Source organism: Phascolarctos cinereus, unplaced genomic scaffold, assembly GCF_003287225.1.
Source record: "Phascolarctos cinereus isolate Bilbo 61053 unplaced genomic scaffold, phaCin_HiC Scaffold_5;HRSCAF=322, whole genome shotgun sequence".
Classification (NCBI taxonomy): Eukaryota; Metazoa; Chordata; class Mammalia; order Diprotodontia; family Phascolarctidae; genus Phascolarctos; species Phascolarctos cinereus.
This window is the reverse complement of record NW_027555958.1, coordinates 60525976-60670154: the sequence shown is the minus strand read 5'-3', so window position 1 is coordinate 60670154 and position 144179 is coordinate 60525976. Positions and strand designations below refer to the sequence as shown.

At 40.0% G+C, this 144179-nt stretch overlaps 2 protein-coding genes across 6 annotated transcripts; one reads left to right on the top strand and one right to left on the bottom strand.

Annotated features, from left to right (window-relative positions):
• Nucleotides 1-82676: 82676 nt before the first annotated feature.
• LOC110217777 (mitochondrial adenyl nucleotide antiporter SLC25A24-like) lies at nt 82677-126579 on the bottom strand. The gene is made up of 10 exons (XM_021000340.2): nt 126397-126579; nt 106406-106532; nt 103853-103940; nt 97031-97139; nt 92261-92419; nt 91076-91228; nt 87756-87863; nt 85950-86117; nt 83937-84087; nt 82677-83429 (listed from the first exon to the last, which is right to left on the bottom strand). Exons 1-10 carry the CDS (start codon nt 126577-126579, stop codon nt 83245-83247), a joined length of 1431 nt encoding a protein of 476 aa, XP_020855999.1. The 3' UTR covers nt 82677-83244.
• Nucleotides 126580-126626: 47 nt separating this feature from the next.
• LOC144457523 (uncharacterized) lies at nt 126627-143486 on the top strand. 5 transcript variants are annotated; one of them, XR_013486882.1, is made up of 4 exons: nt 127000-127256; nt 139639-139889; nt 143029-143273; nt 143391-143486. XR_013486882.1 is itself a non-coding variant. In XM_078154987.1 (3 exons), exon 1 carries the CDS (start codon nt 126627-126629, stop codon nt 127017-127019), a length of 393 nt encoding a protein of 130 aa, XP_078011113.1. In that variant the 3' UTR covers nt 127020-127103; nt 143029-143273; nt 143391-143486. The 5 variants fall into 5 exon arrangements, 3 of the variants coding, with proteins under 3 accessions (XP_078011113.1, XP_078011112.1, XP_078011111.1); XM_078154987.1 differs by lacking the exon at nt 139639-139889 and having other exon boundaries at nt 126627-127103; XM_078154986.1 differs by lacking the exon at nt 139639-139889 and having other exon boundaries at nt 126627-127256.
• Nucleotides 143487-144179: the final 693 nt, after the last annotated feature.

Sequence of the window (144179 nt, the reverse complement as noted above, 5' to 3'; positions counted from 1 at the left end):
ATACCTACCATGCTGTCTGTGGGCATGATGCTGCCAGGCCATTCTGGCATTGACCAAAGTGTGAGTCAATGGTGGACATCTAGGTGGCACAATAGATAGAGTTTCAGGCCTGCAGTCAGGAAGACCCATCTTCGTGAGCTCCAATCTGGCTTCAGACACTTAGTAGTTGTGTGACCCTGGGCAAGTCACTTAACCCTTTTTGCCTCAGTTTCCTCATCTGTAAAAGGAATTGGAGAAGGAATTGGCAAATCACGCCAGTATCTTTGCCAAGAAAACCCCAAATGGAATTATGAAGAGTCAGACATGATGAAATGACCGAACAACCACAACATGAGTCAACGGCAAGGGTTGGAAGATGCTCTCTCTCTCTCTCTGCCTCTCTGTCTCTCTCTCTCTTTCTCTCTCTCTCTCTCTCTCTCTCTCTCTCTCTCTCTCTCTCTCTACCTCTCTGTCTCTCTCTCTATTCTCTCTCTGTCTCTCTCTGTCTCTCTCTCTCTCCCCCTCCATCCCTGGGGTCAGGGATGTTCCCAGAAGGTCCCCTCTTATTTTATATCATATACTGGTAGCCCTCTACTTCTAAACAGGTTACATCTCCCAGATTCACAGTGTATTCTCTATTAGTCAGTCAGCCAATAAGCATTTATTGAATGCTTACTGTGTTCCAGGCTCTGGGCTAAGTATTGGGGGGGGGGGAGACAAAAAAAAAGGAAAAAAAAACAGTTCCTGACTTCAAAGAGATTACATATTGGTGAGGGAGACAACATGTAAATAAGTAGGTACAAAAAAGATTTAGAGTAGATGTGATGTCATCTGAGAGGGGAAGGCTCTAGCAGCAAGGGGAATTGGGAAAGGACACCTGTGCAAAGTGGGATTTGAGCTGAGTCATGAAAACTCAAAAGAAACTGCTGAGGAGGGAGAGCATTCCAGGCACGGGAGACAGCTAATGCAAAGGCCAACACTTCCTCTTGACTTACATAGCCGCCTCCTTAGTTCAGGTACTCAGCATCTCTACCCCAGATTAAAATAGCCTTCCTCCTTATTGGTTTTCCTGCCTCAAGTCTCTACCTACTCCAATCTGCCTTCCAAATGTCTGCCACCAAATTATTTCCCTTAAGCACAGATCAACCATGTCATCCTCTACTCAATCCACTCCAATGTTAATTGGAAACTGCCTAGATCATTAAAAAGATTAAACTAAATTAAAAGTGGTGATTATACAAGCCAGTATATATAGATTTATCAAGAATAGAATAGGCAAAACCATTCATTTTGTTTGTTCATTTTTTAGTCACAATTACTAAACTGATAGTTTATGGAATGCTCAAATCTAGCTTACCTAAATTTTAGTACATCATTTGGTAAAGTGCCTCCTGTTATTCTTTCTGGAAAAAAGTGGAGAAATTTGGACTAGGAGACCATGCAATTATATGGATTCAAAACTGGTTACATGGATAGGCTGGTCATAAACACTGAAGACTCAATATCAACTTGTCAGGGAGTTTTCAGAAGAGAGACTCAGGGATCTGGGTTTGTCCCTATGCTGCTTAACATTTTTATCAATAACTTGGATGAAGGTATAGATGGTATGCCCATCAGATTTGTAGATGACACAAAGCCAGAAGATAAACAAGATGTCACACTGTGACAGAAGCTGGAACCAAAAAGGTCTTGACAGGTTGGAATACTGGGCTGGATCGAGTAAGCTTGAATTTGGTAGAGATCACTGTAAAGTCTTACAAGATTCAAAAAGTCATTTTCACAAGTAAATGATGGGGGAAGCATGGTTTAAATAGCTGTTTGTCTGAAAAAGACTTGGAAGGTTTAGTGGAACACAATGTCAATATGTGGCAAAAATAGATAAGAAAGAGAGGGAGGGAGGGAAGAAAAGGAGAGAGGCAGACAGACAGAGAAAGAGATAAAGAAAGAGAGAGACAGAGACGCTACCTTGGTCAGACCACACTTGGAGTATTCTACTCAGCTTGGGGCATTATGGTTTAAGAAGGATATTGATAAGATGAAGAGTGTCCAGAGGTTCCATTCAGATCTTCAGAGCTTATGATTCAGTGAAGGCAAGAGTCATCCCTTTAATGAGGCAATTATCTTTCTCACTTCCTGGGAAGAATTAATATAGAAATCTTTTTTTGTGGGAGGGGCATAGTAATTTCCTTCCAAAACCTTTAAATAGTAAGTTTAAGGGACTTGTGGCCTCTGCCCTCTGAAATTCAGGACTCAAGTGGACTTAGACTGATTCTTAGGGGAACCTTCAAAGATCAGTATCTCTTTGGCTAGTTATTCTCACCCATCCCTCTCCACCAGTGTTTACTCTAGGAAATCTCTAGACTTGGCATTCAGTCCTCATTGGAAGTTTGCCCCCTTAGGTGAACTGAAGCAAATGGCTTTGCTTCTCTAGGTAGGCCTCAGTTCCTTCCTCTTCAAACTGGTGAGGTTGGATTAGATGATTTCTAAGGTCCCTTCCAAAGCTAACTTTCTGGGATTCTGTAATTCTAAATTAAGTTGGGAATGTTTTTGTGCATCCTTTATTCAAAAGAAAAGTCACATACAATCAAATTCTCTGTAAAGGTCTGAAATAATTTTAAATTTTATTTTGCCACCGATATGATGGCCATCTAACTCTGCAAAAAGTAGGGGCAGACCTTGAAATAATAGAGCAACGTTAGCCTGCTTGTCCAGTCTGGAATTTCAAGGAACAAAGGTACAGCTGCACAGACCATTTAATTTAACTGTGGGACTTATTCACAGGACACAAACCAGTGGTAGCTAGCCTACACACACACACACACACACACACACACACACACACACAAGATGGCATATTGTTAATCCCCTTTACCATCACCAGAATATCAGTGTTGGTTAAAGCAGTACACATATTAATCCTCAGAAACAGGGCTGAATGGCCTGAAGGTTAGCAGGGACTGCCTCATGCTTTTCTATTCATTCCCCCAGCCATTAGCACAGTGCTTCACACAGTCAGCATTCTTTCTTTGTTTTTCATTTCAATTTTTTCATTCATCCATCCATCCCACCATCCATCCATTCAAACACAGCAGTCCTAAGCTAGGAGGTCCCAAGTGTCTTTGGTTACCCTAGTACTGAGATAACTAGGTAAAGAGCAACACAAAAGTCCTTTGGCATTCCCAGGCTGTACTTACTGACCCTTCCAACATTTTACCTTTTTCTTTCTACAGATCCTGCCCTTCTTCCCCCTCCATAGAAGAGGGGGCCGAGCCTGGCCATGGTGCATCCATTGGTGCGATCCTTTGCTTGTGAGATGTCTTTGCCCCTCATAAGCGCACCTCCCCAGTTAGAGCTAAAGGAATGTTTTATCAGGGCCGGTTGCACATTGCGTGCTGCATTTAATGTTCTTCAGCTGTGCAGCAGGACCGACAAATATGATCCTGTCCTCATCCTTATCTAATCATTTTATGGACCATTAAGCTGCCTTTACTAAACTCGCTGCCAGCTGTGATAACAGTCCAAAGGAAAGGGCACCACCTCCTGTGTATGTTAAACCATATTCCAGGAACAGGAACCATGCCTCTGTGTGGGTGTGGGGGTGTGCACATACACCCATATTTAATTGACAGTTTATATAATTTATCTGAAGTTCATCATATTCTTCCCTTAGAGTAATGTTCAGCTCCTCCCACATACGTTTGGGACAGCTCCCTATTGAAGGTGGCAACAGGGGACAAATGCATGGAACAGTATCAGATGAAGTTCAAGTCTCCCCACATAGCAGCCCGAGAAGTTCCCACAGGCCTTCCTCAAAAGAGACTTTGCAAAGCATAACTTCAAAACCAAGTTCTCCTCATTTGCAAAAGGCAACAGGCACACTATCTTCCTTAAAATAATACTCATTGCACCTGTTTGGGTGGTTCAACCCCCTCTGTGGAAAGGAGCAGAACAGTTCTCCAGCAAGCACGGGTCATTTTTAAACAAGTTTTTGTTCAAAGGAATTGTTATCACTCGCCTCTGTTCGTTTGCCTCCCTAGGACACTCACTCTTCTCTGCTCCTCACATGTGTTCCTTCTCCGGCTTCTGCCAGCTGCTATCTAGTTCAGTAGGTGTTGAGCAGAAGAAGAATGTCTATTTGTATATTAAGGGAACCATAGCAACCAGAAACATCAACAGCATTGCAAGGACTCATCTGGATGCTCTCAAGAGCACCGCGTTAGCAAACATCGGAGAAGAAACTTTTATTAAAACAGCTCATGTCCCATCAATGTACACCAGCCTGAAGGAAATGGTTTTGCCTGCTAGTGATTAGATTCCAGCCTCATTCTTAGAGATATTGATATCTGTGCCTAGCGCAGAAAAGTAACTGAGCTATTTGAGCACAACAAAGCAAAGACATATTGTTAAGACTCCAGTCTTAGACTCATTACCCTTGACCTAGGGTGGGGCCAGGTCCAAGAAGAAAAGAATTCCAACAATTAAGCTAGCTAGGATCTGGAAAAATCAGCCTCCACTCTGTCTATGTATCTAGTAGTAGTAATACTAACAGTAGTAGTAGTAGTGGTAGTAATAACAGCAGTAGCAGCCGTAGTGGTAGTGGTAGTGATAGTAGTGGTGGTGATGGTAGTAGTGATAAGTATTAGTAGTAATGGTGATGGTAGTGGTGGTAGTAGTAGTAGTCATGGTGATAGCAGCAGCAGCAATAGTGGTAGTGGTAGTGGTAGTGGTAGTGGTAGTGGTAGTGGTAGTGGTAGTGGTGGTAGTAGTAGTAGTAGTAGTAGTAGTAGTAGTAGTAGTAGTAGTAGTAGTGGTAGTAGTAGTAAAATAGCTGGCATTTGTTAGCGCCTAAAGTTTTAGAAAGTGCTTTGCATCCATGACTTCATTTGAGTCTCACAGCAACTGTGTGAGATAGGTAGAAGAGATGCTATCACTCCCATTTCACAGCTGAAATGGGCCCAGAGAAGTAAATGAACTTCCCAAGATCACATAGCTGGCAACTCACAGAGCTGGAATTGAAGTCTAGATGTTGCCATTGTTCTTGCTGTTATTTTTAAAACCTCAAATTTAGCGTTCTTACTACTGTATTCCATCTGCCCCTCACCAGAGATCCCAAACACAAAGCTCAGCCTCCAATGCACCAAACGGTTATACTGCAGCCATCAAAAACAAAATTCTGGAGTAAATGAGGCCACCGGCAACAACCTAGGACACCAGGCCCTATCCTACCAGCACACCAATAAGGCCTAGAAGGACAAAGGGCAGTGCTCCCCTCAATTCCCTGGGGTTAGCTCCTGGTGAGCCACAGGGTCCAAAGGGAGTTAATCCTGATGCTGTCTCAAATGCTGGTCCCAGATTCTGCCCTGTCTATTACATTACCTTATTCACCAAGCCTTAACCTGTCTTGATCCTGCATATGATCAATCCTCCACCTGTCTCCTGATAGATCTTGTTATGACTCCCTCTCTATAATTGAAACTTTAGCTTGGGAACTGCCTATGTTCTTGCCCTTTTCACAATCTCACTCTCTGTTAAACCATGCCATTCATGAGTCCTTCTTGCCAGCACTATGCCCAACCTCAGCTCTAGTCCATGGATCCTTCTAGAATCTCCACTGACCAGTCCACGGCTGACTTAGCTGCACCTAAGAACACATATAGCAGCAGTACATCAGCATTCCTTCCATAGTCTGGCTATCAATGTGGGAGGTGGAGAAAGAGATGGAACAGCTGGAGGATGGAAGAGGCCCCCTCTGCTAATCCTGCCTCATCCTCCATCATCTGATCTCCATGTATCCCATACCTCTGACTTACCAGTGGATACTGTTGGTGTCTAGGACCATTGACATCAACTTTGCTTCTTAAAAAGGACATTGGTTAGTTGGACCAGATTCAAAGAAGGGTGAGCAGGATGGCATTGGACTCGCAATCATGCCACATTGGGATCAATTGAAGGGATGAGGGGTGATCAGGCTGGGAAAGAGAAGGCTGAGGGAAGACACCTCAGCTATCTCTGAGTATCTGAAAGGCCATCCTGTGGAAGGCAGATTAGATTTGTTCTCCTTGGCCTGAGAGGATAGAACAAAGGAAATAACTAGAAATGGGGGAGAGACAGATTTAGGCTCTATGTGAAGAAGAATTCCCTAACTGGTGCTGCTGCTGCTGCTGCTGCTGCTGCTGCTTGCTGCTGCTGCTGCTGCTTCTGACTTGTGACTCCATTTGGAATTTTCTTGGTAAAGATACTGGAATGGTTCACCATTTCCTTCCCCAGCTCATTTTACAGATGAGGAAACTGAGGCAAATAGGCTTAAGTGACTTGTCCAGGTCACATAGCTAGTAAGTGTCTGAGGCCATGAAGATGAGATTCCTGATTCCAAACCCAGCACTCTTATCCATTGTGCCATCTAGCTGCCCTTCCTCACTTTTAGAGCTTTACAAAAGTAGAATGAGGGGCAACAAGGTGTCACAGTGGATTGAATGCCAGCCCTGAAGTCAGGAGGACCTGAGTTGAAATCCAGCCTCAGACCAAACACTTGACACTTACTAGCTGTGGAACCCTGGGCAAGTCACTTAATCCCAATTGCTTAACTTCTCCAAAATTAGAATGAACAGTTTTGGAGGGTAGTGAGTTTTACCTCACTAGAATTTTTTTTTAAAAAAAGCCAAATGAGCATTTGGGAATGTTGTAAAGAGGATTCTCACTCAGGTTTTTAGTCCAGACCTTCATTTCATTGATGTAGAGGCACTCCCAGTATGGAAACTCCCTCCATCAAAGCAGATCAGCAGCTGTCTTGGAGAGTTACCAGGGACACCGAACCAAGGGGGATGCATTGGGGGGGGGGGAGAATTCTCAGGTAATATAGGAGTTCATAGGAACTAAGTTCAAGCCACCCACTTATTTTGCACATGAGGCAACTGAGGCATAGAGAGGTCATGTGATTTATCCAAGGTCACACAATTAGTAACCACCTAAGGCAGGATTTTAACTCAGTTCCTCCTGACTCCAAGTCCAGTACCCCACTCACTGTTACAGGCTGCCTTCCAAACTTCAGCCTTGGGAAATCCTTAGCTCAATACCAACATGCAAATACATTAGAATTCACACCAGAATCTAATGAGACTAGCATCCTTAATAATAATCATAAAATTATGAAAACAATTATTCCTGAAATGATAAATGCTGGAAAAGATATGGGGAAACTGGAACACTAATGCATTGTTGGTGGAGTTGTGAACTGATCCAACCATTCTGGAGAGCAATTTGGAACTATGCCCAAAGGGTTATAAAACTGTGCATACCTTTGACCCAGCAATACCACTTCTAGGTCTGCACCCCAAAGAGATCATACAAATGGAAAAGGACCCGCATGTACAAAAATATTTATAGTAGCTCTTTTTGTGGTAGCAAAGACTTGAAAATTGAGGGGATGCCCATCAATTGGGGAATGGCTGAACAAGTTGTGATACATGAATGTAATGGAATATTATTGTGCTGTAAGAAATGATGAGTAAACAGACTTCAGAGAAACTTGGAAAGATTTGTATGAACTGATGCTGAGTGAAGTGAGCAGAACCAAGAGAACATTGTACACAGTAACAGCCACATTGTGTGACGACCAACTTGGATAGACTTAGCTCTTCTTAGCAATGCAAGGTTCTGAGACAACTCCAAAAGATTCATGATGGAAAATGCTCTCAACATCCAGAGAAAGAACCATGGAGTCTGAATGCAGATCGAAGCGTATTATTTGCTCTCTCACTCTCTCTTTCTCTCTGCTTCTTCTTTCTTGTGCTTTCTCCCATTGTTTCTATTTCTTCTTTACAACATGACTAATGTGAAAATAGGTTTAATATGAATGTATATGTGGAGCCTATATCAAATTGCAGAATATCTTGGGGTGGGGGAGGGGAGAGATGGGGAGAAAATTTGAAATTCAAAATCTTATGGAAATGAATGTTGAAAACTAAAAACAAATCAGTTAATTAAAAAAAGAAAGAAAACAATTATCCCTGAAAAGAGGATGGCCAGGGATTAATAGTCACTTGCTATCCTAGGTCTGGCAGGATCTGCCAGGAGGCCATAAGGGAAGAAAGAAAGAGCCAGACTGTGCCCCCTGTACTCAGCAGGGAGGCAGAGAGGATGGTCCATAGAGAGAGCACTCTGTTTCCCTGGCCCATGAGAAGAGAACTAAGGCAGAACAGAGAGGGAGAGAGGGGAGAGGGGGAAGAGGAGGGGAAGGGGTAGAGGTTTTACTCTCTAGCTTGTTGGGAGAAGGGCAGAGGAGGAAGAAGGGGCAAAGAGAGGATAGAGCACAAGAACAGAGCCTTTTCTGTTCTCCTTTCTCTGCTTAACCAGAGAGAAAATAAAAACCACAGTAAAAAGGAAGAGTATGGAAGCTGAGCCAAATCTGCTATTCTGTTCAACTAGAGTAAAAAGAGAGCAATACTGAGAAAAAGGTACTGGAAGGTCTTTCTAAAACCTTTGCCTAACAGGGCATCAAGGTGGCACAGTGGATAAAACACTGGGCCTAGAGTCAGGAAGATTTATCTTCTTGAGTCCAAATCTGGCTTCAGACACTTAGTAGCTGTGTGACCTTGGATAAATCACTTAACCCTGTCTGCCTCAGTTTCTTCATCTGTAAAATGATCTAGAGAAGGAAATGGCAAACCACTCCAACATCTTTGCCAAGAAAACCCCAAAGGAGGTCATGAAGAGTCAGATACAACTGAACACTAGTTCTGGTCAAATCAAGTCACACTCTCTGATCAAGGCCTGTACCTCAGAACCTCCTCCAACAGTGAAGCGATGAGGTAAATTGATTTGGAATCTTACATTCCAAACTCTGCTAGCTGTGAAGGTCAAGGGAGGTGGTTTCCCTTTTCCAAGGCAGAAGCGAGTGTTGAAATGAGGGATTCCTGCTCCATTAACATAAAAGCACCATCTCAAGTCAATCCTGATGATTTATATTGGAAGCCACCATTTTTACACAGGGGGTTCCTGCTTCTGCTACTATTAAACAGAAAACTATCCCCTGAATCTATTCCTCTTATGGAAACCACTCTTTTCTGAGGCTTACTGTCCTATTTGTGGCTGAATGAGGAAGAAAATACTTTATTTTGTAGCTCATTTCCTTATCACTCACCCAGAAGGCAACCTGCTGATAGTTATTAACTTCCTGATTGCCAAGGTCAGTTGGACAGCTACGGTCAGAACATCACCAGTTGCAAAATAATTATACGCCCAAATCCCATGTGAATGGATTTCATTTTCATGAAGCAGGTAGATGCCTCAATGAATACAGCAGTGGATCTGGAGTCAGGAAGACTTGAGTTCAAATCCAATTTCAAATATTGTCTAGCTGTATGACTCTGGGCAAGTCACTTAACCTCTGTTTTCTTAACAAGGTTAGTAATAGCACCTGTCTGCCAGGTTGTTAAGAGGATAAGAGGAGATAATATTTGTAAAGTATCGTGTTAACCTTAAAGCACTATATAGATGCTAGCTAGTTATTATTATTTTTTTTAATTCTAATTTGATCAGATCTACAGCAAGCCAGGAGATCCTTTGATCCTAGCGTTAGAGATGGAAGGGACCTCAGAGGCCCTTGCTTCCAACCCCCACCACTTACAGATGAGGGGAGTAAAGCCCCAAGAGACTGTCATCCACTCAAGGTCAGACAGGTAGCAAGGACCAGAGGCCCTCCTTGACCAGTACAGTCATCCCTTCCACTGTATTCTGATACTATCTCCTCTGTAGGTCTCAGTCTTCCCATCCGCCAAATGAAGGGTTCAACAAGACGATCTCCCCCAGCTAAAAAACTAAGTGTCTGTTAGTAATTTGGCCTCAAATATTCCCTTTAACACGAAAGGGGCACAGATCTAACTAACAATGGAAAAAAGAACATGTTTTCTGTGGCTGCAGGAGTTGCAGATATTGGAAGCAATAAAGGCATGTTGTTCTTCTGGATCATTCAGAGAAGCAGTGTGGGTTAAAAGAAAATTCACTAGACTTAGAAGCCAAAGACCTGAGTTCAAGCTCCTGAGGTCACACTGACTGTGTGACTTCATACAAGTCTCTTAACCTCTCTTGGCCTGTTTCTACATCTTTAAAATGGGACTAATAAGTATCTCTAACACCTATTTTGCATGGTTGTTGCAAGGATCAAATGAGAAAATGGATGTGAATCACTTTGTAATTCCAGGGATGGGAAAAGGTGGATTATTATTATTTTACCATGTAATTGCTGAGATGGTATTGCATCATGGATAAAAGAGGCAGCCTTGGAGTCTGGGAGATCTTGGGCTAGGTCCTGCCTCTTCCTATATGACACTGGGAGGGTCATTTAACTTCTCATTACTCTCAAGCAAAGCTATATGTTACAGATGAGATGTCAACTGGCAGCAGAGGAGAGAGTTTCCATACCAGGAATTCCTTTGACCAATGAAATCACAATTTTAGTTCCCTCCTACTTCACCTCCCCACTCTCTTCTCCAAAAAGAGATATTTTACATTATCAAGAATGCAATAATGACATTTTGTCAAGGAGAGATATTCATAGAATGATCTGGTAATTCTCCAGCCTCCCCTATATTATTCCCATTTTGCCAATATGTAAATCAAAGCCTTGTCTTGCTCGAATGTATACAGTCATCGTATCTAACATGAGTAGGGTTTCTCCCCAGGTTTCTCCACGTGTCACCTTTTATGCTGCGGCTATCCTAGGTTCCTTCCTCTCATTCATTCTCTAACGTTACTTGGCCGCTCAACTCCATCAGCTCTCTGTCTTGAGGAGAAAAATGGGTCGTTGCCTTGAGATAAAAGGACATTCACTGAGAATACAGCAATTAAGAAAATTTCGAGCTCGAATAGCTTCGAATGCCCAGGGGAAGCTTGTACTTGTAGCCAGCGGGTGCCAGGAGCAGGCAGGCAGACAAAAGCACACAAATATGGCCACCAGGCCACTGGGGAGAAGAAGAACTCGGTTAAGACAGGCTGAAATGGGCTGAGAGCCACCCTTGGAGGGGTCCATATGAGCTCTGAAGAAAGACTCTCTTCAGCATTGCTTGTATTTAGTTAAAATTCTCCGGAGCTTCATGTCCCAAAGCTTAGAAACCAGCAACCTCTGAAAAAGAGGCAACAGAAAGTTGTCCCTGATGAAATTTCATTTATGCCCAAAGCAGCTTGCTGAGGACATGGGCCCTGCTGCACAAAGGCAGATTCACAGAATTGTAAGAATTTAAGAATTAGAAGGGACTTCAGTGGATATTTTAATCCAGCTCATAGACAAAGGAATCTCCAGTGTAACAAGTGATAAGTAGTCATCCAGGCAGCGTTTGAAGACCGTGCCACTCCTGGACAGTTGATTGGGACAGAAAGTGCTGTTTCATTGAGTGCAGATTTGCCCTTGGTTCATAGAGCTGGAGACTTCAGACATCTACAACGGGGATTCTTCACTTTCTTGTGTCCTGGTCCCCTTTGACAGTCTATAGATCCCTTCTCAGAATACTGGCTTTAAATGCACAAAATATTCTGCCATTCATGAAGAATTTCCCAGGCATTACCCTAGACCAGGGACCCCTTTGGCAGACTGATGAAGTCTATGGACTCTTCCTCAGAATAATGTTTTTAAATAAATGACATAATAATTAATAAATAATTTTATTTAATTATATTATATGTTAAATTATTAATTTTATTTATTATTTAAATACATTTCTTAATAAGTAATTAAAATAATACAGTACATAAGATAATGAAGGAACTCAATTATATTGAAATATAGTTACCAAAATATTTGTTTAAGTTCACTGTGTCACCAGTCAGAGAAAGAGATGGTTCTTGTGTGCCTTCTCTGCCTCTCAATGTACTTACCAGACCCTAGGGAGCTTGTATGAGAATAAAGGACTGTAAGTAATAAGTTCAAGGGTATTGGAAGCCCAAGAGAAGAGGAGCCCTGTCCAAATGAGAAGAGGCTGCAGGCAAGTTCAGTTGAAGCACTATTGCTCCTTCATTCTCTCTCGTCAGCACCATTTAGGGTATAGAGTATTGGTATTAGAGCCAAGAATATCTGGGTTTCTATCCTGTTTCTGCCACTCACTAGCTGTGTGACCCTGGGCAAATCATTGAACCTTTCTGAACCCAACAATGCACACTAAGTGCTTAATAAACACTCTAGCTAGCTTATCTGTAAAAATGCGAATAATAATACCTGAAGTACCAAGGATCAATTCCTAGGTATCAAGTCCTTGAGGATCACTTCCTGGGGTTGTTTTGAGGTTCATTTGAGGTAATATCTGCAAAGCACATTGCAAACTTTGGAGCTGACTAAAATGATATAGTTATCAGTTACTCTTTTCACAGCCCAAAAACAAAAATTGAAGGAGCAAATCCAGCAGAGGGAGTTTCTGAAATCAAGATCAAGCATGGCCCCAGCTCTGACACTGCTACCATGGTGGGGCATTCATGTCAAAGTGCCAATATCTTCAATAGCAAAAGCTTTGTTGCCTTAACAATTACTGAGCCAAAAGTTTAGGAACGGGGACCAATTATTGTACCTAGAAGGAGTCATTCACCAAGTAAATTACCAGCATCCTGAATTAAAAAAAAAAAAAAGGAATCAACAAGTTCTCTATATTCCTAGACATCATTTCCTCCTAGGCGGGTTATCTTGGCCCACTTGGAAAGATGGCCCATAAAGAACTAGGGAGATAACCTACCCAGTCTGCTGACTAAGCAGGAATTAAAAGAAGCACTTTATTGTGGAGAAATGGACCAAATGCTCCATCTCTCTCAAACCCAACAGCAAAAGGACAGAAAAGGCGAAGGATCTCCATCGGGCCAAATTGTTCTTGGGATAACTTTCTGGGGGGGAAAAAAAATCACAAAGTGCTGGTCCAGGTCTTTTCTATCTATTCTTGACCGCGTGTGTATGTGAATAGAGTAGAGGGAGGGGAAGAGGAATAAGCAGGGATCGATCATAGATAGCGAAATGCCTTATCCACGGAGAGCACTGTTTTCCTCCATTTCCTCTCCTCCTTGACAGCTGGCATCAGGGAACTAAACTTAGCAAAAGCGAGGTGTAGGAAACCAGATAGCGCGTTCTGCAGTTGGAGAGGAAATACAGGGCTCAATGTGGTTAAGGCTAAGACTAATTCCTGACTTCCTCTGGATCTATTTTAAAACACGGTGATGGGGTGGCATGTGCTCTCCTCTCCCCAAATGACAGGTGATCACAGGAGGGACATGATCTGTATGTCAAGCATCCCTCCTACCCTCCTCGAGGACCTTTCCCTGAGGGATCAAGGAAAGACGAATTTGATGGCAGGGGTTAAAATATGGCCGGCCGCCTGTTTCTACCAAAGAGCTAGAGAACTGGCTGAAATCACAAGGGAATGGTTGGTCAGTGGGCTAAGGTGGCACAAGCCTACAAAACAAAGGGAAAATCTACCGATATTTATTGTCATTTGGGCCAATATCCATTACAGTACCTACTTCATGGGATGTTGTGATCATTAAATGAGATGATACACGTAAAGTGCTTGGCAAATGCTTTCTACGTATTGGCTTGCCAGAAGCATCATTATTAGGGAGAGAGAATGCTCCTGTGATTTCATTGGCATAAGGAATTCCCAGGTGAGGAAACCCACACTACAGATTGGCAACGTCTCTGTAATTTGTAGTCTCAGAGAGTATCCTGAGAGAATAAGCAATTTGTCCAAGGTCACACAGCCAGTGAGAGTCAGCGTCAGGATCTGAATCCAGATCTTGGCGTAGGGACTAGTTCTCCATCCACCACAGCCATAGTTATTTTAGTGGTAAAAACAGATAAAGGCCTGGGCATTCTTAAAGCAAGAGGGATGTTTTGTGCTCCGACCATGTTAGGACCTGGCTGGTTTGTAGATAGCCAAAATCAGCCCATGGCAGTGGTATATCACTTGATGCAGTAACAAGGATAACTTTGATTGATGCTGGCTTCTGATTGTATCCTGTGTTATGTAAATAAGAGCTCCTTTCAGGACTGCCTCACAGCAGGGCTGGTTTAATTAAATTTGAGAAGGGGGAAGGATGACAGCTTTGCAAAGCTGAACACCATCTTCACTGGCAGTTGTGCCCTTGAAATGAACAGAACCTCTCAAGTGATTCATTGCATTCACCATATAAATAACACCTTTTGAATTTTGTAACAGTTGCTGGTTGTCGGGGAGCATAGAGGAAGAATGATGTCAAGAAGCCCTTTTCTTTAATTCAAATAACAGTTTAGGAAACCTAGCATTCATTTTTCCTTGGTCTATCCTTTGCTTTCCTCACTGGCAGCTTGTGTTTCCCCTGGGGTTTAGCACAATTCCAAGTGTGTGAATGGGACAGACTTGCATTTGTGGCCAGGCCGGTTCCATGTTTTCTGTGAAGTGTAATGATTACATGGGAATTTGCTCATGGGAACTGATGGCCCCATTTCAAAGGCCATCACTAACATTGCTGCCTCTGGGTAACCTAACTGATCTCCAACTGTTGGATGACTTTGGGTTTTCTTTTCACAGGGCATAATTATCAATACCTTGGGACTCTATTAATATCAACGATGTGGCTGCCAAAGAAAAATATCTAAGGAAGGCACTTTTATGATGCTTTGAAGTTTGCAAAGTTTATACAGACATGATTTCACTTGAGCCTAAGGATAGCCTTGTGAAGGAGTACTATGCTATTACTGCCCCCATTTTGCTGATGAGGAAACTGAGGTTCAGAAAGATTATACAACTTCCCCATGGTCACACGGACAGTAAGCATCAGAGTAAGGATTCAAATCCATAGAAGTCAGCCTGCCTGAAAGGCCAGCAATCGAGCCAGGATGCATGCTACCTTTTAATGGTCATAAGATTCACAGACAGGTTCTAGGGGGCGCCAGAGTGCACAGAACACTGGCCCTGGAATGAAGAAGATTCAAGTTCAGATCTGGCCTCTGACACTTACTAGCTGTGTTACCACAGGCAAGTCACAACCTCTGATTGCCTCAGCTTCCTTAAATGTAAAATGGGGATAATAACAGCACCTGCCTCCCAAGGTTGTCATGAGAATCAAATGAGATAACACTTGTAAAGCATTTAATACAGTGTCTGGTACATTTGTTATTGTTCAGGCATTTCAGCTGTGTCCAACTCTCCATGACCCCATTTTTGGGTTTTCTTGGCAAAGATACTGGAGTAGTTTGCCATTTCCTCCTCCAGTTCATTTTACCAATGAAGAAACTGAGTGGAACGGGACCAAACTGTAGAGGAATTTGAGGCAGGGAGAACAACCAAAAAGTATGTTCAGTAGCATTTAGGGGAAAATCTGATTTCAAAAACTAGAAATAAAGGGAATGACCAATTGGGGAACGGATGAATTATGGCATATAAATGCAATGGAATATTATTGAACTGTAAGAAAAAAAATGACAGAGGAATTCAGAGAACCACTGGAAAACCTATGTGAACTGGTACAGAATAAAATAAGCAAACCAGAAAAATATGTACAATGACCATAATTAGGTAAATGAAAACAATGCTAAAAAGCATACGATTATATGTAATGACAAATCATAGCTCCAGAGAATAGATAATGAAATACAATGTTCTCCTCTCAGCAGAGAGATGGGTGGACTATGGATATGAAAGTGCCAGCCTTTATGCTACTAGTTTTACTTAATTTATTTTTATGTTACCAGAGATGATTTAATGAAGTGAGAAGTAGTCACTTGAGGACCAACGGAAAAAAAGAATGATTGATTTTTTTCCCCTACAATTCATTCCCCCGTAGTCTTCTTTCCAGTCTCGTCATTATTCTGCAACAATATCTTTTCTATTATTTTGGGGATTCTGAAATGGAGTTGTACACAAGGGTTGTGCCCTCTTACGCCCTGGATGTTTCTGTAGGCAGCATCGATGAAAAGAGATAGCAGGTAGATTACGAGAAGCAAGAACAGGAGTTGGGGAAATGATGGAGGATGGGAGTCAAAGGGAGCAGAGAACAAAAAGTGACAGAGAAAGCAGAAGGTGGAGATAAGTCCAGGAAATCAGCGAGCTGTCAGAGTTAAGGGATGTGGCAAACAGAGGGGGAAGTGGTTCTTGGCAAGAATCCAAGGAGGCACCAAGAGGTACAAGGTTAAGGCAACTGGAGAAAGTCTTGCCTAAATATATGATAGTGGTATTTTTGTCCCCATGCCCCTTTTCTTTCCTTGTCCTGAAAATAAGTACTCTTCAAGTGTGGAAGTTATAGGAGCAGACACCACACTTCAACTCAATTACCTTAGGTCAAAAGCTCAAAGGAAATTTGAGCAATCTTAACTCAATATGATGTGAGAACAATATTAAAAAAAAAACCAATGACACCCCTGTTGCTCATCCCAAGCTAAGAGGCTGAAAGGAAGCAAATGCACTCTTTGGAAGCCAAGAACTTCCAGGTTGTTTCTGGAATCTCTGCCTCATATCCATAGCATAACCTAGAATAACAAAATGAAGATGAGTATATATTTTTCTAATTAATCAACTTGGACAAATTATAGAATCTTGGACTTGGAAGGGACCTCACTGAATCATCTAGTCTAACCCCTTAACAAGTTTTCCAGGCTCCTTCCACAGCCAAACCCTAAGGGAAGAGGATGGTATAAGAATCCTTGGCTCAGAAATTCAGCAAAGCTGAGCCTTGGACCCTGAACCATCATCCTTTGTGCTGGGACCTTCAGACAACTTGCAGGTGAGCAGATCAGATAACCCCTGCCAAAGAATACACATGAGACACACCTTGCTCATTACCCTTTCCGGAATTCAGGGCGGGGGCGGGGAGGCATCCCAGCAGAGCACAGAGGGGTAAGGCACTGTGACTGCACCCACTCACTTTGCCCAAGCTCCCATCTTGCTTCTTTTCATTCCTGCCGTGTGCTTGCTTGCTTTTGACAGAATCATGGGCCAGCTGAGGATCAAGCACCAGCGATATCTGTTATGTTCCATAGTCACTCCATAGTCATTTTGGCCACAGCCCAAACCAAAGCTTCAGTATACTTATTGCTGTAGCTGCACACCTGTTTTCCTCCTGCACCCTACAAATAGGCTCTACTGCCTACCTATGAAAGTCTTCCAACCTCTGCATGAGCATCTCCAGCAAAAGGGAACTCACTAGAAAAATTTTAAATATTACTGATGCAACATCAGAAAAGCCTGTATGCTATTCTTGAATGAAAGACCTAGCTGAATTCTATCTCACATTTTGTATATGCTTAGGTTAGCAGGTTTAATTGCATTTATGGGTGAAATGAACTTGCAATTGGAAGATCAGAGAAAAAAAAAATTAAAAACTACGTGGAATGCTAGCCTAGCTTCTCCCCTAGCCTGCTATCTGCCCCTCCCCCATTCAGCCTTCCCACCCCCCCACACATATACATACAGGTGTACACACACACACACACACACACACACAGAGCTTTGCTTATGGCTCCATTCCCACTCTCAGTCCTAGCCTCCCTCTCAACCTAAGGGTTAGTCCTATTCTTTCAAACTGGTCTCATATTGCATACCTTTGACTTCAATAGTAATAACAGTATTCAGTCAGCTAACAAGCATTTATTAAATACCTACTACGTTCCAGACATTGCACTATACACTAAGGATTACAAAGGAAAGCAAAAGAAAACCGTTGTCGTTGTCGTCATTGTTTCAGTCACGTCCAACACTTCATGACCCCATCTGGGGTTTTCTTGGCAAAGGTACTGGAATAGTTTGCCATTTCCTTCTCCAGATCATTTTACAAATGAAGAAACTGAGGTAAAGGGGTTAAGTGACTTGCCCAGAAGGTCACAATCTATTGCTAATACTTACAGAGAGCTAAAAGATTTTTTAAGCATTTTACAAATATTATTTCATTTGAACCCAATGATGAATTTTAGGTGAGAACTATAGGAATTATCATTCTCAATTTGGAGTGCATGGCTTTAGGGGAGGGAGGAAAAGAAAACAGGAAGGAAGGAAAGGAGGCAGAATTTATTAAACAGAAACTGTGTTAAGTGCATTACAGTTATTATCTTATTTGATCTTCACAACAACCCTGGGAATTAGGTGCTATTATTATTATGTTCATTTTATAGTAGAGGAAACTGAGGCAAACAGGGTAAATGACTTGCCCAGGGTCACGTGGCTAGTTAAGTGTCTAAAGCCAAATTTGAATTCAGGTCTTCCTGATTCCAGGTCTAGTGCTCTATCCACTGTGCCATCTACCTGTCTCTAGCCCAACTCCTTCATTTTACAAACAAGGAAACTAAGTCTCAGAAAGTTTAGATAATTAGGTCACACAGTTAAGTGAGAGAGGCAAGATTTGAACTCAGGTCTTCCTCTGAAGAGAGTCCTTCCTCACTGCAGGACTTCTGTTTTTGTCTACTTTCTACCTTCTTTCCCATTTCCTGCCATCTATTCCTTAAGCCACCTATGAGGTATAAAACTAGGAGCAGGGAAGGGTTTGACAGGGTAAAGGGAAGAGATATGATGCCTTAAGTTCATCTCATACTTTACACTTTAGGAAGCATTTTTACACACCTTATTTAATTTGATCTTCACTACCAACTTTTGAGAAAGGCAGAGCAGGTACCGTTATTCCCATTTTAAAGCTAAAGAGGATTGAGGCTCAGTAATTTACTCATTCACTTCAAAATGGTGCCTAATATATACATCTCAGGTTTTCTGCGTATTCCTGGCCCTGGCACACACTCCAAGCAATTGATGTTGCCTGTGCCAGGAATGAAGCAGAAACAATTACTGAGAGAGAATGAGACCTACTAGTCTATAGGGTCCCTTTCTACATCTCTTCCCTTCCCGATACAGAAAAGGAAATTTACCTTTGCCAAGTTGATTTCCAATCTTATTGCCTACCGATATACATTTACCTCTTTTTTTCCTACCACCCTCCTTTCCATCTGGCCGATAGATCTCCTCATTCATATTCTCACTTCCCTCCATCAGCCAATGAGTTATGCTATACCACCAAATGCATTAATTCCCTAACAATGGAGAAGGCAACACAGGATCATTATTTTCAAGCTGTAGTCTTATCAACAGAAGATTCTATTTACAATACGGGACCAATTGAGTAGAATCAGGAAGATTCAGTTCAACTTAACAAACATTTAATAAGCTCCTACTATTTGCCAGACCATATCATACATGCTGAGAATACAAAAATGAAGAATGGCATGATTTGCTGCTGCCCTTGAGGAGTTTGTAATCTAATAAAGAAGATATGACAACCATAAGTACATCTGATACAATGTAAAATTTGATAGGGACAAAGAAATGGTCTAGACAGTACTATAGGAAAATTTGAAAAAGGAATGTTCAATCAAATAACCAACAAGCATTTATCAAGGGCATATAATATGCCAACCTGGGAGTACAAAGACTAAAGTGAAATGTTTCTTGCCCTCAAGGAACTTATATTCTAATAGAAACAAAAAAATAATAGCAAGAAAAAAGTGTGTGTGTGTGTGAGCTAGGTGGTGCAGTGCCTAGAACCAGGCTTAGAACCAGGAAAACTCATCTTTCGAGTTCAAATCTGACCTCAGACACTTACTAGCTATGCGACCCTAGGTAAGTCACTTAACCCTGTTTGCCTCAGTTTCTCATAAGTAAAATGAGCTGAAGAAGGCAATGGCAAACCACTCCAGTATCTTTGCCAAGAGAGAGACAGAGAGACAGAGACAGAGACAGAGACAGAGAGAGAGACAGAGAGAGAGAGAGAGAGACAGAGAGAGAGAGAGAGAGAGAGAGAGAGAGAGAGAGAGAGAGAGGAGAGAATATGATGTATGCATACAGAATGAATACGAGATAATTTGGGGAAGAAGTGTACTAGTAAGTGGGAAGGAGGAGGGTGGGTTCATGTAGAAAAAATTTGAAGAGGCAGAGATGAGAAGGAAATACATTCCAGACATGGGAGAAAGACTCCAGTGTGAGAGCTGGAGAAATCATTCAAAGCTAAAGGGATCAAGGAAGATTTTTCTAAGATAGCAAAAGATTAAACATTGAGAGTCCTAACTGCCAAGGTTGGTGTCTATGGCTGGTGGAGCTGAGCTCTAGAACTCAGGAGTTCTCAGCTATAATAGGGCTCAGCCAATCAGGTGTCCATAGTAAGTCCAGAACCAAAATGGTGAACCACTGAGAATAGGTCACCAGGCTGCCTAAGGAGGGAAAAAACTCCTATGCCAATCCATAGTAGAATCAAGCCTGTAACTAACCACTGTACTTGCAGTCTTGGCAAGAAAGGGAGCCAGTTTCAAAAAAAAAAGAAAAGAAAAGAAAGAAAGAAAAAAAAGAGTACCAACAATTACATTAATGTTGATAAGTCTAAAAGCTACATGATAATAATAGCCAACATTTCTATAGTGCTTTAAGATTTACAGTGTTATGTTATACAAGAACCTTATTTTATTATCATTCTCATTTTATAGATGAGAAAACTGATGCCAAAAGAAGTTGACTTGCCCAGAACCATATAGACAGTTAGTATCTGAAGTAGGATTTGAACTCAGGTCTTCCTGATTCCAACTTTCGTTCTCTATCCTCTATGCCGTCTAAGTGATTCTCAGCATCATCCCTGCTACAGAAGGAGAAGAGGGCCACCTAGAACTGAGAGTTGTTTTGCATTTGTATGTTTTAAGAGCCAATATTGCCAAACAAAACAACCACTACTAGATAGCCATGGTATTGAGTCTCTTGACAGTTAGGATGGTCCTCGGACAACAAAGATCCTTAAGTAGCAGAGCCATAACTAGTAATTCTTGAACCTGGGACCGATTCTGTTGATGAGGATAAGGAAAGGCTATAGCCCAGAGAACATTCCACCCTGGGTCAGTCATGCTGGGAAAGGGGGCAGCATATCACTCAGCTACTCTAGTCCACAACACTGCAGCATAGATAGTTCTAGTACCCCATCTGCCCCAAAGACATGGGAGAGGGTACTTAGAGTGCCAGATCCCCCAACCCATAGGAGGACTCAAGGGAAGGAGGCATAAAGAAGGCAGACCCTGGGATAGGGGTACCTTTGATATGAGACCCTCACATGGCAGCCTGCAATAGGGTAAGCGAAGTCTAGAAGGTTGTATGAAACAGTGGAAATCCAAGATATGAGAGAACATTGCACCTGAGGACTACCATGAAGTCCCCTCTACCTTATCAGCACTCTGGAATAAAACCTTAGTTACTCTAGCCTAGTTATAGCTCTGCTAGGGAATCATGGGAACATATATCTAGAACTGGAAATGGTCACCTTCATTTAACAAATGTGGAAACTACAGCAAAGAGACTTTCCCAAGGTCACTTAACCAGGTGCCAGGGCTGGAATCCTGACGCGGGTCCCAGGACTTCAAGCTGGGTAGGAAAGACCGGCGATCTCTCCACCACACCACACTGTCTCTCCGAGTTTGAGCGTTCTCCTTTCACCCTACTTTACATATGTTCTATGAAGACACTAATGTCCCTTGAAACTCTAAAATTCTATGATTCATTGACGATTAAATTCAGCAAAGCTCAGCGTCTGCACCTTAATAGGTATGTGTTACCCTGGGAATCCAAGGCAGTAGCCCCGCCTCTAACACTACCCCCACCCTGATTTCTCAGCAAGACGTTCAACCCCAGGCATCACAAGTTCTAACAGCGGCAAGGCAGACATAGTCCAAAGTAAACTTTCCTGGGTTAGACAGAAGCAGCATGTATATGTTTCCCACAGGAAGAAGAGAGGTTTTTTTTTTTTCAGGCAGAATACATAAGTGCAACTTCTGAGGATACTAGGAAAATTCTCCCCCCAATCCCCACCAAGAGATGGATGTGATTTTGATATACTGATATGGGGGATTTTTATAGGAAGAAAATAAATAGTTTTAATTCTTTAACATTTATAGGACCTTAGAGGTAAAAACAACCCAATTCCTTTAGTGTGGGTTTATCCAATCAGAATGCTCTGATTAGTATGTGTTTATCAAGTTGGAAGCCTCTGAGGCCCCCACCTACTAGCAAATACCCACCTCCTCCCAGTTTTGGTACATTTCACTCAGTCCTAGACTTGTCACTTGGCATAATGGAGTCAACCTCTGACAGAAATAGATAGGCTTGCTTGGAAGCAAGCTAGACAAGGGGAAGCTCAAAAAGGTCTGGATCAGAGGATTATAGATTTAGAACTGGATGAGATCCTAAAATTCATCTAGTCCAACCTAAATATATTACAGATCAGGAAACTGAGGCCTGGGAATTTTAGTAATTCACCCAAAAGTCAATGATGACTTGTCCAAGATGAAAGACAAAAAATAACAGGAAGGACTTGAACTCAGGTCCTTTTACTCCAAAGCCAATGGCCTTTCCCCTGTTCCATACTAAGCCAATATGTTTTAAATTTTTCTTTTTTATTTTGAATTTAACCATCATGAACAAATATGAACATTTTAATATAAAAAGAAAAACAAAAAGAGGGTTGTAAATGAAACTATGAGTTTATATTAGTATAATTTGGATTTGTTTTAAGTTTATATTTTTATTTATATGCTTATACTTTTATCATTTATTTTATATATTTAGATTATTATATTAGTGTATTTAATGTATTATATTGTATATAGTAAAAATCCTTTTGATAGGAGAACTCAAAGTCAATTTGTCCACTTGTATCTGATATATTCTATAAACAATACATCTCTGACAAGGAAATAATAATAATAAATAACAACATATATCATTAGATTGTAAGCTCCTTGAGGATAGGAACTGTCTTTTGGCTTTTCTGTATCCCCAGGGCTTAGTACAGTGCCTGGTACATAGTAGGTATTAAATAAATTCTCATTGATTGTCCACTGATATTTTTAAAGTACAAACATTTATTAGAGCATCTGTTGTGTTCACATTACTGTGCTAGGCACTAGGAGAGAGAGCGCTCACAGACTAAGGTTCTTGACCTCATGAAGCTTACAGCCTGGTGTAGCACAAGCTCCAAGCTCACCCCCTCAAACCCTATTCAGACTGGCTGGCCTGGTCCCCAAAAACCCACTACTCCTCTCAGGCCCCTAGGGATAGCCCTGATGGGTTAAAGTTGGTTTTTATAGCACTGTATATATTTATCACTAGTATACTTCACCCATTGATTATTAATCTATATCAATTAGCCAAGCAGAATTAATTAGCTTTTAGAAAGGGATATTTATGGAGATGTCATAACCTCCCAAAAGTCTGGGATACTCTCCCACAAGTACGAACAGAGTCCAGGGAAAAGTAGGCTCAAGATCAGAGCACACATACAGAAAGTGGGGCAACACACAGCTTTTGGAAGTTCTTTTCTCCCCTTCATGTGACTCTCATAAGGTCCACATTAAGTATGGAGCAATTTTCTGCGGGGCTCCTTGTAGAATCCAGGAGCTGCCTTTCCTCAACGTATACAGTTTGCCTTCTTTTCCTGATTCAGACACTTCCCCAAGCCATTGCTGTTCTAAGGACACTGCTAGGATGCAATTGAGAAGTCAAAATACTCTTACCCTTAGCAGCCCTCAAGGTCGACCTCTGACCAAGGATAAAGGAGGAAACCGAGGCTTTTCCTCTACCCCTCCCCCACCCCGAGTGATTCCCTTTCAGAGGCCTTGGCCGGAACTGCTCTCTCCCCCATGCTGGTCAGACACAGGAATGTTGTTTTCTAACCTGGTTTGCTATCTTATACGAGCCCCACAGGGTGTGATTGAGTTCTTTCAGGCAATGCCAATACACTTCCTAAATAGTATCGTTTCATTTTATCCAATGGCTGGAAGCACTGGTTCCTTACAAACTTGGTTAACTACATCATACTTAGTTCAATGTCCTTAGTTAATTGATTCAAGTATTTTCACCTGACAACAGTATAAGGCCTAGAGCATTTGGTTTGTTACTTTAAATGACATAGGGAGATCAACTGATTGATTTCACCTGACAACAGTATAAGGACTAGAGCATTTGGTTTGTTACTTTAAATGACATAGGGAGATCAACTGATTGATTCAACTAATATAAGCATGAGTCACACAAAATGTAGCCAGTAGTATGCTTGTAAATGTTTAACTACCAGCCATCAAAAAATATTTACTGCATACTTTTAAACTTAATCATTCTTGTACATTTTCTCCATCACTTTCTTAAGTTTAGATAATCAACAAAATAATAAATCATGTTATGCTTTGAGGCATTTGCCCATTTCCAAGTTATAAATGCTCACACTGAAAATTTAACTATTGACTCTCAGGATCCAACTTGAACTGGCTCCAGCGCATCCTTGAATGCAATATACCATAAAGAAAACAGTGACCTTTGGTATGGGGGCAAGAAACTAAGTTTTTCCACTAAGTGAAAAAAAAAAATCCAGTTGCCTTCCTAACCCAACTATGAGTGAGGTCTGGGGACCTTTTCATGAGGGTGCTGAATAAACAAGATCTTGATCACTTGCTTAAAACTCAGGTGGGGTAAATTCATTCCTTTCACATCTTTTTCACTCCAGGATTTAGGCTGTGTGCTCATACACACAGTTCAAAGCTCCTAGCAAGTCTTTGTGAACCTGAGATAAATATAAATAATAATTGTTATTTGCCCTCTCAACTCCTATCATTCCCCAAGCAGCTGGCATCTGGACCACGCAAATTGCCTTGAAGCTTCCATAAGCAACAAATAGGCATTTAGTAGCACCCAAGGGCTAAGGCTGGAGAGTTCAACCATTGCTTTGCATGGCTGACTCCACAGTAAAGGTCTCTGACCCCTTTACAATGCAATATTACATAAGCATATCAGAGAGGTTTTTTTTTTTTAAAGAGCTTTGTGATATCTTAATAGTACAACAGAAAGCATTCTGGATTTGGCATCAGAAGACCCAAGTTTGATTCTTATTTTTGGCATTTACTATTTGGATGACTCAAGTGTATTACTTAATTTGGCCTCAGTTTCCACAGCTGCAAAAGGAAGAGGTTGAACTAGATGAACTGCAAGGTCTTCGTCAATTCTGAATTAGTAATCCTATGATCCCAAACTAGGACCTAGGAATTCTTCTTGGAGAAGATAATATTTGAGTTTGACTTTAACAGATGGATAGAAATTAAAAAGAGGAAGGAGAACATTTCAGAAACAGGGATCAGCATAAATAAAGTAATAGAGACGGGGCAGGATGCATTCAGGAAAGGCAGGAAGTTACGCAGTTTGGCAGAGTTGTAAAGTAATTGTAGTTTTAGAGAGAAATGTGAAATAAGACTGGAAAGATAGGATGGCTTCAGATTATGGAGAGCTTTGAATGCCTTTCCTTGACCCTTCTATCTCATCTGGGTACTGTCCCATCTCTCACCTCCTCTTTACTATTGAACATCTGGGATTGCTTATACTCATCATTTCCTTACAATCTATAGTCTTTTCAGTACCTTGTTATATGGCTTCTACCCCCACTCTCCATTGAACCTGCTTTCTCAAATCTAGTGGCCTCATTTTCCAACCTCTTCCTCCTTGATCTCAGCCACATTCAACACTATTAACTACCATTCCCTACTGATTGTTCCAGCTTCCTTTGACTTCAGAGACACCACTCTTTTCCTCATTCCCCTCCCATTTAACTATTGCTTCTCTATATTGTTGGTTAGTTCCTTATTCTTTCCACAAAGGTTTACCCTTGGTACTCTCCTCTCTTCTCCATTTCTCCTGCCCATCTTCCCTCTCCTCTCTCCTTTTTCTCCTACCCGCTCTTCCTGTCCCCTTCCTTCCCCATACACTCTCTGTCTGCAGTTTATTTTATTCCCTTGATTTCAACAACTGCTTGTATATAGAAGACTGCTAAAACTATATCCCTAGAAACTCTTCTGGGTTTCAAAAATGTATCTTAAACTACTTATAAGAAATATGCCCCCAAATTTCTCTATGGTCACCTCGAAGAATCATGGAATTACAGAATTTAAGAGTTGGGAGGGAGTTCAGCAGCCAATTACTGTCACCTTGACCTCATCAAGAACCCTTTCATCAAGATGCCCAAGAAGTGGCCACCCAGTTCCTTTCTGAATGTCTTCAGTGAGGGGATACAACTCAGCTCAGTCTCTATAGGGATAACTCTTTTCCCATGGCATCAAGCCTAAATTTGCCATTCTAACTTCTGTCTATCACTCATGGTTGTACCACCAAAGGACAAATCACTCTTTCATATAGTAGCCCTTTAAATGCTTCCTAGATGACTATTATGACCTCTCTAAGTCTTCTCTTCCCCAAGCTGGGCATTTCCAGTCTTCCAAGTACCTGTCTCCTAAATCAAAGAAGTTGCTCACTAGAGTAGCCACACAGTACTGATTTTTTTTTAACATAGCAACTCTCGAAGATCATCAACTGAGTCATGGAAAGAATAGCATATGTATAGATGGAGTGAGTACTCATGTGAATAAAATCACCAGTCCTTGAAATATGGAAATATGGAAGTAAGTAGAGTCCACACTTCCTAGTACTGGAAAAAACAAGCAGCCTTCATATCTCAGCCTAGCGTAGGCGATGTAGTCAATTTGGCTTTCTCCGGGACACTTGAAAGGCTGGCTTGAGTGATGGAAGGCCCACTGGTGATGCAAAACTGTCTATTCTCACATGACATGTTCTCATCTTACACGCTTTCCAGTCCTCTCCCTGGCCTGGGCTGCCCTCTTCCAGATGCTCTCTAGCTTGTTTATTTGTTTCCTAAAAATATGGGGCTTGGTGACTTGCCCAGGGCAGAATACAATGAAACTAGTGCCTATTGAGTAAAGTTTAACTTCCTTAGAATGGCCTTTAAAATTTTCCTCACAACAGTGCTTTAAACAGTAGTAACCCAAGTATGATTATCACTATATTATAATCTAATAGCTCCCATTTATATGGTACTTCAAAGGACTTTCCTCCACACAAAATCTTGTGCAGTCAGCAGAGTAAGTAGTATTATTCCCATTTTACAGATGAGGAAACTGAAGCTCAGCAAAATCCACTGACTTGTCCAGGGTAATAAATAGTAAGCTAGGATTCAAGCCCAGGTATTCTGAGTTCTCAGTCGGTACACTCTTACCTCCACCCCATGTCTCTCCCATTCCCTCCTCCTATGCTAGATAGCTCTAGCTAGCTAGAAATCATGAACAACCTTTCACTAGTTCATTTTGAAAATTCAGATCAAACATCTATAAACAGAAAGGCATAATGGTGAACAGACACAATACAAGTAGAAAACTTTTGGCAATCTGTGACCTAAAATGATAAAAACTAATGAGGACTCTAATAGAGTAGATTCCATAATAACATAAGCTAACTAACCAACACTCGTGGAAATTGTCCATGATTGGGGGTTAAACAGAGACTTTGAGTAAAGGTCTTATTTAGGATGCAAAGAATAAAATGGGCTTTGATATATCTTTGACAGAACTTAGTAAAGGACTTAAACTGAGAAAAATGGACCATTGAAAAATAACTCATTGGAATTTATGTCCTGAAGAGTTCTTCCTACACAATGAGAAAGTCAATCTATGCATGTGTGTGTGTGTATAAAATATATGTATGTATATATGCATGTTGTGTGTATATATATGTATATGTATATGTGGACGCCATTGTCAAAGCCTTACAGAGCCCAGGTTCATCTCCACACCCTGGTAAGGCAGAGAGTATGTTCTACTCAAAGAATTAAATGTATATGTTACCATTGGAAATAGGGGATTTTGCTGAATTTAAATGTGCAAAGTATACAGGAAATTCCAAATGAAACCAATAAGGAAAGTCAAGAAGGGCAGAGAGAGCATGACCATTAAAACAGACGTTAGTCAACTGTCACTCACATGGTCAAGAGAGACCAGTAATCATTTGCAGATGTTACAAAAGACAGGAAGGGATTTATGATCTGTAGCAAACTGAAATTTACTAGACCTACTAAAGAGAAATCCTCTTCACTAAAAATGAGAGATACAAGAACTTTTCCCCTTTCCACTCTTCAACATCAACACCCCACCACTACCACACCATGATTGTTCTGCTGACATTCAGTGTTAGAAGAAATGTGCACAAATTCTCAATTATACAAAGGCAAAAGATAGAGCCTATTAGGAAAACAAAAATTTTAAGGAAAAAAGATGGTAATGGTCAGTTAAATAAAAGGTCGTTTCATGTTGCATTAATCTCAAGAGAGAAAGCGTGGCGTCATGGATAGAGAGCCGGCCTTGGATACTGTGCATCAAGGGATCAAGTCTTGCCTCTGACAGGTACTTACTTTACGACCTCTCCTTGCTCTGGGCAACTTGTCAAGAATGTTCTGAATTGCATTGGGAGAGAAAGTGACTCACCTACACCAGTGAAACAGAGGGCCCAGTCTCTATAACAAGAATCCATACCAAAGATATCAACAGTATTCCTCTGTTATGAGGACTGAGCTACAGTCTTCAATAAGTGTACTAGGCAGTAGGTACTTACTACCCATTTTGAAAGTAGGTAATAAATACTCTATATGAGGCAGCTAGGTGACAAAGTGGATAGAGTGCTAGGCCAGGAGTCAGGAAGACCTGAATTCAAACCCAGCTTCAGACACTCACTTGCTGTGTAACCTTGGGCAAGTCACTTAACTTCTGTTTGCGTAATCCATTTGGAGAAGGAAATGGCAATCCACTCTAGAATCTTTGCCAAGAAAACCCAAAAAATTGAGGTCATAAGTGTTAGACGCAACTGAATGACTGCACAACAGCAATCTTTGGGTTGTTCCTGAATATTGCTAATATGTCTCTATGAGCTTAGGCCTGTGTTAGAGACAATAAATTGCTAAAAGAAGTCTGTTCAATTGTTGCCAGTGTTGAATTCCCAATTTACAAAGTAGGAGATAGGTACAGGAGGTCTGCCAGCAGCCTAAAAGTCTCCCTTATGTGCAAGAAGACATTTTGTCCCAACTGGCAATGAGCAGAGGAGGGAATCATCTGAAAAAAGCAAGCACAGCTTTTGTTCTTTGAGTGACAACACTTTTGTCACTTGCAAGTTTGGTGTTTGCCAATGTTCATGATGCCAAAAGTTCTTGGAGCTGGTTGAGAAGACTCCTAGGGATCCCTTTAACAGAATGAAGAGCCCTAACATTAAGTGCACATGTGGGTATTAAGACAAATGAGGACAAAATCCTTACTCCCCTTTGGAATGAGAGAAAGAGAGAGAGAGAGAGAGAGAGAGAGAGAGAGAGAGAGAGAGAGAGAGAGAGAGAGACAGAGACAGAGACAGAGAGACAGAGAGAGAGACAGAGAGAGAGAGAGAGAGAGAGACAGAGAGAGAGAGAGAGAGAGAGAGAGAGAGAGAGAGAGAGAGAGAGAGAGAGAGAGAGAGAGAGAAGCATCTTGGGTCTGGTTTCACCAAGTTTAAACCAACTAGTCATTTAATTTCACTGCCTGGAAGCACTGATTTAGAGAATGGAGATGTTGGCAATATTTAAAAACAGGAATTACAATTTATTTTCTTCTTTTCTTGGGAACAGAAAGGAAAATGAGGGAGAGAGAACATGGTTACTGAAACAATGGTTACTGTCCTTTGTAAGCTCTGAGAAGAGTAATTGTTTACAGATGTTTTAAGTGGGGCAAAGAGACTCAACAGACTTCTTTGTCACTATATTCTAATGGTTCTTTTTGCTCTCTGACCAGGTCGTCTCTATCTCTTTCTCATTCTCCTCCAACATCTTAATCATGGCTGTTGCCCAGCATTCCATCCTTACCTCTCTTTTCTTCCTTTTTTTTTTTACATTTTCTTCCTTGACAACTCATCCATTCCCATGTCTTCAATTATTGCCTCTATATGGATGACTCCAAATATGTATATCTCCAACCACAAACTCTCCCCAGATAGCCAATCCCACATTTCCAACTTCCCAATGAATATCTCCACCTCAATATGGAGCCCACACCTTAAATTTGGTGTGTCCCTTACTGAATCTATCCATCATCTTCTTCCAAATCATCGATAGCCATGAGGTTGTCAGAGCCTACTAACTCTATCCTCACATACACTATACCTCATCTGTCTCCTTCACTTCATCACCACTTATCCAGTATGTTGCAGAGGGGACCTTTGATCTGGTAAAAGAGAACAAATGACCTCTGAGGTCTCTTTCAATTCAGAAATTCTGTGATTCTACTACCACACACACACACACACACACACACACACACACACACACACACAACTCCTCCTCCTCCTACTACTACCTTTATTCAGGCTTTATCATCTGAAGGCTGTGTGACAGAGTGGAAAGAGCTCTGACTCTGGTGGAATGAAGGGACCTAGGTTCCACCTCTTACTTACACTTATTAGCTATGTGAAAGCATTCAAACAATCCCAAGTAGGGGAAAGACTAATCTTAAAATTATGCCATAAGAGAAAGAGGTAAATATGAAAGTGAGACCCAGGCAAAATTCTTTGAGAAACATGAAGAAGGAGGGGTCACTTTCATCTGCAGTGATAGGTTGTAGTATGGGGAGGAAGGTGAACAAGAGGAAGGATTCATGGAAGAAGTAACGTGTCTTAAGAGGAACAATTTTAATAGCTAGAGATGGAAAGGGTAGAGAGAATCATTGATTTAGGGCTGAAAAAGATTGGTTGAGTCCATCCCCCATTTTACAGATAAAGAAACTGAGGCAAGAGAGAGACTAAGTTACTTGCCCAAGGTCACACAAATAGCAATTGTCTGAGACAAGATTCAAACTCAGTTCTTTCTATCTTGGAATCCAGCATCTATCCACTGGGCTACCTAGGAATCCTTTCCAGAAATGGGGGATGGTATGAACAAAGGCCTCGGGGATGCAAGGTGAGGATGAGGACAGAGAGTAGTTTAGTTTGGCTATACCTATTGTCATTCATTCTTCATTCTGAAAGAGGACCAATGACATCACAAGGGTGACATCTTGACTTGGGCATGAATGGGATTTAAGTGAGGCAGAGCTATGCAAAGCCATCAGCCTGATTCTCTCCTCCAGAGTCATCCAAGTCTAGTGGCAAGACAAAAGATGAAATGACTATATGAAGGGAAGTACTATGAGATAAAGCCAATCAGGTAGGTTAGAGTCATATTGTACTTGAGTACCAGAGTCAAGCCTTTTATACTGTGTTCTTTGACAATGGAGAACCACTAAAGGCTTTTGAGAAGAAAGATATAATGAACTATATATTGGGAAGGGGAAGGGGAAGGGGAAAAGCATTATTAAGCACCTTCTACATGCCAGTAGTGCTAAGTGCAGTATCCTTGCCAAGAAAACCCCAAATGGGGTCACAAAGAGTTGGACGTGACTGAAACCACTAAACAACAACATCCACTGTGCCTCCAAGCTGCCTCAAAATTATTTTGATAGGAATATGAGGTATAGATTGAAAGCAGGGAAAAAAAGAACAGGCAACTATTACAATACTCTTATTTGGAGGAAGAAGGAGAAATAAAGGTCTGAAGATGGCTGCAACTGGAGTAGAGGGAAGGAGCCAGATGTGAAACATCTTTTCAAGTGGAAATGATATGACTCAGCAACTGATTAGGTGTATGGGATTTGGAAGAAGGTGTCTAAGCTGGTTCCAGAGTTGTAAGCATAATTTGGGTTTCTCTGGGCATGTTTAGAGCATGCCCAGTTTGCCTAGCATGGAGCCTGTGCGTCCTCTACCATCTAGGTGAGGTAGCCTCATTTAATTGGCTACCCACATCTTTAAGACTTCAGAGACTGAGCCATTCACTTTTTTTCACCATCTTTTTGGCCACTTTTTTTGGCCACTTTCTTTTGAGTAACTCCTATCTGCTGCACCCAGTGTGGGTGCCATGAACTAAACAGTGAGAGGAGAAAAAACATCCTGTCCCTGTTTTCCTTCTTTTACCCCAGCTCTAAGAAATGGGTCTGGGGTGCTTGTTTTTGTTCTGTGTTGTTTGTCCTCAGTTTCAGGTTCCAGAGTTGATCTCCACAGGACTGGGAGTTTGAGCCATGGTGACCTTGGAGCCAGAATTGCAGGTAGAGTGGTGCACCCAGCCAGCCTAGCATGAGAGCCCTAAGAAGCCAGGGTATTTGGGACTCCAACCCGAGTCCCTGAGAGGGATTTTGGATTTGGAACTGGTACTGTGCTCCATGGGAAATGAGCTAAGCTATGAACCCAATCCCTTTCCTGCTCCCCAGAACTATGGGAGGAATATGATACCTCTCACATGTTGGGGGATGTTTGTATATTTGCCTTTTGAAGTAAACATCCCTTTGTAAAAGGTCCAGTGTTACATAAGCAAGAAATATTTGGTGATATCATTAAGAGAAACTGAAGGCAGGGAGGGAAGAGGATTAATTGGAAAGCAGGCAAATGATGAGTTCAGTTCCAATCAGGTTGAAATTGAGGGTAGCAAAACATCTGGATCAAAATATGTACCAGGTAGCTGAAGACATGATCTTGGAGTCCAAAGAAGTGAGGGTAAAGAATCATTTCCATAGAGGTGATCATTAAAGACATCAGAATGACTGAGATCAGCAAAAAAATGTAGAAAGTTATGAGAAAAGGCTCTAGTTCAGAGCCTTGGGGAAGATTCATTTTTTAAGATGTAGAAAGAAAACGAGGATCTAGCAAAGAAAATAGATTAAAGAAAATCAAAGGTAGTAAAAGAAACCTGAAAGTTCTACGTCAGGGAAGCCATGGAAGGAGAGGGTTTCAAGAAGGGTAGTGGGGGTGTGATCCACAATGCCAAATACTGTGGAGAGATAAAGGAAAGGAAGGAGAGGGGGAAAAGACCATTGGACCTGGAATTAAATATGCCATTATTGACCTTGGAAAAGATCATTTTAGTAAAGTGAGGAAAAGGAAACTAGACAACCAAGGATTGAGGTAAGTCATATGTAAAGAAGTGAAGACACTTAGTGTAGACTAGTCTTCTAAGACTTCAGCAGTGAATGGGAGGGGAGAGAGGATGATGGCTTGAGGATTAAAGGAAAAAAGTATTTAGGTAGATGGGGAGACTTGATCATGTTTGTGGGCTGAGTGGAAGGGACAGGGTAGATAGTCTCTAAAGAAGGTGGGAGGAGAGAAGATGAGTGGTATAGGAAGAAGGATTAGTTTTAGGAAAGCTATCTCTTCCTCAAAGCCCGTAGGGGTGAAGGATTGGTAAGCAAAGACTTTGAGAGGGATGAAGGAGGGGATTTAAGGGAGTTTATGTTGGATAAGTACAATTATCTCAGTATCTGATAAGAATAAAATGAGAGCTGGCCCAATTTAGAGACGTGAGGAGAGAGGAGAAGGTTTCAAACAGATGTTATGAGGAATGTAAGAGGGTAAAGAAGAGGTGAGATTGCCAAGCTACAGGGAGAGCCCAGTTCAAGTTATCTAGCATAGTAGGCCTGGGATCAGTGTGGTAGCCTTCTCTCTCTCTTTCCCTCTCCCCGCCCCAGCTTGGCTAACTCACCCCAATTTGCATTCATACTGGAAGTTCTGGGGAGCAGGGGAGCCAAGGCCAACATGTTCTTGGGATCATAGGGTCAATCTTGGTGAGAGAGAAAAATACTATTACTAGCTCCTGACCCCCACTGGTATGCTTCTCTATCTATCCTACATATGTAAGTCACAATTATACTATTAACTCTTAACTATGAAACATTTACTGAAAAGTCAAAAGCTATAATTATCATAAAATAACTTTATTTAATACCAAAAGCAGGAGTAATCAAAACATAATGGTTTACCATAAGCCTGGCCCACATTCTCCCATCAACATATATGGTATCCATAGTGGAAAATGGACAAACATAGAAAATTAGCAATGAGTCAAATGAGTTAAGAAACTGACCTGGGTTTCCCCTGTTCCTCTTCTGAGGAAAGTTGCTTCTCTGTTACTCTCAGGATGCTGAAACAGCATCTTTTATAGAATAGCAGCCTTAAGTATAAGATCTGCAGAGCGTTTGTGGTCTGCTCCTTTGATTAAATACTGAGGCATTGTGCCACAGTTTCAGTGACAAAACTATAAACTGCAAAGCTATTCATTTCTTTTCATTATAGACTTTTTGTTGGGGGTGGGGGGGAGATCTCCTTGAGAGAGCAGTAAAAGACAATGTTAGCAAGACTTTGGGGGGATTATTTTCCTTGCCCCAAGATGTGGATAGAGAGCAAGACAGCTCTCTCTTTCCCCAATCTGATCAACTCTTAGCCTCCATTCCAATCAGCTTCCCAAAGTAACCTCATCTTGCTATCTCGAGTTAGCTATGCTCAGTTCCCATTGCCTTCCTTTGGTTCATCTACTCCTGACTTCTCAACTAAATTGGCTTCTGTAAGCCATTTTTCCCACCAGCTTTTGAGTCTTTCCAGCTGGTTTTTCAAGCTATTGTTTCTCATGAACTCTTCAGCCTAAAATCAGGACCATCTTGTGTGTAGTATCTCATCTGTATCTTAGGCTGAGAAACCCTAATTCATACTTCTGTCAGATATGGCACAAATAGTCAACATATAATTATCCCATAGTCCCAAAACAATCCTTTGACTCAGAATTTCCCCGTCATTAAACTTTCTAGTCCTAAAAATGCATACATGAATCAGCTTCAGGAAACGATTTACTGCAGCCATCCTACAGACAGCATTTATTCTCTAACAGATGTGCTTTCACTCTGGTCCTCTCAGAAATTGATAATGGATGTCTCTCCTCAAGCTCTTTCGTCTGAAGGACATCTCTCTCAGGTTCTCTCAGCACTGTCTGTGTTTCTTCTCAAGCTGCTTCTCCCTCAAGTAAGTGAGGGAGTGAGACATTGAGTGTAGACCAGTCTTCTAAGATTTTGGCGATGATTAAAATGAGAAAATTTGAAGGTTTAGGGGAAAGTATTTAGGTAGATAAGGAGACTTGATCATGTTTTGTGAGCTGAGTGGAAAAGAAAAGCTAGGTAACTGATGGATCAAAGTCACTGAGGGGGTAGGTGGGAGGAAAAAAAATGAAGGGTACAGGAGGATTTAGTTTTAGGAAGACTACCTGTTCCTCTAAATCTATAGGGATGAAGGATTGTGTACGTAAAGACTCTGAGAGGACTGAAGAAGGGGAATTAAGGGAATTTATATTGGATGGACACACATAATGTCCTTTTTCTGCTCCTTTCAGTAAATAAAATTTCTACCAGTACTTTATATTAGCATAAATTTGTAGCTGAACTAGGAAACACTGTTTTACTCTCTCTCTTTTTGTTCTCTCACTCTTTACCTTGCCAAAACCCAGCACTGCATTACTACCACCATTTGCCTCCTTAGCTCTTGACCACATGGTCATAAACAGACTTGGTGGAACAATACTGAATGAGCTGACTACAAATTTGTTATCTAATCTTAAGTGGTTCCTCACTGCTGCAAGGTAATCTTTCTATTCCCCCCAATCTATTCTCTGTCCCACTTACTACAACGGACATTTCACATTTTCTCTCTCTTCTTAGGTTATCCACAGTTCCCCATCTCATTCCCCACAGTTCTTAGCTGAGAAATTCACTTCATACTTTGCTAAATAAATAAGGCCATTCACCAAGAGATTCTTCTTTTCGCTATCTCCTCATCTCACATCCCTCTGACTAATGCCACACCATCTCTTCCTTCACTCTAGTCTTTGAGTTGTCATAAATTTCCTATGTTTTCATATCACTTCCTGTAAACAAGTCATTATTGACCACATATTGTAACCTATTTAAGCTCACCAGAATTCCGTCCCTTACCCTTTTGGTCACCAACAACTCCAATTCTCCAAAGCGTGTAGTGTTCATGAGTGGCCACCAGATAGTCTCACCAATATTGATATTAACAAAACATAAACTACCTTCTTATACTTATCAGAGAGGAGTGACTTTGCTGCCTTATTTTTCCTATCTAGCTTTGGAAAATGCTTTATCTAGTCTCTCAATTTCCTAGGTAATGATGGTCCTCACTTCCACCTGACAGATCTCTTAGAAAAGGAGAAAAAGATCACAGCTTCCCTCCCACATCTGTCTTCCCTAGAATTACCTTTTTTTCCCCAAAAATTAAGAGAGAATTTCTTTAGAAACCATGTTTCCACTAGCTCAGTCACCCTGATTACTAATCCCTGAAGGACTCAGCAGCTGTAAAAGTTATTTAGTATCAAATTCCTTAAAATTAACCAACAGCCACACCAGCAGCACCCAGCTCCTTCTTTTGAACCTTTGTTTCGTGTTTCCCCCTGCTCTGGCTTTCTGCCAGAGATTTCTTAAAGGAACTGAAACTTCTCCCCTCAGCCCCTGGAAACAGTTTCAGTCCTTTTGAACACATTAGAATAGCCTTAAAACAGAATCATAGAGCAGTTTCTTACAGTGAGGGGAAGAGTCAAATACAATATGTCTCTCTACAAAACATTACCCATCTTGTCTCTAAGTTTTTCTGTCTGAACTACCTTCTCTCTCAGTTTAGACTGTAGTTCCTTTAAAAGGAAATTTTATTTCTTTGGATAAGCTGTATATCACTCAGTCCATTGTGAGAGCTGGAGATATTTCAAATAGCAATGGTAGTTATTATTCTTGGCTGCAATGCCCACACAAGCTGTGACCTTGGATAAGTCACTTTAACATATCTCTGGTTCAGCTCTTCCACCTGCAATAATACTGACCTACTTACAAAAGGATCTTGTGTGGATTAACTCATTCTTAACTTTAAGTATGCTGAAAGTGCCAAGCTCCATAGAAAAGTTACTAATGTATTAAGCTGATTAGCTGTTCTTCACGCAAGAAAAGGATCAAAATTACATCATTCTATGGGTATGTGTTGTGGAGTAGAGGGATTGATGTCTTTTGACTCAAGAATAAATTGGATTGAAGTGAGGCAGAGCTGTGTTAGGCCATCAGCCTCGCTCTCTCTTTCAGAGTCATCAGGGTCCAGTGGCAAGAAAAAAGTCAAGGTGACTGGCGATGGCTGGGGATGCAGTGGATGACCTTGGCATCTTCAATGTCTGACCAAACTCTAGGAACTCCATAGTGCCTGCTTCAGCTGCCTTCATGGCCTTTGGAACAAATTATTCTCAGCCTCCCATTGCGCCATGGGAAGTCTTTACATGCTTGGGGTAGACACCCCACTGTCTCACTGATGGGTTTGAGACCCCCTCAGTTGCCCTCAACCTGGTTTAGCCTGTCTGTTAAAACTGTTTACTGAGGTGCGACGACTGCACTTGCTACAGCTTCTTGGAGACACAGGGGAGAGTTTGATGAATTAAGTGAACACCAAAGGTGGAAAGAAATCCTGAAGAGGGCTCCGAAGCCCTCATACCAGAGGTATTAGTCTTTCCTGAACACCCCTATGCCCCATTAAGGTATAAGTTATACACTTGGAGTTAATCTCTCATTTAAAAAGTACCTGGAAAATGGAATATCCTTCTTGGACATCTCTAACAAGACATCTAGCTCTACTAGGTGACACAGTGGATAAGAAGATGAGCCTGGAGTCAGGAAGAGCTAAGTTCAAATACAGCCTCAGAACCCTTCCTAACTGTATGACCCTAGGCATGTCACTTAACTGTTGTCTGCCTCAGTTTCCTCAACTGTAAAATGGAGATAATAACATCATCTACTTCTCAGAGCTATAAGGATCAAATGAGTTTTTGGAAAGTGCTTGTCACAGTGCCTGGCACATCCTAAGTGCTTAACAAAGAAGAATTTCCTTTCTGTTTGCCCAAGTTAATTTGCTAGAAACAGATCAGGCTTTAATGGACTTCAGAGCTTAAATGGTATAGAATCCTAGGATCTTAGAGTTGGAAGTGTCCTGGAAGGTTATCTTGCCCAAGCTCCCACACAATACTGAAATTCCCTAAGGCACCAGACTCTACCTATCAGCCTAAGAATATCCTAGTAGGAGTGAAAATGTGGGACAGCATGGCAAAGTGAATAGAGACTGCTATGCTTGAAGGGAGGAGGACCTCAGATCTACCTCTAACAACATACTGACCATGTGACCCTGGGCAGATCACTTACCTAGTAGGGCACTACACAACTCTCTAAGACTATAAATTGCAAAGAAAGTGGTGACCTGTGTCAATAGAGTTTCCTTACTTGGTAGTTTCATGTAGTAATAAGGGCAACTCAGTAGTGCAGTGGATAGAGCACCGGGCCTAGGGTCAGGAGAACTTGAGTTCAAATCTAGCATCAGACGTTTACTAGCTATGTGAACCCCAGGCAAGTAACTTAATCCTGTTTGCCTCAGTTTCCTCATCTGTGAAGTGAGTTGGAGAAGGAAATGGCAAACCACATCAGTATCTCTGTCAAGAAAATCCCCAAATGAAGTCACAAAGAGTTGGACACAACTGAAAAATGACTCAACAGCATACTAACAAAATCACAGGCCTAGACCATATCCCCAGTAGTAACAATTTTTTGTTTCCTTAACTACACTAGCTAAATGCAGCTTCTACATGAACACAGTTTCAGGGATACCACCGTTCACCTCGTCCCCTCACTTCCCTTAGTACCTACCAACCTCACCCAATCATAAAGCTAGCACGCCGTGCAAGGGAAACTCTACTTTTTCGGCCTTGGTTCTGCTATAGAAGCTACACAGAAAATCCCCCTTCCTTCTTCCACATAACAGCCCTGCAAACACTTGGTGACAGTGATCATATCTTGATTTCAACAAGTAAACATTTATTAGATGCCTGTTGTGCTCAAGGCAGTGTGCTAAGCTCAGAGAGGAACCCAGACCCTGCTCTCAAGGAGATCACAATATAATGGGGGGAAGGTGCCCAAAGTAGTAACTATGATATAGGATAAGATGTCTCTCTTCAAGCAGAAGACCAAAAAAAGTGACATAAGAAATTTGAGAAGGGAGTAAATCTTTTCACCTTGAGTGGGGTAATGGGTCAGCAACAGACAGAACTAGGAGAGAAACCATTGGGAGGGGGAATATTACCACAAAGCATAGGCAAATGGAGACCAGAGGCCCAGAAAACAGTCCTACTCCCTAGGCAATCATGTCACTAGAGGGAGGCAATCAGAAAATAAACATTTATTAAGTACTTACTATGTGCTAGGCACTGTGTTAAGCGCTAGAGATACAAAAAAAAAGGCAAAAGACAGTCTCTGCCCTCAAGGAGCTTACAATCTAATGAGGGAGAGGGGGGATGTATCTTATTGGAGGCATGATGGAGAAATCCAGAAGAATTCAGCCAGATAGGAAATGAAGAAATGGGTGACCTAGATGCCCTCCTTAAATGGAGGTTGTGAGAGGAGCTCTTTACCCTCCAATCAGAGAGAGGAAGGGCTTCCAGGGGCAGAAGGAACTGGCAGATGTGAGTTCCACAACTGAAGTGATCTTATAGGATGAAGAGTTTTCTGTGGCATGATGGAAAAGTCCAGAGGAGTGAAGTTAAGTGAGGATAGCCAGTCTTTCAAGCAGTCTGGCCCTAGGAGAGGGGAACTGTCAAAAGGACCTTAGGAGTGGCTGCCCAGGGAGATTTTACTAGCTAACAAATAACCTCAAGATTAGGAGCAGAGATGGCAGTTATCAGGCAAAGGAAGTATATGCCTTGTCCCCATATCAGAGTCCCAGAGCAAAGCCTTTTTTGCCCTACTTTGATTATGGATCTGATACTCAGGTAAAACCTCAAAGAAAAGATGCTATCTCAGTCTTCAAATCAAGTCCCTCTAAAGATCCCCAGATCCTTTGCTATCCTGGTTATCCTTTTCTGGACACATTCTCATTTGTCAATAACCCTCCAAAAAAATAGCACTCAGAAATGAGCATGGTGCTCTACTTACACTCCACGACTAGAGAGCATCCAGGCATACCCTTTGTGAAACTGCCCAGACCAACTACTATCAGGATTTGCTTCATTAAATAAATTACAATCAAAGCCCTGAGAGCTAGTATGACATAGTAGATGAAGAGTTGGCCTCAGAATCCAGAGAACCTCGGTTCAAATTCTGCCTCAGACACATGCTGGTTGGGTGACCTGGAGTAAGTTTCTCACTGTTGTCTGCCCAACCTTTCAGTGCCCTAGGCATCTCTGTAAAACTGTAAATTGCAAAATAGTGACAAATCCGCATTGCTAGAGAAGGTTTCCCCACCAGGAGTTCCTATATCTAATGAAGTCAAAGGTACAAAAAAGTATTTTAAGTTCAACAATAATATATACCTTAACTTTGCAAAAAACCCACTTTTTATCTTTGTAATTTCTCCAATGGCTGAAGACCACCAGTTGCTGAAAAACAACCCAATTTTCCCTGTCTGTTGTTCCTTGGGTCTACCTACACCTGTCTCCATGTTTAAGGCCCCCTAGATGCTTTACCATCATAAGCATTCCATACCCTTGGCTACCCAGTGACCATAGCCAGTACTCAACCTGTACTTAACCTGTACTTCAGCCTTCCCCTTACTAAGGCCTTCTAAGATAATACCCTTGTGTCTTTGCCTATGTAATATTACAGCCCTAAGCCCTCCCACCATCTTCCATCCCCGCCATATGCCTTGAGACAACCTAGATGGTCCATCCTACCCTATACCAACCTTTGGCCCCACACCTCCCAGTCCCACTTTTCTTTCTCAAGTTTGCACTGCTCCAAGGACTCCCAACTCTAACGTGACTGCACGCATTGCCTTCTCCTGCCACCCCGCTCCTACGACCCTTTGTCACCTAGTCATGCAATGCTCTTAGCCCACATCGACTTTGATCATCTGTAGTATTCCATAAATGGGCTCTGCTCCCTCAGGCTCTCTGCCTAGAGTTTCACCGTCCTGCTAAACCTTGTTTCAAGGCCACTGGCTGCTGAGAACCCCTGAAGATGGAATTGCTTGAACCAGGAGAACATTGTACACAGTAACAGCAATATTATTCAATAACCGACTTTGACGGACATAGCCCTTCTCAGCAATGCAATGATCTAAGATAATTCCAAAAGACTCATGACGGACAATGCTATCCACATCCGGAGAAAGAACTAAGGAGTCTGAATGCAGATCAAAGCGTACTATTTTCTCTCTTTTTGTTTTTGTTTTTTCTTTATTGTGGTTTTTCCCTTTGGTTCTAATTCTTCTTTCACAACATGACAGATGTGGAAATATGTTTAATATGATTGTGCGTGGGGGCAGCTAGGTGGTGCAGTGGATTGAACTCCAGCCTTGAATTTAGGAGGACCTGAGTTCGAATCCGGTCTCAGACACACAACACACAACATACAACATATACTAGCTGTGTGACCCTGGGCAAGTCACTTAACCCCAATAGCCCAGCAAAAGCAAAAAAACAACAAAAAAAAATATGATTGTGCATGTATAGCCTATATCAGATTGCATGCTGTGTTGAGGAGGGGGAAGAGAGGGAAAGAGGATAATTTAGCACTCAAAATCTTATAAAAGTGAATGTTGAAAACTAAAAATAAATACATTTTTAAAAGATGGCTCTGCTTTACCCAGCTCCTCACCCTCCAAATCAGTTCACCCCAACCTCCAGGCCCTCCACTCAGACACTTACCACTTCAGGAACTCATCTCCTATTTAAATCACTTTTCCCTTTTCACTTTGGAGCAGCTAGGTGGTGTAGCTCATGGAGCCCAAGGCCTAGAGTCAGGAAGACCTGAGTTCAAATCTAATATTAGACACTTAGTAGCTGTGTGACCCTGGGCAAGTCACTTAACCCTGTTAGCCTTAGTTTCCTCACCTGTAAAATGAGCTGGAAAAGAAAATGTAAAAGTATTCTAGTATCTTTGCCAAGAAAACCCCGACAGGGGTCATAAAAGAGTTAAACATGACAGAAAAATGACTAAACAACTAATAATGCTTGTTGAATTAATGAACAAGTAAGAGCTATTCTCATCATTATTGTTTGAGAGGCAGCAAAAAAGCTTCTAACTTAGGAGTTGGGATGCCTGCGTTGAAATTCCAGCTTTGACACTTACTAGTTTAGGACTAGGAGAAGCTACAAATTAAGCTGATCAGTAAATACTTTATCACACATTGTGTATTGTGTATTTTAATTGATTCTATGTTAATAATAACATACTAGATGACATTCCAAGCATGACTAAGCATCGCTCTGGAGAATCAACTCAATTATGCCAAGTTCGTGTGATTCCTGAAATATAGCCCATTTGGTGAGGCCCAAAGGTAAGGGCTCAAGAGCTATTTCCAGTGAGTAAACCTACAATAATACAAATTCACACTGCCCTTCCCCCCAGATAGTGAGTCTGTACTATTCTGAGGAATAAAAGGTTGTTCATTCTCTAAGAACCATAGAAAGCCTGCCAATTCCTCAACACATATACCCAGCAGGGTAGAATGCAAATTTCCAGAGTTTATCTTCATGTTGACTTCCAACTCCTAATTCTTGCAGTTGTACAGAGCCAGGTGAGTGGCTAGCAGAGCAGCCTGGTGGTCACATTGGTCTTTGCACTCCCAATGCCTTAGTAGGTGCTTAATGAATGTTTGCTGAATTTAAATATTGATCTGTATGTGAACTTTTTCTGCTTATAGGGAGAGTGATAAGGGCAGAGAGACATTTTCACTGACTGTATGAAAATTGAGGTAATTTTTTAAATTTCTTAAACATACAGTAGAGGGCAGGTACATCTGATTCCCTAATGTCCTCTGCACCTCTGTCAAGAAAAAGGAAGCATAAGAAGAAGAAGAGCTATAAAGCACTTTAAGACTGGCAAAATGTTTTTCTCACAACAATTTTGTGAGATATTGTAGGTCGTTCAAGTATTTATATTTTACAGAAGACAAAGGCTCAGAAACTTTAAGTAATTTGACTGTGGTCACATCTTAACTGAGATTGGAACTCAAGGTTTCCTGGACATCATCATCATCATCATCATCTTTTTCTTCTTCTTCTTCTTCCCCCTCCTCCTCCTCCTCTTCCTCTTCTTCTTCTTCTCCTCCTACTTCTTCTTCTCCTTTTTTGATGGAAGAAACGAAAATAAGATGTCAACACCTTACGCCAAATGGGTTACTCATTCTTTCACTTTCTTATCTCTTAGATACTTAATAAAAGAGGTGTGAGATAAATGATCTTTTAAGAGTAACTGGTACCCCTTGATTATTTGCTGTTCCTACCACTATTGTCATGGCATTAGGGGAAACCTCCTATGGGAAGGATTGGTGATCTGCCTCCGTGGTGTAGTGGAAAAAGGACTGCCATTGGAGTAAGGGGGTCAGGTGACCATCTTGGCTCTGCCACTCACCACCTTGGTGACATTGTACATGTTACTCTAACCCAAGGTCTTTAACTTCAGATCCATGAAACTTTTCTAAAAAATATTTTCACAACTATTTCAATGTCCTTGGTTTCCCCTGTAATATTATGCATTGTATTTTATGCACTTAATAATATTACTCTGAGAAGAGGTCTATAGGCTTTACCAGACTGTCCAAGACATGCAAAAGGCTATCTAAGGGTCCTTGCAGTCTAATCACTCTGCCTCAGTTTCTTCATCTGTAAAATAATAGTCCTGGATTAGTTGATCTTTAAACCTATGAGAATTATGTTCCGCTAATTTACAGTATCCTTGGTACCACTTCCTACATTTCACACACATACAGATTCTTTTTGGTAAAAAGCAATTGACTGGGCTATAAGCACACCAGAGTTTTGCCTTACATCATAAGATTTAGTGTCACATACATCCTCCTCCCTTATTCTTTTGTCAATTCAACACAAGAAGGTGATAGAATCACAGATCTAGAGCAGAAAGGCATTTTACAGATCATTCTAGACCAACCCCTTTATTTTACAGATGAAGAAAATGAGGCAGAGAGAGGTTAAGTGCTTTGCTCAGGGTCACACAGCTAGGCAGTATCTGAAGTAGAATTCAAATTCAGGCCTTGCTGACTCCCAAACCTGGACTTTTCCCACTAACCCAGCTATTAAGTCTACACTGAATCTCTTCTCCAGGTTAAACATCCCCTGATGCTTTAACTGATCTTCATATGGGCATGACCTCAAGGCCCTTCATCATCCTGATCACCCCTAAACTCCCATTGAAGATTCGGCCATGGCCCTGCCCGCTTTTGATAGAATAGCAGTAGATCTTGTATCCTCAGACTGTTGCCCATGAACTTGGTTTGGTCCAGGAAGGGACAGTGCTGGAATCAGCTCTCATTGGCTTGTGACAGCCTTTGTTAACTCTTCAATGTAAGAATTTCTACCTCAGAAATCAGTGCTTGATTTATTGTTCAGTTGATTGTCTAGACTTAAGAAAGTGTTCATAATGCAGATTAAACTTGAAAGCATTTGTATAGACATTCCTCACCCCACCCCTAGCCAGGTTGTTAAACATTTACCAGCACTTTTGCTATTGTTGTGTTTTCAGTCATGTCCAACTCTTCGTGACCCCATTTGGGGTTTTCTTGGCAAAAATACTGGAGTGGTCTGCCATTGCCTTCTCTAGCTTATTTGACCTAAGAGGAAATTGATGCAAACAGTTAAGTGACTTGCCCAGAGTCACACAGCTAGTAAGTGTCCGAGGCTAGATTTGAACTCAAGAAAATGAGTCTTCCTGATTCCAGGCCCAGCACTCTATCCACTGGGCCACCCAGCTGAGCCATTTACCAGCATACCTCCATTTTACTCTAGAAATATTGCTCGAGCTCATCAGAAGTGCAATAGAAGACTCAGGAAATTAAGTCATCACAGACTAGAAGTCTGGTGGCTATAGGATAACAACAACAATAACAACTGACATTTCTATAGCACTTTAAGATTTGCAAAGTCCTTTACATCCATCATCTCATTTGAACCTCACAACACCACTGTGGGTACAATGGAAAAGCCCTGAAATAAGAGAATCTGGCTTCGACACCTGCCTCTTATGCTTACTACTTGCATAATGTTAGGCAAGTTACAACCTCCCTGGTCTTCAGTTTCCCCCATTGTAAAATGAGAGGGTTGAACTACATAGTCTCTGAGGTCCCTTCCAGCTCTTAATCTGCGGTCCCATGAACTTATATTGAATCTGTAGAGGGATAAGGAGAAGGACAGGAACAGCATCTATCACCTTTCTGGTCACCCGCTATCAAGTGGATCCAGCCACCCAGCAACACTTGGCAACCAATTAAAACTGTAGCTATGTAAACTGAGGCTGACTGATAGCTCTACCAGCTCTACCAAACTACATTGGTAGGAAAAGGAAGAGGCTTTGGTCTCTAACATTTGGGTGTGCCAGGTAGGATTAAAATTCCCACATGTGGCTCTGAAGGGACCTATCTGTAACCTGCTACATGGTCAGACCTCTTCAGTTCCTCCTACCTTAGGAGTCACTCTGTTCATTCGTAAGGTAGGAACAAAGTGAACTCTGTTTTATTTGGTGACTCAGCATTTAAGGAACAATTGTCACGGGATAACATCAACCAAGGAATTACAAAACAACCTTTGACATGATAGTTCTTGAAATAAAGTCGTTTTTGTAAACACCATTATGCATTCCCAGGGGACTCCAGCCACCAGAAACCTAGCAGCATCTGACAAAGAGGCAACAAGGAGACTTGGGCGTAAGAGACTTTTAAATATTCTACTCAAGACCCAGAATGGAACAGGAGTAAGAAAGTAGACTAGATGGAGCTTGGGAAAATTGCACAGTACTTTCAATGACCCCAAGATTCTCCCTTGAATAAAAGTCAACATTTTTAATATCAATATTCTGTCTTTCTCATATATAAATGATTCTTATAAAGACTTTGTTGGGATAAAAAAAGACATGGGTCAGCAGTTATTAATATCCTTTTGATCACATTTTTATTCATTGTAATAATGCCCAAATTTTATATTAAAGCATTAAGCATTCTTCTCTCTTTCAGTTATCTTGAAAACCAGTCTATCAATACCCTTAAAATTGAGTCGCCTCTAGCATAGGTATCTTCTGTGTTTACTCAGTCCAGTCCAGTTGCCCCTCACTTTTTGCTTTCTTTTAAACCCTTTTTATTTTCTCATTTAGCAGACATTGGGAGCTCTGAATTTCAGAGTTAGAAGGGACATCAATTGCCATTTAAGCCAATGGAAGTTGTTTTCTAAACCAGTGTTGCCCTTGGAAATCCATTGGGTTTTAAACTGGTGTTGCCATATGGAAAAACAATCAATATTGCAACATACACAACAAATTGTGATCCAGACTTCATTAGAAACCTCCAGTAATGAGAAACCAACTACCTCCCAAGGTTTTCTTCTTTGGAATTATTCTAATTATTAGAAAGTTTTCCCTAATGTGAAGCCTAGAGTTGTATCTTTACAATTCTCACTCCTGGCTTCTAAGTCTTCTCTCTGGGACAGAATAAGTTGAATCCATATTGCATACAATAACCCTTTAAATACTTGATAACAGCTATCACATCCTCCTGAAGTCTTCTCTTCTCCAGGCTAAATATCATCAATTCCTTCCAACAATTCTCAGATGCCATTGACTAAAGGACTTTCACTATTCTGGTAGGGTCACACTCCTCTGGGTGTTCTCAGAGTGTCCTTCTTGAGCTGTGGCACCCTAAACTAAACAATATTGCAGATGTGGCCTGGCCAGAGCAAAGCTTAACAGAAGCATCATCTCCATCTTCCCTTAGAGCTCTACCTCTCAATGTAGCATAGGATCCCATTAGTTTTTGGCCACCTCATCAGACTCTTGACTCATATTCAGATTTCAACCAACTGATCACCACCTCCTCCATTCTCTATTTCAGACAACTCCTGTCTAATGATATCTCCTCCATCTTGTATTATGTAAGACTTTACACTTATACCTGTTCAATTTTGTCTTATTAGATTGGCCCTAATGTTATAGCTATGTGTGACCTTTGAAATATCTTTAATTTATAATTCAATGTTTCCAATGACCTTATGCAAACATCATAGTATCTTCTGAAAATATTCCAAAGAATCCTAGAAAAATTTTCTTTTTATTAGACTTCTTATTTTTCTTTAATGTCTGCAAATAGAATGATGGAGAATGTTTTTACCTGCCATTGTTACAAATATGTTTCCCTTGGAATCAGTTTAAATTATAATTGGTATTATTCACTCCCTATCACCCGAAGTAACAAATCACATTATTATCACACCCCCAAATTCTCTCAGTTTGTTTTCTGACATATTGGTCTATTTTTGTAGAACTTTGTTAACAAGCTATTACAATAAAGTCTCAAACTTCTATGTCATGTTAATGAAAGGTAGTAATTAAATTATAATAATAACTCACACTTAGGTGGAGCATTCTAGAGTGCCTCTTCATTTTCAGGCACTTAAGAAAAGATACCCAAGTTTTAAGGTACTCTTTGGGTCTACATCCACTCCAAACCATATCTCATAGGTCCCCAGTAATACATTTACTTATCCTAGTAAGCCACATGGTGCAATTAATTCAAAGAAAAGGCGTTTAATGAAATTGTAATGAAATAACATTTTAAGGGACAATAGAACACCTCCCTCATAAATCTGGGGTACACTCTCCCACAAATACACACTCCATCAGTTGGAAGAGTGGTCATTCCTTAGGATCATACATGGGCAATAAAACACATAGAAAAAACGCACAACTGGCATGTCTGACAACAGTGCTGCCAGTGTGTCATGTCTCTTCTTGGGACTGCTCCCTTCTGGGCGTCACATCTATGCTGTTTCACATTAGCATCCCTCTCTAGAATTCAGTGACTAAAAAGTCTGCCTGATAAGGACAGACTGACTTCCTTTTAGTTGTATCTATGAGCCATCATACCCAGCTAAAGGGTAATGCCCATACCCACCAAAAAAAAAAAACCCTGATATGGTGACTCCAGGCTTGGATTTTCTTTAATACACATTTAAAATTTCATTAAATATTTACCAATGACATGTAAAAAAAAATTTAACATGCATTTAAGATTTTGAGTTCCAAATTCTCTCCCTCCTTTCTGCCCCTGCCCCACCCCTTGTGAAGCCAAGCATTTTATGTCAATTATACATGTGAAGTCATGCAAAACATATTTCCATATTAGCTATGTTGCAAAAGAAAGCATACATACACACACACATATATATTAAAGTTTTTTTAAAAAGTATGCTTCAATTTGCACTCAGAGTTCAGTTCTCTCTCTCTCTGGAGGTGAATAGCATTTTTCATCATGGATCCTTTGGAAATGTCATGGATCATTGTCTTGATCAGAGCAGCTAAGTCTTCTACAGTTGATCATCCTTACAATACCATTGCTACTGTGTACAATGTTCTCCTGATTCTGCTCATTTCATTTTGCATCATCCCATGCAAGTCTTCCCAGGCTTTCCTGAAATCATCCTTCTCGTGTTTTCTCATAGCACAATAGTATTCCACCACAATCGTATACCACAACTTGTTCAGCCGTTCCCCAGTTGATGGGCATTCCTTCAATTTCCTATTATTTGCTACCACAAAATAAATAAATAAATAAATAGAGCTGCTTTGTTTTTTTTTTAACATATAGGTCCTTTCTCTTTTTCTTTGATCTCTTTGGGAAACAGACCTAATGATATTGCTGAGTCAAAAGGGATGCTTAGCTTTATAGCCCTTTGATCATAGTTCCAAATTGCTCTCCAGACTGGTTGAATCAGTTCACAACTCCACCAACAAGGCGTTAGTGTCCCAATCTTTCCATATCCTCTCCAGCATTTGTAACTTTCCTTTTCTGTCATGTTAACCACTGTGATAGATGTGAGGTGATATCTCAGAGTTGTTTTAATTTCATTTCTCTGATCAATAGTGATTTGGAGCATTTTTTTCACATGACTATTGATAGCTTTGATTTCTTCTTCTGAAAAGTGTCTATTCATATCCTTTGACCATTTATCAATTAGGGAATGGCTCACATTTTTTTATAAATTTGACTCAGTTCCTTATATATTTGAGAAATGAGGCCTTTATCAAAGAAACTTGCTGTAAAAAAAAATTTCCCCAGTTTCCTATTTTATTTTTAACTTTGGCTGCATTAGTTTTGTTTGTGCAATTTTTTTTAAATTTTATGCAACCAAAAATTTCCCTTTTATTTACCATGAACTCTCTATCTCTTGTTGAGCCATAAATCCAGATTTAGGTTATACCTTTAAACTGCTGTGTCTGGTACTGAACTCAAATTTATTTATCTGACCAATTATCACACTTGGGGCTAGAAATTGATTATAACTTCTATTTACCTACTTGTGAGTATCCTGTGCCTGGAAAACTAAAGACTCTTCTTCCAAAGAAGCTCCATAGAAGTCATATTGATGGTGAGGCTATAAATCCCACTTTACTTTCAAAATCTACTCAGTATTGGCATGCAAATGAATCTGAAGAAGCACAAAACTGAAGATAAGAAGACTGTCATTATCTTCTACCAGTCTGACTCATACTCCTGCCTCACATGCAAATATGATTGGTAACAAATCTCTCACTTTCCATTTGTGCTGCTTTAAGATCTATGAAGTCCTCTCCTCCTAATTTATGAAGTGGCTAGGGCAAAAATTTTCATCCTCACTTTCCAGATGAGGGATGCTAAAGATCAGAGAGGGAGAAGGGATTTCTCCATCAGCACAAAGTGGCAGAACCAGAACTCAGACTGAAGTTTTCTGATTCTAAGCCTAGAGCTCTTTCTATTACATCATGTAGGCTCTCACTCTGTAATCTGTTATAATAATGTCAATAATAAATGGCTTGGTGTTTGATTGATGACACCCACCATATTGCAGGTGTTCAAAAATACCTAAAAGCTATGACCACAACCTGGGTGTCAGTGAGAAGATCAATTACTGTTTGTTTGAAAATCTATTTTAATCAATTTCAACTTTCCATTTGATCTTAACATTAAGGATGTAATCCAGACACAAGCTTTCAATTGCCTTTTTATTCTGATAATAAGTTGTAACATAATAGAATCATAACACGGAAGAGCTAGAAAAGGCTTGCATCATCTTGTCCAATTTATCCATTTTACAGATAAGGAAATTGAGTCCCAGAGAGTAGAAGGACTTGTCCAAGGACATAGTTAGTGTACTGATAGTTTATGTCCATCATTTTCTTATTTTTTCCATTCCTGTTTTTAAAACTGATCTGTAGTAAAGGAGTATGATACAACAAACATCTCAATATGTATAACACATGATAGTATATGATAAAAATAAAGGAGAGGTCTGTAATACTCTAGAAAGTTTAAGGAAGAAAATCTTGGTTACTTCCAGTAAATCTTGGGAGAATTGACCGTTACAGGTAGATGTACGAGGGTGTAAATAGAAGCAAGAAAAGGCAAGATGACATTGGGGGAAAAACTAGAGATTTTTGATTGGTGAATCATACTGCAAAGTATAACACATGAATGAATGAGTGAGTGATGAATGAATGAATAAATAGATGAGAGAGAGAGAGAGAGAGAGAGAGAAGCAGTAAGTACCTACAAGGTTCCAGGCACTATACTAAGTGCTAGAGGTACAAATACAAGCATACTTTCCAATAAAGGCGACAATATATTTAGCAAAGTAGTGGCCCAGGAAAAAAGAGCTTGGGACTGGGGAGTGAGGAGGATGGTGAATTAATTTATGGGATATTTAACTGACATACCATTTCCAGGAATAATGGCACTGCTGATTGTTTACTCTGCCCAGAGCAAAAGGTAGAAAGTATTTGGAGGAACACAATAAGGAATGCACTGTGAGGTAAAGGCAGCAACTCATTCACTCACCTATTAAAACATTAAGGGGATGTAATCTCATTAGTTAAGGAAGTATATGCATGGATGAATTCATGCCTTCTTCAAGTATAAAAATAAGTGTGTATTTGGCAAGGGTGTGGATAAGGAGGTCTTATTTAATTAGTATGGTGAACTCTATATAGTTGGTTGCATGAGGTTCATAGATGGAGGGATATCTATCCCCATCTCCTAAGTTTACAGATGAGGTAAGTGAAATCTTAAAATCTGAAGTCCCAAAAAGGTGAAGTGATTTGCTCAAGGTCACATATGTAGCACATGGAAGAGCAGGGTGAACTCAAGTTCCAATATTATAAGCTCAGCATTTTTTCCATTGAACTATGTTGTTCTAATCGCTTGAATTGCCTCCTAAAGTCCATTCTGGTTTCTAAACAGGATAAATGCCTAATATGAGCTATAAAAGGCATTAATCTAGCTACTAATCACAAGCTCTTACAACTTCTAGGCAGGAGAAGGAAAAAGGGAAGGAAACAGCATTTATTAATGCCTACTATGTGCCACCACCACTTGAGCTCTTTCCAGAATGTTTTTTTAACCATCTTAGCTACACCCCTTACCACCAATCTCCTCCACCCATCCCCCTCCACTCTCTTCTCATTCTTTTTTTCTTCTGTCTCTATTATAAACATTTAGGGGACATATCAGAGCAGTACTCTTATTGTCTCTTTCACAAGGGGAGGCTTAAAAAAAAATAAGGCAACTCTTAACCATGGCAGCCAAGTACCACCAAAAAAAAAAATGAATTAATGATTTTTGGCAATGTATTGGAATGTGAAAGAATAAGCTGTAGGGATGGTAGAGTGGGAGGAGACTTCCCTAGAAAACACATCTGTTCTTAGCAAAAAGAACCTGGTGCACATCACAGGAAGCAATTGACACAGCTTTTTGCTTAAGCAAATAAACAAGACCCTAAGTTTGTATCAACAAAATGACTCAAAGGCACTTGTTTGTATCAAAGCAAGATCACAGACATCAGGCTATCAACTGTATCAGTGCAGCTCAAGGACAGCGCATTGTGGTTTAAAGTGACAGAGGCATTCTAAGACCTATAAAGCATTTTTCTTGCAAGAGACAGCATGACTCAGGGAGAGAACATTGCATCTGGAGTTAGAAGACCTGAATTCAAATCCTATTTATGTTGTTTGTTGCTGTATGACTTTAGTGGAGTCACTGTACGCACCTCAGTTTCTTCATCTGTAAGGCAAGGGGGTTGGACCAGATGCTCTTTAAGATCCCTTTTAGCTCTAAATTTATGACACTGTGGACTCCACAATGGAGAGTAGAGTAAAAAGTTGTCCATATTTTACAGTGAGGAGAGAGATAATCTGGCATACTGACTAGAGTGCTGGATTTGGAGTCAGGAAGACCCAGGCTCAAATACAGGTGATTTCTTATTTGAGTGACCCTGGGCAAGTCACTTAGCTTCTAAGTGCCTCAAGGAGATTCTCTAGGAGCTGGATGGGAGTGAGTTCCCACACTGGAAGCTCCCCATGATGACAGAAATCACAACTCTTTGATGTGTTTGTATATTTACAGCAAGGCTCAGAAATATTTAATGAGCTGTCCATTTTCACATAGCTAGAAAGTGACAGAACCAACATTTCACCAGGTCTTCTGACTCAAAGTCCAATGAGACAGAGAGAGAGAGAGAGAGAGAGAGAGAGAGAGAGAGAGAGAGAGAGAGACAGTTGTTGAGTTGTTTCAATTGTATCCAACTCTTTATGACCCTATTTGGGGTTTTCTTGGCAAAGATACTGTAATGGTTGGCCATTTCCTTCTCCAGCTAATTTTACAGATGAGGAAACTGAGACAAACAGGGTTAAGTGACTTGCACAGGGTCACACAACTAATAAGTGCCAGAGGCCAGATTTGAACTCATGAAGATGAGTCTTCTTGACTTGAGATCCTGTACTCTCTACACTGCGCCACCTAGACAGATAGTGTCCTTATGTGTGTGTATACATATATATATATATGTATGCACACACACACACACACACACATATATATACACATTATACTGCACTAGATAATAGGATTCAACAAGATTTCAAACAGACCAGAATTCTGAGCTAAAAATTAAAATATGCAATTTAATATATATTAGTATAAAGCCTTATACTTAGTTTTTTAAAAATCAATTATCCATGTATAAAATGAAGGAAACCTGGCTGGAAAGCAATTCATGTGAAAAACAGCCCTAGGGACTTTAGTTAGCAGCAAAATCAATAACTGGTGTGGTGTAATGTAGCTTCTAAAAAAAGTACAATAATTTTAGGAGAGGAACTTGAGCTATGATTACATTAGCATAGAGAACTCTCTCTACCTACCCAAGTTATCACTTTCTCTGCAATATGTGATCTTAGAGCTTGGAATGTGCTCCCTCCTCCACTCTGCCTACTGACCTCCCTGGCTTCCTTGAAGGCCCAGCTAAAATCCCACCTCCTACAGGAAGCCTTCCCCAACCCCTCTGAATTCCAGTGCCTTCACTGTGTTAATTATTTCCTATTTGGCCTGTATTAACTTTATATATATATGTATATATATATATATATATGTGTGTGTGTGTGTGTGTATATATATATAGTTGTTTGTATGTCATTGGCCTCCTCTTTAGACTGTAAGCTCCTCGAGGGCAGGGATTATCTTCCTTTTTTTGTATCCCCAGTACATAGCACAGTGCATGGCACATAGTAGGTGCTTATTGCTAGGTGTCACAGTGGATAGAGTGTCAGGCCTAAAGTCAGGAAGATTCCTCTTCCTGAGTTCAAATCCAGTTTCAGACACTTACTAGCTGTGTGACCCTGGGCAAGTCACTTTATCCTGTTTACCTCAGTTTCCTCATCTGTAAAATGAGCTAGAGAAGGAAATGGAAAACCACTGCAGTATCTTTGTCAAGAAAGCTCCAAATGGGGTCATGAAAAATCAGACACGACTGAATTTAATTTGTTGAATCAAAAGAATATGTAGGGCACTGAGCGATTAAGTGACCCGTCCAGAGTCACACAGCCCATATGTGTCAGAGGTAGGCCTTGAACCCAAGTTTTCCTAGTGGTGAGGCTGGCTCTCCATCCATACCCATGCTGCCTTTCAATGGATTTTTGGGTTCTGTTAATAGACATAGAATTTGCAAATCAAAATCTCTAAAAAACTGTGGCTGTCTAGAAGTAGACGTTACTGCTTTGAAAGGTAACTGAAGCTAAGTGAGTATTAATCAAGGATGTTATCAAAAAGGATTGCTTTCTGGGTACAAGTTGGATTGAATGAGCTCAGGCCCCATTAGATTTATTCTGAGCTAGTCAAACCACATCAAGTTGTCTACTTTCAGTAGAATGCAACCTCCCTGAGGGCAGGGATTATCTTATTTTCATCTCCATACCCCCAGTCTCTAGCATGGTCCCTGGGACACAGTAGTCACTCAATAAATGTATTAAATTGCACCCTGGGCATCGCATTATAAGAGCCATGCTGACAAACCAAAGCGTAAGCAGGGCATGAAGGCTCAGGAACCCGGGTCATCTCTGGAAAGACTGAAGGCTCTAAGGGTACTAATCTGCAGATGAAAAGCCTAAGAGAAGAAACAGGGAGGATAGCTGAGATGGCCCTCCTAAAAATGTGAAGGGGACTCCATTAGAGTTACTCTGTTTAACTCCCTGAAGCAACTAAGGAAGGAAGATGAATTTTACAGTGAAGAACATTTCATCCCAATACAAGCTGTCTGATAATTAGAGCTGTTAAAACTTGGAATGGGCAGCTTTATAAGGTAGTGAACTCCTTGTCACAAGAAACGTTCAAATAGAGGTAAGAATGCCATCTGTCAGGGATTCCTAGATTGGGTGTAACATTATTGTTGTACTGACTCTTCATGGCCCCATTTAGAGGCCATAGATAGTAGAGTGGATTTCTTCTGCAGCTCATTTTATAGATGGGGAAACTGAGGGACACAAGGGTAAGTGACTTGCCCAGGGTCACACAGGTAATAAGCGTCTGAGAAAGATGGATCTTTCTGACCCCAGGGCCAGTGCTCTATCCACTGAGCCACCTAGCTACCGTGGGTGACTACTGGACTAGATGATTTCTAAGATTCCTTCTAACTCTCAGTCTACCAGTCCATAAATATCTACCATTTCTTCATGTGTGAAGCCTGTCTTGTTTTGACTTCAGTCCATTTTATTAATGATGAAAAGGAGATGTTACTTATTCTGTCAGTGAGCAAATATAAATGGTCTGTGATAACTTAATCCCAATTTGTTATCTTCATAAGGTTATTTGCTCCCAAGATTTGGACAGTATGAAGTTATCTTAATGGAAGGCCCTAAGCTATGCAGCTCTCTTCCCATAGAGATCAGGCCCAGGCCCAGTCTCAACATTATTAGTAATCGTGAGGTTTATTTTTATAAATGTGCCTACAGGCTATTAGCAGGATGTGTTCTTTCCTGCGTCCTAATTTTACCCTGTTTAAAATGAGAGTCAGATGCTTTCCAATCTCAGAGGATATTAAAGATCATGAAACGAAAAAGGAAAGGATGGTTATTGAGTGTCAGGGTGCAGGAAGACGGGTGTAGGAACCTCTCTTGCCTCCATAGAAAAGGACTGGAGAAGAGAAACGCATGAAAGCTCTCCATAATAAGAGAAAGGAGAACTGGAACTAGAACAGAGCCTAGAACAGAGGTTCACAACCTTTTTTTCTTTATGGCACAGTACTATTCTTTGACATAAGGAGTGTAGGGAGACCAGAGCACACAAGTCTAAGCCCCATACAATTTGAGACAGCCCAAGCCAGAACTCATGGCATACAATTTGGAAACCAATGGCCTTATGCAATTTTTTATTGAAGTGATACGTAAAGGGTTCATGAATCAGGTGGAAGGTTAGATCTCATGATGTCTGAATTCTCTTTCAACTCTGAGTTACAGAATCACATAGCCAGAAAGGACCTCAGAACCTTTCTAGTCCAACCTATTCCCATGAGTACCACTCAGGGAAAAGATTTTGGAAATACATAGGAGCAACTGATCAGGGTTGAAGGACCAAGGCCTCAACTAGGGGTACATTATCTATTCATGAAATTACTGGAAGTCTAAACCAAACTGAGATTCTCTGCATGTCAACCAACCTCTCAGACCCAGAAGTGTTCCAGGATTAAGAGTCTGAAGGTAAGGGTGCCGGTTCCTGAGGAATGAGTACTGAATTTAGATTTGAGTCTCAGCTCTAGCATTTACTACCTATATGAGTTGGACTTCACCTCCTTGGGCCTTTGGAATAGATGATCTCTGAGTTCTCGTCTGAATCCATGATCCTATGAACTGATGGGTGGTCCCTAATATTGAAGTCATTGATCAATATGTCTTTATTTTGTGTTTGTTTGCGATGGAACCCTCCCCACTCCTAATTCCAGATTTTAAGATCTGACAAATAAGGATCAAATCTATGGGAAGACTGGCTTGATTAGGGGAGACAGCCATACATTCAAAACAGGAATTACAAAGGTAAAAATGTATCCTCCTGGATACAATCTTACTGGGACGCACTTAGCTTTTAGTTCAGAAAGATAGCATTTTGCCTCCACCCTCTTAGAGCAGATGAGCAAGAAACTAGCAAGAATACATGGAAATCTCTGTGAGAATCTCTTGTACTTGTGTCAAGAAAAAATAAAATATAGGCTCCCCCACACACCCCCCACCACCACTACCACCATTGTTTCTAGTAATATTAGGAATTTTCATTCTTTTATAGCATGATTATAACTCCTGCTTTTTGGGGATTCACCTGATGCTCTCCAAATTCTGTTCCAGCCACTCATTTTCATTCTCTATGTGTTTTTATTTTTTTAGATCTGTTTCTTATACACAAGAGGTAGTGAGGTTGTGTGTTCTTACCCACTCCATCACTCTTTTATTTTGTTGAATTTTTTAATTCATTCACATATAAAGGCATCATTGTTAGATTTGTTTTCCATGATTTATTTCTTTTCTGTTGCTTTTTATCCTCATCCTCATCCTCATCCTCATCCTCATCATCATACCCTTCTATAGCTTGTTAAGATTTGCAAAGAGCTTTACACATATTATCTCAATTGATCCTCATAACACCCTGAGGGGTAGGTGTTATTATTATCCCCATTTTTACTGACGATCAAACTGAGGCTGAAAGAGTTTAATTGACTTGCCCAAGGTAACATAGTGAGAAGCTGAGGTAGGATTTGAATTCAAGTCCTCATGACCTCAAGTACAGTGTTCCAAGACTTTTAAGTCAGTACATCTCCCCCTGTGATTAGTTGAGCTTATGTTACTCCCAAGGCTCTTCTTCGTCTACTCCCATTTGCTTACCCTATCCCCAGGTATTCATTTACTTTAGTTGTTCATTTCTCCTTCTTTTATTTATTTGTTTCTTCTCTTCTTTTGCCCAATTAAGTAACTAGGTCAGAAACCTCCCTCTCCTGCAACCTTTAATTTACAATAATTTTTTACTGTGTCCTTTCCCAAGAATTTTCTTTTGCTTTGTCCTTATTATCATTTCTCTTCCCTTCTCATCTATCCTGAATTTTATTTCCTGATTCATTATTCTTGCTCTTTCTTTATTCTACATCCCCTAGGGGATTGAAGAACAAGATTCCGAAGAACCATGTTTGAGTTCTCTCATATCCAATTTCTACATTTTGTAGATGTTACTGCATTCTCTCTTTTTTCTGCTGCAACACTCTTGAAAATATCAATTCATGAGAAAAATAAGTAGAAATTGAGCTACGTGGCCATAGTCACCCTATGTCACAACATGCAACTCGTCAGTGGTGCCCACCCCACCCCCATCATCCATCTCCATCTCAAATGACATGCCGTCTCAACTTAGTTGAGTTCTAGGTGGCCCTCTCCATTTCAGGTGCCTGATGACTGTGGGGACTCACACATTCCCTCTCCGGAGGCAGTATGCATCCCATGGAAGTAATAATCTCAGAGAAGATGGCCTCCCAGGGCACAAATTGTCTCCAGATTAATCTCCCAACAAAACTTTCTCTCACCACAGACATATCTTGTCCACCAAGGGAATGCTCTTCAGTAAGACTCCGTTCCCTCTGGGATAAGATGTCCGCTATTCATCTCCCAGTCCCAGTCTCTTCCCCACATCACTTGTTCCCCTTCATTTCCCACTTCCTCTCTCTCCATTTATGCAATTGACTATTGTCCCATATAACACATTAATTCATCTCTAGGGGCCCAGGGAATATGGCACATGCTGCATGAATTCAACTCTTCCACCTTCACTTCTCTTGGCTAAGTTTTCCTTAAATCTTGACCCACTTGAGCCCATTTATTCTTTGATGAACCTCTTTGTTCTTTCTTTTATTCCATGGATTAATCTATCCCTTTAAAATATTTTTTGCATGCCCTTTCAAATTTTAATATTTCATATAATTTCTATCCTTGTTGTTTCATTTTCCTGACTCAAATGTTCTATTTTTACCTCTCTTTAACTTCTATCCTTTTTTTCATCTTCTGAAAACAATCTTGCAATTCATGTACCCTATGAAGCAGGTGAGAATAAGTGGTTTTATGTCCAATATTTACAAATGGGAAAACTGCGGCTCAAAAGGTGGGAAGTCACTTCTTACTTGTAGATTCAATAGTAGAGCTGAGTCTAGAATATAGTTCTAGAATAGAGACTGTTATTTACACAAAGGGTCAGGATTTCTATTATGATGCCAAGGAATTTTCAAGGAATTTGTAATACTAATATCTACAATTTAACTCCTTAAATGTAAAACTTTCAGGTACTATTAATGCCAAGAATGTAGTCTTTTGATCAAGGAATAGCATGGTTTCTGTAAGATATTCTGTAAACAACTAACATTATAAAATATTATTTTAAATACCTTCCCTTGTCACTGAGAGTCTGATTATTTAAAATAAGTATCAGTTATCTCATGCAATCTCTTGTTTTCAAGTAGTCCTTAATAAAAAAAGGCATGTAATAAATATTCATTAATATCCACTAAGTTGAATTGCAGTGATTTTCATCCATTTGAAATAGTCAACAAAACATTGAAACTCATTCTGTAGTCCAAAGTTTTGGAATTTAAAATAAAACTGGTTCACTTTAAAAACCTCAGTCCAAGATCTTTATTGAAGGAAATTCCTCCCTTCTAATAACGACAGTCAGAACAACAACTACTGACCAGAAAAGCTTCACGAACAGACCGTCTATTGAAAACCATTTATCTAGCTTCCAAAATGTAGCCATAAAATGGAAATTGAACAAAAGCTCCTATCTGGAGTAGTAGATGTGAAATGCATTTCACATAAGTATCTATGTTTGGAGAGGAATTCAGAAGTGGCCTACATACATGTCCTTTCCTAGGGGGAAAAAAGACATATTACTTAAATTACTTTTTGTTAATAAGTATTTTTGCATGAAATCAAATTGGCTAGAGTTTGGACAGTTTCAGAGAATGACCTGGAATGGAATTGTTTTCACCACTTTAAAAATGGGGAAAAACTTTAAAATGAGCTAATTTGATTTATGATACTAATGTTGCTCTGGAAACAGAGGATAACACTTCTGGAGCTTAAGTGCAAATTCAGAATTTTTCAACATAAATCAATTTACATCAATGATCTTATTGACATGCTACCATTTACAATAGCCAGATGGAGATCTCAAAATGCCTCATGGGATATTACCGTGAGAAATTGTCTCCTACATTGCAAAAATCAGACCAAATGAAAATAAATTCAGGATATAGCAGTTGATTCCAAGAATATATTAGTAGCAGAACAGTTTGGCACAAAGTAAGTTGGATTTAAAGTCAGAATTCAATTCTATGAACATTTATTAAGTACTGACTATGTAATAATTATAAGACTGGCTAGTATTTAAATAGCTCTTTAAGATTTTCAAAGAACTTTACATAGTTTATCTCCACAACTTTCTAAGATAAATATCCATTGTACATATGGGGAAACTGAGAATGAGAGAGCCTCAGAATCACACAGCCAATAAGTGTCTGAGGTAAGATTTGAATTCAGTTCTTCCTCACCCTAAGTCCATGTGTTCAGTCATTTTTCAGTCATGTCCAACTCCTCATGATCACATTTGGGGTTTTCTTGGCAAAGATAATGGAGTGGTTTGCCTTTTCCTTCTACAGCTCATTTGACAGATGAGGAAACTGAGGCAGAAAGGTTTAAGTGACTTGCACAGGGTCACACAGCTAGTAAGTTTCTTTTTTTTTTTTTTGGTTAGTTAATTGGGTTAAGTGACTTGCCCAGGATCACACAGCCAGTAAGTGTTATGTGTCAGTCGGAGGCCGTATCCACAGTGCTACCTAGCTGTCCCTGCTAGTAAGTTTCTAAGGCCAGATTTGAAATGAGGAAGATGAGCCTTCCTGACTCCAAGCCCAGTACTCTATATACTAGGCAACCTAGCTGCTCAAGTCCATAGGTCTGTCCAATGTACCACCTGACTGTCCAGTATCTGCCATATAGTAGACATTATGCTAGGCACTAGGAATTCAAAGACCAAAAAAAACTCAACCCTCAAGAAGCTTATATTCTACTAGGAGGATAAAACACGGACATAAATAAATAAGTAGTATATACAAGTAAATGGTTATTAACCAATAATATACAAATTATATGTAAATAAATACAAAGTAATTTCAAAAGAGAGAGACTGCTAATAACCAAGGTCAGGAAAGGCCTCATGGAGAAGGTGACATCTGAGATGTTTTGAAAGAAAGCTAGGGATTCTAAGAGGCAGAGGTAAAGAGAGAGAGCCTTCTAGCCCTGGGCCACTACTTATGCAAAAGCAAGGAAGCAGAAACTAGAATGCCCCATTTAGACTATAGCCCGAAGGCCAGTCTGAGGGAGTGAGCCTGCCTAAAGGGGAGTAACTAATTGACAAGCATTTATTAAGTGCCTACATTGTTGGCTGGGCCCTGTGCTAGGCACTGGGGGTAAAATGAACAAAACAAAACAGTACCTGCCCTCAGGGAGCTTCCATACTCTTGGGGCAGGTGGCCACTAGGGGAGGTGGGGTATGTACACAGATAAGTAAGTAACAAATTTTACAATGCAAAGATGAACTAACTTCGTGAGGATGGCATTAGCAACTGAGGACATTGGGCTAGGCCTCTTGTAGGAGGTTCCACTTGAAATTTGAAGTGTGGGGACTCTTTGAGGCAAGAGGCAAAGAGGAAGTGGATGTTTTACCTGCATGGGGGAGAGCCTGGGCAGAGGGACACAGATAGGCAATGGAATGTCACCCAAGCCAGACTGGCTGAAAGACTGGGAAGGACTTTGAACTCCAAACAGAGGAATTCGCATTTTATCCTGGAGGCAAGAGGGAGCCCCTGGATCTTCTGGAGCAGGGGCTTGGGCTCTTGTGGGCTGTTGTTTGCCCTTCGTTCGCGAAGAGGACCATGACATCAGGGAGGTGATGCTGTGACGTGCAAGTGAATTGGATTTAAGTGGGGCAGGGCAGGGCAAAGTCATCAGCCTCACTTTCTCCTCTGGAGCCATCTGGGTCCAGTGCCAAAAGATACATCAGGATGACTGAAGATGGCCCCAAAAGGGACATCTAGAGATGTGTTCAAGAAATACCAGTTGTGCTCCCCTGTAGAGCAGAGATGGGGCAGCAAGGTGGCACAGTGGATAGAGCACCAGGCCTGGAGTTGGGAAGGTCTCAGTTCAAATCTGGCCTCAGACACTTACTCGCTGTGTGATCCTGGGCAAGTCACTTAACTCCTGTTTGCCTCGGTTCCCCATCTGTAAAATGGGGACAGACTGGAGAAACAAATGGCAGTTCATTGGGGTCATGTAGAGTAAGACATGACTGAACAACAAGAGGATAGATCAGTGAGTAGGACAAAACAAAGCCAGAAGTCTGAGTGTTAGTGCCAGGCTCAAAGAATCATAGATTTAGGGCCAGAAGGAATCACAGAGGCCATCCACAGAGCCTCTTCATTTAACAGATGTTGAAACAGAAGAAAGTGATAATAGCTAGCATTTACATAGCATTTTACAAATGTTACCTCATTTTATCCTCACAATAGCCCCAAGAGATAGATAGATGGTACTAATATCCCATTTTACAGATGAGGAAACTGAGACAGATTATTTTTTTAAGTGACTCACTCAGGGTCACAAAGCTAGAAAGTGTCTGAGCTCAAGTTTGAACTCAGGTCTTCCTGACTCCCAAGTCCAGCTCACTACTCCACTGCTCCCCACTAGCGCCTACTAGAGAAAAAGACTAAGGCTAATCATTATGTTCAGGTGTCATTCAGTCGTGGCCCCATTTGGGGTTTTCTTAGCAAAGATACTGGAGAGGTTTGCCATTTTCTTCTCCAGCTCATTTGACAGATGAGGAAACTGAGGCAATCAGGGTTTTGTGACTTGCCCAGGGTCACACAGCTAGTAATCATGGTAGCTTGCTTCAGATATTTGAAAGAGAAAATCGTGTAACATAGTGAGTGAACTAGCTTTGTGTTATGCTAGAGAAGTGAAGTCCTGGGTGTAAGTCTGAGAAAGGAAATTTCTGTCAATTAAGAAGTTTCTTACTACTGAGCTATAATACAAAAGAATGTATGGTCCTATCAGTTAGCAAACTCTGGTCCTCGCACATATGTAAGGGCACTCTGGATGACGACCTGCCAAAGACTTCCTCACCTTGACTTCATAGAATGCCTTCAAGGCTTAGTTCAGATGCTACTTCTTATGAGCCCTTTTCTGAGCCCTCTCCTCTTCAGTAATTATCACTCTCTCCTTCTAGAAAGTACTTTTGTATTCACTTACTCTTCTATAGGGTCTATCTCAGCACTGGTACAGAGTAAACTGCTTGAGGGTAGGAACTCTTTCATTTTCAGGTCTCCAGAGCCCAGCACAGCGCCTAGCAGCCCAGCAGAGGTATTTGATAGATGACTGTTGAATTGAATTGAAGTATACTGTGTAAGGAATTCTTAAATTGTTGGACTAGATGACCTTTACTAAGATTATATGATTCTCAACACTTTTGCCTCCATCTTTACAATGCTGTTGATAACTTCTTCATTTAAATGCATTCTGAATAATATGGTGCTCCATCTGTTTTTTTGTCAGGCCTTCTCAATCATGACTAAAAACACTGTCTTCCTGACCAGTCTGAGCTGTCACCACCTTTTTCCACTGGCAATTTGGTCACCTTCTCTTTAATTCATGGTTAACTATATTACCCTTTATTTATGGTCCTTCAAACCATAATCATTAACAAGCCTATTTATATCCAATGGTCTGACCAAAACCAGTTGGAATTATTTTTTCCAAAATAGACCCAGTGAAACTTATTAGCATTAATTAGCTGGGAGATGCCAAGGAAAAGTCAGTAGCAAAAACATGCTAAAAATAATATTTATGAGGTCAAACAAATACAAATAAGCCTAAGGGATTTACATCAATAAGCTCTATTCTCTTTCAATGGAACTTTTTTCAAGTTCTCATTCTGTAATACTTGTTTTCTAAATTTCTTTTTAAAAACCTGTATGTCTCATTAATGTTAAATTTGGAATGTTCAGAAAGTACCTAAGACTAACTTATCTGGGCTCACATTGAATCTCAATTCTAGTTCCTCATCATGACTTCCCCATCCTTTTTCTTTTTTTTTTTCTTTTTTTCTTTATTTCTTTTTTTTTATTCAAATCTATTCTCCAGACACAATTCCAGCAGAAGATTTGTAAGAAGAACACAGAGATGAGTTGGAAGAAAAGGAGGAGACTCCAATCAAAGATTTATCATTGAAAAGAAGGAACCTTGAAGGCCAAGTAGTCCAAATGCATTTTACAGATGAGGAAATAAGGCCCCCAAAAGGTTAAAGGACAAGCCCAATATCACGTAGTAAGTAACAGAACCTAAATTTGAACTTAAGCCCTCTGATTTCCAGGTCTGTGGTCTTTCTGTTATCCTAAGAGAAAATTGATGAATGTTAATTCGTAGAGCTAGAAGACACCTAAGAGATCATCTGGTCAAACCTCTCATCTTACATAAGATGAAACCAAGGCCCAGAGGGGTTAAGTGACCCGCTGAAATTATGTAGTGTTGACCAGTATATGGTTTGTTTATTCGTCTGATTTCTGGAGCATTTTTCCTCCATCAGTTAGTCAACAAGCATTCATTGAGTACTTGCTATGTGCCAGTCACTGTGCTAAGAATTGGGGATTCAAAGAAAGGCAAAAATATGATCCCTGCCCTCAAGGAGCTCAGTCTAATAACACAGACAAGATTTAAAAATTATTTACATAGAAGATATATACAATATAAATGAGTTGTAATTTCAGAAAGAAGACATTAGCAGTATAATGAATATTGAATACTTCTTGAACCATAAACTAATTAATGAGGGACTTTGGTCATGAAACAAAGGTAGAATTAAAAGGAATAATTAAGGGAGGAAAAACAGGAGGGATAGAAGAAACAGAGAGGGAATGATAGTCAGTATACCCAATTCCTATCTAAGTTTCTACCATTAAAGGGAGTATTAGTTACCTCTCCAGGCAGGCTTTGTCTCACCTGCAAACTGATAAGCATACCATCTATATGGTCATTCAAGGAGTTTGTAGAATTTCTCTACCTTTTCATCTTCTATTGATGAAAAAACTACAGATATTTGGTGCTAGTCATTTTTATAAATACTAAAGTTGTCCATCCTTCATTTTCTAAAAGGACTAGTGATGGGTGATGTCTTGACTTGCTCATGAATTGGAGTTAAGTGAGACAGAGTTGCCCAAAGTCCTCAGCCTCACTCTCTTTTTCTGAGTCATTGAAGTCCAGTGGCAGGACAAAAGTCAATACAACTGGCAATGGCCTATATTGCCTCTTTGATGCCCAACCAAGCTCTAAGCCCTCCAAAGTGCCTTCATGGCTGTTGGAACAAACTGTTCTCATCCTGGAGGGGGATTCTGTAGGGGGAAGTCTTCACATGATTGAAGGAGAGATCCCCTAACTCACCAACAGGTTTGAGGCCTGTTGAGTGCCCTCAGCCTGGACTAGGGGGTGGCCACCACACATGCATGCTACAGCTTCTTCGAGCTACGGGTGAGAGTTGGGTGAATCAGGTGGACAACAGAGGTGGATGAGCAGCCCTGAAAAGGGTTTGATGAGCCTTGTACCAAAGGTGCTAGTCCTCCCTAAACACATACACTCATAATGAGCGTTGTAATACTTGAGATGAATCTGACATCCCATGAAACAAATTTTCTTGTTGCTTTTGGGTACATGATAAAATCACCTCCACTGGGCTCCTTCATTTGCTTCTCCAAGGAGACTCTGTGAACCATCCTTCCAATTACATGCAACGTTTTTTTGGTCTTAATTTCATTTGTGGTAAGAATGTCAAGATTAATTTGATTTACTTCCTCAAACAGTATTTCTATCATTATCATTGGACAAAGTTCCTCTCATTTAGAGTGCCAATGGCTGAGTTGATATTTATATGTTGTCTAAAAGCTATGCAATTATTAGCACCTTTTATACCCTTTTCTGACATTTTGCTATTATCACTGTAGAAGTAAAAAGAACAGGGTTTAGTAGGCACTTAATAAATGTTTGTCATATTTGTATTCTCCATCTTATTTTCTGTATCTAACACTGTCATAAATAATCAAATATTTACTCCTAAGACAAAAACTTTATTCCTGATCAATAGTCTTTTTACAGCTACAGAAATAGCCATTTCATTTTCCTATTAAGGTTTACCTTCTATCCCTGTGGGTTACTTACTATTCCAAGAATCTACCTAAATAAACCTTCCTTACTCTAAAATCCCTCATTTACTTTTCCTGGAACCTGCCAAATAAATACCCCTGCAAAACAACCCAAGTCATTTCTTGCAAAAAAAAAATCTCTGCATGAGGGAGGAGTTTCTTGAAGGAAACTTTACTAAAACCAAAATGAATGCTAGTTTTATTTTCACCTTTCCTTTCAGCTCTTATACTCCCAAATGCAAATTGTGAATATAATTTGGAAAGCCTTTTAAGTGAATGAAAAATATTCACCATTGACACAAGAATGTCCCAAAATACCTTCATGGCGCTTCTTTCCATCTCATAGGATTACAGTATTTATCCTGTTGATCTGCATTTCTGAAATGAGACTTGTTTCCATTTCAAAAAATGAAAATTTAGTTTGCAGGGCTATTTTTTAATCTTCATTTGTTTGTAAAGTCTGTGATTTCTTCATAGCAAAAAGTTTTGCTTTACAAAAAAAAATCCTCTCCTGACACATATCATACACAAAAGAACTCCTTTGTCTCTTTCAGGCATGGAGCAGACTGCCCTAAGTACTCTCCCAAATAACCTAATATTGGCATGGGCAGAGAATGCTGGCCCCAGGGCACTGCAGTGGTTTTTCAGGTCATGAGAAAGGGAGAATGAGGCTGTAAGAAGCCGTCTGGTATGGTACTGATGATGACAGTCGTCCCCAAACTGGGACAGGTCTGCCACCTATTGGACACACTGAAATTCACTGAGTAAAGGTTGTTAATTGTGAGGACTGACTAATTACCACTCCCAGACCTACCAGCTTCTTCTCAAACATTACAGCCTTCATCCTGACACACACTGCTCAGACAAGTGTTAAACATAACCTGAGTCAGATTTTATCCAATTAACATAGGATTCTATGACTGTTAACATATAGAACTCCAAGGTACCTCTACCTTGGAAAAAACCACACCCAGCAGAAACTGTCTTTTCCCCAAACAAATATATCCCAGAAATAAATAAACAAATAAATCCTATTTTGAAGTTCCTTATTTAAATAGGGAATGATGTTTAGAGCACTGGATGTGGATTTAGGAGAGGCCTGGTTTCAAATCCAACCTCAGATTTACTAGCTATGTGACCCAAGGCAAGTGAGTGAACCTCTCTGGGCTCCAGTCCAAATCTGTAGTTCCAAATCCAAGTTCATTTCTCTATCCCCTAGACCATCAATCTCAAATATGAAACAAAACAGGTTATTATAAACACCACTATATAGATACACCCACTTTTACTGGGTGCCTGGCGAAGCACTGAATACTTTTTCATTCATTCATTTAGTATTAATACAAAAAATTAAAACAAAGTTATAAAATTGAGTTTTGATCCTCATAACAACCCTGACAAGTAAAGTCCCATGATTTTCCCTTTTTTTCAGATGAGACTATGGAGTTTAAGTCATTTGTCTAGGGTCACACAGTTCTGAGTATATGATCTTACTTGATCTTCATGACAACCTTATGAAATAAATGCTATTATTATCATCTCCATTTTTCATACGAGGCCGTTATATTCATTGAGATTATCAACTTGCCTTAGGTCACATAGAAGTGAGATTCAAACTCAGGTCTTCCCTACTCTCAAGTTTTACATTACTCTTGTCTCTCAACCCCCAACACAAACTGACCATGTTGAGATTCGAAGACGACATGATAAAAGTTTGAGAATGACTCTTGGGAGCCTCCCAGTTAAGCTAATCTCTCCCTCCCAGTCTTTGAGTTTTTCCTCTATTCTTCAACCATCCCATTCTCCCCACACCCAACAGCCTACTCCCAAATAAGTCAAGTTTCTAATCTATCACAGACCGCCAGCTTTCTGGAGCTGTCACTACCATCAGCAAGCAGGCTGTGCTGGCTAAGTTTTGTGTACGATTGTTGTAGGAATTCAAATGAAGTCTTGGTGGCTTGAGATTCAGTAGGAAGAATGTGGTGACGTTAAAAAGGGGCAAAAATGCAAGTAGATTTACATGCAATATAATCACACGTGGATTAATAATCTTCTTTGTTGCATTATATAGATAGCTGGTTGCCATGAAACATAGTAGAAATAAATTCAAGAGCCCAGAGGACTAAGAGAGAGGAGGGAAATGAATTCCTCCACTATGGAAATGGGAGAAAACTGGAGAATGTCATTAAATGTAGAATGCAGCCTGTCTTGTACACCTCCTCTGTGTCTGTAAATTTTGAGGCTTTTCTACCCACAAGATCGAACTCAGAATAAATGTAACTTACATTTATAGAGTTCTTTAAAGTAGGGCAGGTATAGATGGGTTGCAATCTGCATCCTTGGAGGGCATACACACACCAATGAGATCAAAGGCCCATAAAGATTATAGAACACTTTACAAACATTGTCCCATTTGAGTCTCATGTCTATCTGGTGAAGGAGGTACCACAGGTACTATTATTCCCAGAGGCTCAGAGATGATGTCACTTGTTTATGGTCACACAGCTTGTGTTAGTGGTGGAATTTGAATTCACAAGAGTATAGATCTAGGGTGAGAAGATACCTCAGAGGACACCAAGTCTAACCCCCTTATTTTACAGATGAGAAAACTGAAGCACAGAGAAGTTACATGATTTGCCAAAGGTTCACATAGCTAGTAATGCCTGAGGCAGGTTTGATTCCAGATCTTCCTGACTCAAGACCAGTACTTTATCTGCCTCTCAGAAAACTATAAAAGGATCATTTGAGTGAAGAAATGGGATATTTAACCCATTTTTAAAAATACTTTTTATATTAATGACCTTGAATCTGAATAAAAGTTTTGACTCTGTCCAGCTAGCGTCCTATCTTCTCTGAGCCCAAGTAATCATGGGCCAAGATAACAGGAGAAGAGGAGAGGAGACAACAGGAAAGGAGAGATTTTATATTTACTTCATAAATATTTTGCATATACTCACATTTGTACATACTGTTTCCCTCATTCAATGTAAGCTCCTTAAGGACAGGTCTGTTTCGTTGTTTTTATTGTATTTCCATTGTCTGACATACAGTAGGTTGTTAATGAATGTTATTGACTGATTGATTACCTATCATACTGGGTTGTTGTAAGAAGATGCAAATGTAAACTCAGGTACCACCTCCTGAGGGTCTTTCCTCATCTTCACAATTGTAAGTACTCATTCTCCCCTCCTTCCAATTACTGTGTATTTCCTTATTTTTGTGTTGTATTCCCACAACACCATAATGTAAGCTCCTTAGGGGTAAGATTTGTTTCTTTTTTAGCTGTTCCCCAGTACCTTTCACAGGGTCATAAATAGTCGGCATGCTTGCATGCCTAGAATGTTTACCCTCCTCATCTTGGCCTCCTTCCTGCCTTGCCTTCCTCATACGTCAGCAAAAAACCCACCCTCTACAGAAGCCTTTCTCAATCATCCTTAATGCTAATTCCTTCTCTTTGTTGATTTTCTCCAGTTTATCCTGTATATATATATATATACATATCTTGTTTTGCCTTTGCTGGTATATCATACTATTCATTTGCCCTTCTCCAATCTTATAGTACCTCTCCTGTTTTCCATGTTCATGTAAATATTACAGACACCTGGATGTATCTTGTCTGCATATAGTTGTTTGCATGTTGTCTCTCATTAGACTGAGTACCTTGAAAATAGGGGTTGTCTTTTGTCTTTCTTTGTATCCCCAGCACTTAGCACAGTGCCCTGCTGCACTTAATAAATGCTTCTTTACCAAAGGTTAACTAGATAACTTTCTAAAGGTTATCGTTGAGTTGACTATTACTATTAATGTTAATATTTTAATTTTTATATTCACATTTATACTAGTGTTATTAATAATAACCATTGGTAACATCAAGAGAAGGAGTGAAAAATCATAGTAAGAAAGCCAGCCTGGGAGTCAGTAAAACCTGAGTACAAGATTCTGACTCTCACATATGTTGACTGTGTAACCCTGCATAACTGTAACCCTAGATTCCGAGTGCCCAAGCAATTCACAAGAACTAGTAACTGCAGAGCACGTGCCTATCTGCATTGAGAGAGGGCGTTTGCTCACTGGGAATTCTCTATGCCAAAGGAAAAAAAAAATTATTCCGTTAGAGAGATTTAAAATCATCGCATTGTTGAATGTTTTTAAATGGCATATATGTATGAGCATCACTTTGATAATTCTCTGGATGACTCTCTAATATTTATTTTCTTTAATTCCAAGTCAACAATATTACTTATATCTTTCTTGATCCAAGCTTCTGAATTCATCAGTGTGAGGAACTTCCCATGAAGAAATTTCCTTTAGTGATATTGACTGGCAATTCATCTGCAATTTTTAATCTCTAGAGAGTTTGGGGACAGAGGAAGGGTACTTAGAGGTTAAAGGACTTGCCCATGTCTTCCTAGCTAAAATATATGGTCCTCTATTCTCGACATCCATTACAGTCTTAGACTGTGAGTTCTTTGAGAGCAGGTCTTTTGCTGAGCATAGCATCGCACTTGGCAAAAAGTTGGTGCTTAAATGTTTATTGACTGACTGACATTCAAGCCAAAACTATCAAGCAAAAGGTGAGCAAGTCAAGCCAGGGCACACCCACAAGGTGGTTATTTTGGTACTCTTCTGTCATGCTCTGTTCTAAAGGTCTACTGAATTGGGAAAAGCAAAATGGAGACGGGTGTTTAAAATCACTTTAGATCCCAGGACTCTAATGTATTCTCTACAGGTGGAGAAAATCCTTCTGGTAGGCTCTGAATGAGACCTCCTTAAATACCATCTTATTTCATTTTTGAGCAGTTCCAGGAAGCAGTCTTCATTCCTATTCAGAAACCTCCCACCAGGACCCTAATAATTGTTTAGGGTTATCATCTTAGGGTAACAAGAAAAACCCTCCTAGAATATTATATTTTTTAATTTAGTATTGCTAATTATGTAGTTACTGTTTATAACATCATCATTAGTAGGAGTTCTCACATTGATAGGGGTTGAGGAGGGGACAGATCCATCAAAGTAGGGAAGCATTAATATATACCCTTAGCGGTATTAGGTTTAGCTAGGTCACATTTTTAATGCAGTACTTTGCATTTTTAACTCATGCTGGATGCTTACACATTATAGTGTGACTATAAAGTAATGAAAATTGTTTATTTAAATTGTTTATTTAAAAATATCCCAAAACTTCTCCATAGATAGGAACCACTGATGTCACAGCCATGATTCAAACCTAACTCTAAGGCTAGAGCTCTCTGCACTACCACACCCTGCCCCCTCTTGTAATCATCAGGGCACCTATGGGCTCATTCACATATGTATAATTAATACATATAGGGCACTTATGCTCCTTTTATAGGACTTTTAATTTGTGGTTGCTCAGTGTTCCATTTAGGATAATGGGACATGAGGTTATGGTGTCTATTGAAGGAAGCTGGTTGGGGAATTTCTGGGTTCTTTTTTTCCTTTTTTGAGATGGAAGCACACTATAGTAGATAAAAACCCCCGAAACGATTCAAACCTTGGAAGACAGGAGACTTTGTTTCCAATGTCTTGCTCTGTTTTTGCCTATGAAGCCTTGGACAAATCACCCGTCTGGACAAATCACCTGATTTGTGAAGTGAGGTTGGATTACATGAACTAAGTATGAAGCAAAAATAGGATGTGACAGCTAGAAAAGTTCATAGGGTTTTAGGCTTAATTAATAGAAGCATAATGTTCCAAATGAGGGCGGAGATAGGCCTGCTGTACTCTGTTCTGACCTGAACATACCCAGTCTTGTGTTTAGCTCTGGTCATTTTCTATTAAGAAAGATAACAAGCGGTAGCAGAGGGGTCAAACACAGGGTCAGGGGCCACATGCGCCCCCAACACTCCCTGAGGAGGACCCAAACCACATTGAAACAAAATTGGGAAATATTTAACAAGATGAATTAAAATACAATAAAACATAGATAATAACATATTTTAAACATAAGCTAACATATGGCCCTCAGGGATCCTTATGGATGGTATAGTGGCTCATTTCTGTCTGACTTCTAGCATATTGGAGAAGAAAGTGAGGCTGGTAACTTTGCACAGACCTCCCTCATTTAAATCCAATTCACTTGCATGTCAGGGCACAACCTCCCTGACGTCATGGTCCTCTTTAAGAACAAAGGACAAACAACAATGGGGGGTGGGAATTAGAAACTGCCATATGTAGAATGATAGAAGAAAGGAGGGATGTGTACCCTGGAGAAGACAAGACTTCAGGAGGGACATGATAACTCTCTTAAACTCTAAAAGGGCTTTCATGTGGAAGATAAATTAGCCTTGCTTTGCTTGGCTCATAGCAGGACTAGAAGTGCGGGTAGAAATATTGGATAAACTCTTGCCAAGGATATTATAGCAAAGGATGCCTGTTCAGGGACCTCTGAATTCCCTTCCACATCTGCGATTCAAGCATTCTACCATTTTTTAAAAACGTTTATGACTTAGACTCGTTAGATCTCTGTCTTTGTAACATGTTCCTGGTCACAATTTTTTTGGAGTCTGTTCCTTAGTCAGGAATTTTTGTTCAGTCGTTATAGTCACGTCTGACTCTTCACAACCCCATTTGGGGTGTCTTGGCACAGATACTGGAGTAGTTTGCCATTTCCTTCTCCAGCTCATTTGACAGATGAGGAAACTGAGGCAAAAAGGGTTAAATGACTTGCCCAGGTCAGACAGCTAGTAAATGTCTGAGACCAGCTTTAAAATCAGGAAGAAGGGTACTCCTGACTCCAGGTCCAACACTCTCTCTGCTGTGCCACCTAGCTGCCTCTACTTAGGAACTCCCCCAACTAAAACTATTGTTCCTATGGGGAAATATAATCTGTTTTACAATTATGGACTTTAGAACATATTTTCCAAAAATAAATTGTATTAAAAAATAAGGACTCCCTATATTTAAGGATATTTGATTGGGAAAGGGAGCAAAATGAAAAGATGACAGACAATTCCTATAAAGCAATAATTCCATTCACCTCCATCTGGGACTAGGGCATAATGGAAACATTTGTTTATCCCATTCATTCATTTGTTCAACAGCAGGGGGAGATAGAAATATAAACAAGAATCAGTTGTGCCCAGGAGGAATTTTGGAATAGCTTCTGCAAATACAAACACGCTAAGCATTGTCATTTTAAGCCTCGGTTTACATAGCAGAAGGATGCTTTATCTACTTTTGCTCACCAAGAGTCCAGACCTAGATGACAAGGAAATTTAGAGGCAGAAGGGAAAGATTATTTCTGAAATAAACAATATCTAATATACCGATGGTTAAGATATTTCCACATAACTCTCTATTGCCTCTAGGGTTCAGTATAAACTCCTTGTCTTGGCATTCAAAACTGTCCTTATAAGGTTCCAGACTTTTTCAGATTTATTGTGCATGGCTTCCCTTCATGTAATCATTCCAACCAAATTTGTTCTGATGTTAATTCTTCATGAAAAAAAATTAAACATCTTAAATTATGGTTTTAAGTTGATTTCCTCCTGGAAATATATAAAAATATAGAAATATATGCATATATGTATATATGTACACACATACACACATATGCATATACATATCCTATCTCTGTAAAGTTGAGTTTCTTAATCTGGGGTCCATGAACTTTTCCCCAAATGTCAATAATCATATTTCAATGTAATTGGTTCCCTTTTGTAGTCTTCTGTATTTTAGTTTGTGAATTGTAAAATATTTTTCTGAGAAGATTCTTAACCAGACTGCCAAAAAAGTACAATGCACACAAAGGTTTAAGAACCTCTGGTATTGAGATTAAAACACTTGAAATCAATAGCTATTGAAATTAAGCGTTTATGATGTATAAGGGTGGCTTATTGAAAACCACACATATACAATAAAGGCAGAAATTTGCATTGCACAGAATTGTCATTGAGGGTGAAGCCTGGACAGAGCTCTGTCTAGGAGTTTTTGTCACTTACATTCCCCCTTTCTTTTATTTTCATGAGAGACCAAAGGATCTTAAAGTAATAAAGCCTCCAGAATCTGAAACATACATAATGACTCTTGCAGGATTTCGAAAACTGCCTCTCCCCCAAATGTATTTGAGGAGAATAAAATCTACATAGGTCACATTTTTAAAACTGAAAGGGACCCTTAGAGGATGCTAAATTCAACCCATTCATTTTACAGATGAGGAAACAGAGAAACAGAGCAGTTAAGTGACTTGCCCAAGATAAACACAGGTAGTAAGTGAGGAGTGTTTAATCTCTGCCATTGGCTCAAGCCTCCACTGACTGTATTCACGCAGTTTTGGAGGGGTCCAAGCACCCCAATTCCATTTAACCACTTATCAAATTAGCTTTTCCAAAGGAATATTCAGTTCAAAGGTATAGCAAGAACAAATATATAACAGCCTCAGACACAGAACACTTACTACCTGTGTGACCCTGGGCAAGTCACTTAACCCCATTGCTTAGCCCCCCCAAAAAAGAAAAGAAAAAGAAAAAGAACAAATATACAAATATTCTCCTCTTACCCCCAACACCAAACAGAAGTATAATCCCCCTAAATCTCCTTGGTCCCTGAGGAGGGAAGAGGATGAGGTTCGCAGATTAGCTGAGCTCCCACCATCAGTCCCAAGTTCCAAGTCCAAAGCTTACATCCCGGAACCCTGGCTTCACAGGGCTTTCCTGGTGGGTTGGCAGGAATATGTTACCTAGAATTCCAGCTCAAAGGTCACCATTGCTCAAGCTCCCAGACTCTATCCCCTGCACCTAGAACTGGAAAATGTAACGAAACAGACCAAAATCTCAAGCCTATTTCTCAGAGCCGAAGGGCCCAAGGGAAGGAAGGTGCTCTTCCCCTTGCCAACTCATCTTAGAGCATGGTGCCCATGCTGCAGGTAAAAAAAGATTTTCACTCCTAGATGCCACTAGAAAGAGAGAGAGTGCACTGCATGACTGTACTTCTTTCAGATAGATTTATAGAAGCTGCCAGCTACAGAGCCAGTAGAAAGAAAATGTTCCTGCCTATGTGGTAGGAGAATGTAGAAAGGCATCTCTCATATATATATGCCTCCATCTTAGGTCATCTGAGCATGAGCCAAAGCACAGGGTTGGGGGGCGAGAGGGAGACAGACAGATGGACAGGCAGAGACACAGGGAGGGAGACGGAGACAGGGAGGCAGTTAGGAGAGAAGGAGAGAGGGAGGGGAGGGAAGGGGAAGAGAGAGAGAGAGAGATTTTCTGATTTTCCTTCAGAGGAAGAATGAAGTAAGTAGAGAGGAGTAGAAAAGAGGTTGGCTGATAACACGAGTATTTAAACAAATGAAAAGATTTGTGATTGGGAGGCTCCATAGTACAATGTAAAGACCAATAATTCTGAAGTTAGGAGACCTGGGTTCAAATGCTGCCTCTGGTGCTTATATAACAGTCTTCCCAAATCCATGAAAATTCTGGGATTTTAGTTTTGGCTCATTTCCTGGCCAAGGAAATATATTGCTTTTGGGGCTCTCTGTGGCCTTTGGCAAGCCACCAAGTTTGAGGGAATCAGTAAATAGGGAAGAGGCAGCAAAGGCCACCTCTCTTTCCCTCAGAGAGCAGCAGCTAAGATTGGAGAGAAGCGGCTGAGACCAAAATAGCATCAACACAGCCTTCGCAGGTCCTTGGGGAGAAGAAAGGACAGTGGTAGTTATCAGAGATGTCGAGAGATTCTTATCCTGTCCGCTCACCAGTGTGGCTGATGCTCTGGTGAGGTTACAGATGCCGTCAGAGAACGCAGAGGAACCGTCTTCCCTCCTCCCTCCACTCGCTTGTTCAGCAACAAATGTTTGTTGTGATTTATTTCCATGTTGTGTGCTGAGCTTTTCCTTTACACTGATTTTTGGTCTTTCTGTTTGGGTCAACCCAGATGTGTATTTGTGTATATCCCTTTTACTGGGGTGTGTGCAGGGCAGGTGTGTTTGGTCGAGTATCTCACAGTGTATAAGATGGAAATTTGAACTGCGGCGTTGGGGAGGAGGTTAAAAATGATGCTACATGCACTATAAATTTATATGTTCCCTGGGCTATTATTTAGCTTTATGAATGATTCCATAACTCTCCCTACAAGAACCTTAAACCATAAATGGCCTTCCATTTTCTTTTTCTCTCGACCAGTGAGCTTGATGAAACTACCTTCGTTTGACCAGCGAACTTGATAAAACTTGCCTGAGTGTGGGTCCTATTTCCCTCCCTAGCCTGACTTCCAGACCCTGACTAACAGTGACACAGTGCCACCTAGTGGTCACAAATGGGTGCTGTGTGACTTCAGTCAAATCCTTTAATCTTCCTTGGCCTCAGTTTCCTCAACTATAAAATGGTGGGGTTGGACTGAATGGATTCTGAGATCCTATGATTCTTTGGTCCTGATGCCATATCATTTGTTTTTAGGAATAGCTGGCATTTATAAAACTCCCACTATGTGTCAGGTACCGTGCTAAATTCTTTACAAATATTAACAAAATTGATCCTCACGACCACCCTGGGAGGTGGGTGCTATTATTATACCCATTTTACAAGAAAAGTTAAGCGACTCACCCAAAGTCACATAGCTACTGCATGTATAAGGCTGGATTTAAACTCAGGTCTTCCCTACTCCAGACCAAGAATGCAATCCACTATACCATCTAGTTGCCTCAAATTTGTTCCTCCAGATATCCAATTAGTGTTAGCTCCCAAGTGCCTCAGGGAGGACAGAAACTCCAATAGAAAGAAGTACCATCGCCATAGAGCTAGGAGAAAGCATTCTATATTACTAAAATGCATGTGGCCTATGATGAAATTTTGATATGCATTTTCATAGCAACATTATGATGCATGTTACAAAAGATATTAAAAATAAAAATGGTATGTCATCTCTCATCAGGTAGACAAACCACATGAGCCCATTAGACACAATTACAGAGTATAATCAACTGCTAATATACATAGCAGAGACAAGAAGTGATATGGGAGGTCCAAAAAGGGAGAGATGAACATGAGCCAGAATAGTTGAGGATGATATCATGGATAGGAAAGAGAGTTCCAAAGTCCTCTTCCCAATGATGTGAACTCAGTTGGTCATTTCTAGGGCTAATGAAAGGGAAAGGGATTAGAGCTATGATTTCATTGATATAGGGAACTCCCAGGTGAGGAAATTCTCTCTACCGATGCAGGTCAGCACTTTCTATGCAACTTGTAAGTCTTAGTTTCCTAGAGCACTGAAATGTTCTATGACTTGAAGAAGGTCACACAGCCAATATGTCAAAGGCAGGACTTGATCCCATGTCTTCCTGGCTCCAAGGCAGGAATGGTAAATGTTTAACAACTGGGGGGAGGGAGAAAGGGATGTACTCACAACACTTTTTTTAAAAAATCAGCATATTAACATTTTTCTCCATCACATTCTTAGGTCTAGACAATCAACAAAACAATACATCAAGCCCTGATTTGTAGTTTTCAACAATTAGAGGTAGGGTACCGTCAAGTTGGACGGCAGCTAGGTGGTGTAGTGGACAGAGCTCAGGTCCTGGAGTCAAAAAGATCCAAGTTCAAATCCAGCCTCAGACAGCTGTGTGACTCTAGGCAAGTCACTTAACCCCTATTTGCTTCAGTTTCTCATTTATAAAATGGGGACACACTGGAGAAAGAAATGGCAAACCACTCCAATATCTTTGCCTAGAAGTCCACGGGGTCACAGTCAGACACAATTGAACAACAACCAAGAGGATTTAAGCGTTTTCTCTGATTCCCACAATCTCTCAAACCTCACCAAAACAAAAATTATGCACCCAAGACAAAGCCATTTCAGCTGTCTCCATGTCTAGGACACCCAGAATCTAGAAGGAAGATAAAAAATGTGAACTGATGTGACCCCAAGCTCTCTCAGTACTCTTTCCCCACATTTGAGGTTGCACTAGTCAAATCAAGGACCAGATACATGGTTTTACAACAAAATTCAAGGACCTGACAGACAGGTTTGCAGCAAAACACAGCACCTATGCTGGTCTCTCACTCCCTCTCTCCAGCGCAGTGAAAATCCATGATCCAGCCTGGAGAAGTCTGCTCAGACTGTGACAGCACCATAGTGGCAGCATTCTTTTCTGAAAACTCTCTCTGCCGAAAAGCAGAGGAACCGAGAGAAAGGGGCAGGACATGGACTTGAAATAGAGCTCAGCCCCATACAATCCCTCCTCCCAGAGCCTCAGAGATCCAAATTACAGAAGACAACCCAATATAGCAGTTCTCTGAACTACTGGTGCCATGATAGAGAATTAAAGAACAGAGGGAGTGTGATGGGACATTGTATGGGGGGTTGGCTATGCAGCACTCCACTAACCTGAGGGAAAGAGCTCAGCATCTGGGTGGGGCCAATTCTGTCCACTCAAAAAGTCACTTGGGGCAGAGACCTAGGCTGGTGAACCATGAATTTGCTCAATATGGGAGGAGTCTGAGACACTTTGAGATCCAGTCCCCCCCCCAAAAAAAAAATCACCACCAGAGAGGAAAGAGTCAGGAAGTGAGCAATAGGGGAAAATAAGAAGGGGGGGGGGAGAGTGGGGGAAGAAGGACTAAAATTACCAAAGCTCTCAGGAAGAAGAAAACTCAAAAGACTTTAAACATAAGCAGGGAGGACATTAACAGCAAAAGTAGGTATGGTCTCCAGATCTAGTAAACAAGTCCAGGCATCTATAAATAAATACTTCAAAACAAAGAAAAATGATCCAACATTAGGCAAAGGATCTTGTGGAATTTGAGGAAAACATGGAACTACAATACACTGTTCCTAAGTGGCTTAAAAGAGAAATGAGAATTATGAGAGCAAAATTTATGTCTTCACAGCAAAAATAATGGGCAAAATGGAAAAATCTGAATCTGTGATGGTAGTCTCACTAAAGAAACAAAAGAAAGAACAGCATGGGATTGCAAATATACAGGAGTGAAGGACAATCTAGAAGAACAGAAGTAAAGAAAAATATCATTTAATGAAAATACATTCACCATCCAAGCAAAACATCCTGATCTTGAAGACAGGGTACATCGAAGTAACTCAAGGACCATAGGTCTCCCAGAAGAACAGAACAAAACAAAAAGCTTTAACACTATAATGCAGGAAATTAAAAAAAAAAAACCTGCCCCGAACTTCTGAATAAAGTAAATTAAATACCAATTGAAAGAATGCAAAGATTGCCTGTAGAGGAAAAAAAGAAACCCAACTCTACAAACTCCAAGACATACAGTAGTTAAATGTAACAATTCAATCCAGAAAAAAAGGTCTGCAAACAATCAGGAGAAAGACCTTCAAATACAAAGAAAAAGACATTTGAATAATTCAAAACTATTCTGCACCCTCCAGAAAACAAAGGAGGAAGTGCAATAGCTGTTTCTTAGTCATGCCCAGCTCTTCACGACCCCATGAACCACAGCACACCAGGCCCTTTCATCCTTATGTCCTGAAATCTGTCCAAGCTCATGTTTATTACTTCCATGACACTATCTCTTCATCTCATCCTCTGCCATCCCCTTTTCTTTTTCCCCCTCAATCTTCCCCAGTATCAGAGTCTTTTCCAATGAATCCTGTCTTCTCATTAGGTGGCCAAAGTATTTAAACTTCAGCTTCAGTATTTGACGTTCCAGTGAATAGTCTGAAATAATTTCATTCATTATTGACTGATTTGACCTCCTTGCTGTCCCAGGGACTCTCAAAAGTTTTCTCCAGCACCACAGTTTGAAAGCATTGATTCTGCGGTGCTCATCTTTCCTTATAGTCCAACTCTCACAGCAGTGCATTGCTAGTGGAAAAATCATAGCTTTGACCATATGAACCTTTGTCACATGGCAATGTGTCTGCTTTTTAGTATGCTGTACAGATTTGCCATAGTTTTCCTTCCAAGGAGAGTCTTTTAATTTCATGGCTGCAGTCACCATCTGCAGGGATCTTTCATCCAAGAATATAAAATCTGACACTACTTCCACTTCTTTTCCCTCTATTTGTCAGGAAGTGATTCAAACAGTTGCTAAAATCTTAGGTTTTTTTGTTGTTTTGGTTTTTTTAATATTAATCTTCAAGCCAGGTTTTACTTTATCCTCTTTCACCCTAATCAAGAGGTTTCTTAATTCTTCATTTTCTGCCATCAGAGTGGTATCATCTACATATCTGAAATTGTTGATATTTCTCTTGGCAACATTAATTCCAGGTTTTGAATGGTATGTGTTCCAAAGAAAAATGGAGCTCAAGATGCAGTACAAGGTGACCTACCCTGCAAATCTGAGCTTAACTATAAATTTTTAAAAGATGGACATTCAAAAACAGAGCCTTTTGAAACGTTCTTAGGAAGAAAACCACACCTGAAGAGACTATTTGCTTCTGTAACACTCCAGACAACAGATATGCAAGAGAAGTGAACAAATGTAAGAGCCTAGGACAGCAACCAAGTGACAACAGAGAAAACACTAAGAGATTTTCTAATTATACACAAAGAGATGAGTAAAATCAGAAGTCAGGTGGAGATAAGAGTATGGAGGCAGGCCAGGGATATTATGGACAGAACTTGGTGACATCTTGCCTATAAGTGAATCAATGTTTTTTTGTGGGACCATATTATAAAACAGAAGGATGAATGAAAAGGGGGAGAGGAACGGGGGTTGCATGTAATATGCCTGGATCAAATCAAGAGTTAGCAATAAGGGGAAGGGGACCCCTGCATTCTCAGGAAGAGATGAGCCTATAGGGGAGGGGATTAGGAGGGTTATAAAGATAGATCAAGGATGATTTGAATGAAGAGACATGAGAGGACACACCCAACCCATCCCTTCATGGAAGTGGAAGGTCCACAGAAGTTATACATTGCACATGTTTTCAGAATATTTCAATGTATCAATAAGTTGTGCAGATTTTTTCTCTTTAAAAAAAAAAACACCTGTTTGTTATATAGGATGGCTCTCTGGGATGGGGAAAGGAAGAGATACTGGGTTTAACTATTCTGATGTTAAAAAAAGACATCAATAAAAAACTTTTTTAAAAACAAGTTTAACAATTACTTTTCCCAAGCCAGTCTGAGCTGGCTGTAGCGCTATCTACAACACCATAACTACTATTCAGTACTAATGATATAATGAGAAAGCTATATATATACATACACACACACACACACACACACACACACACACACACACACACACAAAACAGGGAATATTTGTTTGAAAACAAAATTTTTTTCTTGTTTTAATATAAATACATGGTCCAATGCCAGAAAGAGACTATCTTAAAATTCCAGCTTTATGAAAGTAAACATGTTTTCAAGAGAGAAAGATGACGCACATATAAATCGCTTTCATTCCTCACACATTTCAAATAATCTCTATAGAGGCAAATGGTGACAGCTGAGCAGTTTCCCTTTTTCAGCAGCCAGATATACGTCAAAGTCAGCAAAATGATCAGTCCTCCTGTTTGTCAAATAAAATAAAGACTGAAGTGTATATGTATCCTGCTGAGCTATTTAGGGCTTATTCCAAGGTACCAAGAAATCCCTGGAGGACACAACTGCATTCTACATTCGTATATATTCTAGACACGGAAACATTTGGCAGGAATAATTTTGTGTGAAAGTTACTTTTCAAATCAGATTTCCCAAGCATCCAGTAGAGGTCCAATACCTTGACGCTCTCTTTGGTTCAAAAAACACAGGAGGTAGATTAAGGAAAAGCAACCAGTAGTTACAAGCAGCACTTGCTTTTTCACATGTCTAGGTGCTTTATTACAACCACCAGCACCCAAAAAAAAGCCTCACTATCAGGAATCCTCAACCTTGTTATTTATAGTTAAGGGGGCTCAGTTATAAGCTCCAAACAAGTATTCCTAAATCTTATTCAACAAATTTCAGGTAGAAAAAAATAACCTGCCCAGAAAAAAAAATGTTTTGTGGATACAAATTCAGGTCAGTGATGTTACAACACAGATATTTCATGCTCTAAAGTACTCTTCAAATCGGAAACATTTTGTAAATTGGTGCCTATAAATACCCAAATTAACTATAAAAGACACGTGAAGAAAAACACTATCTGCACGCAGAGAAAGAACTGGTAACTAGATGTATAGGATAATTTTACACACACACACACACACACACACACCCCTATTTGTGTCTAATGGTAGCCATGGGGGGAGGGGAGGGAAAAAAGAAATTTACATGATAATTTTGTCCTATATTTAAAAGGAATAGCAAGTTGTGCATAGTTAGTTTGTAGTTTCATGCACAATCTTCTTTCTTATTTTATGATGTTATGGAAATACTTGTTCTATTTCCATAAATTCAGAATAAATTAAAAAAAAAAACAAATTAGTACCTAGCTATTGGCTGCACATGCAGTAAATAATTCAGGCCCCAAAATCCACACTGGAAATGGGAATTTTTCCTTTCTGGCAACAAATGACTTACAGACAAAATGAAAGGAATTTTACACTAGATTCCAGAGCACAGATGTGGGCTGCTGTTAGAGCAACTCCAGGATATCTCTCTGTATCACCCACATTCCACTGAAATGTACCTGGAATTGGAATCACCTGCCAAGAACACCTGGCACTTCTGATACATGGATAATTTTACCTGGCACACAGAAAACTACCTTAGGTTCATTTCTGGGGAGGGAGTGGCATGTAGTGGAAAGAACCCTCTTTTTCCAATCCCATCTGCTAGTACCTCCATTTACTTTCTCTATACTGTATATACCTATACATATTTATACATCACCTCTCCAGTAGAATGTATGCTGTTTGGGGATAAGAAGTTTTTGCCTCTTTTATTATATCCCCAGGACTTAACAGTGCCTGGTCCTTGACCAACCAACTGACTGACTGGCATCAGATAGCCTGGATAGTTTCAGCTCCGCCATTTATTACCTCTGTTCCTCTGAGCGAATTGCTTCACTTCTATGCAATGGAGACAATGAGACTTATACTATCAATACTAACAAGGCAGCTGTAACAAAACACTAATAAACCTTGAAGAACTATTGAAAAGTTGTTTCCTTGCTTAAACTGGGCAAGTTGAGATGGGTAACAGCAAAGAAACTGAACGAAGGAGAAATGATTCTACTCCAGAAAATTACTGAGAAGTAGAATTTAAGATTTCAAAGACTGTTCCCCACTGAGCTCTTCCTTTATTATTAAGTTAATTTGTTCATACTGGTGATTTCCTTTCCAAATTTAGCAATAAGAACCAAAATGAGCTATTAACATAAAAACATCTGCAAATGAAGCCAAAAAGGTAAGCAGTGAAATTTAGCATCATTTCATCACTCTTCCACACATCATAATGATAAGAAATGGAGGTATTCTCACACTTCGACAACTCTCTGCTTGTGTTTTTATTTTACTTAAAGAAAAAGAACTCTACTTGCTTAGTTATTGTAACCTAGCTTAAATGCACTCTTGGTTGTTTTTTTTCTGTCTAATGGTTACAAAAGATGTTCAAAATATACAAAAACATGTAAAGTCCAGCAGGTAAAAAAATTTTTAAGGCATTTAAATACAAAAGATAACATAAATCAACCTAGCTGACTAAAAAGTAAATGTCTGAAAAGTTCTCTTGGAAATAAGCTAATTGAATGATTGTTTTAGTTGTGGCCTCAGGAGCCAACAGACAACAACAGGAAAGACAAGTAGAGTTCCGTGAATTTCATGAATATCAAACGTTTTTAACATACAAAGAACTTAACAAAAGTATAATTTCTTCTTTAAATTTTCACACATATAAAATTAAGGTAAGACACTCCATGTGCTGTTTGATATGTTTCTCCCACTGAGGCCATGGTACAGCTCTTCTCAAAGATCTTTGGTGACTTTAAGGGATGAGAGCCACAGATACTGCTATGCTTTCGGACAATCAGGCTCATGCCAAGAATTCACCCTTCAGTTTGGGACTACTCTCAAGCTTTCCTTCATTTTCTCATATACAACGTAGCTGATGCTCACTGCAGGCAGCACTTTCATGAAGTTAGGCGTGATGCCCCTGTAAAGTCCAAAGATTCCTTCTCGGGCAACTATTCTCTTAAAGAGGCCAATCATATTCAACTGGGGTGCTCCTTCCACCATGGCTAGAAAGGAAAGAAAAAAATAAAAGGTGCATGTGATAATCATGTTAGTAGCCTGTGATGAAATCAAATGAGAATACCAAGTCCCACAGAAGAAACAATTTTTTTTTACAAGAGGCATCTAAATCCAGCCGCAGACACATAACACTTACTAGCTGTGTGACCCTGGGCAAGTCACTTAACCCCATTGCCCAGTCAAAAAAAAATTTTTTTTTGAATTTTAAAAAAGAGGCATCAAAGACATATGCCCTATAGCTCACTGTAACACCTAAGTATTAGGTATCTGTGCCAAAGTGGTGGGAGGGTGGGGGGTAGTAAGTAAAGAAGTATCATCTTGCCCCTGTTCTACAGGGGACCTCCTTATTTTAGTCCCCTCGAAAGAGCCAGCATTTATTAGAGGAGACCTATGACTACTGAGCAGTTCTCCAAAGAAGAAGCCAAAGGGGATGATTTTAAAACCATGAAACATTGTTATTTCTTACCGTGGTTATTCTTTCAGCAAAAACTCACCTTGAGCTTGCATGCGAGTCCTGATTAGAGACAGGGGGTAGCTGGCCAATTGGCCACACGTACTGGACACGGTACCACATCCCAGCAGCACCAGTACCCCAGGGTTTACAGAGTCTTCTACATAATGCTCTAGCCAATAATTCTTCAACAGCTGCCAAAGAACACAAAAGTAATATGCTGTCACCACCACACAAGTCAAGGCAGAGTAAAATGGGACACTTTTTTCTTCCACTCCCATGCATAACCCAGCATAATCAACTATGGTCTTCTACTTGCCCCATTCAATCACTGCAAAAGGCATGAGATAATTCTTTGGAGATGCAGGCAATGCAAATATCAGCTATGTAGTTCAAAGTTACACAAAAGACACTTGCACTGTTCATTGGCTGCCCATTTGCTTTTAAGTATAATTCAGGAACCAAATAACGTTGGCCCAAATTATCTTATGGATCCTTCCTCATTGTTCATTCTCCTAATTAACATTAACCAAGGTTCTGTAGCTCCAGACCACAAGAGTTTTATAGCTGCAGGGCTCTTAGCATCCAAGGCTGACTTAAGTTTCCTGACTTTTAGGAAACATCTTTTTCAAAGTTCTCTTCCTTTAGGAGAAGGTGTCAATGGTTTTCAAATTCTGGGTTTGAAAACAACTTTTTTAATATCTAAAGATTTATCCTTCTTCAGCCATGTTCTGAGGTGATCCCTATAAAAGGTGTAGTTTGACAGAATTGAAATAATAAATGATAAAGTTTCAAAAGCCTGCTGATATTCAATGTTCCCTTGTTGCCATGGTACAACAAAGACAGATGCCAGGGTGTGCATCAATGATGTCTGGAGGCCAAATACTTTGAACTACAGAGATAAAAGGGCAGAAGCAGCTCCAAAAAAATAGCCATCGCCTCATTTGCACCAGATCAAAACAGCAAAAAAGACATCAAGAAAAAAGCCACTCTTAAAATCATTTATCACATCACAATTCTATAGAAATCTGAAGGCACTTGGTAAAACTCATAACCCAGACGTACACTTGTTTGCAGAGAAGACGGCAACGGCTATTAAGTTGTGCCAATCCTTTGATTGTGCCATTAAGTTGTGCCATGATCCTTTGAAATTCAATTGCCTTTCAGGGCTAGGGGCACATCTAACAGCAGAGTGTGGTGGGAGAGAGTCCTAGCTCTGGCACCACAGAACTTGGGTTCAGACTCTGGTTCTAGCACTTACTATCTGTGTCATATCTCTAGGTCTCAGTTTCTTCACCAATAAAATGAGAGACTGGTCTAGATTAGGGATGGGCAAACTACAGCCTCAACAATAAAGAAATTCAGGGACAGCTAGGTGACGTAATGGATAGAGCTCAGGCCTTGGAGTCAACAGGACCTGAGTTAAATCCAGCCTCACATGCTGGACACTTACTAGCTGTGTGACCCTGAGCAAGTCACTTAGCCCTGATTGCCTCACCAAAAAAGCAAAAATAAATAAATAAATACTCTTCTTAGCTTTTGGGGCAAACAACAACGATGATGACGGCGACAGTAAGAGTTGGCCCATGCACCATATTTTGCCACCCTCTAATCTAGATGATCTCTGAGGACCTTTCCAGCGCTGACATTATATAAACTAATTATTCCAAATGGAGATGGAATCAGGGATCTGGGCCTGAACAATACCATGTCCTAATTAGCCATAGGAAATATCCCCTACAATTTATCATTCCATTGTCCTCCTCTTCTCTTCCCCTTCTTCAAGATTAGAAGGGTTCAAATTTCCAATATCTTTCTTCCTTAAAAAGTAATATAAAGGGCAGCTAAGTGGCGCAGTAGATAGAGCACCAGCCCTGGAGTCAGGAGGACCCGAGTTCAAATGTGGCCTCAGATACATACTAGCTGTGTGACCCTGGACAACTCACTTAACCCCAACTGCCTCAAAAAAAAAAAAGGTAATATAAGCTTAGGTTTTAATGAGAAGGCAGCTATACAGCCAACAAATTTGTGAGATTTACCCTGGGAACAAACTTACTTCGTAAACAGTCAGATCTATTCCTGCATAGGGGATGACACCAAGGAAGTTTGGGATGTAGCCTTTGTAAAAGCTTTTCACGCCTTCATACTTCAAGATCTTCTTGGCACAGTCATACATTCCGGAGTATTGCCCAGTTTTGCCTACAGCCAACCTGGTCTTTAGAACCTGAAGGTAAAAAGACAGAGATGTATTTAATTGCTCTGAAGTGTCCTAAACTACTCGACATTCTCATGAATTGGATGATGCCACATATCTTGCTAATGCCAAATTTAAAGTTCAACGACCTCTTACATTTAAAAAAAAATGTCACTGCTGTTAAGTTCTAATGGTTTCCATCTCGGAATCACAAGTAGAAGAAGAAGAACCTAAGGAGGCCGTAGAAGTACCTGCCAGGGAGAGAAAGCCAAGAGGTAAGAGGCTCAGGCAGCAAGAAGTAGACTGCTGGTGGAATTCTGAATAAGGGAAGACTGCTGTGCAAAGAGGGTGAACAGCAGCAGGGTAGGCAAGCAACTATGGGATCCCCAAACTCTTCTACTGGGCTGTGGGGCCCCTCCTTTTTGTCTATTTTTATTTTTAACCTCTTTCAAAAGAAAAATAAATCCCCAGAGTACCTAGCAAAATTCCTTGCACAATATATAATGTTTGTCAAATTGATTTTCTTGAACCTATAAAATAAGGTGATTGGACTAAGGAGCACTGGACTCGGAGCCAGATGACTCTAGCTCTGCCATCGGATATCTGTCTGCCTTCAGGAAAGTCCTAACTTGTCTGAGCTTCAGTCTCTTCATCTGTAAAATGAAAGGTTGGCCCAGATGACCTCAAAGCAGCCTGTAGTTCTAAACCTCTGACCCTAGATGACCTCTAGATTGTCTACCAGCACTAAATCTCATCAGCCTATCAATTGTCCTCATGTCAGAATTCAGCATAAGGGGAATAGATTTTACATCGAGAAAGTACTTATGCATAAGGCAATGTGACAACAAGGCCCCAAAGCAGAGACTCCAGGGGACCACAGAAACACAAACTGTGAAATCTCATTCCACCACATCCAGGTCTAACTTACTTAATGCTAGTGGTGTTTATGTCCTCCTCTTCTGCCTGCGGAATTTCCATTGGCTGAAAAAGGAATTCTCTCCATGTCTGGAGAATTAACATACACCTTCCTGCCTCTCTTCCCCCCCCCCCCCCCCGCCAAGCCATTGCAGTTCTTCCAAAGAGAAAATTACTAATATGAGTAGCCCCCAACTTTATATCTTGATTAGTGTTTTTTGGCGTAGGCCTCTTAGATACATTGCAATCAGTGGGAAAACCTTTGTTTTAGCAACAAAAATGGCAATTCCAGTGAAATGTTTGAGGATAGCTACAAAGTGGTTTTTGTCCTAAAGGAGGGCTCTTTGTTTGGGAGCCAATTACCATCTGATAATAGAAGCAGCTAGGTAGTACTGTGGATAGAGGCTGGGCCTGCTGTCAGGAAGACCTTAATTCAAATCTGGCCATAGACATTAACTAGCTCTGTGACCTTGAGCAAGTCACAACCTCTGTTTGCCTCAGTTTTCCCATCTGTAAAATGGAGATGATAATAACAGCATCTACCTCCCAGGGTTGTTGTGGGGATCAAATGAGATAGTATTTGTAAAATGCTTAGCATGGTGCCTAGTATATAGTAAGCATTATATAAATACTCTTATTATTACTATAAAATATTTTATCTCTAATGTTAAATTTCTGCTACTAAGACCTGAGATAGGGCTCATATGAAAGAAACATGAGAAAGAACATCAGATTTTTCACAACAGCACTTACCTCCATGGGGTAGATGAATGTCTGTGCTGTTATTCCTGCCGCAGAACCAGAAATAAATCTCTCAATGGTCCCTAATTTGGCACCATTACTGGTCAGCCACTTCTTATACTGTGTGGAAAGAAGTGTTTGCACACACATGAATACAAGATTAGAAGAGTTACAAACTGAAGGCACAGACCAGAAGTGTAAAAAGGGCTCAGTCATCTCAACATACCTGATTCCCATATCTATTAAACAGTCCCAGCCCTTGTCACACTCCAAAATCCCTGTCTGCAGCACCACCAGTAGCCTATCAGATATTTCCCGTGGGATGTCCCATGGGCAATCAAACTTACAAGTCCAAAACACAATTGATCACCTTTCCTTCCTCTCCTTCCCTTCCCTTCGCCCTAATTTCCTTGTTGAGAGTGCCACCATATTTCCAGTCACCCAGGGCATCCTCTCGCTCAAGCCCCATATCCAATCAGTGGCCAGGTCTCAGGCAATCTATCTCTACAACCTCTCATAGCTACCTTCCAAACTCAGGCAAGCCACTGCCTTCACCACTTTCTGCCTGGACTACTGTAAAAGTCTCTTCCCTGTTCTCCCTATCTCTACTCTCTCTTCAGTACAATCTATCTTCCACACAGATGCCAAATTAAGGATATTCTTAATATCCTGAACAAGTCATTCCCCTGCTAGAGATCTCATGTGGCTCCTGCATGCCTCCTGGATAAAATACAGTATCTTTTCTTTGGTACTCAAAGCCCTTCTGGTTCCAGCATATATTTATTTCTAGGCTTGTTAAACATGACTCCCCTCCACACAATGCATGTTCCAGCATGACTCTCCCTGTACCTAGTGTTTGATTTCTCCTCTCCATGCCTTCACCCAGACTTGTTCCCTTTACCTGGAATGTCCTCTCTCCTCACTTCTATCTCACAGCATTCCTAGGTTCCTGCAAGGTTCAGCCCAAGTACTATCTTCTACATCTGCATGAAGCCTGCCTTGATCCTATCCCCCCACTCCCCAGTGCCTAAGGTTCTGCCCTCCTGTAATTAATTTGTATAAGAACAGGGACTGGTCCTATGATTTTATTAGTATAAAGAACCCCCAGGTAAATAAACTCCCTTTACTGACATAGGCTGACACCTGTTCTAAAGCCTCTAGTCTTGAGGGCTGCCTGAGCGCTGAGAAGTGGTATGACTTACAGATCTAAAAATAGAAACTATTCATCAGAGGTGAGACTTGAATCCAGCTCCTTGCGACTCCCAGGTCAGCCCTCTGGATGTCAGCTCTCTCCAGCTCTCCATGTGTGTCATGCTATCTTTCTTATTTATTTTGCATGCATTCTGTATCTTTTTATGTATGTACATGCTGCTTTCCCCTCAAAAAAGATAAGATCCCTGAAGACAAGGAGTGCTTTACTATTTCCTATAGTGCCTAGCACATGGCAACCAATAAACATTTCTGAAGCACCTACTATGTTCCAGGAATTGTGCTAAGCTCTGGAAACAACATGATGAATGCTTGGCCAATGAATAAACAGTCTCAATAAGCAAACACACACACATGCACACACCAGGAGAGCATGCAAAGTTTGAATGCTTATACACTAATTCACTGAGATACTAAGCAAAGCTGAACCACAGCATCATAGAATTTCAGAAGAGGAAGGGATCTCAGAGACCATCTACTATATGGTTACCCCATGCCTGACCAATGGTCATCCAGTCTTTGCTTAGAGGCTTCCAAGGCGGGGGAACCCACCAGCTCTGGAAGCTATCTGTTGCACTTTGTGATACCTCTAATTGTTTAGAAGGTTTCCTTCCCATCCAGATTAAATAGGCTCTTTTTAATCTTTTAATCTGTTTTTTATTAGCTCTGCCCTCAGGGGACAAAGAAAATCACTGTAATCTTTCTTCTACATGACAGAGTTTCAAATATTTGAAGGCAGCTATCTGGTGTCCTCTCCTAGTGCCCTATAATTTCCAGGAGCTGGCCCTTGGTACCCAAAGATGTAGGAACAACTAGGTGGCACAGTGTACAAAGCACTAGGCCTGAAGGCAGGAAGACCCAGGTTCAAATCTGGTCTCAGACATGTATTAGCTGGGTGACCCTGGGCAAGTCACTTAACCATGTTTGCCTCAGTTTCCTCATGTGTAAAAATGAGCTGGAGAAGGACCACTCCAGTATTGTTACTAAGAAAACCCAAAATGGGGTCATAAAGAGCCAGGCACAACCAAAAGAACAACAAATGAAAACTCAAAGATGCAGTGGACATTCTGGCAGGCCCTGCCAAGCTGGACTAGTGTGGGATAAACTGTGTCTGAAGAAGCAGCCTCACCCAGTTCAAAGAAGCTCACCAACCCGAACACTGGCCATGGCGTGATGGGACAGTCTTTTTGATCACGTTGTCGTTTCAGCTGATTTTCAGGCATGCCCGACTCTTCATGCCCCCATCAGGGGTTTTCTTGACAGAGATACTGGAGTGGTTGGCCATGTCCTTCTCTAGTTCATTTTACAGATGAGGAAACTGAAGTAAACAGAGTTTAGTGACTTGGCCAGGGTCACACAGCTAGCAAGTGTCTGAGTCAGAGTTGAATTCAGGAGGATGAATCTTCCTGACTCTAGGCCCAACACTCTATCCATTGAGCCACCTAGATGCTCTACATAGATGTGTGACTCTTCGTGACTCCATGTGGGATTTTCTTGGCAAAGATACTGGAGTGGTTTGTCATCTCTAAAACTTCAGGGCAAAAACTATACCTCTGTACATCTTCCAGGAGGAGGCAGCATGGAGCATCGGATAGACCACTGGATTTGAGTGAGGAAGACCTGGATTTGAAGCCTGCCTCCAACACTTGCTATGTTAACCTGGGTAAGTCATTTAACCTTACTCAGTTTCCTCGCCTGTAAATGGGATAATAATAGTATCAACCTTACAGGCTTTTGTGAGGATAAAATATCCTTTGCAATCCTTAAAGTGCTACATAAATGTTAGCCATTAATTACTTGGCACAGTAACCTTAAACATATTGGATACTCAATAACTGTTTATTAATTTTTAATCAGTTATTAAAAATAAGAATTAAATGTTATAAAGGGACCTTGGATGTCTGCTAGCCTGACCTCCTACAAAGAGTAAAAATCCTTTCTATACCAGAAAGACAGTCAAATAGAGCAATAATAAAGGCTTGGGGTTTTTTAACCTGTTAAGAAAAATTAAGCTAGTGTTCATATTTAATAACTTGCATTCCCTGTTCTATGGCAATAATCTTTAAAAAGGGGGAATTAACTTCAAGAACTATTAATAAATTACATAGAAAGTAATATTTTACCTGTTCATATGCCCAGAATTTAACAGCTGTCTCAGGAGCTATTTTAATAACATTCACACCATTTCCTCTCCAAAGGGACCGGATGCCTCCTTCTTTCACCATCTGCTTAAATCCACCAACTAGGTTCATTTTGTTTGACTTTGAACCATGAACCTAAAAATGAAAGGAAAAGGTTTTCATTTAAAGCCTGCGTGATGGTCATTTTTCTGAAGCATTTGTATATAAAACCTTTTATTTTCACTATGGTTTATAATCTCAAGGCAATAATGAGAGGTCCAGAGATGGGGAACTACATGGATCAAAAGAATTTAAGAAAGATGAAAAAGGCAAAGGCTGAGAGAAGACATAATTTAAATCTATAAAATAACTGAAATGCAGACTTGCCCACCAAACCTTGAAACATTAAGGCAAAGGAACAACTTTAGAATTTTGAGCCACTTATGTTCAAGAAAATAAAAGATGTGTGTGTGATACTGATGCTTGGATCATTGTATTACTGAGAATAGCTAAGTTATTCTATGTCGTATAATGTTGCTGTTACTGTGTACAAAGTTCTCCTGCTTCTGTGACACTTTACATCAGGTCACGTAGGTCTTTCCAGGTTTTTCTGAAAGCATGCCGCTCATCATTGCTTGTAGCAATAACCATATAAACATATATATATATTATACATAATATATATCATAGGTATATAGATATACACACACATATACACTTGACATTTGCCTTTATATTGAGCCAAAATCTATTTCCCTGTAACTTCCACCCAAATGGCATCCCTTAAAATATCTGAGGACAGCTAATCCTGTTTCCTCAACCCTGTGTAAGATAAGCATGCTCAGCTTCTTTATTTGTCACTCTGAACTAAAGCAAAGAAATATGTAATACATAAAGCAATAGACTAAGTTACTTCCTGTGAATAAATTAAAACTGACAAAGCTTTTATTACTTCTAGAGTATAAGCTTGTTAAGTGCAGGAATAGCATCTTATTCATTCTTGAATCTCCTAAATGAATTTAAGAGCATGTGAATTTTCACAAATAGGTCAAATGAACATGAATATCAAATTATGCCACTAAAATTTTTTGGAAATGTTCTCTCAAAAAGGAAACAATTATTCACATCATTTCAATGAAGAATTTAGAATGAAACACATCTGCCTGTCCTCGTGACCCATACACTTACCTGCATCATGACTTTCAGTCTATCTAAAGGTGCTGTACTTGTTCGTGAGACAGCCCCAGCAATCCCTCCTGCCAAGAGCTGTCTCCACCACTGGCCAGACTTCTTTTCTTCTTCTGTGAACTCATCTGGAATAGATAAGCTATCTCCTATATCAATCCCCTGTTTAAAATGATAGAAAAGTTTCATTATAATACAATTAAAGATAGATCATTTGAGATCAAGGTTTTTTTAGCTATTTGTAAGAGCCAAGTATTATTTCACCTATTTTATCTACACAATTAAAATCAACCTCTTTTTCTAGATAATAAAGAGGGGAGCATAAATTGTTTTAAATAACCTATTTACAAGTAAAGTACCAGTTCACTTGAAGTTGACACAAGCAGCAATTATAAATGCTGTTCATCAAAAGAACAGGGATGTTATTGTCTTTAAATAATAGTTGTTCTTGTTGACCATTTTGAGCATAAATATAGGTCAAAAATACCACACTATGTTTAGAAAGATATAGTATACTACTGTACTATGTCAATCAGCATATTTTAAATTGGAATAATTTTGATAATGCCAGAATTATACAAAACATCTAACACAGGGTCACCACTTCCACTAGAAGATCACAAATAAGAAGGAACCCAACAATTACCAAGGCAACCCAAGTGGGCCAATATAGTAAAAATTATAGTGGAAGAGAAATCTTTATTTTCAGCATCTGGTAAAGGAAGACAGTGGTCATTTTTATTTGGGGGGGGGAGGCATTATCAGAGTTAAGTGATTATTAAGTGAATTAAGGTTAAGTAACCCTAACCCAGGGTCACACAGCTAGTAAGAATCCTCCTGAGTCCAGGACCATTGCTCTATCCACTGCACCACGTAGTGGCCCTAAGTAGTCATCTTATTTATCATTTCCATGTATAGTAGACTTGGAACCCAAAAGATCTAGCTTCAAATTCTACCTCTGACACTGATTTACTAAGCAAATAACTTCACTCCTATGTACCTCCTTCAACTTAACCAAATCAAAGATGGGCTATAATCTTTGCTGGTGGAGGGAGTTCCCATACTGAGAGTAGCCTACATGGATAAAATCACAGATCCTTCTGATAACTGTTTCTCACTTAGGTAAGTAATATGAGGGCTCCCATACATATACACAAATAAAAAATTTGTACTGGTAACTCAAGCTTCTAGTGACTTAAATATATTAATAGACTGGCTATTTTATTAATGTGGGTACTTCTCCACTGGATACAAATCATAATCCTTCTAATACCTTAGTATGTGGTATTGCTGATGAGTCTGAAAAACCCATCAATTTTTAGCCAACCTAATGGTAAACCTCTCTGAACTTAGCCAGGCTAGTCCTTGGATGACAATTAGAGAGGTCATTACCATGTCAACACTTGGAAGTCTTTCTAGAATCCATCAGTGTAGATACTTCACTAACATAGCCTGGCATCACCTCTCTGCCACAATGGGGCAGCACAAAAGGACTTTACTGGAGAAATATTAATAGCAATTCATAATAATGACTCACATTTCTATAGCATTTGATGATTTACCAAAAATTTTCTTTACAGGTCTTAAAGTTTGAAAGATGGGTTTAGAGTCAGAAATTTAGAGTCTGGGTTCTGGATCTCAAAACCGCTCAAATTGCAGGATCACTTAATATCTCTGAGCCTTCATTTCCTCATCTGTAAAATGGGGATAATAATACTTGTACTATCTACAGAGTGCACAATAACTACAGAGTTATTATAATCATAGCTCACATTTAAATAATACTTTATAGTTTACACTTTTCTCCCAACACCCCATGAGGATGATCACAATAGTACTATGTATGTGTGTGTATCCACACACTCACACAGATACACATATATATGTGTGTGTGTATATATATACACAAATATATATACACACACATATTACACACATACACACACACATATATGTATCATTTGACTCTGAAAACAAGCTTAAGTTAGGTAAAACAGGTCTGATTCCTCACTTTATAGAGATGAGAAGAATTGTAATGGATAGAGAACCAGCCGTAGAGACAAAAAGCCCTGGGTTCGAGTCCTTCCTCTGACACATAGTGGCCCTGATTAAGCCATTTATATTAACTTCCAAGACTCTCAGTGGTAGTATAGTTGCAGGTTTACATTTTGTTGTTTTTCAGTCATGTCTGATTCTATAGTATGTTCATCACGTGTGTTCTCAGGGATCTCTAAGGCTGCATGACCAACGTAAGTACAATACCCACTTTGTTTGGATAAATGGCTCAGAATTTGCAAGAGGTGCCCTCTGCTGAAGAATAGTCTCATCTGTAGCCTACAGGTAACAACTGAATTATAGGGAGGTATGGCGAGATCCTTGCACTCCAGGAAATTGAGATCAGGCAAGATAAGTAAAGAATGGTGTCCTTAAAGCTTTTCATTGTTGTTAAGCTGTTTTCAGTCGGAGTCTGACTGCTTATGACCCCATATGGAGTTTTCTTGGCAAAGATACTGGAGTCATTTGCCATTTCCTTCTCCAACATATTCTACAGATGAGGAAACTGAGGCAAACAGGGTTAAGTGACTTGCCCAGGGTCACAAAGTGTTAAGGGGGCCCCTGAACTTGTATGCAAGAGGCCCTGAACATGTCGAGGAAGAAACAGCCCCGAGTTGATATAACTTGTTTGCACCCCAAACTGGACTCCCTGTGTGTTTTTAACAACAGCTGGTGAATGTCTAAAGCCAGATTTGACCTCACAAAGGTGAGTCCTTCCTGATTCCAGGCCCTTAGTTCTATCCACTGCAGCACCTAGCTGCCCACCAGATTTCAATTCCTCACCAGGAATTCCTCATGTAAATGAAATCACAGGATGAAACAAAAAAGATGGAAAAACAGAAAATCAGAAAGGTTAAGTGAGTTCCCTCTGGGCATACATTTAGTGCTTGAGTTAGGTTTCAAATTCAGGTCTCCTGATTCCTCAAGTCCAGTACTCTTTTCACTATGCTGTACTGTCTCTTGATTTGTAATATAGAAAGCTGAAAATATATGAATAATTCTGAAGTCCCTCACACAGATGTAGCCTTCGACTTATACACACAAGTGACTCTGACCTATAGAACTCATTCAGTAGAAGAGGAATCTTTTTTTAATCTAATTTCATCGACATCTGTTAAGTTATAAAAAACTGACTCATCTGAAAATTCTTGCCAACCTCCATTTTGTTTCAAGTTAACTGATCAAACTATGAGTCAAACTTCAGGGTTGTGGAGGTCTTCAAGCCAATGAGGACCACATGAGAAGAATCTCGTAGAGTAGTGATGTCAAATTCACACAGAAATGGGAGCCACTAAATCATCCATAAGGATGCCTGTGGACCACATACTGACATTATGTATGTTCCATTGTATTTATATTTATTTTGTTATTTCCCAATTGCATTTTAATCTGGTTCTGGCTACACTCAGGAAGTTGCACTATCTGATACTCCTGTTGTAGAGGCCATTCCTTTTCAGGTAGGGGTAGGACTAAATGGCTTCTCAAGTACATTGCAACTCTGAAATTCTCTGATTCTAGACTATCTTTAGATCGTTTAGTAATGTACCAAAATCCATCAACTCTTTTAACTTCCTTACTACACAACAAAAAGGCAGCTCCATGTGAAATGCTGAGTGGGTGAACTAGAAAATGAGCTTTAATTTGGCAAATTATTCTGCCAAGTGGTTTCACCAGTTTAAGTAACCAGTGCACTCAGAATCTCAAGCAAAATTTCAGAAAATATTCATTATCCTGCATTTAGACCTCTACATCTTCTGTGCTACAGAGATGACTTGGCTGACGCTCTAACTACGGATGTATCATCCTGCACTTCCCTGGGACAGCCCAGAGTATAAAGGATAAGCTTGAATTAACTGAATAGCTGAATCTCCTATCACCTGGCTCTCAGGAAGAAGGCGGCCATGGGCAGAGTCTGTTGGGCTAAGAAACAAACAGCTCACCATAGTGAGTGAGGTCCGCTTCTAGGTGCTGGGTAAGGAGCAGGAAATGAAGAAAGGAAATGATTCATCAGTATATGGAACATAAGTTAAAAAAAAAAAACAGGTTAATTCATGCTTTGAGTTGAGTAGGAAAGACTTAAGCATCAAGCACAACAGAGTCCAGTTTGGAGGCCTCCCGAATCCCAGAGAAGGATGTAGGTGAAATCTGTTTCCAGACACTAAAGAGTAGATCAATGATGAGGACAAAGACAGCAAGATCAAGGGGCCGAGATGACCGAGTCTCTCGCTTTAGGATACCATTCTTTACTTATCTTGCCCAATCTCATGAACTTCCTGGAGGGCAAAGAGCTCACCAACCTCTGACAGCTCAGCAAGCCACAGCTGCTACCTGTGGGCTACAGATGACACTACTTTTCAGAAATGGGCACCTCTTGCAACTTCCAAGGGTTTATCCAACCAAAGGGGGTATTATTGTACTTACACTGGTCATGCAGCCTTAGCGATCCCTGAGAACACAATAAACAAATTGTAGAATCATAAAGTTAGAAGGGACTGTAGAAGTTCTCAGAACCATTCAATGAACAAATTACAGAATCATGAAGTTAGAAAGAGCCATAGAAGTTCACAGAATCATTCAATTTTATCTCAGGTAATACATGAATACCCTCTATGATATTCCTGACAAATGGCAACCCAACCTCAGCCTGCAGCCTCACAGCTGTACTTAGGACCAAGTCATTAAAAAAAAAAAACAGAGCAAAAAGCCAGTCTTCCTTACAGAATGTTTCCAGAAGCGAACTATTTCCTCGATGTTTTCAGCAGGATTAAGTAAAAAGTAGTCCCTCCATTCATTCCAGTCAACCGACATCGTCCCATCAGCATCAATGCTGAAAATAAAAAAGAATGTAAGCCGATATAAGCCAAGCGTCACAAATCAAATTAGAATAATTGATCAGTCCAGAGTAACAACACATTCTTCTAATGCATCTTCAGTGGCTGCTTCTATTGGTCTTTACCCTCAATCCATTGCAATCTAACACTTGTGAATATTTCCATTCTCAAATATTGGTATGCTGATCTCTCCAAATTCAGAATGATTACATATACTTTACTCTTTTAAATAACATATATGAAAAGGACTTTTGATGTGAACAAGATCCAGTATTCACTTAAAAGAGAGTCACTAAGAATCACAGGATCACTAATTTAGAACTAGAAGCAGGGATATGCTGGAGCCAGCTTGAACCAGCTGAGAACCAAATTTTCAGTGTGAACATTTGCACCTCAGAAATCAGTAAGTGGTCCAAATCAGTGCTTGATTTATCATTTGATTGCCTAGATGTAAGAAAGTGATGCAGAAAAAGTTAACAATGCAGATTAAATGTAAAAGTGTGTTGAGAGTACATATTGTTTCCAGAGAATCAGCTGTTAAAGATTACCAGCACACCCCTGACTAGGTGAATCCTTTAAAATCAGCAAAGTTCTTAACTCTTTTTGTGCTATGGACCCCTTTTGGCAGGCTGGTGTGAAATCTATACACCTCTTCTCAAAATGTTTTTCAATGCATAAAATAAAATAATTGGGATTACCAAGAAAACAGATTATACTGAAAATCAGTTATCAAAAAAATTTTTAAACAAGTTCATGGACCCCAGGTTAAGAATATCTAATAAAGTTAGTACAATCCTCTCATTCTACAGCAATAGTAACTGAGGCATAAAGAGGTTAAGTAACTTGCCCAGAGTCAAAAATAAGAATGAGCAGAGCAAAAATTTGAACTTAGGTCCCATGATTATAAATCTGACAACAATCAGACCATTTCTTCAATTCGTGGATAAAATGGCAAATGGAGGATAAGTAGGCAAAATACAGTACCTTTAAAAGAGAGATTTCTCAAATATCAAAATACAAATTCTAACATAGTAGTAAAATGACTGCTGGAGATGTCATCATTACAAGTCTCCTTCATTGGTAATTAATGACCATCTACATTGCCATTCTTGTATCCCTACTTAACTAGTCCTCTAGTACAAATTCTTATACTAAGATTGGGCACATGTTGAGAAAACCACATTCTGGTCCTGGCAGAACTGTCTAATTTTATCAGCAGTGGTTTCCGGTATATTCCTTGCCATATCTGTTAGGGGTGAGGGAGAAAGAATCAGCCATGAACTTGGAGAACCACCAAGTTTCTGCTTTCAGTCTATTAAGCTATAGCTTGCTGACTGAATTCCACTAAGAGTATTCTAATGACTGATCAGGGCATGAAACTAACCTTGACTATGTTATCAAAGCATAAAAAGCATGGCTGGGCCTACCAAAGAAAGGTCTCACATATGGACCTAGTGATGCTATCTGTTGGCCAAGGAGCAACCCATGCATAGAGAGGCTCACCATTAGAAGACTGGCCAGAGGAGGGACTCTTAACCTGAAGCAATTTTTTAATATATTTTGACAACTGCATTTCAACATAATTAGTTTCCTTTGTAATCTCAGGTATTTTATTTTATGTATTTAAAGATATTATTCTGAGAAGAGGGAACCATAGGCTCTGCTAGACTCCCAAAGGGGTTCATAACATGAATAAAGTGAGAGCCCCTAAGCTCAAGGCATAGCTTTTCTCTGGGGATTCTTTGTTCTTGTCTTTATAATGATATTGAAATTTCTTACTTCTCATACCTTCAAATAAGATTTTCGGTTTCTCTACTTATTCTTGGTGGGGAGGGGTAGTAATTATTATTTAAATTAATAGGGCTATAATAGCTTTAATTGAGGTATCACAGTGGAGTGAATAGAGAACCAGGCTTAAAGATAGGAATATCTGAGTTCAGGTCCCAGCTCAGACACATGAAGACTGTCTATATGCCCCTGGGTAAGTCATTTAACTTCTCTGGGCTCTATACAGCCAAGACCTATACCACAGAGGGGGTTTCCTCACCCAAGAGCTCCCTAAGCTAGTGAAATCACAGGTCTGGTCCCTGTAGCTATCTTTTAATATCTTGGCTAATTTCTTCAATCACAGCAATTCACCTTCCTAAAGAAGGCACACATAGGCATAACCTGTATTGGCAGAGGAAATATCTACACTAGTGATATTACAGACATTTGGAAGTATCAAAATATCAGTCACCATAGAATTGCTTTGCAAGAAGTCATATTTCTCTTCTAAAGAAAAGAGGGGGCTCTAAGCTAAATAGCCTACCTTTGGGTGTTGGTCCTACCTTCCCATAAGAGATACAAAGGGACAGAGATTTTCTTTTCAATCAATTAATCCTCAACCAACATTTTAAAAACCTTTTGGGAACCATGAGTCAGTTGACCAACAGCAATTATTGAGCACCATCTGTAAGCTGGTGCCTGATAATCAGCAATCACCACCATCAGGTGATGCCTATTATGCATAACAAACTGGGATAGCCAATGAGGTGGTTACAAAAAGGAGCAAAAGACAAGATACCCACTTTAAGAAATTGATTATCCAAGAGACAGGAAGACAGAGACAAATTAAAATCCTGGGAGCAAAAAATATGGCAATTTAGTATAGTAGAAAGAGCACTGGAACTGGAGTCAGAAAACCTGGTTCAAATCCTGACTCTGACTCTTACTATCTTGGTGACCTTGAACAAGGTTGTAATAAAAAAAAATAGATATTTGAAAATTGTTAAATATTTAATAAAGGTATGTTTTGTTATAAAGCAGATAATAATATATAATAGCAAATTTTTATTTGAAATTCTTGGCTATTATGAAAGTATATAGGGTGGTTTAAAGATGTGGTTTCGACACAGTTTCAACATATTAATGATGACTCAACTATCAGGTATTTGCTGTATGTCTGAAGCCCCAGAATACGGGTAATTTTAATTTATAAGTAAAGGGTAAATGAAATGTCAACTGCTAGGGAAGCATCAGAAATGATATTAAAACCTTAAATTGTGGTTAGTGAAATTTTGCTATTTAAGATAAACATTCCTGGGGCTGTAATTTATTATTTTGAGCTTTGGTTACCAAGATGGCTGTCTGAATTATCATGCAACCATTAGTAAAAAAAAAAAAAATGGCATGTTCTGCAGTCTGGGAACTGCTAAAGGTGTATGTCTGTGCCTGGGAAAAGTTTTGGGGACAACCTGGGCACAGCCTAGATAGGATCCTCCTGACTGTTTCCCCATTGTGCTATTTCTTTTCTGAAAAGGAAATTTCCCCACTTGATTAATCCTGAGCATTGCTTTTAACACCCTGTGACTACATGATTGGCTGTCAGATGAATGCCTGGAATCAAACAGAGCTAAGGGAGTTTTCCCCCTGTTATGATATATAACATTGTTATAACTATTTCCTTCATTTTTCCTTTTATAGCAAATTTCTATAATCAAGAAGTTTTGTAAGTACCATACTAACTCTATTGATACTGGACATCTCGTGAGTTACTATGATAGGATCAAGCATGAGCATCTTACAATTTTAACCTGTATTTGTGGTCAAATTATAATATAGGGATGATATCCTCCTAAGGGGAAAATGATTAGACATGGTAATAAGACAAAGATGTAATATAAAAGTTTTCTAAATAAATGAATGGTAAATTTTGAGAAAACAACAGGATCATATGATTGACTTCCAAATTTATCTATTATGGGGGGGGGGGAGTGACAGAGCCAAGATGGTAGAAGTAAAAGCTTGAGCTCTCCTCCAAACCCCTCCAAATACCTATAAAAAATGGCTCTAAACAAATTCTAAAGCAGCAGAACCCACATAAAGGCAGAGTGAAACAAATTCACAGCCCAAGACAGCATGGATGGTTGATTGAAGAGATATATCACATGGCCTCAGCAAACCTGGAGCAGGCCTCAGAGGACCGAATGGCGAGCAGCTGTGACAGTTTCCATACTTCTCAACCCACTAACGCCAAAGACAACTTAGAAGGTCAGTGGGAAAAGTCTGTGACCTTGGTGAGAGAGAGAAGCACAGGGTCCCAGCCCCAGTCCCCGAGTGTGGCCTGACGTGGTGCTGCCTCCTGAGCTTCTGGCCTACAGACTGAGGGGGAATCAAGTAGCTGATCAGAGGGGGATTACAGGGATCTCTCTGCTGGTGCAGGATTCTCTTGCTTTGCCTGTGCTCAGATCTGGGTCACAGTTCTGGGTGGCAGTCCTGCGGTGAAAAGGAGTGCTGGAATGGTAGAACTTTTAGTGGTGGCAAAGAAGAAATCCTCACAGTTTCAAGGCAGAAAAGAGTGTTTGTGGTCACTCATAGACCAGAGCACAGTACAGGAAAGGTGAAAACACCTCGCCCCTTATCATACCACCTTGGAAGAACTGAAAATTTACAGGTCCCTAGAAGCATCTCTGAAAACAGCTGCACAAAACCCCTGAAGTTTGGGACAGTACATTTCTCCACAATGGAAGCAGATCCCTACCTTAACAAAGAGTTTAAAACTCAAATAATTGTTTGGGTTCATAGATAAACAAAGGTCCAAAAAAAAGTCAAACTATAGAATCTTTCTGTGGTAACAAAGAAGACCAAAACCAAATTAATCTATTATGGAAATTCAAGCTTTGAGTATATTTTAGTAATATTTTACTAAAGATTTTACACATAGATTGTATTGATAATGGTAAAGAAAGTGAAATTATTTTCCCATTTTTAAGGTATCTGTCTGATAATCTCAAAAGGCAGAAGAGTTCATTTTGCAGTTGGACCCTCAAATTTTTAAAAGATTCTTTTATCAGTTATAGCATTTAGGTAAGGATAGAAATAGCAAATGGTATATAAACCGAAATTCTCTGAAGTTTCAAAATTGGAGAACCAAATTTAAGTGATTTTACTAAATTATATTAAGTCAGAATTACCTAGGAATCTCTGGATTTGGAACCAGAGAAGTAGAGCCCCCTTTAGAGCTGTCCTGAGAATAAGCATTTTGTCAAAGAAAAGATATCTAGGGACCAGATAACTACATCTGGCACTCAAAAGGTGCTAATTAAATGGATATTGAGAATTGGTTACTAGGATACAAGGAGACTTGCTGTCAGTTAATATTGGTGATAACTATTATATTGCTTTGGTCTTTTGTTTTAAAATGTTTATGTTTAAGTTTTCTTGGTTACCTTGGTGACATGTAAATCTCCCTTTTCAGAACAAGTCTACTGTGAGACTTCTAAATAGTTTGATGTGTACTTCATGTAATTATGCAATTATGGGAACTGTGGAAAAAAATTTATTGTATTGTTTGAACCTAGCCCTGCATGGCTGGGAAACTGGATCATTTCTATGTGCTGTTTAGAGACTCTTAACTCATAACAACTATGTTATGCTGACCATAAACTCAGATGCAAAGACTGATAACAAGGAGTTTTCTCACAACTTTCAATCCACATTGTCTTCTAAGGGCCCCTACCAGGGCCTTCTGACTACTCCCACAGCCATCAAACTTGTGGGTATATACTCCTGGATCATCTGAAGAAAGTCCCTGCTCCTGACCAGATGGCAAAACCCTTTGGGGTCCCTTAGGGTTTGTTTAGTACAGACCCAGAAGCAGCCAACACCCAGACAACATAGCTGTCCCAAGATTCTGGACAAGAGCTGAGTATACCGTTCTAGGTTTTTTTTTCTCTCTTGTTTTTTGTTATATGCCTAACCACCAAGGCCCTGATTGAAATGTGTGTTAGCATTTTCTCCTTCTACATTCTCGCCCCCTTCTTTTTCTGCTTGCAGGCAAACAATGGCTAGCAATCATACCTGGCACATGCTTCCTAGAGAGGTCCCCTAAAGGAACTAACCCCCTTGACAAAATCTCATCCAGGCTCAACTGGCCTTTCTTGGTATCTTGGCTTGCACCTGCCTCTCCTTTATTGGCCAGAAAGGGAGGGGAATCTCCCTTTGGAAAAAAGGGAGAAATGTCAAGTTATCAGGAGATACCCTGTTTTCTAGAACTAACACCCAGCAAGCAAGTTGTGTCCTGAGCTTGGCATAGCAACAATCCTTTGCATTCACGTTCTGTATGATCTCAGCCACAGCAAAATCCCAGAATTGTTTCTGATCACAAAACCCTGCTATGAATCAGACTTGTCACATTGTTGCTATTACCCTCATTGTCAGGGCTACAGCTCACAGCATAACTACAGGTATAAGTATTAAAGATCTCCCCACACTGCCTCAGGGGCCCTCCACTAGGGTTGGGCCCCCAACACACATGTCCTTACTTGAAAGCCATTTCCCTCACACTGAAATTAAATTTCTGTTTGATTCCTGACTCTCCTGTCTCAAGTCTGCTCTATTCAGCTCTGGCTACCCGCAGGTTAGAGAGCAGTCCAGTCCAAACTACATTAAAATTCTTTTGACACTTCTCTAGGCATCAGTTTCCTCATTTCTAAAATGATAGGGTGGACAAGATGGCCTCTGAGGCCCCTTGCAGCTCTAAGTCTATGATCCCCTGAAAAAAATACACAAGCCAAAGGAGGAAGGAGAAAGGGAATAGAGGTCCTAACAGAGGAACAGCTGACGCAAGAATTCATTTTTAAAAGTCCACATTTGCAGCTTTTGGCCTCTAGAACGTGATAGCAAACTGAAAGCTAAGATTACATCATAATGGACAATAAGGTCTAACCTTTGAAGAATCTTCTGTGCTTGTCGTTCAGAAATATCTATGCCTAGGATCTTCAGAGACTGGACAACTTCTGAAGCGTCAACTTTTCCTTTAAGAAATAAGAATTCACCCAATGAAACACACTGAAGCAAAAAAAAATTGTAAAATATTACAATATTCCAGAAAACTACCAGTTCAACAATAGGTCCGGTCCTTCACTAGTCCTGTATACAAAGAACAGAGACTAAATTTCCCATATGAAACCAAGAGAAGTAAGGTCCCTAACTAAATACCATTAGAAAAAATAGGTAACAGTGATCCCTCTCTATTTATAGCCATACCCTCCAGCAAGTCAACTGATATCCAATTCATTTAAACAAGTATTTATTAGTAGTATTTATTAGTACACTATGGTATTTATCACACACACATACCTAGCTGGCATTGTGGTAGACACAATGTGGGGATACAAAATAATTATATTCAATATTTTTTCAACAGATATTGACTAGACTAGAATTCCAAACTTTCCATTATATGACTCCATCCTATCTTTCTAGCTTTAGCTTACACAATTCCCTCTGTACTCCAACCCATCTGGATTACTCATCATTCCTCAATAGTATTCCACACTTTCCCCTCTCCACACCTTCATTCACATTATTACCAACAATTAGAATGCCATGCTCCTATCGCTATCTGTTGACATAATGCCACTCCCTCCACAAATTCTTGATTCTACAAATTGGTGATGATTTTAATCCTTCATCTAATTTCGAAGCATGTTAAAATACTGTTATGTCCTTAGATCATAATTTAATAGCAATGATAATAACTGATATCTCCAGCATGCTTTAAGGTTTACAAAGCATTGGGGCAGCTAAGTGGCGCAGTGGATAGAGCACCAGCTCTGAAGTCAGAAAGACCTGAGTTCAAATTCGGCCTTAGACCAAACACTTGACACTTACTAGCTGTGTGACCCTGGGAAAGTCACTTAACCCTAATTGCCTTTAAAAAAAAAAGGTTTACAAAGCATCTTACAAATATTATCTCCTTTAGTTCTCAGAACAACCCACTGAGATAGGTGCTATGTGTGAGACAGGTTAAGTGCCTTGGCCAGTGTCACACCTGGCTGTGTCTGGGGCAGGATTCCAACTCCAGTTTCCCCAATTCCAAGTCCAGGACTCAACTACACTACCTAGAAGCCTCTATTTTGAAAGAATAGTTCTTTGTGTACACATCTCATGTCTCCTCCTACCAGGATTTAAGCCCTTAAGGGTAACAATTGTTTTTCTCTTTGTATCTCTCCCCTGACCCCGGACAGCGCCTTGCAAATTGTTGTTGCTGCTGATGTTCATATTTTGATTTAAATTTTATCCAGAGAAAAAAACTGATAAATAGGAGTATGTACAGAGTAATTTTACATACATACATATGTGTGTGTGTGTATATATATATACATATACACACACACACATGCATATATATACACACACATATACATATATACACACACATTTGTGTCTAATGGTGGCCATCTCTAGGGTGGAAGTCAGGGAGGGAAGAAAAAAAGAAATTTATATAATAACTTTGTTGTATATTTAAAAGTGATAGCAAGTTGCACATAGTAAATCTGTAGTTTCATGTGCAATCATCTTTCTTATTTTACTATGTTATGGAAATGCTTGTTTTATTCCATAAATTAAAAAATAAATGTTTTTTAAAAAAATTTGTCCTGCACTTAGTGGGAGTCAAGAAAACCCGAGTTCAGATCTGCTCCTGGATACTTACTAGCTAGCTGTGTGACCCTGGACAAGTCACTTAACCTCCATTTGCCTTAATCCACTGGAGAATGAAATGTCAAACCAATCCAGTATATTTGCCAAGAAAACCCTTGGAACAGCATGGTCCATGGAGTCACAAAGAGTCAGACATAACCAAACGACTAAACAACAACAAACATGGTGAGGCAGGTACTGGACCCACCCCAAAATGAAATTTTTAGGCAATGTAGCATAGTGAGGCAGAATGCTGGATCTAGAGTCAGGAAAATCTGGGTTCTAATGCTCCCTCCAGTACTTACTAGATGGGTGACCCTGGGCAAGTCACTTAAACTCAGCCTCGGGTGGGTGGCCAAATCAAAATCATACATCTCAGAAATACCTCGCTGCTGATAAAGCAACAGCTACAGTAATACAAGCAACAGAATCAAAGAGAAACTAGCTCTTTTGAATCAGAGACACTGATGTAAATATATTTAGCCTGATAAAAGGAGCTAAGTGGATCATAGAGCCATGTTAGGGACATCAGAAGTCACCTGTCTAATCTCTTCACTTTACAGAGGACGCTGAGGTCCAGAGACATTCAATGACCTGCCTACACTGACATTGGTAGTGTCTAACGCAGAATTGGAACCCAGATTCTCTAACTCCACAACCTGTGCACTCTTGCCACTGTTTCACACTCTCTCTTAATTTTGGAGGGACAGGAGTAAGCTAAAGACTTTTCTAACAGACATTGTCTAACACAGCTTTCATTTATAAACCAAGCAGTAAATGGAAGAATGAAGCATACCGTCATTGTTTTTGTCCAGACTCTTAAATGCCAACCTCATCTTTTTCTCATGATCTTTAAGGTACTTCGTAAACTCTGCAAAGTCCAGCCGCCCATCACGGTTGGTATCTCCAATGTTGAAAATTTTCTGCAAGTGAAAAAAAGATATGGCAGAGAATTTTAGAGTCCGGGAACACTGTTTCTAGCGCTGAGTGATGTCTAACGTTTCCTTAGTCACCTTAAGCTGACGGCAAAGTACTAAGTTAAACTTTAATTTTCCAGGCCACAGCTTCACCGGCCAAGCATCCCCCACCAAACATACAATTTCTGAATTTGGCACAACACTACAACAAGCAGTGTTCCATTGTCAAAGATTTTGAATTCTGAGATTCAAACAGACAAATGTCACTGTTGAAGGCTAAAACAGTCAAATAGCAATTCCCACAGTTCTGAATAAAACCAAGCAGAGAGGAATGCTATTAGTACACAACAGAAAAGCATTCTTAAGGAAAGCTCAGGAGCTTAAAGATGCAAGAGCTAGAGAAACACAATGCTTATCTGTGAGTGCCTTCTGGGTCCCACTGCAGAAGTGGGTACCTTTATAGTGAGCTAAAATTAGCCCTCTAGCTCATAGGGTGTTTACTAAAAAAAAATGCTCACTATGTAAACAGGAGCTATTATCACTCTCACTCGTTGTTTGTCCTTCCTTCTCGGAGAGGACCATGGCATAAGAAAGGCGAAGCCACGACTAGCAAGTGAATTGGATTTAAGTGAGGGAGGGCTGTGCAAAGTCACCAACCTCCCTTTCTCCTCTTGAGCCATCTGGGTCCAGTGGCCAGATACAGATCAGGAAGACTGGAGATGCCCCCACTACTGCCTGGGAAGAGGAAAGGGTCAGGAGATTCAATCCCATTATGGAGGGAAAAACATACTCAGGTATAGAACTCTAACTTGCCCTATAGGGAGTAGGAGGGGAAAAAGGAAAGAAAAGGGAGGGGTGGTCAGAAGGGATGGAAGAAGTAGTAAGGGAAAAGAGAAAGAAAAGTCCCCTGACTGATAGAAGGGAGGGAAGATTGAGGGAGGTGGTGGTCAAAAGCAAAACTCTAGTGAAGAGGGAAAAAGAGAAAGGAGAAATAAAAGCGAAAACAGAGGAAGAGGGTAGGAATAGGATGGAGAGAAAGACACAGATAGTGAGCATAACTGTGAATGTAAATGGGATGAACTCTCCCATAAAACAGAAGCGGATAGCAGAATAGATTAAAAACCATCATCCTATAATATGTTGTTTACAAAAAACCAAATATGAAACAAAGGGATACACCTAGAGTAAAGGTAAAAGGCTGGAGTGGAACATATTATGCTTCAGCTGAAGTAAAAAAAGCAGGGGTAGCAATCCTGATCTCAGACAAAGCAAAAGCAAAAATACATCTAATTAAAAGAGATAAGGAAGGAAACTACATCCTGCTAAAAGGTACCATAGACAATGAAGTAATATCATTACCAAACATAGATGCACCCCAGTGGTATAGCATCCAAATTCTTAAAGGAGAAGTTAAGGGAGTTACAGGAAGAAATAGATAACAAAACTATACTAAGTGGGGGATCTCAACCTCTCCCTCTCTGAACTAGATAAATCTTACCACAAAGTGAACAAGAAAGAGGTCAAGGAGGTGAACAGAATTTTAGAAAAGTTAGATGTGGTAGACCTCTGAAGAAAACTGAATGGGGATAGAAAGGAATATACCTTTTTCTCAGTGGTACATGCCACCTACACAAAAATTGACCATATACTAGAACATAAAAACCTCACAATCCAAGGCAGAAATATCAAATGCATCCTTTTCAGATCATGAGGCAATACAAATTACACGTAATAATGGGTCATGGAAAGATAGGCTAAAAATTAATTGGAAACTAAATAACCTAATCCTGAAGAATGAGTGGGTCAAACAACAAATCATAGAAAGGCTCAATAACTTCATCCAAGAGAGCAACAATAGATAACATACCAAAACTTATGGGATGCAGCAAAAACGGTTCTTAGGGGAAGTTTTATATCCCTAAATGCTTACATGAATAAAATAGAGAAAGAGGAGATCAATGAACAGGGCATACAACTAAAAAAGCTAGAAAAAGAACAAATTAAAAATCCCTAATACCAAATTAGAAATACTGAAAACCAAAGGAGAGATTAATAAAATTGAAATCAAGAAAACTATTGAACTAATAAAACTAAGAGCTGGTTTTATGCAAAAAAAAATTAAAATAGATAAACCTTTGGTTAATTTGATTTAAAAAAGAAAGAGGAAAACCAAATTACCAGTATCAAAAATGAAAAGGGTGAATTCCCCCCACCAATAAAGAGGAAATTAAAACAATAATTAGGAGCTATTTTGCCCAACTGTATGTCAATAAATTTGACAATCTTAGTGAAATGGATGAATATTTACAAAAACAAAATTGCCCAGACTAACAGAAGGGGAAGTAAAATACTTAAATAACCCCATCTCAGAAAAAGAAATTGAACAAGCCATCAATGAACTCCCTAGGAAAAAATCTCCAGGGCCAGATGGATTTACAAGTGAATTGTATCAAACATTTAAAGAACAACTAATTCTAATACTATATAAACTATTCGGAAAAATAGGCAAAGAAGGAGTACAGGCAGTTTTCAGATGAAGAAATTAAAGTTATCTATAATCATATGAAAAAAATGCTCTAAGTCACAATTGACTAGAGAAATGCAAATCAAAACAATTCTGAGGTACTGCATCATACCTGTCAGATTGGCTAACATCACAGAACAAGAAAATTACAAATGCTGGGGAAGATGTGGGAAAATTGGAACATGAATGCATTGTTGGTGGAGTTGTGAACTGATCCAACCATTTTGGAAAGCAATCTGGAACTATGCCCAGGGCTGTAAAATTGTGCATACTTTTTGACCCAGCAATAGCACTTCTAGGGCTGCATCCCAAAAATATCATAAAAATGGGAAAAGGACCACAGGTACAAAAATATTTATAGCAGCTTTTTTTGTGGTGTCCAAGAATTGGAAATTGAGGGGATCCCCATCAGCTGGGGAATGGCTGAACAAGTCGTGGTATATGAATGTAATGAAATATTATTGTGCTATAAGAAACGATGAACAGGTGGACTTCAGAAAAACCTGGAAAGACTTACATGAACTGATGCTGAGTGAAGTGAGCAGAACCAGGAGGACTTTGTACACAGTAACAGCCACATTGTGTGATGACTAACTTTGCTAGACTAATCTCTTAGCAATGCAAGGATCTAAAACAACTCCAAAAGACTCATGATGGAAAATGCTGTCCACATTCATAAAAAGAACTCTGGAGTCGGAATGCAGATCGAAGCATATTATTTGCTTTTTGTTTGTTTGTTTCTTCTTTATCATGGTTTCTCCCATTAGTTCTAACTCTTCTTTACAACATGACTAATGTGAAAATAGATTTAATATGAATGTATATGTTAAGCCTATATCAATTTACTTGCTACCTTGGGGTGGGGGAAGAGGAGAGATGGAGAGAAAATTTGGAACTCAAAACCTTATGGAAGTGAATGTTAAAAACTAAAAACAAACTTCTTTTTAAATGGTGGTGGGAAGTGTACAAAATGTGGTTGGGGATGTTGCTTCTGCATATCTATCACTCATCAGGGTGTGGATGCCTACATGACAGCACACTGGAGAGCATTAAAATCAGTTTAAACTGAGTTTGAAGTCTGTGAGAAATAGTTGGTTTTCATTTCCACAAAAGTCACCTGAAATGCAATCAAAGGGTCAGGTGGAAGTTGAACAAAGGAAGCCACAAATTAGAATAAGAAAACACTATTGGTAGGTGAATAGACTAACTGGCTGAAAACCAGTTCTGAGGTTAGGTATAGATCAAAATCAAAAGGGGTGTTTCCCAAATAAGAGCAAAAGTGGACAGGAGCCTAGGTCGCTGAATGGTGGAGAGTGAGAGATGTAATTAGGGGCGGAGACTCATGTAGGAAAATTAGGCACTTCGGATATGCTGTGACCTCTATAGTACCCAGCCAATGGGAAAACAGGGGAGGGAAATTTGAATAGGGAATAGGGAATAAAAATGTGCGTATTTGTTTGATATGTGTGTGTACAGAGGTCGTTCATAAAACCTCTTCCTGGTTCAAACAAAGGCTTCGTGGAATTCATGGTAAGACTTTTGCTGCTAACAGGGAGGAGCGGTAAAATGCAGAACAATGCAAGTACCTGTTGACGAGATTCGCCAAAGAAGATAGGCTGGACATATCAACTATCAGCTATTACTTGTGCAGTCATAAGATGAAAGAAACTGATAAATGTGTACTTGGGTAAATCTTTAACTGATGTATTCACCACCACCAAGCCAGAAAGGCTCTCTCCTTCTTATAAAAATCTCAGCACTCTGTGCCATTAATGCATTTATCACACAGTACGCTGTAGTATGTTTTGGGTTTGGGTTTTGTTTTGTTTTTTTGGCACATGTTTTATGAGGCTGGAAATTCCCAGAGTTCAGAGATAATATCTTATTTGTCTTTATAGAACTTCAGATGTTAGAACTGTGCCTTGTAATGAATGCAAATTTGATAAACACAGAAGGAAAGCTTATCACATTTACAGACGGCACCAGGGCAGAGGAAACACAGAAATCAGAAGCAGGATGCCAATAGATCTTGACTGGCTAGTACACTTGGGCCAAATCTATTAAGTTGAAAGTACTAGGGATGAATGTAACCTCTTACTACTTTACAAGTATAAGATGGTGGAGGTTTGTCCATCTGAAAAAAAATAATCTGGGAGGGTGGGAAGGTAGAGCTCAACTCAGGTCAAAAGTATGATATGGCAGCCAAGAAAGCCAATGTGAACTTTGGTGGAATTGATAGAGTCAAGGGGCTAAGGAATTGAGCATCCTGGTGTCTGCACTGTGCCCAGGTCTGAATGTGGAGGACTGTGTTCAGTCTGGATGCCACCCTTTAGGAAGGTCCCTGCAGTGGTAAACTGGAGACTGTTCAGAGGAAAAAAACCAGGATCCTAAAAAGTTTGAGTTGATGCCATATCAGGAGTGTTTCAACAAAATGGAGATTCTTTGGCCTAGAGAAGCAAAACTTTAGGAAAGTCACAGGATAGAGGTCTTCAAGCATTTGAAGGGTTGTCATGGAGAAGAGGGATTAAGTTTGTTCCATTTGGTCCCAGAGGGCAAAGCCCAGAGCAATGACTTAAAGTTACAAAACTGACAAGGTTAGGCTTACTAGAAGGAAAGCAAAATGAAATTCCTCTGGAGGGAGGGTTCCTTATCTTTGGAGATCTTCAAAGCATGTATGACTTCTCATGTATGACAGAAAAAAATCTTGTTCAGATACATAGTTAAATGGCCTCTAAACTCCCTTCCAACCGCGAAATGCTCCGACTCTGAAATGTTTTTGAATGAACAGATGGATAGAAGAATGAATATATCTGATGTGATTTTTTTTGAGACTGGGTCTTATCTCAACCCAGGCCAGAAGTGCAGTGGCCACTTGTCGACTTAATCCCAGCACTGAATGATGGAGTTTTTACTTGCTCTTTTTCTAACTTGTGCCAGTTCATGCCTGTTTAGGTAGCCTGATGGCACCCCAACTCACAGGGGTTCACCAAATTGGTGCCAGCCGTAGTGTGGACACCCAATTGACTTTAGCTCACTGCAGCTTAGGACTCCTGAATTTAAATGATCCAGCAGCCTCAACAACCCCCAGCATCAGGAATTATAGGCGTGGATTACCAAAACCAATCCAAGGAAATTTGCTAGCTAAGTAGTAAAATAATGACAAAGTACTAAAATTCAATGAGCATTAAAATTCTGCTGTAGAAATAAGTAATCTGATTTCTTGCTCCTGACTTAACAGAACAGATAAGAAAATATTAATGACTTCTAAGATTTGGAATTGCTATAATTTTCAGGTTATTTTTATCATTAAGCCTCCAAAAAGAATTATATCAAAGGAACAAGACAAAAAAACTATACCCCATTTATCTCCACAAGAGAATTGTGTCACAGGTCTAATTAGACAATAAATACCATCAAATACACTAGGCCACATGCCAAGGCTAACACATGGTTACCAAACTGAAGAGTTCCTACAGTTCACAATCAAGATCTACCTAATTTGACATTGTATACTTTGACTCTATTGGATAATGAGCTATAAACATTTCTCACTTTAGATACTATAAAAACCCAACCCATAGTGTGGAGCTCGGAAACACAGACAGACTAATAAATGGGAAGCTGACTGGAACTGCAGTGTCATAAAATGTTACTGTAATTATTTTGCTCCTTCTCTTATAAGTGAAAATCTGAGCTAAGAAATACTGACACATTTTCATATTTTGCTTCTAAATCTAACCTAGTTTTCTAGATCATGGTCTTAAAAGATCACCCTCACATTCTGTCTTTACTTTCCAGAAAATTTATTTTGAAACCAGATCTTCTCTATCTCACCCAGGCTGGAAGTCACTCACAGGCCTGATCCCTGTGCCCATCAGCCCAGAAGCTCTGGCTTGGCCTTGCCTCTCCTTCTTTGGGCACATGCCTGTGACTGGGGGAATGTCAACATCACAGACAGAAATAATGACATCCAAAAGAGACGTTTACGAGGAAAGATAATGAACTTGGTTGTGAACATGTTGAATTTGAGGTACCAGTTAGCTATCCAGGTAGAGATGCACTGAGGCAGGTAGGAGTGCTGTCCCTGAAGCCACTGAATGGAATGGTCACCAGCGTCAAACAGCTGCAGAGCTCAAGACCAATGGATGTAGCAATCCTGATGTCACAGGTGACAGAAAAAAAAAATAAGTAGAAATCTGATTGAAAGGAATTGAGGACAAAGTGGGTAGTGAATAGGTTAAGACTGAGTTTCGATTAAGATTGTTTGTTTTAGAGAAGTTAAGGAAACAGTGAAGGGAAAGAAAAGGAGGTACCTAGATGACACAATGGATAGAGCCTGCGCCTCGAGTCAGGAAGACCTGAGTTCAAATTTGATCTTCAAACACCTACTAGCTTTGTGACCCCTGAACAAGTCATTTAATCACTACTTGCCTTAGTTTCCTCAACTCTAAAATAGAGACAATAAAAGCACCTACCTTCCAGGGTTGTTAAGAGGATCAAAAGAAATAATATTTGTAGAGGGCTTAGCATAGAGCCTGGCACATAGCAGGCATTCTATAAGTGCTAATTATTATTATTAATATTTAATGTTATTTATTATTAACTATGATTTATTATTATTAGAGGGGATTGTAGTTGGCTATGGGTGAAGGGCGGTTTGGTTTTTTTAAGTATGTAGGCAATTCTGTAGGCAAAATGTGCCTGATAGTAGGTGCTTAATAAATATCTGTTGACAGTTGATTCAAGGATCTATTGGCAAGGGTTAATGAAGTGCTTGGGTGCTTGTACTCAGATCCCACTTCCAAGATCATATTTCTCCCTAGCCTAAAGGCACTATCCCTGACAGTTTCCCTCCAGCCCAAGGACCCTATCTATAGAAATAACTCATGAGTAGGCCCAGTAAGGCAAACTATCTCTCCCTGTTACAAGAATACGCTGACCTAGGGGCAGCTAGGTGGCGCAGTGGATAGAGCACTGGCCCTGAAGTCAGGAGGACCTGAGTTCAAATCGGACCTCAGACCAAACTCTTGACACTAGCTGTGTGGCCCTGAGCAAGTCACTTAACCCCAACTGCCTTAAAAAAAAAAACAACAAGCTGACCTCTGTAGAATTTCCCATCTTTACCAGCAAAACTATCAAGTACTTACGTCCACAGTTACCATATACAAACCAGAGGCCAAACTATAGACATCAACTTCCGGAACTATCTTGTTACAGACATAACAGACCTACAACATACCCCTTAGGAAACTCTCCTTCCCCGAGGTTTCCAGTAGTGAATGACATAGTTGTATGTTATCACCCAATTAGCATACGTGCCACATAACTCACTGCTTTTCCTATATAAGCTTTAGCATCATTCCTGTTACGTTGCAAGTTCCCTAAGGAGCTCTGCCCAACATGGCAGTTTCCTTGAGAATCCTTGCCTGCTGTACAGCATAACAATAAATCTTTGCCACCTTGACTTAAAGAATGCTCGAGTCCATGAATTCATTCCAGATGACCCCATCCTATACTCTGGTGCTTGAGGGGTCTAAACCTCTCAGACCACAAGGAGAAATTAAAAATGCGTGACAGATTGAATGCAGGACAGATGAATCAAGACACTGGAGGACGTAGAAAGGTAGGCTGACAAGCACTAATGCCTAAGTGAGGAGCAGGGACATTTCTGTGACTGGAATGAATCTTTTAGAAGAAATTCACTGAGTAAGGAAACAGCAAGGCAACATGATAATGGTAGATGGAGGGGGGGACTCTGTCAGAAAACCTAGGTTCAAAATCCTCTCTCAGATATTATATCAGCTGTATGAGCCTAGGCAAGTCACTTAAACCTCTCTAGGCCTCAATTTTCTGATCTGTAAAATGGGAGTGACGATAACAACAGTACCTACTTCATAGGGTTGTTGTAAAGATCAAATGAGATAATGCTTGTAAGGTGCTTTGCAAACATTAAAATGCTATATAAATGTGAGTTATTTATTATTAAAGAAGATGCCTCCCCTCCCCCCGCACACACACACACACACACACATAGCCACAATACAAAAGAGAGCACGATTAGATTTACAGGAAGAATTGAATTAGGACCAGAACCACAGTTTGTCATTTGTTTCCTGTAATACTAGTCTAATTTCCATTGAGACTGTAGGGGAATGACCTCTGTAGGGGCAAGGACCAGCTCAAATATATCCACTCCCTCCTCAAAGCAATGTGTGGCAAACAGAAGACTTCCAAAAACACAAGTTGCTTTCTTGATTGGTTAGCAAGGAGAATCATCACATTTATCACTTCAAAAAGAGAAAGAGGGTGGTCATTCCCCATGAAGGTGCAGCTCAATGCAGCAGAAATGGTCTAGCCTGTGAGTCAAGCACTCTGATGCCAGATCACCTGTGGGGTCCCAGTGACCTTTTGCAACTGGCTCCAGTTGGGCGGTCAGGTGTGATAAGAGTCCACTCCTATCCACTTATGCTCAGCTGCCCCTTTGAAATGAGATGATAGGACTTGTTTTGATGTGGCACAGTGTGAATGACTTGGAAGCTGTAGATTTAGCCACTTGTGTTTGGAAGAAAACTACATAGTGAATTGTCATTAACTGGGATTCCTTTGTAAGGAAGCCTGGACAGGATTAATAGAAAGTTTGAATTAAAGGATATTTTAAAAGAAATCCTTTCATTTACCAGGCATCTAGGAAATACCTGCTGAGTTTCATACAGACCACTGTAAGAGGTAGAGGGAGGGGGAGCCAAAGAATGAACACAACACAGTCCCTGCATGGGAGAGTTTTATAAGGGGGAAGGTGTAGGGGACAAGGGAGGGGGATGGGGAGAGGAAGAACATCCTCTGAGGTAGGCTGTACAATTACCTACATTTTACAGATGGAGAAACTGAGGCAAGGGGAAATTAAGTCATATGCATAATGTCACCCAACAACTAAGTGGAAGTGCTGGGATTCCAACCCACATTTTCTGACTCCTCCAGATCCAGCATATTTACAACCTTATTGCATGCTATCTTAATACTTCTTTTATGAATCTGAATGTGGCAGAAATTGAAAGGAAAGGGGTGGGGAAGGTGCAGCAAGGCATAGCAGATATCTGTATCATAAACCCCATTATCATCTCTTTTCCATCAGAGGGGATCCTAGGATCAGTGATTTAAGGCTGGAAGGGATCTTAGGGGTTATTCAATATAATCTCATTTTACAGACAGAAAACTGAGGCCTAGGGAGAAAAGGTAGCCTCCCCAAGATTATACAAGTCATAAAATATCAGAACCATAATTTGAACAAGTCCAGAGTCCAATTCTAGCTTTGGGGTTTGTTTGGTCTTTTTCCTCTCCATTCCAGCACCTTGCTAGGCAAATCCAAGCTATTCTCCCATTTCTTTCCTCCAGAGCACCTTCTTAACTGGATGAAGTTTGTTTGTACAAAGTCATTTTTAAAGCTACCATCACACACAGGATTAGAAACAAAACCTGTCGGAAAGAGCTTAGAGTGGTGAAACAAAAATGACTGACATGTACATATGTTCTTTTCAATAAGTGTTTTTTTAAAAGTTAACAAACTTTATTAATGAGATAAACAAAAGGGTTTACAAACCCAGGTTCAGCTCTTTCCCACTCTGGAATAAGGAAGACCAGAGACCAAACCCATTCTCAGATACTTACTAGCTTTGTGACCTGGGTAAGTCACTTAATCTCTCACACTTCATGCCTCAGTTTCTTCATCTCTAAAATGGAATAATTTTAGCACCAACCTCCCAGGATAGTCATTAGGATCAAAAGAGATAAGATTTGTAAAGGCTTTTTAGAGCTAGAACAGATTGTCTAATCCAAATTCCTTTTCAAAAGGAGGAAACTGAGGCTTAGAGAGTGAAAGGGACTTTCCTGAGGTCCCAAAGTAATAAGTAAGTAGCAGAGTCAAGCCTAACTCTGACCAGTGACCATAAAGTCTCGATTTTCTGGTTTTGCATTCCTAGCTCTGAACTTGGACCTACTCCTTCCAGATCCTTATCATAGTATCTGAACAGAAAGAGCTCCCATCTCCTCCCCTGACAGTTTCACCAGCAAGGGCCTGACCCCTGGCAAGTTCATAAACAATCCAAGGAATTATGGAATTATGAGTACAATGAATGGATTTACTGAAAACAAATTAGCTAGAACTCAATAACCCACCAGTAACATTTTTTTAATTGGTGAAAGTAACTACCATTCTTGTTATGTATATAACTGTTTCTTTTGCAAAGTTTTTTTAATACAAATCATTTAACTATTCTACTATTATGACTTACTTAACTTCATAAATTATAAACATGAAGAAGTCCAATAGAGATAGTGGACAACAAATAATTTAATCAATTAAATAAATAATAAATAAATCTAGTATGTGCCAGCCATAATGTCAGCTTGAAACAAATCGTGTATTGGTCATTCCCTCCCCTACTTCTCCCTACCCTCAAACCAAAGGTCTTTTGGACCTCATGCCACAGCTCAAAGAAGCTTACATTGACTGTACTGAAGAGATAACTTACTAAATTGGGGATCAGCAAAGCCTTGACACATGGGGGCAGCAGCCTGGGTCCCAGCCTGCATGAAGGACATGCATCAAAGGTACACGCCTTTACTGAATGCTTCCCTGGTTATTACTGGGGTAAATAAGTGGCAGTGTGGATAATGGATAGAGAGTTGGCCTTGGTGCCAGGAAATTCCTCCAATGCTGGTTTTATGACCCCGAGCCAAACACCTAATTCTCCATGCTCTATGCAACTCTCTATACTGTTTCAGTCAGTTGAGAAGCATTTATTAAATGCCCACTATGTGTCAGGCACTGTCCTAAGTGCTGAGGATACAAGGAAGGCAAAAGTCTCTGCCCTCAAGGAGTTGACCATCTAATGAGGGACACAGAAAACGAAAATGTACAAACAAGCTACATATAAGAGAAATGGGAAAGAATTAAGAGAGGGAAGGCACTGGAATTAAGAGGTATCAGGAAAAGCTTTCTGCAGAAGGTAGGATTTTAGTTGGAACTTGAAAGAAGCCAGGAGAAGGGGATAAGGAAGGAAAACATCCCAGACATGGAGAACAATCAGAGAAAATGCCCCAAACCAAGAGATAGAATGTCTTGTTCCTAAAACAGCAGAAGGCCAGTGTCACTGGATCAAAGAATACATCTCAGAGAGTAAAATATAACAAGACTAGAAACGTCAGGGGAAGGGAGAGGGGGGAGTAAGGAGCTAGGTTATGAAGAGCTTTGCATGCCAAACAGAGGACTTTGTATTTGATCCTAGACAGAGCCCCAGAATTTAAGAGGATTGACATAGGAGGATCTCTACCTTGGGTAAATCTCTTTGACAGCATAACAGAGGATGAATTGGAGCCGGAAGAGACTTGAGGCAGGCAGACCCACCAACAGGCTATTGCAATAGGCCAGGCATGAGGTGTAATGGCCTGCATTAGGGTGGTGGCAGTGTCCAAAAAGAGAATGGGGTGTATTAGAGAGATGTTGAAAAGGTGAAATTAACAGCCCCTGGCAACAGATGGGGGGGGGGGAGTTGAAAATGACACCTAGATTGGGTCTGAGGGACTGGGAAGAAACTGCTATCCTTGACAGGAAGTTTCAGAGAACATACTATTCTACATAGGTAAAGGGAATTTCTGAATCTGGGAGTTACCTGTGTTGGTTCAGTTACAAACCCATTTCCTATCCCAGTGGCACCACTCCAAATTCCCTGGGTTATTGCCAATGCAGACGAACCAAGCCTTAGACTCAGGGCAGTATTGCTCTTGTACTAGACTAACCTGATTCCATCCATGTAGCTGTAAGATGTTTGGTCCTCAGTCTTCCTCTCAGGTGAATTTGTGTGCCTTGGTCAGAGGTCAGAGCACTTAGTGGCCCAGAACAATGTTGGAATAATGTCCTTCTAGGAATCGTGATTCACAGACTCATAGAATTTTAAGAGCTGAAAGGGGGCCTCAGCAGCCAAGAAATTCTCATGACAACATCCCTAATAGTCACCTGGCCTCCATTTGAAGACCTCCCTCCCAGCCAGGGGAACCCAACACGTATCTAGACAGCCCATTCCACTTTTGTATTCACACACACATACATATATATATATATATATATATATATATATATATATATACACATACATATATATATATATACACATACATATATATATATATACACATACATATATATATATATATACACATACATATATATATATATATATATACACATACATACACACACACACACACACACACACACATGCAAGCTTTGATTGTATAGTGGAAAGAGCACTGGACACAGAATCAGAAGTCATTTGCATTCAATAAAAAAAAAAGCTAGCATGTATAATGCTTCAATCTAGTCCAATCCTTTTGTTTTACTAGTAAGGAAATGAGAGGGTAAATTACTTTCCCAAGGTCATATGGTTAGGAAGTTGCAGCCAAGAATAGCTAGATGGTACAGTGACGTGAAGGGAGGAAGACTTAAATTTGAATCCAGCCTCAGACAGTTACTAGCTGGGAGGCTGTGACCCTGGGAAAGTCATATAACCTCTCTCAGCCTCAGTTTCTTCATCTGTATAAATTTTTTAAGGCGGTAAAGACCTGTGGAAAATTTTTTATTGTGTCATACCAAGATACTGTAAATATGTCAAAGTAATACAACATCAATCCACAAAAGAGATTACGTGGCGATCTAGTGATCCAGAAAGTTCTATGTTTCGCTGTCACAGTAGCTCTTAGAAGCTTGGCAAAAAGTTGGAAACTGAAAGGATGCCCATCAGGTGAGGAATGGCTGAGCAAGTCGTGGTATACGATTGTGATGGAATACTATTGTGCTATAAGAAATGATGAGCAGAATGCTTTCAGAAAAGCCTGAATTGACACAAAGTGAAGTGAGCAGAACCAGGACAACTATGAATGACTTAGCGAGTCACAACAATATAATGATTTGACATTTCTGAACAACTCATGATGAAAAATGCTATCTACCTCCAGAGAAAGAAATGGTATAGTCTGAATACAGATTAAAGCAGAGAAAAAGATACCCTTGAAACCTTTGTGCTGTTAGTTACCTCCTCTCTCTCTCATGCGTCTTCATTTTTTTTCTTTCCATTTTGACTGGCCCTTTCCCTTTGCCTACAGTGTTTTAATCTCCCTATCCCTTTAGTCCCCCATTACCTGAACTTTTTGAAGAAAAATAGTCTTTATACTCTGGAGTTTGCCTTTCCCCCTTCCACATCTCCTCAACCAATAATAGGATTTATTTAGTTAAAAGTTTTATTGATACCTTTTGTTTTCACACCATAGTTATTTCCTACTTTACTACCATACTTCTGCTAAATCCTTCCTTCTAGCCAAGAAAAATGACAAAATAAAACCAACTGACGGTAATCAATTCTGATTCTATAAACCTTATTCTCCACCTGTGCTTCTTAGCATCTCCTCTGAAATGTGCTCCAGGACCAAATTTGGTCCTTACAGTTAACCAGTGCTCCCTTTAGCTTTATTTTCATTTACATTATTGTAGTCAGCACATATGGTGTTCTCTTTCTTCTGCTTATTTCATCACATCATAGATCTGGAGCCTGAAGAGACCTCAGAGATTGCATGTAACTGCCTCATTTTGCAAATGAGGAAAATAAGGCCCAGGGAGGTTGTGATCTGCTCAGGGTCTCTTGGGTAATAAATATCAGAGTATGAAAGTTGGGATGTGAAAACAGATCCTCTAACTCTGGAGTCAGTGCTACTCTCATGGCTCTCATGTGTATTTCTGAATTCTTCAAATTTGTTATTTCTTATGCAAACTACCATCCCATTGCATTCGTATAAAACAATTTATATGACAGGAGGGAAGGACTAGACAATGGGTGAGATTACAGAGGTCTGAGGTATAGAAGAAGAGTATGAATGGCAAGGATAGGGTGGGAATGACCAAGGTTGAGACACAAAAGCATGATATAAAGAGACTGTGGGATTCTAGGATGGCCTTTAAGGAATCATTGACTCCCTCCCCCCCCCAAAAAAAAGTTTTGGTTTCCTTTTATGTGCTGTCTTTGCCAGTTAGAATGTAAGCTCCTCGAGGGCAGGAATTGTTTTTCTTTTTGTTTGTATTTTATATTCCACAGTGCCCAACACCGAGTAAGTGCTTAATAAATGCTTTATCTCTAATGGAGGGAGAAAATGTGTATATAAGCAGGCATATAGAAGATACATACAAGGAAACCCTAGAGGAGAGGGCATTAGCAACTAGAAGAGGAAGAAAAGGCTTTGTGTGCAGAAGGTAGTGTTTGAGTTAAGTCTTGAAGGAAGCTATCGATTCTAAGAGGCAGAAATAAGGAAGGAGAGCATTCTAGGCATGGGAGATAGCAAGTGCAAAGGCTCAGAGCTTAAGAACGAAGGGAAGTTTGGTAACAATTTCAGGGTGAGAGAGGGGGTACAGAGGATAAAGGAAAAGAGGGGAAAAGAGGAAAGAGACTGGCATTCCCCAGACTCATTGTGCTTTTTTCCAACTCCATGATTTCACACAAACCAGTCCTCATGCCTAGAATTGGCTCCCTCCCCAACCCCATCTGCACCTGTTGAAATCTTTCCCCTCCGTTAAAGCCCAGAATTCCCTGTGGCACCTTCTCTAATACTCTAAGTGATCTGTGTCCCTTCTCATATATCCCGACACTCATTTTGACTTCTCCTACTTGGTGATCATATTCCCACTTCTATTATAGTTACACACACACATAGGATTGGAAGGCAGTGACTATTCCTCACCTTTATATTCTCCAAAAACTGGCAAAGGACCTTGGGCATGAGCAGCACATAGTACATGGTGTTTGGATTTACTGAATAAGGTCAGACAAAGTGTGGTACTGGTAGCCAATTCCCCCGTTGTAACTGATATTCAGAGAGTCCCCAGATTCATATTTTAAAATGTCCCAATGGTATTGAGTGTTTCCAGTCACGAGCATACGAGCCACATGTGCACACACTCTGAGCAGTTGCCAAAAAGTAGTAACAAGCACTTCAGAGAAACTACCCCTAAGTACTGTGGTGTAATAACAATAACTGACATTTACGAAGCAATTCAAAGTTTCCAAAGCTTCACATAATGTTTCTGTCCAGACCTGTGATTTCACTGGTATCAGGAAGTGTGGAAACTCCTTTCACCAATGAAGAACAGAAAGTCATCTATAACTTGTGATCTCAGCAAGTTATCTTAGAGCTCTGAGGGGTTACGGTTAAGTTGCAAAAACTTGAAGGTTTACAAAGAGCTTTCCATACTGTTGCCTCATTTGAGCTTCACAATAAACCTGTGAGGAGAGTAGGTAGTATTATACTGGAAGAAAAAAACTGGAGCTCAGGGAAGTTAAGTAATTTGTCAATGCTAACAATGTCAGAGGTAGTTAGTCAGTAAACATTATTAGGCACCTACTGTGTGCAAGGCACTGTTCTAAGCACTGACAATACAAAGAAAGGCAAAAGATTAACCTTGCGCTCAAGGAGCCTAATAGGGGTGACAACATGCAAATACCTATTTACAAACTAGATATAAACAGGATAAATTGGAGATAATCAGCAGAGGGAAGGCACTAGACTGAAGAAAGACTGGAAAAGGCTTCTTCTAGAAGATAAAATTTTGGCTGGGATTTAAAGGAACTCAGAAAGTGGAGATGAAAAGGCAGAACATTCCAGATATGGGGGACAGTAAATGAAAATGCCTGGAGTGAGAAGATTGAGCATCTTGTTTAAGGAAAGCAAGGAGGCCAGCATCACTGGATTGAAGAGTTCGTGGAGAGGGTATAAGTTGTACGAAGAACAGAAAGGTACGATTTGAGCATAGAACATCCTGATTCCAAGTCCAGCACTTTATTCACCTTTTTTTTTAAGGCAATTGGAGTTAAGTGACTTGCCCAGGATCACATAGCCAGTAAGTGTCTGAGGCCAGATATGAACTCAGGTCCTCTTAACTCCAGGGCTGGTGCTCTATCCACTGCACTACCTAGCTACATCCAGATTACTTCTCTAATGGAAACAGGAAGTAGAATGGAAAGAAAAATAGAGTGAAAAATCATGAATGCAGCATTCTGCTTGTCTCAACTATTCATCAGCGATGGGAGCTTGGGCAGCTCAGTAGATCTTTCAGGGCTTCAGTTTCCTCAGATGTAAAATGAAAGAGATCACAGATTTAGAGCCGGAAGGGACCTTTGAGGTCAAAGAGTCCAACCCTCTCATTTTACACATGAGGAAACTGAAGCCCAGAGAGGAAAAGAGACCTGCCTAGAGTCACACCACCGTATTAAGTGTCTGAGGTGAGATCTGAACCCAGGTTTTCCAGCCACTAAATCCAAAATGTTATCACGTTTACCACCACACTGTTCAGGGTTAGACTGGATGATTTTGAAAATCCCTTCCAACTCCAAAAATAAAATCAACCATTCTTGACTCCTTACTCTCCCTTACTGCATATATCTATTCATTGCCAAATCTACCTCTACAACCCCACTCATCTCTATCCCTTTTTCTCCATTCACACAGCCAATACCCTACTGAGTCCTCATATTACTTCTCACCAGGACTCCTCCTACAACAACCTCCTAATCGAGTTTTCTTCCTCAAGTCACTCCCCTCTCCAATCCATCATCTACACAACTACTGAAGGGATTTTCCTTAAACACAAGCCTGATCCCATGACTCCCCTGCTCAACAAACCTCAGCTGCTCCCCATTACCTCTAGGATTCAATAGGTACCAATTCCCCTGTTTGGCACTGAAAGCCCTTTACCACCTGACTCCAACCTAACTTTCCTGCTTTATTCATTAGTTCCTTTCACACCCTATAAGGTCCAGCAAAATTGGCCTTCTTACTATTCCTTGAAAGTGGCACTCCATCTCCTGACCTGTTGGTCTTTTGTACTGGCTATCCCCCTTGTGGCAGCAATGCCCTCCTCCTCATTTCCACCTCTTCAAACCCCTAGTTCTCTTCAAAATCCAAGCCTTTCCAGATCCCTCACTAGTTGTCAGTACCTTCCCTCCCTTTCCCTCATCATGCATTTATTTTATATCTTCATATGTATGTATACGTTTGTACATATTTAAATATTAACATTGTTTTTTTCATTTTTGCATTCCTGGCTAATATCAGAGTGCCTGGCACATACTAGTTGCTTAATAAATGCTTACTGAGGGGATGAGAACAAAGTAAAAAGTGCACAACAAAGAACAAAAGAAAACTTACAAGGAAGCAAAGTAAAGATGGACAGCTCTCAACACAACGTGTAGTATTTATTATACAGGCTTTCTTGAAATGGAAATTTCTTGTTATAGATTTTTGAATCCTCGTGTTCTGCTGTGCACACTTTTCTTACTTTCTATTTAAGTTTCAATATTTACCTTTATGATGCTTCTTTTTCTTTTCTCTACTGTGAATTTGAGTTTGGTGTTTGAGTCTAAAATAATAAAATAAACAAATAAATGTTTGTTGACTAAAGTCTGATTTCTCTTAGCACTGGAAAACTGTTTTGAAAAGAACCTCAATATGTTCTCAGTTACAATGAAGCATGTTCAGGACAGTAGCCCCACAAACACACACACATACAAAATCAATTGTCAGATAATTTTCAAGTTTTGTTTTTGTTCTGACCTGAGGTTTCATCTGTTTGGAAACTTCCAGGGTGGAAATTCTCTCCATTTATGCAGATCAGCACATAACTACATATCTATAACTCTTCTATAATTTAAGTGACTTACCAAAAGTCACACAAGTCACATGTATCAGAAGCAGGAATGACATTTGGTTTCCTTACTCCAAGACCATCTCTCTAACCATTATGGCATTGCTGCATTTTTTTTTAACAATAACAAGTATTGTTTGAATACAAATTTTAAAATGTCTAAAATGTTATTCTTAATAAAGACGTTTGCTATATGTCATCAGAGGATAACTACTATGGGAAATATGGGTACAATGGAAGAAAGTTTTGATTTGGAGTCTGAGGATCTGAGTTTGAATCCTGACTTTTCCATTTAGCCCTTGGGTGACCTTGGGAAATTGAAATTCACTTCTCTTTTATGGCCCTCAGTTTCCTCCTCCATGAAACCAGGGATCTGGAACCAGATGACCTGTAATGTCTGCTTCCATTTCTAAATTTATGAGCCAATTAGGAGTCTAGGCTAGAGTCTGGAAAAGTCTTTATCCACTATTTCTTGTTAGCAGTATTTTTGAGTTATTGGGGAATTTTTTGTTTGTTTTTTTCATTCCTTTGGTATATTCATGCCATTTATATTGACATGTCAAATAAGGATAAATAGTGTACATTTAGGGCCTAAGCAATGGAAACAAAGTTTTCAGTCTAGCTGTTAAGACCTTAAATAAAAGGCTATACAGATAAAATATAAACATGTAGGTAAATTAAAATATAGGATTAAAATAAAATGAGACACCAAGTCAAAATGCAAGGCACCTGACCCCCTTACTCATCAATATTAGAACTTTCCCTCTGAGTGGCTATATAGAGAACAAGCCTAGTATAGAGTTTAGAGTGTATTAAGGGTGGTGAGTTTCAAATTACCTTTCTATGCTAAAAGGGAGATTTTTGGACTTCTGGGCATAATTAACATGACTCAGAGAGTGCACATTCAGAAATAATGTCCCAGAGAGGGCCAAGCCCTGCTATCAGTGCATGTACTAAAGATATTAACTACTAACATTTTAGGCAATGGAATTCATTCTATGTTAAGCAACAGGAAGTAGAGAGAAGGGTAGGTCTGCTTTGTAAGAAAACCCCGCCTCTTAAGAGCGTCTATTGTTAACAACTACAACTAACTAGTTAGGAATTCATTTCTGCTCTTGACAATGCGGCGCACTGTAAAACGTACCCAAGTATAACCAACTGGTCTTGGAGGGATACTGTTTCATAGAAGCCGGAAAGGGCTGCTTTACAAACTTATAGTAAGTATCTACAGAGAAACAAAGGAAATCGATTGGGGGAGAAGAGCAACTCGGGTATTTTCAGAATGTTGTTGTGGAGTTCCAGGTCTCTCAGCTCTACTAGTACAGCATCTCAAACTAGTAAAGTTTCGCCAGTTTATTTGGTAGCCACAAGTTTCCTTTCGCTGCGTGGTTATTTATCCATGCCACACATTCTACTCCCAGTTAATAAACCCGCTTCCTTTGCCCACTACAAAGCCTAGAAGGACAGTCCCAGCTTTTGCAACGAGTCCCCTTCTCCCTCTTCCTCCAAACAGGGACCTCTTACCCCCGCCCATCCTAGGCCAGTTAGTACAAGGCTCCACTCTCTCCAGCATCGCCGCTCTCGGGACCCAAGGCCCGGCAACTCACCTCTTCCGCTTCTTGGCCTAGAGGAATGCCCAGGTTTTTCAGGCCCTCCTGCAGCTCGCTGATGTCCACCTTTCCATCCCCGTTGCGGTCTAACTTCTGGAAAAGGTTTTCAAAGCGCTTGTGGGAATCGGTTTCCTGGCAGGCCGCCACAGGCAGCACGAAGCCCCTCACCCAGCGAAGCATGGCACTCCAAGAACAGGGACAGACCTGGGCAATGGGAAAAACCTCGAATGCCACCACCCTTCCCCCTCCCCGTAGGAATCAGTGCCTCCCTTCTCCTCCCGGCTGGGCCTCGGACAGCGACGGTGGCGGCAGCTCAGTCTGAGGACGGAGGTAGGATCCGTGCCAGGCTTTGCTGCTGCAGAGCCGGAGTCCAGGAGCCGCGGAGAAGTCAGCTCCGAGGCATGAGAGCCGGGGAGAGACGGCAACCAAGTGAGCTGCCTGCCAAGGGATCCCCGCCCATCAAGTTCCTGGTCGCGGGCTGGGAGGGGCCCCACGGCAACCACGAGCCTTTTGGGCGCCCCTGGGAGGAAAACTCTGCGGCGGAGAGAGCCCGTGGCTGGCATGGATATTTCCTGCAGCTGCTCTGGGCGGGGCAGGTCGGAGGGTGCGGCCCGCGCTGAGCCGAGGAGCCTAACGGCTAGAGGGGGTACAGCGCTTCCCGAACCCCGAGTAGGAGCGAGCCTGAGACTGGCCCATTTAAAATGGTAAGGGACGCTTGGGCGGCCGGAAAGTAAAAGAAATTATCGAGTTCTCTCGAAGTATCTGAGTTAAGGTCCCTACGGAGAAGAGATGACAACTTACCCACAGCTTACCATCTCATCTGCTCGCGATCCAATTTGACAAGCATTTATGTGCAAGTAGGTAGTGGGTCACAGAGAAGAATTAAAAGTTCATATGGTCATAGAATTAGAGCTGGAAGTGACCTCAGAAGCTATTGGAGGGGAGTGGAGGGGAGAGATAGGGAATAAGTATTTATATAGGTACTACTGGGTGCCAAGCATTGTGCTAAGTGCTTTTTACAAATATCTCCTTAAATGCTCCTAACAACTCCGAGAAGCAGGTGTAGGTGCTCTTATTACCTTCATTTTAAAGTTGAGGAAACAGGCAAACGGAGGGACTTGTCCTGAGTCCCACAGCCAGTAAGTGTCTCCGGTCACATTTGAACTCAAGTCTTCCTAACTCCAATCCAAACCCCTCATATTACTAAGAAGGAAAGTGGGGGCCAGGGAAGTAAAATGACTTGGAGAGTGAGTGTCTGAGGCAGGATTTAGACCAAGGCCCCATGACTCCAGGGACGATACTTTTTCCATTGTACCTACTGCCTTGTCTCAATAGACAGCCCATAAAATGACTGTACTTTATAACAGTGATTCTTTTAATGATAATTTGAAGTTTGAAAAGCTGAGCTTCACAATAAGCCTAGAAGGCAGGTAGTCTCCTTTGGAACAATAAGTACTGTACTAAAGATGAAAAAACAGTATAGTCTCTTCCCTTAAGAAGGTGAAAAATAAAGCTAAGACACGTACCCACAAGTAAGCTTGATACAAAGAAGAATTGAGTGGGAGTGTAGAAGTATGACAAACTACTCTTAGAGAATTTGAGGAAGGAGATAACACTTTCTGCTTTGGCTCAGGGAGGACTTGTAGGAGGAGGATGTTTGTGAGACTGATGATTCTGATAGGAAATCTCAACCTTCTTGGACTTTTAAGTGTATTTGATCCAACCACTGAGGATGAAAATTTTATTTTTAAAAGTAGAGTCAAAAGAAAAGCACCATGGGATAATGCCGTAGGTAGGCATCAAGGCAGTGAAGTAAGTAAAGTGCCGGACCTGGAGTCAGAAAGACATAAATTCAAATCCTGCCTCAGACACCTGGGAAAGTCACAACCTTTATCTCCCTCAGGTTCTATATCTGTAAAACAGGAATAATAAGAACATCTATCTTACAAATTGTTGTGAGAATCAAATGAGATAAAATTTAAAATGTTTTGCAAACCTCAAAGCCTTATATATCACATTATAATTATTATTGTTACTAAAAGTCTATGATGCTTGTGTCTTCTGAGAAGCTGAGCCTTTCACCAAGAAATAATGCAAAACTCTCACCGGCCATTGTACCATGAATTCCATACCCCACATCCACCAATCAAGGGTCTAGAGCTAGGGTAGAGGCCGGGGAATCTTTTTGGGTCATCTAGCCCAATGCCCTTATTTTACTAAAGAGGAAACTAAGGCTGACAGAAGTATGTGGAAAACCTGGGATTTTAGCTCAAGTCCTTTCAAAGTTTCATCACTCACCATACTATGATGCACCTCAACACCTAGGGATACTTTTTGTCCTCCCTTCCATATATTGCCTTTGGGTCCCATAATGTTCATTCAAAGTAGTAGGGAATGGAGTGGTGTTGAAGGTACATAATTTAGTAGACACAGAACCATTCCTCTGATTAGAGCTAGTCAGCTCTGCCATTTACTAGTACTATGATCTGAGAGAAGTTGATTAATCCCTGTAAGCTTAAGTTTATGTGTAAAATGATCATTCCATAATTAGTTTCCTAGGTTTAGATTTTGGCATTATTAAGTAAGTGATTCATTCGTTTACTTCAGAAACATATATTAAATTCTTTCTATGCTTAAGGCATGGTTTGTTGGTGTTCGGTGGTTTTCAGTTGTGCCTAAATCTTCGTGACCCCATCTGATGTTTTCTTAACAGAGATACTGGAATAGTTTACAATTCCCTTCTCCAGCCCATTTTGCAGATGAAGGAACTGAGGCAAACAGTGGGTTAAGTGACTTGTCCAGGGTCACACAGCTAGTAAGTGTCTGAAGTCAGATTTGAACTTAGGAAGATGAGTCTTCCTGACTCCAGGCCTGACACTCTATCCATTGTAACTTCTAGCTGCCCCTCAAGGCATGGTACAGGAATACAAATTCCTACAAAATTCTTGAAGATAAAAACTGATAGCAGCTCTTCACTTTTTAACCATAAAGTTCCAGTCACTCAGTCTTCCAATGTGTTAAGAGCAATATCTTAAAGCCCTGCCCATGCATGTTAGGCTAGGTTTGTTTTTTTTTCCTTAAAAGACGATGGCCATTGATAAAGCAATCAAGTAATAGACCCCTGGATCAGGTGAGAGACTGAAGGAGCTGAATAAATTACCCCAGACAGCTCCACAGAAGAGAACAAAGGAAGGAAGGAAATGGTGAGCCCATGGCCATCAGATTGTCAAAGCTGTTCAGAGAAGCTCTCAGGCCATCAGATTGTCAAAGCAGTTCAGAGAAGCTCTCAGACATGGGGAACCTTTGAAAGTTTCATATGCAAAAGTAGAGACTGCCTCTGATTCTTTGTATTCCTATATGGTGTCTTGAAGCTTAGAAGGTCTTCAACATATTTTTTGAGGTGAATGAATGAATCACTCCATTAATTATGCTAAAATCTAAACCTAAAAACCTGGTTATAATGTGATTATTCACGGGATTTATAGCTGAATCATGTGGCACACCCACGTCATCCATGTTTCTTTCCTCTGCAGGCTGAAATCTGGACTTCCTCTAAAATCTACCATTTCTTACCCTCTCTCTTTACCTTCCCCTGAAACCACACACACCATCCTCCTGCTACTTCTCATCTTCCTTCTGTGTGTTACAGGTTGTCTTCCCCCATTAGAAAGTAAGTTTCTTGAGGTCAGGGGATGTCTTTTTTTCTTTTTTAATTATTTTGAGGGGTTTTGCATCTTTGTTGTTATTTGTTTACATTTTGGGGTTCTTTGTTTTTATTTATGTTCTTAGCACAGAAACATGTAATAAGTGCTTAATAAACACTCAATAAATGAGTGAGACAGTGAGAAAAGCACTGAATTTCTACTTCAAAGACCTGAGTTTGAGTTCTAGTTTGGCCACTCAGTACTTGTATGACTTTCAACAAGTTCTTCATTTTTCTAGGACTGTTTCCTCTTGTCAAATTTAAGTCTAGGGGTGGGGAGAGATAGGACCTTTGAGGCCATCAAGTGCAGCCTTTTCAAAATGAACACACTGAGGCACAACTTTCACAGAGAGAAATTAGCAGACACAGGATTTGAACTCACTCCCTCTGACTCTCAACCTAGTCCTTGTTTCATGAAGGTACAAAGAGTGGAACTCCAGTGATACTCCCAAGTGTGACTCAGTTGGCAAAAATGTTTCACACATTTTTTTTAGAAAAATTGTTGTTAAGGAAAGTAAGATATTTTTTTTTAATTTTCTTTGGCTAGGCAAGTGACTTGCCCAGGGTCACACAGCTAGTAAGTGTTATGTGTCTGAGGCTGAACTTGAACTTGGGTCCTCCTGAATCCAGGGCCAGTGCTCTATCCACTGTGCCACCTAGCTGCCCCCAAGGTATTTCTTTATTAAAAATCGGCTTGAAATTTCTGTCCAAGTCTTTCAGTGAAATTCTTATGGATCAAATTTCTAGTGGGCCCTAAAGACCAATACTAAAAATTATGCAGAGAGGCAATTACTTAAAGAATTCACCTTCCAGAGAAGAATTTGCAATATACTCTATCAGTAACATGCTAGACAAAATAGGGCAAAAGTCACTAAAGATATAACCAGAATCCTGAACAAAAGGTTTTAGAGGCAAAAGGGACAACAGTGAAGGGAGAGGCTACTATTGCCACATACTCATCTGGGCTTTAACTGCTGGGGAAAAAAAATAAAAATTATTAACAATGTTTCATGGGAAAATCATTAATTATTTTATTCAGTTATTTCAGACTGACTCTTCATGACCCCATTTGGGGAATTTGTGGCAAAGATGTTGAAGTGGTTTCCATTTCCTTCTCCAGCTCAATTGACAGATGAGGAAACTGAGGCAAACAGAGTTAAGCAACTTGCCCAGGGTCACTCAGCTCGTAAGTGTCTGGGGCTGAATTTGAACACATGAAGAGGAGTCTTCCTCACTCCAGGCCTGGCACTCTATCTACTTCATCACCTAGCTGCCCCATTAATTATAGTCAACAAGTTAAAACATTTCTGAAAATAAACTATTAAGGGAATCTCTCATCATCCCCTTAGCTATTCCTCTGAGACCAAGTTCTGAAATTTCTCTCTAATTCGGTTGTTTGGAACTCAAAACTCCTGTTCCTTTAAAACATAGGTTTATAGCTGGGAAGGGACCTAAGTAAATATCTAGTTCAACTCCTTCATTTTACAGAGAAGGAATCTCAAGGCAATATGTGAAGGTCAATCAGGTGCGAGGTCATTGGCTCAGTGGATAGACCAGTGGGCCTACAGTCAGGAAGGCAAACATTACAGATCAGGTCTCGATTTATTGTTTTGTTGATGCCTAAATTTAAGAATGTGATGAGGGGAAATGTCAACAATGCAGAATAAGCTTTAACATGTGTCACGTATACATTTTTTCCCTTGGAAAGCTGATTGTTAAACATTTACCAGCATACTGCTAATATAGTAGAACCACACAACCCCCAGCTCCACCCTTGGACAGTTCAAAAGGAGCCCATTATTTATCATCTCTTCAGTGGAACTACGTGCATGAGAACTGGAATTCAGGTCCACCAGTTGTAGCATATAGAATATTTGCTTATCCTTTATTTTCAATAAAACTTTGTCTTGTAGTTTTATGTTACTTTTGTTGTTTTATCAAATGAGACAACAGGTAAAGCTCTTTGCAAATCTTAAAGTGCAAAATAAATGCTAGCTGTTAGTATTTTGTTTATGACTTGCCTGCTTGCAAATGGCAATTGGTGCCTGCTAGGTGGTCCAGTCAAGAACTTTTGCCATATTTCTCCTTGAGAACTCAAGCCAAGAAAAGTGACATCACCAGAAGTGTCACATACCTCAGACACCAGGCTGATTACACCAGTTCTCATGCTCCTTCACATAGTCAGACGTTTTCAAGAGGAACGTGTCATTCACCTCAATGAAGACATCAGGCTGTCTCCTCTCTCTCTCTCTCAGGCTGCATACAAGTAGCACACAGAATCTGAAAGACCCCAAAGCCTATGTTGTACTATTTGATCTGGGCCATTATGCTGTAGTGATAGAGCTGTGTGAGGGAGGTTTTTTTAGAATCACATTTTAAAAATTTTAGAATAACTTTTTCTAGAATTTTTTTTAGAATCAGGTCAGAACCAGGGATCTAAGAGGCCGGCTGGTCCAACCTGTACATGAACAATAATTCCACCTGCAACATCACCAATGATGTCTTTCCCTGGTACTCCTTCACTACCTCCAGGTTCACTGTGGCTATTTTGGATTATCAGTCATGTGATTCACAGCTCAAGCCCCATTCATTCAACCTTTATTTGCCACACCATATAGGAGAGATATAAAGACAATTGCAAAAATATACATATTTAATTAGTGTATGAAACAGTATGAAAAAAAGGAAAGGAAATCAAGTCATAAAAATATTTTCTCCACAATGTACAAATAGGTAAATCTCCTTTACTTCCAAACAGTTGTAATCTAATTCCATCCTAATCCTCGTTGACTCTTCAGCATAACAAGAGAGGGACACAATTGCTTCATAACTCATGACCCTGATGGCAAATGCTTTGGGTGCAATTTTGTCTTTTCTTTGGGACTGTTTTCAAAAACCTTTCATGGCAGGATAGGGGACTGTTGAAGCCTCAGCAGAAGACTGGGGAACAGCTGAAGCTTCTCACCTTGGCAAAGGTCTGAGGGTGCAGATGGAAGCCTTCTGTTAGGGCCATGCCAAGCCATACTCCTCCTCTTCTCTGACTGCAGCCCCCTGCTTCTCTCTCCCATCTGTTTGATCTGCCCTTTGTTTGAAGCTCTGGCATCTCCTTTTTAAACCTCCCGCCTCACAGAGTATTAAGCTGGAGATATCACCACCCAAGCATTTTGAGAAATAAAATTCTTATATCACGACCACTACATCTATATGTATATTTCTAAATAGGGGAAATGCCCTATCTCCTGAAGAAGCCCATTATAAATCTTGAAAGTTCTTATTATCAGAAAGTTTGTCCTTATATTAAGCCTAAATCTGCCTTTTTCTAACTTCTACCCACTGCTTCCACTTCTGTCTTCTAGGGCCAAGCAGAAAAAGTCTAATTCAGCTTCCAATTGAAAATTCTTCAAATGCTTAAAGGCAGCTATCCTGTCCCTCCTAAGTCTTCTCTTCTCCATGCTATATAACCCCATTCCCTTCAACCAGTCCTCACATGGCACGATCTGAAGACCCTTCCCAATACTTGTTGCCTCTTCTGTATACATTCCATGTTCTCAATAATATTGTTCAGTCGTTTCTGATTCTTCGTGACCCCATTTGGGGTTTTGTTGGTAAAGATACTGCAGTGGTTTACCATTTCCTTCTCCAGCTCATTTGACAGGTGAGGAAACTAAGGCAAACAGAGTTAAGTGACTTGCCCAGGGTCACACAACTAGGAAGTGTCTGAGGGCATATTTGAACTCAGGAAGATGAGCAGGCACTGCATGCTATCCACTGTGACACCTAGCTGCCTGTGTGTGTTTGTGTATGGATGGATGGATAGATAGGTAGGTAGGTAGGTAGATAGATAGATAGATAGATAGATAGATAGATAGATAGATAGATAGATAGATAGATAGATAGGCAGGCTAGCACCTCAGTAGTCCAGTATAGCACTTGATACAGCCTAACCTTTTTCAAATGCCATACTCTGTTATTGACTCATATTAAACTTGCAATAGACTAACCCCGCCCCTGATCTTTTTCACAGGAACTGCTGTTTTATACCTATACCTTCCCCTGTTGATGTGAGAATTTGACTTTTTTTAATTGAAGAAAAGGACTTTGCATTTCTCCCTGATAAATTCCATCTTACTAGGTTTGTCCCAACATTCTACTGTTTAAAATTTAAACAGTAATATTTTATATTACATTAATTTTATTTAAATATTAAATATTATAAATAGTGACTATCACTTATCATTTATTATTAATATGATAAATATTGATTATTATGAATTTTAAGTAAATATATTCTTAATAAAAGGATTTGTTCTGTAAAACTTGGATTCGGTCAAAAGGCCACACCCATGGACCTAGAAGGCCATACATGGCCTCAATGCCATAGGTTCCCCACTACTGGTTTAAATCATTTGGTATCCTGAATCCATCATACATTTAGCAGTTTGCTTTCCCTCCCAGCTTTTGGAAATAGGAAGAACAAGAAAGAAGAAAGTTACTTGAGGCTTTTTTTTTTTTGGTGGAGTATGGAAGCCTGAGGGAATCTGGTGTTCTGGGCAGCCTTCCTTGTCTGTCTGTCTACCCCATTTTAGTGTGCATCCCTGGGGGAGAAAAACTCTTGTTTACTGGGCTGAGCAGAGCTGTTTGCTTTACTAGTCATTAGTACACTAAAGGTTTAGGCAATAGTAACTCTTGTGTCACAGGATGTGTGATGGCTAAGTCCCTGACTACACCTTCTGAGCATTTCCCTATTCTCATTAGGCATGCCTGTGTTAGAGGTGCAGGAACACTGACACACTGTCCCAGCCTCTGTGGGCAGAGATTTTTAAAAGTCAGCCACAAGAAGGATGAAAGATCAGCTCAATTTTCCAGTGCCCAAACTACCTCCAGGTCATGCTAGATGTTTATGGAACATCCACGAATTCATTAGGCTAGCAGGACATAATTGACTAAATAAGAATACAGTAATTTCTTCAAGAAAACTATGATTACATCATGTACTCCCTCTACCAACAGAAGTCACAACCCACAATGCCCCCTATATCTTAGCAGACTTATCCTGAATTACAGTGGTTAAAAATTTGTTTTTCATCAATGGAGAGACTGGAGCACAGGAAGCAAAATTCCAGATCTAAAGTCAGAAGACTTGGAATCAAACCTTGCATCTGATTCCTACTTGTACTGTGACCTGACCTTCCTGGGCCTTGGTTTCTGTATCTGTGAAATGGGGATAATAATTCCTGGAATACCTACCCCACACGGTTGTTGTGAGTATTGGGTTTCACAAACCTTAAAGGATTCTAGAAATGTAAGTGATGAAGATTACCATCTTCTGCATCATTAGCTAGCCTCGTCCTAAGATGACATATAGGAACTATGGCTGAAACCATATTCAAAGTCTTTCTAGCTTGATAGGCTAGAATTTGCACTCTATTGGTATAAATTTAAAAATCCATAGTCACCTCCAAGCTACATTAAGACACGGGAGCATGATTTTAGAAGAGTAGTATTAATAACAGCTGGCAGCTACTTAAGAGATTTAATGTCTGCACTGTGCTTCAGTCAACAAGCGTTGTTGATAAGCACCTGCTGTATGCCAGACACTGTGCTAAGCACTGGGGATACCAAGAAAAGCAAAAAAAACAAAAAACAAAAAAAAACCAGTCCCTGCTCTCAAGGAGCTTACAGTCTAATGGGGAAGATAACATACAAACAGCTATGTACAAATCAGATATATACAAGATAAATTGGAGATAATCTCCAATATTACATGCATTATCTCATTTGACTTACCCAATAATCCTGGAAGGTAAGAGCTATTGTTGTCCCCATTTTGCAGATGATAAAGTTGAGATTCAGAGACATTAAGTGATTTACCTGTGGTCATAAAGAGTTAATGAGTGCCTGATACAGGATTTGAACTTGTGTCTTCCCAATGTCAAGTCTAGTACTTTGGCCCTTACACAGTTCTGGTGCTCAATGTTTATTAATTGAAGTGATTTCTCACCAAATTATTTTCTACAGAAAGAGTTCAAGTAAATCCAAAACCAGGATAGTGTAGTGGAAAGAAATTTACCTGGAGGTCCTGGTAGGCCTGGGCTACAGTCTTGCTTCTGATAATTCCTAGCTAAGTGACCATGATAAATCACTTTCTTCCTCTCTGAACCTCAGTTTTTCTCTCTATTGCAATAGTCTAGGCATGAGATGATAGGGGGCTGCACCAGGATGGTAGCAGTATCAGAGACAAGAATAGGGCATGCATATATATATATATATATATATATATATATATATATATATATATATATATATATATATATATATATATATATATATATATATATATATATGAGAAATGCTACAAAGAAAGAATTAACAGGACTTGGCAATAAATTGAATATGTGGGATTGGAGTGAGAGTGAAGAGTCAAGGATACTACTTCGGTTTTGAGCCTGGATGAATGGGAGAATGGTACCCTTGACAGTAATAGGGAAGTTAAGAAGAGGGGAGCTTTGGGGGGAAAGAGAATAAGTTCAGTTATGGACATGTTGAGTTTAAGATGTAGGAATGGAAATAATGGGAAGCCTGGGGACAACTGACCATGTCCTTGTAGAGTTTGTGGTAAAGGAGGAAATCTAGGCATACTGTGACACATACTCTAGATTTTAGGGAAGCATCTTTCAGAGGGTTAAGAGGAAAAATAGGTAGGAAACCAAGGACTACAATGCTTCAGGTGAGTTCAACCCAAGAGCGTTGGGAGATGCTCCCATCCAGAATCTGGAGAGACCTATTTGGAAACACCGGAATTCACTAACCAATAACATTTTGTGAAAGAAATGAACAGAACATCAGAGCAAGGCCAGGTAACAGAAGATGAACATAAGGGTGCTGTTGTTTGTCCTTCGTTCTCCAAGAGGACCAGGATATCAGGGATGTGTAGCATGGTCCTGTAAAAGTAGCGTAAAGACGGCTAAAGATCAGAATGAACTGGCTGGCAAGGGAAGCCAAGGGCAACAGAAAGAAATTTGGAGGTTTATTGGCCACATGAGGAGAAAAAGGTTTAAAGGAAGAGAGAGCCTTTTGCTTGGGGTGGATAACTGACAACAGAGAGGAGGGAGCTGATGAATTTTTTATTTTATTTCTGTTTTCTCATGACCTTTGAACTTGAAATGACATAACAAAAAATGACTAACAGGGAGTTGATACTCGGGTTAAGTAAGGAGTTATTTATTGACCGCTTAGTTGTCTTTAATGAATTCAAGTCACCTGGCCAAGATAACCCGGATCCTTAGGTACTGAAAGAATTGGCAGATGCAATTGCTAAGACACTCTCAGTTTATTCAATATTTGAATGAACATGGAAAACAGGAGAGGTACTACAAGACTGGAGAAGGGTAAATGTCCAAATTTTCAAATTAAAAATGAGAGGATAGGCTGGAAACCAAAGGCCAGTGAGCTTGACTTCAATTCCTGGTAAAATTCTAGACTAGATCATTGAAGAGACAGCTCTCAAACAATTAGAAAGGGCAGGAATGGTTACACAGAGCCAGCGTCGCTTTATCAAGAGATCATGTTGCCAGGCTGACTTCATTTCAGTTTTTGTCAGGATTATGAAGCTTGTCAGTGAGAGGAATAATGTATATATAATTTACCTAGATATGAACAAAATGTTTGATATAATATGTCATACTAATCTTGTGGAGAAAATGGAAAGGTATGAACTAGATACTAGTATAATCAGATGGATCCAGAATTGATTTGCCAACCACATGTTTACGGACCATTGTCAATGTGGAAGGAGGATCCGGTAGGGAGCCCTGTCAAACTCAGAAAGAAGCTGGGCCCACTAAGCCATACAAAAGGATCCCTTCAGGCTACCTGTACGCTTAGAAATCTACAAGTTAACATTATCCGTGTTTCATCGTATTTTTATTTATTTCATTAAATATTTCTCAATTATATTTTAATCTGGTTGATGGGCCCAAAGTTTTGCTATCTCTGAAGTCAAGTGTACCAGATATCTATGATGGGCTTTGTGCTACTTAACATTTTATCATTCACTTAGAAAAAGGCATAGACGACATGAGTAATGAATTTAAAGAAGACATAAAGCTGGGAGGGATCGCTAACAGCATAGTGAATAGAGCTCCAGACCTAGAGTCAGAAAAACCCAAGTTCAAATCCAGCTTCAGACGCTTAGTGGCTATGTGACCCTGGACGCATCTCCTAATGTCTATTTGCATGTTTCCTCAGCTGTAAAATGGGAATAATAATAGCATCCACCTCCCAGGGTTGTTTCAAGGATCAAATGAAAAAATGTGTAAAGCACTTGGCACAGTGCCTGACACATAATTGGCACTTAATAAATGCTTATTCTCTTTCATATGAAATGTTAGCCATTATATATATATATATATATATATATATATATATATATATATATATATATATATATATTATATTATATTATTACATTGGACAATAGAATCTGGATTCAAAAGAATCCTGAAAAGGTCAGAGCAGTGGATTGAATCTCACCAAATTAAATTCAATAGGGTAAGTGTAAAGTCTCGGGCATAAAAACCCATACAAACAACCACACAAACACAAGACAGGGGAGGCATGGCTAAACAGCAGTTACTCCCAGAAAGATCGGGGGAGGCAGTTTACTGCAATCTCAGTTTCATTGTACGGTATCACATGGCAGCCAAAAGAACTAATGTGGTCTTGGGCTGCGTTAGGCGAGTCAGTCAGTATTAAGAGAGATCTAGCTTCTAGGGCAGTGAGGTGGCACAACGGATAGAGCGCCGCCCCTGGAGTCAGGAGAACCTAAGTCCAAACCCGGTCTCAGACACTTACTAGCTGAGTGACGCTGGGCCCAGAGAGTTGGACACAACGGAAACCACTCAGCAGAGGCTTCCAGGACAGAGGAGATGACTGTGCCGTCATCAGACCGCGTCTGATGTATCGCGTTCAGGCACAGAGAGCTAAAGTCCTTTTTCATTGTATTCAGAGGATCATTCAGTTCTTGACACCCCAGTTTAGAAAGGGCGTTCGTAGTTTGGAGAATGTCCAGAGAAGGGCACCCATGGTGGTGAAGGAACTTAGCCTGTTTAGGCAGCAATGAGATTTATTATGTTTGCCCCTAGAAGGCAGAACCAGAAGCTATGGGGGGAAGTTGCAAAGAGGGGAATAAGCACTTATAGAGTGCCTACTATGTGCCAGCATCTATGCTAAGTACTTTTCAAACACAAATATCCCATTTGACCCTCACAACAACCCTGTGAGGTAGGTGCTATTATTACCCCATTTCTTGACTGAGGAAGCTGAGGCAAAGGTCATTTGCCCAGAGTCACACAGCTAACATCTGAGATAGATTTTTGAACTCAGCTCTTCCTGGCTCCAGACCCAGCGTTCTATTTGCTGTGCTACCAGCTGAACCATTTGTTATCGAGTCATTCCAGTCCCGTCTGACTCTTAATGACCCCTTTTGGGGTTTTCTTGGCAAAGACACTGAAGTGGTTTGTCATTTCCTTCTCCAGCTTACTTTACAGATGAGGAAACTGAGGCAAACAGGGTTAAGTGACTTGCCCAGGGTCACACAGCTAGGAAGTGTCTGAGGCCAAACTTGAACTCATGAAGATGAATCTTCCTAACTCCAGCACTCTATCCACTGCATCACCTAACTGCTGAACCATTACAGATGTCCAATAGCGAAATGGACTGCCTTGAGAGATGGTGGGTAACCTTTCCTTCGAGGTGTTCACGCAGAAGCTAGATGACCACTTATTGGGTATGTGAATAGTGGGGATTCCTTTCGTGTATGGTTTTTAGACTGTATGACTACCAAAGTTTCTTCAAAAGGGCTGGCTCCACTCTGCGTCTGGCGCTTTGCCTGGTTTCAACTCTGTGGAAGAAGATGCCTCCTTGGCAAGGTACCCCTGGTGGCCTGTTCCCTGCCCCTCCCTTTCCTGTTTGCGTTTGTGTGTTTTCTCCCTCTTTAGATTGTAAGCTCTTTGAGGACAGGGACTGTCTTTTTATTAATGATATCCTCTGCGCTTAGTACAGTGCTCTACACATATTAGGTGTTTAATAAATGTTTATTGGATTGGATCAGATTCAAAACTGATAATACATTCTGCAATGCTGTGTCACTGTCATACAATGAATTAGCTAACCCTCCCAAATTTGTGCCATCTGCAATGCATTTTGATAAGCATGCCATCTATGCCTTTTTTCCCCAAAATGTTGATAAAACTATTGAATAACACAGGAATAAAGAGAGATCACTGAGTCATTCCACTAGAGATCTCCAGGGTGTTACTGAATTATTAATGAGTACTCTTCCAATCTAGTTATTTAACTGTTCTAAATCCACTTAACTTTTAGTCTATGTCTCCATCTTATCCACAATAATAAAAGAAAAAAACTATCAAATACTCTGCTGGAATCTCAGCGAATGCAACCATAACATTGTGTTGACCTCCTTGTCTATTAACCCTGTCAAAAACAGAATTGAGATTAGTCTGGCATGGGCAGTTCTTAATAAAGCCTTGTGGTCACTGCTTCCCTTTCTATATGTTCATTAACCATCCCTTTAATAGTACATTCTATAATTTTGCCCAGTATAGAAGCCAAGTTTATTGGCCTAGAGTTTTCAGATTCTACTCTCTTTGTTTTTTGTTGTTTTGTTTGTTTGTTTAACCTGAAACAATATCTATCCCTTTCCAGTCTTGCAGCACCTCTTGCATTCTCCAAGATGCTGATAATAATTCAGTAACTATCTCTGTCAGAGCCTCGAACTAGTAACTTATCCTTGTCAAGTATGTAGTTTACTTATTATCTCATTACTTATCATAGGTTTCAACTCATATTAGCTATTTCTATTCCATCTATTCCAGTCTGAAGATCACTTTCCTTGTGGAGAAAACACTAACAAAATGAAAGTTGAGTCATTCTGCTTCCTCTCCATTATCCTGTCATTGCCCCCAGGCATAATCTGTCCTTCATGGATCCTCCTCTTTTGCTGCAGTATAATTTAAAATACCCTGCTTGTTGTCTTTAGCTTTCCATGCCAGCAAGCTCGTGAGCTTTAATGCTCCTACAACAATTCTTATGACATTTCTCCATATTTTTGTAATCTTCTGCTACTAGCCTTGTCTGTGTCATGGATCCCTTTGGCAGTCTTAGGAAGCCTATGGCCTCCTTCAAAATAATGTTTTAAATGCACAAAATCAAATAGATAACTAATTACATTGAAGTATGATCATCAAAATATTTATAAATGAGATATGGTAATATGTGTTTCTTTGTGAATATATTAAATAACAAGACATTAAATTTAAAATATAGGCAAACTCAAGTTAAATTTTATTTTTTAAAGACATCAGACTGAAGGTTGTTGTGGCTAAGTCTGAATAGATCATTAAACTGTGAGGTGATCCTTGACAAGATAGAATGCATATCAGGTTGGACAGACATCTAATCAGTTTTTATTTTTGGTTTGATGGCTGTAAGCACAGGCGTTCTGGTAAATGTTTAACATACTGGTTCTCAAAAAAAAAGTATGCATGATATACTTTTAAGTTTGATCTACCTTATTTACATTTTCTACATCACTGAAGTCTAAACAACAAACACAAACAATAAGTCAAGCTCTGATTTGTAGCATTTGCTGATTTACAAAGTATAAATGCTCATAAGCATTTATTAAATGCCTACTGTGTGCCAGACACATGCTAAGAGCTTTGCAATTGTCTCATTTGATCCTCACAACAACCCTGGGAGGTAAGTGCTATTATTATCCCCATTTTGCAGTTAAGGACATTTAGGCAGAGGTTAAGTGATTTGCCCAGAAACAACCATCAAAAACATTTGTATTGGTTTTAAAATACAAAAGTAGATGAATGAAATAGATCAGGCAATAAAGAACCAGAAACAGTGAAACTCAATAATCAGTGTTCAATAAACCTGAAAACATAAATCTCTTGGGAAAGAACTTCCTTTGTGATTGCAAAAAAAAAAATGAGAAAACTGGAAAGCAAGTCTGGCAGAAATTAGGTTTAGACTAACACTTTATACCATATTCCGCAATGCATTCTAAATGTATATATGATCTTAATATTAAAGCTCGGACCATAAAAATATTAGCAGAAAAACAGATCATGTAACTTCCACAGCTATGAGTAGGAGCTGTATTTCTAACTAAACAAGAGATAAAAGTTATTGCAAAAGATAAAAAATCATTTTGATTACATGGAATTGAAAAGTTTCTAGACACTATTAAAGTATATAGGATAAGAAGAGAAGTGCTTATTTGAGAATTAACCTTTATATCAAATTTCTTAGATAAGGTTTTGGTATCCAAGATATATAGACAACAGATAGAGATATGGATATAAATATAGCTATATATTCATACATATAATCAAAAGTCATCCTCCACTAGATAAATGGGAAAAGGATGTGAAGAAACAGTTCTCAAAAGAAAAATTGAAAACCATTAATAACCATATGAAAGAATACTCCAAGTTACTAATAAGAGAAATGCAAATCACAGTAACTCTAAAGTTTCACTCTAAGCCCAGAAAATTTTCAAAATGATACAAAATGGGAACAATGTTGGAGAGACTGTGGGAAGATACGCACACTAGTATATTGTTGATGTAGCTAGAAACCAAACCTTTTGGAAAGCAATTTGGAATCATTCAAATACAGCGAATAAAACGTCCATAGCTTTTGACCTAAAGATTCCACTACTAGGCATATACTCCAAGGAGGTCATTAATAAGAAAGCCCCACATACACAAAAATATTTATTGCAGCATTTTTTATAGTAGTAAAGAACTGGAAACAAAGCAGATGCCCATTGGTTGGAAAATGGCTAAACAAATTATGGTACATGAATGTAATGGAATATGACTTTGCTGTAGGAAATGATGAATGTGATGAATTCAGAGAATCATGGAAAGACTTACATGGACAAATACAAAGTGAAATAAGCAGAGCCAAGAAAACAATAAACATGGTGACTATGACAAAGTCAATGGAAACAACCATTACCACAAAACAACTGAACGTGAACAGTGTACAATTACAAAGAATGAGCATGGCCCCAGAGAAGGGACATGAGGAGATAGCATCCCTCAACTTCTCTGCTGAAGTGGGAAGTCCACAGGTATGGAACATCATATACATTTTCAGATTTTTTTGGATATAGTAATCAGTTTTGCTGATTTTTTTTTCTTATTCCTCTTTCTCTTTTTTTTTTCTTTAAAAAATATTATTTTTCCAGGACATAGCTCTGGGAGAGGTGAAGGAATACAGGAAGAAATTTGGGATATGTAAAAAAACAAGAGAAAACAATAAAATATTATTTTTAAAAATGAAATGACTACTAAGTCAATCCTCTTTTTAATATCTTAATATAATCTATTTCATTTTTGTGATATTATTTGACATTCATTATGTACAGTACTTAATGTTCTTTCTTGAAAAATATATCCACAGGCCTGAGGCTGATTCAGTATGGTCTACAAGCCTTTATCCCTTCACATTTATTCTTGGTCATGGTTTTCAACACAGCTTTTGCCATGCTTCTCCATCCCCTTTTGTGTTGAAGTCATAGAGCATTAAAGTATTTCTTCACTTCATTCAGAGGATCATTTTTAAGTTCTTGGTAGGATTTCTTTGCCTCTTCATGCTCTACAACAAGTATTCGTGCACAAACTACATTTTCATGGGGGTAGTTTTGCAGATGCTTATCCTGAGAATGGCAATACAAGATGATAGATTAACATTTAACTAAATCACAAAAACAATTCTGAAATTCATTTTAAATGATCTAGCATGCACAGAAAAATTTTAAATTCCTCATGTGGGTTTTGAAGAATTTTTCTTTTCCTCAGGTTATTCCACAATAAGCCTTTCTGCCCTATCCCCTTCTGCATGGCAGCATAGGTATTAGAACTGTATTGATATCTAACATTTATATATTGTTTTAAGGGGTGCAAAGTGCTCTAAATATATAGATATATGTGTGTGGTTATTGTCTAAATATGAAGACAGCTTAGCTCACAGATAA

Excerpts from the sequence above, each read along its gene's own strand:
- LOC110217777 (XM_021000340.2), bottom strand. The coding sequence starts at position 126,579 with ATGCTTCGCTGGGTGAGGGGCTTCGTGCTGCCTGTGGCGGCCTGCCAG. Across the intron at positions 103,941-106,405 it reads TCTGGACAAAAACAATGACG|GAAAAGTTGACGCTTCAGAA; the intron begins GTATGCTTCATT and ends TATTTCTTAAAG. Across the intron at positions 92,420-97,030 it reads TTCGCTTCTGGAAACATTCT|GGGATTGATATAGGAGATAG; the intron begins GTAAGGAAGACT and ends CATTTTAAACAG.
- LOC144457523 (XM_078154987.1), top strand. The coding sequence starts at position 126,627 with ATGCCACCACCCTTCCCCCTCCCCGTAGGAATCAGTGCCTCCCTTCTC.